This window comes from Eschrichtius robustus, unplaced genomic scaffold (assembly GCF_028021215.1).
Source record: "Eschrichtius robustus isolate mEscRob2 unplaced genomic scaffold, mEscRob2.pri scaffold_281, whole genome shotgun sequence".
Taxonomy (NCBI): Eukaryota; Metazoa; Chordata; class Mammalia; order Artiodactyla; family Eschrichtiidae; genus Eschrichtius; species Eschrichtius robustus.
Window position 1 is genome coordinate 303,892 of NW_027175262.1, and position 139,005 is coordinate 442,896.

General features: G+C 50.9%; 6 protein-coding genes across 15 annotated transcripts in view; 2 read left to right on the plus strand and 4 right to left on the minus strand.

The window, feature by feature from the left end:
- Nucleotides 1-1,234, minus strand: part of NLRP6 (NLR family pyrin domain containing 6) — a 7,204-nt gene extending 5,970 nt beyond the window's left edge. The window contains 6 exon segments of the mRNA XM_068534344.1: nt 1-249; nt 252-413; nt 686-724; nt 972-1,013; nt 1,016-1,126; nt 1,129-1,234. The exon segment at nt 1-249 is cut by the window's left edge and continues 415 nt beyond it. Coding sequence (XP_068390445.1) covers nt 1-249; nt 252-413; nt 686-724; nt 972-1,013; nt 1,016-1,126; nt 1,129-1,234 — 709 coding nt within the window.
- A 22,791-nt stretch (nt 1,235-24,025) lies between these two features.
- On the minus strand, nt 24,026-34,483 carry PSMD13 (proteasome 26S subunit, non-ATPase 13). Its single transcript, XM_068534328.1, has 13 exons — nt 34,291-34,483; nt 32,775-32,853; nt 30,885-30,919; nt 30,746-30,801; nt 30,471-30,514; nt 30,200-30,286; nt 29,057-29,228; nt 27,931-28,010; nt 27,725-27,850; nt 26,078-26,140; nt 25,407-25,487; nt 25,086-25,202; nt 24,026-24,516 (listed from the first exon to the last, which is right to left on the minus strand). The coding sequence occupies exons 1-13, from the start codon at nt 34,383-34,385 to the stop codon at nt 24,421-24,423; spliced, it is 1,131 nt and encodes a 376-aa protein (XP_068390429.1). The 5' UTR covers nt 34,386-34,483; the 3' UTR covers nt 24,026-24,420.
- Nucleotides 34,484-35,345: 862 nt separating this feature from the next.
- Nucleotides 35,346-52,935, plus strand: SIRT3 (sirtuin 3). Of its 7 annotated transcripts, XM_068534352.1 has the most exons (8): nt 35,400-35,489; nt 38,718-38,836; nt 40,093-40,278; nt 40,379-40,611; nt 42,317-42,417; nt 49,156-49,317; nt 50,650-50,859; nt 51,469-51,906. In XM_068534352.1, the coding sequence occupies exons 3-8, from the start codon at nt 40,232-40,234 to the stop codon at nt 51,511-51,513; spliced, it is 798 nt and encodes a 265-aa protein (XP_068390453.1). In that variant the 5' UTR covers nt 35,400-35,489; nt 38,718-38,836; nt 40,093-40,231; the 3' UTR covers nt 51,514-51,906. The 7 variants fall into 7 exon arrangements, with proteins under 7 accessions (XP_068390452.1, XP_068390450.1, XP_068390455.1 ...); XM_068534351.1 differs by lacking the exons at nt 38,718-38,836; nt 51,469-51,906 and adding an exon at nt 52,436-52,935 and having other exon boundaries at nt 35,346-35,489; XM_068534349.1 differs by lacking the exon at nt 38,718-38,836 and having other exon boundaries at nt 35,346-35,489.
- Nucleotides 52,936-53,599: 664 nt separating this feature from the next.
- On the minus strand, nt 53,600-59,246 carry RIC8A (RIC8 guanine nucleotide exchange factor A). Of its 2 annotated transcripts, XM_068534320.1 has the most exons (10): nt 59,064-59,246; nt 58,725-58,772; nt 58,048-58,638; nt 57,464-57,555; nt 56,837-56,987; nt 55,875-55,970; nt 55,645-55,789; nt 55,416-55,560; nt 54,879-54,998; nt 53,600-54,458 (listed from the first exon to the last, which is right to left on the minus strand). In XM_068534320.1, the coding sequence occupies exons 1-10, from the start codon at nt 59,145-59,147 to the stop codon at nt 54,338-54,340; spliced, it is 1,593 nt and encodes a 530-aa protein (XP_068390421.1). In that variant the 5' UTR covers nt 59,148-59,246; the 3' UTR covers nt 53,600-54,337. The 2 variants fall into 2 exon arrangements, with proteins under 2 accessions (XP_068390421.1, XP_068390422.1); XM_068534321.1 differs by lacking the exon at nt 55,875-55,970.
- Nucleotides 59,247-59,352: 106 nt separating this feature from the next.
- On the plus strand, nt 59,353-65,024 carry BET1L (Bet1 golgi vesicular membrane trafficking protein like). 2 transcript variants are annotated; one of them, XM_068534322.1, is made up of 4 exons: nt 59,353-59,914; nt 62,057-62,148; nt 62,390-62,446; nt 62,575-65,024. In XM_068534322.1, exons 1-4 carry the CDS (start codon nt 59,884-59,886, stop codon nt 62,740-62,742), a joined length of 348 nt encoding a protein of 115 aa, XP_068390423.1. In that variant the 5' UTR covers nt 59,353-59,883; the 3' UTR covers nt 62,743-65,024. The 2 variants fall into 2 exon arrangements, with proteins under 2 accessions (XP_068390423.1, XP_068390424.1); XM_068534323.1 differs by lacking the exon at nt 59,353-59,914 and adding an exon at nt 60,780-60,887.
- A 1,458-nt stretch (nt 65,025-66,482) lies between these two features.
- Nucleotides 66,483-69,219, minus strand: CIMAP1A (ciliary microtubule associated protein 1A). 2 transcript variants are annotated; one of them, XM_068534346.1, is made up of 6 exons: nt 69,111-69,219; nt 68,729-68,929; nt 68,157-68,258; nt 67,892-68,013; nt 66,936-67,076; nt 66,483-66,572 (listed from the first exon to the last, which is right to left on the minus strand). In XM_068534346.1, exons 1-6 carry the CDS (start codon nt 69,217-69,219, stop codon nt 66,483-66,485), a joined length of 765 nt encoding a protein of 254 aa, XP_068390447.1. The 2 variants fall into 2 exon arrangements, with proteins under 2 accessions (XP_068390447.1, XP_068390448.1); XM_068534347.1 differs by lacking the exon at nt 66,936-67,076.
- Nucleotides 69,220-139,005: the final 69,786 nt, after the last annotated feature.

A 139,005-nucleotide genomic window follows, 5' to 3' on the forward strand; every position in this document is an offset into this window, starting at 1 on the left:
GGATCAGGTCGGCCGGGCTGCACGTGCCCGGTCGCTCCAGCACCTCGCGGCAACACACGAAGAAGGCGAAGTCCACCTGGCCGTGGCACAGCTTGCCCGCCGCCCAGTCGTACAGGATTTTCCTGGCCGCCGTGGTCTTGCCGACGCCCGCCGGGCCCTGCAGCACCGCGGTCGGCGGTCTCTGGCCCTCCCCGTCGCGGCCGAGCAGGCGGTTGCAGGTGCGGGTGTCGGAGCGCCGAGCGCGTCCGGCTCCGGCTCCTCCGCGGGCCCCAGGGCCTCGTGCTCCGGGGCAGCGCTTTCGGGCGCGAGGAGCAGTTTGGTGAAGCGCTCGCTGACCTTCGCGGAGCGGGCGTCCCTCTCCCTCACCCTGGCGTGCTGCCGCAGCACGTGCTCTCGCTATTTCTGCTTGTGCTCTGGGGGCAGGGAAGGGCCGCACACAGGAGAGGGGAACAGGGGGTCGAGGAGGAGGCGGGCTGTGTCAGCCGACTCTCAGGCGCCTGTTGCCCTCCCCGCCGGGCTCAGACCTCAGTTTCCCCTGTTGCGCCGCAGTCCCCCTCCCATCCGCGCTCCTCCCTGGGACCAGCTGTCAGGAACCTCCGAGTGGCTTCGAGGACACTCGTACTCCAAACCCAGGGCTCAAGGCCCGGACAGCTCGGGCCCGCGCCTCCCACCGAGAGAGACCTACCGGACACGGAGGGCAGCGCCGAGGAGCTGGGGCCGAGCCCTGGAAGGGAGAACTGCGGTGAGGCCCCGCCGACTGTGCGGGGCGGGGAGGGGCGCAATCCGGGGTCGGGGCCGCCCGCAGGATCGGAGCCCCGGGGCCCGCGAATTTGTGGATGAAGCGCGCCCAGGCCGGAAGAGCTCCGGGGCTTTTCTGGGGAAGCGGAAGGATGGAGGCCTGTGGCCGGGACTCTGCCCAGGCGGGAGGGAACGGAGGGCGGGCACCCTGGCGAGCCCCACCCCGCGCTCGCTCCGCTGCCGCTGCTCCTGGGGCCGCGCCGCCGCAGCGCGCCCGCCCGCTTCAGGGTCTTTCGCGCCGCCTCCAGCGCGCGCTCCGGCCCGTGGAAGTGGATCAGGTGCTCCGCGAGGTCCACGGCGCCCGCGCCCTCCAGCCGCCCCCACGGTCTGCGGCGGCGTCCCGCAGCTTGTGGCGGAAGCGCCTCCACCGCTCCTGGCTTAGGTCTTCGAGCGCAGCCAGGAGCAGCTCCCGGGCGGCGGCAGCGCGGGGCTCCATGCTGAGGGCGGGCGCACGGGGTTAGCACGCGTGCCGTGCCCCGGTGACCCCGGCCCCTCCCCGCCGCTCCGGACCCCAGCCCCGGGCGCCCACGAGCGGTAGGGACTTAGACACGGCCCCCATCTATCCAGGTGGCTCCAGGCCAACGCTCGATAGCGCGCTACCGGGAGGGTCGTCCTCTCCTGCCAGAACCCCTACCGAGGACTTCGCTCCAAGGCGTTCCGAAGCTTTGGGCGGGCACTGGCCGCCGCTGACCCCAGAGTTAGGGGGTGCCTTCCTGCTCCGCACCTCCCTTTCTGCTTATTCTTTCCACGCATGCAGGTCAAACGTCCAAGATAAGATGTCTCCCAGGGCCTGTGCTCTCCCCTTTCCTCCTCTTCCCTCCTTTCCCTCCGTTCTCTTCCCCAGGAGCCCGGAGCAGTTGGCCTCAGCAGGGAGCTGGCCTCACCGCCTGGTCCGGGCTGTGTTCCGGAATTCCCCAGGACATCCGTGCTCACTGCACCCTTTGGTGAGGCCCAGCCTGAGGGCCTTGCACCAGAGGCTGAGACTGAACCCCTGGTGGGGGGACAGACACCACAGATGCCCTCTGCGGGGCTGGAGTCCCTAGAATACCGAGCCTGGGGGACAGCGGGGGAAGGATGTGTGAAGGACACGGGGTGTGAAGCCCCAGGAAGTCAGCAGGGTGAGGTGGAGGACCCAGAGGGCTGAGACCAGCTGATTCCCAGTGACCACTCTGAAAGCCAGCGCCCACCTGGAGCAGGAGCCTCTGGCCCGTCTACAGAGTCTGGCCCCAAGGTCTAGCCCTCAGGGGCAGAGGTGGGGATCAGAGAGGTGACCCCTCCCTAGCCTAACTGAGTCATATGCTAGGGGGATTGTCCAGCCCCGTCCATGCCCCAGACCCAGGTGCTCTAGCTCGGCCAACACCGAGATGTCTGTCTGACAGCTACCAAGCTCCCAAACTCAGGCACTGTGGCACCTTCGCACGACCAGTGTTTAAAAGCTCTGCTCAGTGACCTTTGGTTTTCTACTGTTCCTTTATTCAGTTCACGTTCTCTGAGAACCCATGGGGTGTGGCAGCGAGGCATGGTTGTGAGAGCTAACTGCAGAGCAAGGTGGGCTGTATGGAGGAGGTGGCTGGCTCAGAACAAGACCTTAAACTTTAGGGCCTCAAGATTGGTTAAATTCTGAAGGCAGAGGTGAGCGAGGGCTTCCTAGGTAGAGGGGGCAAAGGAGGGACATGCACAGTGTCATTGGGGAAAGGAAGGCTGTCACCTGGGAGCCAGGAGAAAATGGGACAGGGAAGAGATCTGTGGCCTCCCAAACCTGGCTTAAGCAGGTTGATGGGAAGAGCTTTGGACATGAGGAGTGGGTGTGACTGATGGGTGACCACGTGGGACCCCGTGAATGTGGGTTTCTACTGACAGTGTCTGCCTGTGCGAAACGTGGGTGTGTGTGTACGTCTGTGTCTGTTGGTGTGACCACCCTAATACTGTGTTTGTGTAAATGTGTCTATGGTAGGCTATATAATAGTCCCCAAAGATATCAGCTCCTAGTTCCTGGAACCCGTGAATGTTCCCTCAGATGTCAAAAGGGGCTTTGCAGGTGCGGTTAAATTCAGGATCTTGAGATGGGGAGATTATCCTGCATAGTTATTATTGAATGTCATCACAAGTGTCATAGGATGGAAACAGAGGGCGCTTTGGCACACAGGCAGAGGGCAATGTGACACTGAGGCAAGAGGCCAGGCTGCTGGCTTTGAGGATAGAGGAAGGGGCCATGAGGCAAGGAACACAGCCCTAGAAGCTGGAGATTCAGCTGGAGAAGGAAGACAGTCTCCCCTGGGGCCTCCAGAGGGAGAGCGGCCGAGCCACCACCCGGACCTCAGCCCAGTGAAGCTGGCTTTGGACTTCTGCCCTCCGCGACTGTACGAGAATAAACGTGTGTTGTTTGCAGCCACCGAGTTTGTAGTAATGGCTAAGCAGCCACAGGAAATGAACACAGTGTGTCTCTGAGTGTGCGTTTCTGTGAGAGCGTGTCTGCAAGAACGGGGGCTGCGGCATCATCACTGCCTTTCCGGCCCCACAGGTCACTCAAAGAGAAATGTGGAAAGAAGCCAGAGAGAAAACTACCCCCACCTTACCAGCAGCAACAAGGATAAGGATTACATGAGACTTCCCTTCAGAAACCATGCAAGCAAGAGCATGGAATGAAATATTTAAACTGATGAAAGAAAAAATCCACCAATTTAGAATTCTTTACCCAGTGAGATTATACTACAGATGTGAAGGAGAAATAAAGACTTTCTCATACAAACAAAAATTGAAGGAATTTCTCACCAGTAGAGCAGTCCTGCAAGAAAAGTTAAGAGAAGTTCTTCAAAGAGAAGGGAAATGACACAGGTCAAAATTCAGATCTACATAAAGAAATAAAGAACATCGGTGAAGAAATAAATGAAGGTAAAATAAAATCTTTTATTTTTCTTATACTTAGCTAATCTATCAGTTTGCTCGAAATAATGATAGCAATACATTAGACGAGGGTAGACTGTGGAAAAGGGAAACATATGGTGACAATGTTACAAGGGATGGGAAGGAAGAACTGGGGGTACTCTGTTATAAGGTACTTGCACTACCTGCGAAGGGATATACTATCATTTGAAAATGGATTTAGATTAATTGTAAAGGTAGATTGCAAACTCTAGGGAAACCACTAAAGCATTTAAAGAAGTATAATTGATATGTTAAGAGAGGAGAGAAATCAGAAGCATATAAAATACTCAAACTCAGAGAAGGTAGAAAAAGAGTGGAAGACAAAAGGAAACAAAGACAAAAGCATCAAATAGAAAACAGTAATAAATATGGTAAATATTAATCCAACTATATCAATAATCAGTTTAAATGTAAATGATCTACATACACCAGTGAAAGAAAGAGACTATATCAGAGTGGATAAAAAAATGACCCAACTATATGTTGTCCACAAGGAACCCACATTAAATATAAAGACACAGATGTGTTAAAAGTAAAGGAATTAAGAAAGATATACCATGTTAACACAAATCAAAGAAAACTGGATGGATGAAGATGAACAGAAGACATAAACTTCCAGTTATAAGGTAAATGAGTATTAGGGATGCAATGTACTGCATGATGACTATGGCCAACACTGCCGTGCAGCATACGTGAAATGATACATGGCCAACACTGCTGTATGTTATATATGAAAGTTGTTAGAGTAAATCGTAAGAGTTCTCATCACGGGAGAAAAAAGAGTAATTTTTCTTTTTCTTTTCTTTCTTCCCTTTTTTTTGGTTTTTATATGAGATGATGTATGTTAGCTAAACTTACTGTGGTAATCATTTCGCAAAATATGTAAATCAAATTATTATGCTGTACACCTTAAACTTATACAGGGTTGTATGTAAATTATATCTCAATTAAACTGGAAAAAAACTGGAGTAGGTTTAGTAATTTCATACATAATGATGAAAGAATTAATTCTCCAAGAAGATGTAACCATCCTTAAAGTGTATGTGCCTAACAATAGAGAGTCAAATGCATGAGGAAGAAACTGATAGAATTGCTAGGAGAAATAGATGAATCCACCATTATATTTTGAAACTTCAACAGCCTTCTACCAGTAATTGACAGATCTAGCAGGCAGTAAATAGGTAAGGACATAGCTGAACTCGATAACACCATCAATCAACTGGATATAATTATATCTATTGACTACTTCATCCAACAACAGCAGAATACACAGAATTCCTCTCAGGCTCATATGGAACATTCACCAAGAAAGACCACATTCTGGGCCTTAAAACACATCTTAACAAATTTAAAAGAGCAGAAATCATACAATGTCTGTTCTCAAGCCACAGTGGAATTAAACCAGAAATCAATAACAGAAAGATAGCTAGAAAATTCCAAACTATTTTGAGATTAAACAGCATACTTGCAAATAACACAATGGACAAAGAAGAAATCTCAAGAGAAATTTTAAAATATTTTTAACAAAATGAAATTGAAAATACTACTTATCAACATTTGTGGGATTCATCTAAAGCAGTGCTTAGAGGGAAATGTATAGCATTGAATGCACATATTAGAAAAGAAGAATGATCTAAGATCAACATTATAAACTTTTACCTTAAGAAACTAGAAAAAGAAAAGCAAATTAGATCCAAGTAAGCAGAAAAAGGAAATAATGAAAATTAGAGCAGAAATCAATGAAACTGAAAGCAGGAAGTTGAGAGAAAATCAAAGAATGAAAAACTAGTTATTTGAAATGATCAATAATATTAATAAGCCTCTAGCCAGGCTAACCAAGAAAAAAAGAGGTAAGGTACAAATTACTGATATCAGAGATGAAAAAGGGGCCATCTCATGGAAATTATAAGGACAATAAAGGAATATTATGCACAACTCAATGTGCACAAATTTGATAACCTAGATAAAATGGATCAATTCTTTGCAACACCCAATCTACCAAAACTCACACAAGGAGAAGTAGATAACATGAATATGCCAATATCTATTAAATATATTGAATCACCAATTAATAACCTTCCAAAACAGAAAATACCAGGCCCAGATGGGTTCACTGGTCAATTCTACTAAACATTTTAAGAAATGAAAACAGTTCTCTACAATCTCTTCCAGAAAATTAAGGCAGAGGGAACACTTCCTAACTCATACTATGAAGCCACATTTCCTTAATACCGAAACTAGACAAAGACATTATAAGAAAGGAAAATAATAAATCAATATCTCTCATGGATAGGTGCAAAACTCTTCAACAAAATATTAGCAGATTGAATCCAACATGTGTAAAATGAATTATACACCACAACCAAGTGAGATTTATCCCAGGTAAGCAAGGCTGGTTTAATATTAAAAAAAAAAATCGATCAGTGTAATCCATCTATCAACGGGCTAAGGAAGAAAAATCACATCATCATATCAATAAACACACACACACACAAAAGCGCACTTGACAAACCCAACACCCATTCGTGATAAAAACTCTCAGGAAACAAGAATAGAGGGGAACTTTTTCAGCTTAAGAAACGATATCTACAAAAAAACCTACTGCTAACATCACATTTACCAGTGAGAAACTAGATGCTTTTCCTCTAAGATCAGGAACAAGACAAGGATATTCCTTTTCACCACTTACAGTCAACAAAGGAAATCTTAGCCTATGCAAGAAGACCAAAAAAGTAAAGTATATACAGATTGGGAAGGGAAAAATAAACTCTTTTTTTTCACACAAGATTGTCTATCTAGAAAATTCCAAAGACTCCTGGAAGTAATAAGTAGTTATAGCAAGGTTACAGGATACAAAGTTAATATACAAATTCACTTGCTTTTCTATATGCCAGCAATGAACAATTGAAATTTTAAAACATACATAATTTACATTAGCTCCAAAGAAAGTGAACCACATAGGCATAGATCTAGCAAAGTATGTGCAACATCTATATGGGGAAAACTACAAAGCTCTGATGAAAGAAATCAAGGATCTAGATCAATGGAGAGATATTTCATGTTCCATGGATGGGAAGACTCAATATTATTAAAGTATCAGTTCTCCCCAGATTGGACTATAGATTCAGTGCAGTCCCAATCAATATCCAGGCAAGTTATTTTGTGGATGTTTACAAGCTGATGCTGAAGTTTTCACGCAGAGGCAATAGGCCCAGGATAGCCAACATGATGGTGAATGAGAACGTCGTCGGGAGACTGACACCACCCGCTTTCGGGACTTTCTGTGAAGCTACAGTGACCAGGACTGTGCGGTGCTGGCAGCAGACTAGATGAACACATCGGTGGAACAGAATAGAGAGCCCAGACGTAGACCCACGCAGATGCAGCCAAGTCAACCTTGACGAAGGAGCAAAGGCAATACGGTGGAGAAAGGAGAGTCTTTTTCAACAAATGGTACTGAAACAACTGGACATCCCCGGGGAAAAACTAATCTGGACGGAGACTTTACACCTTTCACAAAAATTACCTTGAAATGGATCATATACCTAAATGTGAAATGCAAAATAATACAACTTTTAGAAGAAAATCTAGTGACCTTGGCTTTTTTGGCAATGATGTTTTAGACACAACACCAAAGGTATGATTCATGAAACAAATTGATACATCTGACGCAATTAAAATTAAAAACTTCTGCTCTGCAAAAGACACTGTTAGAGAATGAAAAGACAAGCCAAAGACTGGGAGAAATTAAAAAATATATAGATATTTACTTATTCATTTGGCTGCACTGGTTCTTAGTTGCAGTACCTGGGATCTTTGTTGCCGCGTGTGGGATCTTTAGTTGCAGCATGCAGGATCTAGTTCTCTGACCAGGGATTGAACCCCGGCCCCCTGCATTGGGAGCACGGAGTCTTATCCACTGGACCACCAGGGAAATCCCCTGGGAGAAAATTTTGCAAAAGACATATCTGATAAAGGACTGTTTTCCAAAATATACAGTGCTTTCCAGACTCAACAATAAGAAAACAAACGGCCTGCTTAAAAAACGGTCAAATGATCTGGACACCTCACCTCCCCAAAGAAGCTATTTAGGTGGCAAATATCGTATGGAAAGATGCGCAGCATCATATGTCACCAGGGAAATGCAAATTAAAACAGCGGGATACCAGTACATACCTGTTGGAATGGCGAAGATCCAGAACACCGCCAACACCAAATGCTGGCGAGGATGTGGAGTAACAGGAGCTCTCCTCACTGCTGGAGGGAACGCAAAATGCAACAGCCACTGTGCGAGACAGCTTGGCGGTTTCTAACAGAGCTAAACACAGGCTTACCAGACAATCCGGCAATAGCACTCCTAGATGTTTACCCAAGTAAGCAGAAAACGTGCATGCACACAAAAACCTGGACACAGATATTTATAGCAGCTCTGTTCATACCTGCTAAAACTTGGAGACAGATGTTTTCAAGAGGTGAGTGGATAAACCCGTTCTGCTGCATCCATGTAATGGAGTGTTTAATCAGTGATGAGAGGAAACGAGCTATCGAGCCAGGAAAAGACATGCACGAACCGTGAATGCATAAGCTCGGGGAAAGCAGTCAGTCTGAAAAGGCTATCTACTGTATGAGGCCAACTCGCTGACAGTGTGGAAAAGGCAGAGAGTGAAAAGATCAGTGGTTGCCAGGGGTTGGGGGAGGGAGGGGTGAACAGGTGGAGCTCAGGGCTTGTTTATGGCAGTGAAACCGCTCTGTGTGATGCTATAATGGTGGACGCGTGACATTATGCATTTGTCCAAAACCACAGAATGTACAACACCAAGAGTGAATCCCAGCGTATGGATTTTACTTAAGAATAATGTATCAATATTGGTTCGTCAGTTGTAACACATGCACCACACTAATGCAGTGTTAGTAATAGGGGAAATTGGAGGGTATAACAACTCTCTGTACTTTCTGGGAAATCTTTCTGTAAACTTAAAACTGCTCCAAAAAATAAAGTCTATTAAAAGAAAAAAACAACATAAGAAATTCCCTGGAGGTCCAGTGGTTAGGACTCCGAGCTTTCACTCCCAGGGCCGGGGTTCGGTCCCTGGATGGGGAACTAAGATCCCACAAACGTCGCGGCTCAGCTAAAACAAACAAACAAACAAACACAAACTCATAATGTGGTACCACTTCACACCTGGGAGGATGGCTGTAATAAAAGCGATGGACAGTAGCAAGTGTTGGCGAGGATGTGGAGAAACGAGAACTCTCCTCCCCCGCTCGTGGGAAGGAACGTGGTGCAGCCACCTTGGGAACCACTGCGGCAGCGCCTCAAAATGTTACACGTGGCGCCACGTACGACCCAGTAATCAACTCTGAGCTATCTACCTGCCCCAGGGAAACGAAGACACAACATCCACACAAGAACTCCTACACTAATATGTGTAGCAGCCTCATTCCTAATAGCCCCAAAGTGCAAACAACCCAGATGTCAATGGATGAATGGCAAAACACCGTGTGGTTTAACCACGCGACAGAATATTATTCAGCCAAAAAAGGAATGCAGCTCTGATCCATGTCACAATATGGAAGAACCCTGAAAACCTTATGCCCAGTGAAGAAAGCCAGACCCACGAGGACAGATATTGCACAATTCCATTCATGTGAAACGTCCAGAACAGGCAAATCCACAGAGGTAGAAAGTGGATTAGAGGTTGCTGGGGCTGGGAGGGAGAGGAATGGGGGTGACTGCTAATGGGTAGGGGCCTTCTTTTTGGAACAATGGAATGTTCTAGATTTGACTGTGGTGATGGCCGAACAACTCTGTGGCTGTACCCAGAAGCACTGAATTACACACTTTAAATGGGTGAATCTTATGGCATGTGAATCATATCTCACTAAAGACGTTTCAGAAACATTAATTCCAGTTTTTGACTCGGAGAGGGAGTCTTGCAGGCGGCCTTAACCTGGCGAACGCACCTGTGCCGGGCGAGCTGGCTTCTGTCCACGCACCTGGTTCCCACAGCCCTGGGCGAGTGGCATGGCCAGCTCAGCGGCTGTGATGGACCCTGACTGCGGCGTACACAAGACAGAAACAGCCCGGGCCTGAGCAGCGGCAGGGCCCACAGGGAAGCTGTGGGGGGCCAGGGACCCAGCTCCCAGTGTGGGGGACTGCCCCCCCTCCCGTATTAGCCTGGGGGACCTGGTCACCACCAGCCAGGGCTGAAGGCATGCCCCTCCCTCAAGGGCATGGCCAGGATGTGCACATGTCACTCCCACCCGCCCTCTGGGCCAGAAATTACTCATGGGGCCACCCTCAGCTGTAGGGAGTCTGGGTCACGTGTCCAGCCTAAAGTCCATCACCAAAGGCTGTTCTCCCGAGACGTGTGGCTCCGACCCCCCCCAGTGCCCTTGACCTTGAGAGTATTCCAGGGACCAGCGTGACTCAAGTCTGGCGAATTGGCATCAAAATCCAGCAGCTGGTGGCGCTGGTGCTGCTGTTGCCTGGATCAGGGGTGGGATGATTCCAGTTCAAGGTGCAGCAGACCATCACACTTAGGTCCCAAGTCCCCACGGGTCCCCAGCAGAGCCCACCGGAAGCTGGACAGCCTCCCGGCTCAGGTCCACAGCCACATGCAGAAACCATCAGGTTGGTGCTGGGATCCCCCGACACAGTGTCACTCTGGGCTTCAGCTCCTCCGAGGGCCGGTACGAGGGTTTGCCCACATCACTCTTTAGGAGTTTCCCCCTCTGCCCAAAGTGCCATGCTCAGGGCAGCAGCTGAAAATTCCCTCTCCCCTCTTCCTCTGTGTCCCCCACAACCCCACTGTCCGCAGCCCCCGGGCAGCACACTCGCTGCCACCACTCCCTCAGTCCTTCCTCCTCCCCGCGGCCCCCCAGCTCTCTGACACCCACGTCACTCCTCCTGCCCGGCCCCTCTCTCCTTTGATGACTTTTCCCTTGAGGGGCAGCACCAAAGCCCCCGCCTCACCACACATTTATAACCCCTCTCAGCTCTCCTCCCAACTCGATTGTCCCCAGAGCCTCCAGGGGTTGCAGATGAACCAGGGGTGGGAGGCCCGGCCAGCTGTCGACCCACGACCCATGCCGCCCTTCTCCCTTACCCTCGTGGGTTACTTACGTGCCGTCCTATAAAGTTTGGTTGCCCAGGAGGCGACCACGGGACACGGTCCTGGCCAGCGAGAGGGAAGAGGAAGCTGCTGGGTGAGTGACGGGAGCCAAGTGCTGCTGGTGGGCAGTGCGGACAGGCTGGCACGGCCTTTGGCTCTCGGGCCCCCACCCCGTGTCCTGCGCGGATGCGGGCACAGCGCCTGGAGGTGCGGGAGTGATGTGCCTGCGAGGATGGGAACCGCTCCCTGAGGCCAGCGGAGCGGGAGGAGGGAAGGAGCCCGACTCGGGGACGCCCTGCTCGGAGCCTGCCTCCCGAGCCCTTGCTGGGTGAGAAGTCCTCCCCTGTGGGTCTCTGTCCCACGTGGCCCCAGGCAGTCGAAACTGATGCCCCGAGACCCGTCTCTGAGGCAACTGCTGCTCTCAGACTCCTTTCTGACTCCTGTGTCCCCAGCAAGGCCCTTTGCCGCTCTGTCTCCCATAAAGAGCAGGACCAGCCCCCTGAGCCCTGGTGTCCACCGTTCCCCCGGGAATGCCCTCCTCTTTCTCCCCGTAGAGCCAGACAGGGGGCTTCTGCCCCGGGAGCCTGCTGGCCAAATGCTCCACCTTGGGAACCTAGGCTACCCAGAGGGTTGGCAAAGCAGCCAGAGAGAGAAAGGCTTACACGGGTCTTTAAAATAAGACGAACGAATATTATTCACCCTTCAAAAGGAAGGGAATTCATGCTACAACGTGGATGAACCTTGAGGACTTCAGGCTCAGTTGAATAAGCCAGTCACAGGAGGACAAATGCTGTCTGATTCCACTCCCAGGAGGTCGCTGGAGGAGTCACATCCACAGAGACAGAAAGTAGACGGTGGGGATCAGGGGCTGGGGGAGGGGAGGGGGTGAGCGTTTCATGGCGGCAGCGTTTTGGTTTGGGAGGATGAACAAGTTCTGGAGGTGGATGGTGGTGATGGTCGCAGAACAACGCGAATGTGCTTCACGCCCCTGAGCTGTGCACTTAGACATGGCTTAAGACGGTAGATTTTATGTATGTTTTACTACATTAAAAAAAAAAGACAAAGAAAGTCTTGTACCAATAATCTGACTAACGATTAGCTCCAGTGTTCTCCCCAGACAGTTTGGAAACCAGGCCTCTGTTTCACCAGGAAGGGCTGCTAGCAGGACCTTGGGACTAGCGGTCCCACCCGGGAGAACCGGGCCCGTAACGTCTTATCAGGCTTATGGGGCATCGACCCTTGCCACCTTCGGAGAACAGGGGTTGCTGGGTGTCCACCCCATGCCCAGCTCCCTCTAGAACTCGGGCTTGTAAGAGCCCTGAAATACCCTCAACACTGAGCAGCATTGTCTTGCTGGCAGCCAGTGGGCTGCCTCCCACCAACCATGGTGTCCGAATCTTTGGCCACAGCACCATCTGTGAGGAGGGAAGGGCAGCCCCTTCTCTTGACGGACCCCCAGGTCCTGCTGGTCTCTTCTCGGGGGAGGTCTTGCTCCTTGTGCCTCTATAGGTGGGGCTTAGTGGAGAGTCATGGGTGGGGCTCCCCTTCAAAAGGTGGCCTGGACCCACAGATTCATCAGATGGCTGAGGGGCACCATCACCTTCACAGGAGGCTTAGGGCCAAGAGGACAGGACAGCTGGCGAGTGCACTGAGCCAGGCGGCTCCGGACACACGGCTGCACTAAGCTCTTCTTTTGGGGGAGGGGTGCGGCTGAGAGCCCCTGTTGTCCTGCGGGGCTGCGGGCTCTCCTGGCTGCTGAGGCCATCGGGAGGGACTAGACTCCGGGAAGCACCTGGGGCACTTGGGGAGCCCCTCCCAGGACCTGGCTCCAGTCCCAGATTAGTGAAGGGCCTTTGTCCCTGATCTTGTGTCCCAGCAGGCCCCAAAGCCCCGCCCCAGCCCATGGATTACACTCTGCCTGCTGCCCACTGGCTCACCCCTCGTCTGGTGCACCCGCCCGCGGGCTCCTCCTCTCCTGGGACAAGACCCACAGTGCAGCTCTTGCGTGCACACACAGTGGACGCAGCACATCACTTCCGCCCTCCTCTGCTCAAATGTCACCCCCAGAGGCCTCCGACCACCTGCCCAAGACAGCCTCCCTCCACTCTCCTCCTCTCACCCATGACCTGGTGTCCTGAGGGGCCAAGTCTGGGGGTCTGCGGGGTCCAATGCACAACCTAACTCCTAGCTCTGCAACTCACTGGCCACTGTGTGGCCCTAGACACTTCCCTGGGACCAATTTTCTTCATCTGCTTCATCTGAACTTCTTAGGATTGTGAGCTTAAAGGGAGGTAATACAAGTAAAAATAGTTTAAAGCCCCTAGCTCACACCACATACAAGAATAACTCAAAACGGACCAAAGACCTAAATTTAAGAGCTGAAACTATAAAACTCTTAGGAAAAAGCATAGGGGTAAATCTTCATGATCTTGGATTTGGCAATGAATTCTTAGATAATGATACCAAAAGCATGAGCAACAAAAGAAAAACATTTTTGACTTCATCAAAATTAAAAACTTTTGTGCATCAAAGGACACTATCAAGAGAGTGAAAAGACGACCCACAGAATGGGAGAAAATATTTGCAAATCATGTATCTGATAAGAGATCAATACCTAGAATATATAAAGAGCTCCTATGGCTCTTTAAATAAAAAAACAAAAAACCCAGTTAAAAATTGGGCAAGGATTTGAACAGACATTTCTCCAAAGAAGACGTACAAAAGACCAATAAGCACATGAAAAGATGCCCCAAATCATTAGTCATTGGAAAAATGCAGTTGAAATCCACAATGAGATACCACTTCACGTCCACTAGGATGACTTTTAGTTTAAAAAAAAGAAAATGAGAAGATACCCCAAGTGTTTGGTGAGGATGTGGGGAAATTGGAATCCATGTGCTTTGCTAGTGGGAATGTAAAATAGTGCAGCCACTGTGGAAAATAGTTTGGTTGTTTCTCCGAAGACCAAAAAGAATCGAAAACAGGGACTCAAACGGATACTTTTACACTAACGTTCATAACAGCATTATTCGCAGTCGCCAAAAGGTGGAAACAAACCAGGTGTCCATCAATAGATGAACAGATAAACGAAGTGTGGTGTGTTCGTACAATGGAATATTATTCAGCCACAAAACGGAATGACATTCTGACACAGGCTACAACAAGGATAAACCTTGAAAGTATGCGCAGTGAAATAAGCCAGCCACAAAAGGACACATACTGTATGATTCCACTTACATGAAATAAATGGAATAGGCAAATTCATAGAGACAGAAAGTAGAGAAGTTACCGGGACCTGGTGGGGGGCGGGAACGGGCGCGGGTGGTTGCTTAGCGGATACAGGCTGTTCTAGGCGTGAGGAAATGGTTTTGGAAACAGTGGTGGCTGTTACACAGTGTTGTGAATGTGAGGCCACTGAATCGTACACATCAAAATGGTTACAGTGAAACATTTTACTCCATGTGTGCTTTACCGCAGTAAACAAAACCGCCTGTCCCACAGCCCCGAGCCCTCGGTGCTGAGTGACAGGAACAAAATCTCCTGCCTGGAAGGAGGTTGCACCCGTGTTGGCGAGACAGACAACAAGCAGGGTAGATCAGTAAACCACACACGCGTTAAACGGTGCCAAGGGCGGAGCAGAACAGAGAGCGGCGGCAGGCAGCGGGAGCCCAGGCGGACGCGGGGCAGTGAGACGCAGAGGGCGGCCTGCGAGCGCCGAGGAGCGCGGCGCCCGGGGCGTCCCGGACCCGGCGCAGCTGTGCCGAGGTCTGCAGGAGCCGCCCGCTCAGGCCACGGGAGGCCGAGGGGGCTGTGAGGGTGTGGGAGGGGGTCTGGGCCCTGCTGCCAGAGGAAGGAGCTGAGACCAGGGGGAGGGGTTGCTGGCTAGTCCGGGGGCGCCGGGAGGGAGGGGAGTCACGGTCTGCGTATGTGTGGAAGACGGTTCCAACATAGCTGATAGATTGGCAGGGAGGAGGGCTGGGGCAAGGGGAGGGTGAAGGCGGGGAGGCCCCTACAGCCCCCAAGTGCCCCCCGCCTTGCTCTCTGCCCCCTCCTCCAGTTCACTCCCCCGGACTCCGCCCACCAGGACCGCATCCTACAGCCTTCCGAAGTCCCTTGCCCCTTGTGTCCACCAGCTCACACGCCGCGGCCGCCGCTGTGGTCACTGTGAACACCCTGGACCTCCCCTCTCCATGGGTCTCACTTGGATAAAGTCTAACTGACCCCGTCTGACCCGGGCCACTGAGCGCGGCTGGGGACAGACTCTGGACGGACTCACCGAGCACCCACCAGCCGTGAGGGCCGGACGTCCACTGCCCCTTGGCTCCCGAGGCCGCGTCCCGCTCTGTACCCACTGTCCTCAGCCCCCCATGCCACCACGGGGTGCCGTGGTGCTCTGGGCCCCGCCCTCTCCCTGCCTCCTTTTCGTGTGCCTGTTGGCATCTGTATGTCTTCTTTGGGAAAATGTTTATTCAGCGCCTCTGCCCATTTTTAATTGGATTCTTCGTTTTTTCACTGTGGTGTTGTATGAGTTCTTTACACATTTTGGATATTAACCCCTTATCAGATATATGATTTGCAAATATTTTCTTTCATTCAGTAGGCTGTCTTTTCATTTTATTGATAGTTCCCTCTGCTGGGCGAAAGCTTTTTAGTTTGACGTGGTCCCACTTGTTTATTTTTGCTTTTGTTGCCTTTGCTTTTGGTGTCAACCCCAAAAAATCATTACCAGACTGATGTCAAGGAACTTACTGTAGCCTCTGTTTTCTTCTAGGGGTTTTATGGCTTCAGGTCTTAGGTTCATGTCTTCAATTCATTCTGAGTTACTTTTTGTGAACGCTGTAAGACAGTGGTCCAGTTTGTCATTCTTTTGCATGTATCTGTCCAGTTTTCCCAACACCTTTCATTGAAGAGGCTGTCTCCATTGTGTATTCTTGGCTCTTTTATCACAAATTAATTGACCATTTATTTATGTGTGGGTTTGTTTCTGGGCTTTCTATTCTGTCTCATTGAAAATAGGGTAATCAAAAGTTTTGATTACTATAGCTTTGTAATACAGTTTAAAATCTGAAAGAAGTGATGTCTCCAGCTTTGTTCTTCTTTTTCAAGATTGCTTTGGCTCTTCAAGGTCTTTGGTGGTTCCATACTAATTTTAGGATTGTTTGTTCTATTTCTGTGAAAAATGTCATTGGAAATTTGATAGGGATTGCATTGACTCTGTAGATTGCTTTGGGTAATATATTTTAACAAAATTAACCCTTCTCATCCATGAGCACGGAATACCTTTCCATTAACTTGTGTCCTCTTCAATTTCTTTCATCACTGTCTTTCAGCGTAAAGATATTTCACGTCCTTGGTTAAATGTATTCCTAGGTATTTTATTCTTTTTAAAATTAGTTCGCTAATATTTTTGAGGATTTTTATATCTATGTTCATCCTTTTTCATTCTCGAAATTGGTTATTTGTATCCTTTCTTTTTTTTTTTGAACAGTTATACCTGGAGTGTGTCAATTAATTATTTTAAAGAAAAGAACTTTTTTTTTTTTCAATTTTTGGCTTTGTTAATCCTTTCTATTGTATATGTATTTTCTATTTTTATTAATTTTTGCTCTCATATTTATTATTTTATTACTCCTGCTTTCCTGGAATTTAATTTGCTGCTTTTTCACCTAAATTCTTGAGAATGCCTGGATCATTTGTTTTCAGGTTTTCTTCTTTTGTAATGTGTATATTTAAAACCATAAATTTCGCTCAAGGCATGAGTTTAACTGTATACTACAAGTTTTTATATGCTGTATTATTGTTATTTTTCATCTTAAAATGTGTTTTTTCACATAGTCTTTTTTTTTTTTTTTTTCTTACACAACCCTTTAACATGTAGAAAAACCATTCTTTACTCACTGCCATGCAAAAACAAGACATGGGCTGGATTTGACTCACAGGCCACAGTTTGCCAACCCCTGAGACAGTATGTAGTTTTTTGAGCCTGGGTTCTTTCACTCAGCACAATGCATGTGAGATGCAACCATGTGGTTGTGTCTTGGTAGTTTGTTCCTTTTCACTGTTGAGTAGTATCTCATTGTGTGGATTTTATATGATGCTTTTTAACTTGGTTTGTTCATTTAATAACCATTATGTTTTGGATCTCTTTTCGTGCTAGTGTGTATAAATATATCTCATTCTTTTTACCTTCATCATAGTTGCCCGTGGTACAGATGTACAAGTGCTTTAACCAGGGCCCTATGAATAAACATTGGATTAGTCCCATTTCCCCTACTATAAAGAGTGCTGTAGGAAGCAACCTGATGCATGAAAATTGTTACGTGCAGATCAGGAAGTTATGCACCTCACTTCCACTCAGAATCACGTAGCCAATCCTAACAGCAGGAAGGAGTGGGAAACGTAGTCTAGCCGGGTGCCGGGAAGACAGGAACGGGGAATCTGGAGCACGACCAGCAGTCTTGGCTGTGCTACTCGTCCGTGTGTCCTGCTGAGCTTTCTATTGTCACGTGCATGGCTTATACATAATTATACATAAATATACATACACCCTCATGTATATGTTATATATGAATTATATATCTATTTTATATAAAATTATATATAAACATATGTATATAAACATATATAAACATACACACACACTCCCCCATGGGAAACTACTTTATAACCTAGAATACAGTGCTTATTTGCAGTTTCTTTTGCCTTTATTCTTACAGACTCCACTCATTTTTTTTTTAATATTTATTTATTGTTTGCTGTGTCTGGTCTTGGTTGCGGCGTGAGGGCTCCTCATTGCGGCGCGCCGGCTTCTCTCTAGTTGTGGCGCCCAGGCTCAGCAGTGGCGGCACGTGGGCTTAGTTGCCAAGCGCCATGTGGGATCTTTGTTCCCCAACCAGGGATCGAATCCGCATCACCTGCATTGGAAGGTGGATTCGTAACCACTGGACCACCAGGGAAGTCCCAGACTCCACTCATTTCTGAAGTTACTTAAGTCACCATCTTTTCCCCACTCCTTTTCCTGAGATTCTTTCATACATTATGTAATATGGTTAGATTCTTTCATGACATATACTGCATTAGTCCTTGGATCCCCTGACATCCCAAGTGGTAGTTTTAGTTTGCAGACATTAGCGTTCACTCTTCGTGCTGTAAAGTTCTATGAATTTTGACAGGTGCATAATGTTCTATATCTACCTGGTGCCCAGATCCTGGTTTCTAGTGCCATTCACCAATAAAAGCTACCAGGGTTCCTTGGCTTATTCTAGCACTGGGGCAGAAAATATACAAGGTGAGTCTGGAGCATTTTACAGTGCCAGTAAGTAAGAAAGTGTTCAAAACAAATTTAAAAAAAAAAACCCCAAAACTCCACAATGAAAAGGGTATGCCAAAGGGACACAGAAGCCAAAAGAAAGAACTCCCAACACCAAATCTGGAAACATTTGAGCAACAAAATGAAGTAGTATTGATTATAATCCAAGGCATAAGACAAACACCCATGAGTCCATACTGATATGTCTGTGCCCTTGATAGTCTGTGCCCTTGACATGATGTGACGAGAAGGGTGCTTTACCGCTGTGGTCGTCCTCCCAAACCCCATAACCCCAGAGAATCCTGAGAAAAACAGGAGACAAGTTCCAATAGAGGGGTACCCTATGACATACCTGAACAGTTCTCTTCAAAACTGTCCAGGTCATCAAAGACAAGGAAAGCCTGCGAAACTGTCATAGCCCAGAGGAGCCTAAGCAGATGTGACCGAGTGACTGTCACGTGGGGCCCTGGATAGGGTCCTGGAATAGGAAAAGGACATCAGAGGGAAACTGAGGAAATATGAATAAAGTATGGACTTTATTTACTTAATAATGATGTATCAATATTGGTTCATTGATTGTGACAAGCGTAGCATACAGTTGTATTAGTCAGCGTTCTCCAGAGAAACAGAACTAACAGGATATAGATATGGATAGAGATTGATTATAAGGAATTGGCTCACATGATTATGGAGGCTGAGAAGTCCTGAGAGCTGCAGCTGGAGAGCTGGACTCAGGACACCTGACTGTTAGCTCCGTCCTGAGAGCCAGCAGGCTTGAAACCCTACAAGAGCTGATGTTTCCGTTGAGTCCGAAGGTAAGAAAAGACTGATGTCCCAGACGAAGCAGTTGGGCAGGAGTCGTCCCTCTCACTCATGGGAGGGGCAACTCTGTTCTCTTCAGCCCTCCGATTGGGCGAGGCTCACCCTCAGTTTGGAGGGCAACCTGCTTTACCCAGTCCGCCAAATGTTCATCTCCCCCAGAAACACCGTCACAGGTACACCCAGAACAATGTTTGATCAAATATTGGGCGTCATGGCCTAGCCAAGCTGACACATAAAATTAACCATCACACCAAGAGAACTGTGAAAATGCCCTATCGACTGGCACCAGTGTTTCTCTGTGAGCACGTCCCGTATGAAGAGGGTAGAAGCTGAGTTTCAGAGGAGGGGCATGCAAAGCAGGGAAGGGGGAGGAAGGGGGCAGCCCGCCTCTCACAGAATCTCTACCCACGAGCTTCAGTTTCTGCAAAACCTAAGAAGTACTTAGTGGACGTGTGTTTTTGTAGATTAAAGGAGGGGGCTGAGTTTTGCAACCTGGATGAGATTTTAATTTTTTGGAAAGTGCTCATTTAGTTTTGAATGAAGTTATGAAGCATAAAGTTTTTATATGACATGAAAATGGTTCTCAAACTTGATCGTGCATCAGAATTCCCTGGGTGGGGGAACTTCTTATAACAGATGACTGGGACCACCCTGGAGTTGCTGATTTCTAACAAGTTCCCAGGTGAGGCTGCTGCTGCTGGTCTAGAGACCACACTTTGAGAACCTGCGTTTTATGTGGTGAAAATAGATTTCTAATGCGATAAAAATAAGATGCGAATGTTTGCATTTGTGTGCATTTTTTCTGGGTCCTCGATGCTAAAAATGCCTGCTGCAGAGGGCTGTGCCACACGGTCAGTGCCTTTCTTCAAGAGCTTCTGTGGTTCCGAGTGTGGACACAGGGTGGTGCCACGTGCCCACAGTGTCCACCCCAGACCTTCCAGGTGGCTTCGCAGCTTTGCAGGGGAGGGTGTGCACGGTGGCTGGTCTACACCCCCATCCCCGCCTCTCCCCACCCATGGGCAGCAGGGACAGGTCTAGGGTCTAGATCTAGATCACAGCTGGGTCCATGGATATGTGCTGAGGATGAACGGGGGACACTTCTGCCCACCAGAGCCCTGGGGAGCTCTTGCGAACCCTAACCTGTCCAGGACAGGCCAGAATGGGCCTGGCTGGCCCCAAGCCCTGTTCCCTCTCCATGGCTCAGTTTGTCCAGCTGTTACAGGGGCCCTCGTCCCCACCCTGCACCCCCAGGGCCTTTCACTACCTTGTTCAATGTGACCGCCACTTGGCCACCACCGCTTTCTCCATGGGGCACGTCGTTTTCTTTCCAGGAAAAGGCAGACCCCAGCGGAGAAGGCTGGTCCAGTACACAGGGCTGCACTCTGTGGGGGGTCAGCACGGCCGTGGGCATGAGGGAGAGGCTGGGCCAGGCTTCCCACCCCTGGCAGCCTGGGTGTGGGTGCAGGCAGCAGGGATCTGCAGAGTTTGGTTCTGGGGACTAAAAACCCGGCTGGGGTGTGGCCTGAAGCTGACTGCCATGGGTGGTAGGAGCCCCAGAGGCTGCATGGATGGGAGGCGAGCAGGGCAGGTTTGTGCTTGGAAAGGTTGGTGGGAGGTGGACGTGAAGGGGCTGGAGCTGGCGTGGCTAGGCTGAGCACAGGCCTGCGAAGTCTCTCTCCCCTGGAGGGCGGCCCCTAGCTCCCGGTCCTGGTCCTCACTCGGGCCTCACCCATCAGCCCTGCGCTGGCCAGCGACTTGCTTGCTAGACTGGGGCTGACGCCCCGGAGCACAGCGGGCACTCTGCTGCCCGCCCCCCGCCCCCTGCCTACACACCCACCCCACTCAAGCCGGGATGGGTGGAGGAGGCCTCCCTCAGAGCCAGGCCTGCGCGAGGGGGCGGGAGGGCTTATCTGTGAAAGAAGAAACTCCGCGGGCCGGGTGACTGACCCGCTCATCCACAGCCTTATCCCCAACTGGACCCCAAAGCTCTAATCAAAGGTTCAGGCGGAAGGTATTATTCGAGAGGAGGGGGAGAGCCCCCCACAGCCTGGGGCTGGCAACGAGGCCCAGCGTGGCTGGAACTAACATTCAGGACACACTCCCACCTCCGGCCTCCCAGGACTTGGCTCCTTCCTGGGAAATCAAGTCACAGGACGACAGTCAGGCTGGGGCCCTGGAAGCGGGGCTGGGAGCCCAGAAGCGAGTCCCGCCTTTAGAACGAGTGTGGCTTCTTGGGAAGAGCAAGGTAAGACGATGTCCCTTGCGGAACGTAGTCACATCGCCGATTCGCCGGCAGACCGACTAGGGTGTGATCATCCTTCGTGAGGATGGAGACTGTGGCCGAGTCTGGGGGCTTCGGACTGATGTGGTCGTCGTGTCCTGCTGCCGCCTGGCTCCTGGGCTCGGCCCGACGCTGCTGTGGTCTGGAGACAGCTGAGGAGCACGCTCCGGGAAGTGGCCTTCATCACTCTCACCGGTAACCTTAGTCATTCTGATGGCGGAGTGTGATCCCGCAGTTTCCCGTCGTGTCTGATTCAACCCTGCACTCCTCCAACGTAACCCCATGCCTGGCATAGAGCCAAGGCTCCACCCAGCCCCCTAGCTGCCCACCTGCCCATCCATCCATCCAACACTGACTGAAAACCTGCCCTAGGCCCCAAAGACTCCGTGGTGAACACACCAGTCCCTGACCCTGTGGGGCTGACACAACAGCTAAAACAAGACACGTCTGAGGAGATGTCATTTGATCAGGGCCTGCATGACCTGAAAACACATGAAAACATGAGGGAAGGGCTCCCAGGCTAAGGCACCAGCATCGGGTGGAGAGGGGCCACAGCAGGGATTGGGCCTGGAGGCTGCTGGTCTGAGGCCCCTTCTCTCCCAGTTCCAAGCAGGTCTCCTTCTGCCAAGCCCTGTGACAGGAGGGGACAGCTGCGGCTGCCTCCTTGAGCTATAAAAAGCCCCAACAAGCAAGCGAGCAGAGGCCACGCCAAGCGCACACTGGAACTTCACTGGGCTAGGGAGGAGCTCGGCCCCGCCAGCATGCTGAGGTTGGCCCCTGCCGTCAGGCTGCTGAAAGCACCCCTGGGGGGCTGGGTGGCCCCCAAGGCACGCATCTCTGCCAAGCCGGCCAGAACACCCACTTCTCCAATGGTAGGTCCCACCAAGGCAGTGGGGCATGGGGGTGCGGGGGTGGGGGGGTGGCCTGACCCGGGCAGGGGTAGTGGGCAGTCCTGAGATGTTCTCAGGATGAGGTGGGTTTGGGGCAGGACACAGAGGGGAGAGGGGTGTCCTCTCAGGCCTGCTTGTAGAGGGGATCCTGGTGCTGGGTCTCAGTCCCTTGGCTGGAACAGTGTCCCAAGTCCAATAAAGGGGTCCCTCCAGCCATCGCCTGCAGGCCAGACTCCCAAGGCAGCCTGCAGAGTCAGCTGGGGGGGTGGGAGGCTCTCTGTTCTCAGGCCCCTACTTGCCGTCTGGCAAACAGTGGTGCTGACGGCTGGGCTTGGAGGGCGCTCAGTGCATCTCGTTTACCACCCGTTAAAGGGGAAGAGTGGGCTGCTTTGAGGGTCCGTGAGAGTACAGGTGAAAATGCAAACCTGTGACCCTGGAGCTCCAGGAGAGTCAACAACTCTCTCTATTTTAAGCATAAACCAACCAAGGTCTAGAAGGTCATCTCCCAAGGTCATAAGACTAGGACCGAACACAGCCTACTGTCCCTGTTCTGGCAACGTCGCTCTGAAACCTCTGGGAGTGAAAGTCAAAGGGAAGGATTGGGCTCCAACCTGGCGTCTGATTCACTTGGGGGAGGGGTGGGGCGACTGGTCCAGGCTGTTTCAGGAAGAAACAATGCAGGTGAAATATAGCTGGCGCTTCAGAGCCTGGCTCTGAGGGTGCAGCCACTGAGAAAGAACGCAGGGTGCCAGGTGGGATGGCCTCTGAATACATGCATGCACGTGTGCTCGTATGCGCGTGAGTGAGCGCGCACACACACGGAATCCCACCCAGGCTTTCAAACAGGACCGCCACTCAGAGAAAGGGCCCTGGACTTGTTCCAAGCAACTTAACACACGCCTGACACGCAGTCCGCAGGTGACCAGAAGGGAGGGTGCACGTAATGCCTGGTGGGAAGGAGTTCAAGGTCCAGGCACAGGCCAGGCTCTTGGGCAGGGGGTGGGGCTTTGATGAGAGGCCCCACCTACAGACTGGAGCCCAACAGGCTGTCCTCCCTCATGACCGCAGGGGTCACTGCTCACACCTCGCAGGCCTCTCCACCTGACACCCGGTAAGTCTGTCTGGGGCAGACGGTGTGAACACGGCTGGGCCGAGGGTCCAACGGGTGCCAAGGGGGCAGGGCAGCCTGTCTAGCTCTCCACGCTGCTCTGGTTAGGCCCCAGGTTCAGAGGCAGGCAGCCTGGGCCTAGTGGACTCCTGTGCGTTTTCTCAACCCAGGAGCAGGCCATCGGGCTCTCTGTGTTGTTCCTCGGCTTCCTGATTCCTGCAGGCTGGGTCCTGTACCACCTGGAGAGCTACAAGAAGAGCTCCATAGCATGAAGGCTCCACAGTCACGGCTCCAGGCACAGACTGGAAGATCGGATTAAACCCATCCTTCCTCCTAACGTTGCCTTGGTGATTCTTTGTGTATGTGCATCTCCACCCCGCACCGCCCGCCCCGACGCCCGGCACCCGGCTGTCTGAGGGCTGGTTCCTGTCAGCGCCCGGGCACTCAGGCCACAGAAGCTGCCAGCTAGGTGGCAACGGGGTAGACACCTGTCAGAAGGAATAGACACCACGTCTCTCTGAGACAAGACAAGAAAGGCAGGACTCGCTTCCTCGGCCGCCGTGCCCACCGCCCTCCGCCCTCCGCTCTGGCTCTGCCCTGTGCCCTGTGTGGGCAGGGATGCCCCTTCCTCAGAATAGAGGGTGAGGAAAACCAAGGCCAAATCCCCACCAAGCCCTCCCTAGGTTCCACCTCCTGCTTTTTCATCACTTTAGGCATAGGCTTGACCTGGGCGCTAAGCCTAAGGAGACAGAACCACGAAAAGGACAGAGCAAGGCATTAGTTATAGAAACATTCTCAAACCACGTTGGAAAACACGTTCACACAGGTGATGTAATGGAGGCCAACCCTGGAGTGGGCCCCCTGCACACTAGGGCTGCCCCTTCTGACTCCGGGGGCGGGGGGCCCACACTCCTGCTACCTCGTCACTGAGCCCGGCGGCTCCTCCCCACTGCAGGCTACGGAGACACCCACAAAGGAGGCGTCTGCCTGTGGCTGGGCGCCCCCATCGATGACAGTCCTCTGTGACAGTCTTCACAGCACGAACAACAGTCCCTACTCCAAACTGAATCCCACCCCCCACCCCCCCCAATTAAACGCAGGTCTTCTCAGCTGCCAGTTTTACCAGCCGTGAAACACCTCCCCACAGACAGGGCAGCGCAGGGCAGGGGAGACTAGGTGAGGATGTCGTGGGCCTGATGCTCCACCAGCATCTCCATGCTCTTCACGTCGGTGCACCAGAACTCCAGGCGGTCCTTCATCCCCTTGATCTGAGGGCAAACCAGGACACACGTGTCTTAAGGCCCTTGGGAATCACAGCACCTGACGGGGCAGTCCTAAATTTCCAGCTAATCCTTTAGGGCAGCATTAATAAAAAGGACATCAGAGCTGGGAAAGCGGGGTGTGTGAGATGGGATCATCCCAGCCAATTCTTATCAGAAGGACATGAGGAAAAACTTGCATGAAAGAAAACAGGCAAGAATAGAGGAAGTCCAGAGGATTAAATTTCCAGCAAATATAAATAAGATGGATATGAGCTCAGATCACGGAACCAGGAAAGTACTTGATCGGAGCACCAATTTAAAGATTAAAAGCCATCACCAGCACGACCAGCACTGCTGTCACAATATGCTTTAAACGCAGGGTTCAAATCTCAAGCTTGCACTGAATTAGGTTCTTTGAAAAGCCCTTATAGTCCCTAGAGCAGTAATTCATTCTCTGAAATCTCTTGTCTAATGATGCTTTCTTCCTAAATGGCTTCCATCCAGATGAAACTAAGGCAGCACAGATACAACCCAAAACACCCACGAAGTTGAACCATGTATTTCAAGCACATCACCTGCTGCAAATCCAGCACGCGGGGCTGCACCCAGGTCATGTGAACGCGCTTATCCACCTCGTCAATACTGCCTCTCACCAGCCCCACCGAGAGGGCCTTCATCACCAGCAGCTCCACCTGTGCAGAGGGGGGATCGTGTAAGACACCCTGGTGCCAGCACGCGCGCGCCTGTGGACCCCGCCAGCCGTGAAACGCAAGGGGAACAAGGGGCAGTTTCTGTCTGCGGTCTGAGTCTGGGGGCAGCAGGCTCACACAGGAGTCCTGACTGCCCCCGAGGAGCAGCTTTGCTGCTGCGACATCCCGAGTCTAAGAACTTTATACCTCATTCACGGTGATTTTCGCACTCTTGGCAATTTCTTCAAAAGTGAGTTGTCTATGATTGGCAGGTCGTGTGAAAGTCATCTGAAAAAAAGTTTTGTTTATTAACTATTTTTCCATAAAAAGATTGTCAGAGAACTGATTGATAAGGATATGTCTGTCAACACTTGCTCTGAAAATACAGATCTTATCAGTACCACACATACTAAAATTTTCTTAATATTAGTCATGTATCTTATCTCACTAAGCTTTCAATTCCTAGATAAGAAGGTGAAATACGCTTTATGGTAGTTTGCTACAATAGTCACTATTCGTTTCCCGAACAAGTACTTGAGGCTGCCATGTGCCAGGGCTGTACCTAGAGCTGAGGATTCCGTGGGGAACTAGAAACACAAGGTCCCTTTTCTCAAGAAGCTTAAATTCTAGTGTGGGAAACCGGATGAGCATGCAGACAAAGAACGGCAAGCGCAATGAGGGGGCAGCTCCCGCAGCGCAGGTGGTCGGGGGATACCTCTCTGAGGCGGCGTCATCTAAGCTGAGAGCCAAACACAAACTAAAAAAGCAAGTTGGGGCAGAGGAAGAGGAAAGGTGCTGGAGAGGGTGCGGGCCAGGAGAGCTAGCGGCCCAGCTCCGGCTGCGCCCGAGGGCCTGGAAGTGGGCGGGGCCTCGCTTACCTCCATGAGACACAGCAACTGGATTTTCCTCAGAAGCTGGGCCTCGCTGGCTGCTAAATCAGGCTGCAAAGTGAAACGGTACCAGTTACCTGACCTGGCTTTGAAATTCTTTCTACAGCCGTCAACTGAACAAAAAGAAACTGGGCAGGTCCAAACACTTTAGCTCACTGAGGCTCATTATTCGCTTCAAGTGATGTGAACTTCACTTTTCTCAGGAAATCATTAGAAGAAGGCCTTCTTCTAATGGTTAGTTGAAGGCCTAAGGATTTTCCAAGACAAGGAGTTTACAGGGTAAGACTTGTGCTGCTGTCACAAACACCAGGGAGCGGGCCCACGGGGTGTATGTGGGCGTTGCAAGAGGACTCTCGCGCAAGGAAAGGCAGGGAGGGCACAGCCAATGCCCGAGCGGGTCTGGGTGCAGTGCCTGCTCAGCCAGCTTGGGGTCAATGGGGCCGCCGAGGAACACACTGCTGAAGTTCCGGACACTCGTTCTGAACTGAAAGCGCAAGTTAGTAATCCGTCACGAAAAGCGGCATTGTCATGAGAACCACAATGCACCTCTGCACAACCTGTACAACCTCCTTGCAGCTGGGTCTAAAGGTTACTTGCTGAGCACAGAGCCAAACCGTGGAGAGCGGCTTCCCTGATTCAATGTTTAGTAGCTCAGACCCCGACACGGGCAGCCCTGACAGCGGCACCTCTGCTACAGCCGTGGATGAGTCAAGCGCTTCAGAAAGGGCCCCTCCCCCGGCACGAGCTCTTGCTGTCTGGCCAGACACCGCTGGCAAGCACCTCCCCAAGTTCCCACTCCTCCTGACATCTCCGTGCCAGCCGTCTTTCTTTCTGAGTGGCACACCTTCCCGAGACGCCGACACACAGGCCTCGTTAGGCTGGCTGCATCTGCTTTCTGCCTCTTCACAGCCCATTGTTATCTACTCTGTGCCCTTATGTGTCAGTCCTACAAGTTCATCTTGAACTTTGAGAAGATGGAAAGTTCCAGAAAAGTATAAAGACTATAACACAACCACAATTCCTATCACCACTAACATTTTAGTAATTATTTGCTTCTAATAATTTCATTTAAAAAGAGTAACCTTCCTGTTAAACTTCAAATCCTTGTCAAGTGCTCTCCTCACTGAGTCCCACTCAACGCAGGCTCCTTCCCCCATGCAGACCCCTCTCCCCCCGCTCCCCGCCCCACGATCTCCCCGTTCCCGTCACTCACTCGCTCTAGCCCCACGTGCCCTATCTCACTTTGCCGACACGCTGAAAGCTTCCTCTCCCTCTGCTAAACACGCCCTTCCATACTCGTCACTAGCTACTTCCCACTCATTCCTAAGGTCACACACAGAGCAGTCCTGCTCTGGGGAAGCTTCCGGTGACACCCCCTCCACCCAACACAGGCGAAGCTCTCTCTGCTTGTGGCCCTGAGCACGGCCACAGCAACCGAGGCCACAGCAACCGAGGCCACAGCAACCGAGCTACCACAGTAACCGAGGCCACAGTAACCGAGCTACCACAGCAGCTCATCAGCGACCGAGCCACCTGCTCGATGAGAGCAAAGTGGCGGGTAGAGGGAAGGCGCTCAACAGACGGCAGACACACGAGCTCCACGCGGGGGCTCTGCCAGCCCCGCCGGTGGCTGACCTGCTGGCCCCAGGCGGTCTTCAGAGTCTGGAATCGCTCTACGTTGCCGCTGTTAAAGGCATAGAGGGTGTCAATCAGCCACTTCCGGTCAGTGTTCCTCAGCGACTCCAGCACGGGGTGCATGAGCTGTGAGGACGGAGACGGTCAGCTGACAGAAAGTCACGGTCTCCCCCGTGTTAAGGAATCTGTACCCCAGGTCCACATACCAGCTCTCCGAAGTTGAAGACCCCCTCGCCAAGGAGTCCCGCCAGGCCCAGCGTGAAAGCTCTCTCCTGCTGCTCAGACACTGCGGCGACAACACGGCTCCAGTTACACGCCAGCCACGAGACTCAGTCCTGTCTGGCTTTAGAAATCTCACAGAAAATGTAAAGAAACTGTTCTGTGTGATGGTTGTATGACAAAGCCCTAAGATTAGGCATCTCTTTTAAAGTACTGGATTGACTTAGTTATACCTGGAACCATATAAATGGCTTTTGTGGGAAAGGCATTCATTGCTTATTTTTACCGAACTATACACGAACCTACTGACATTTTCAGCCTGTCTACTGCCTGGCAGGGGGGGCTCCTCATCCCCCTGGCCTGCCGCGGGAAGCAGCACCACTTCTTATTTATCTCCGAGCCACCACATTTAGCCTCTTTTGACTAGAATTCTGTTCCCTTATTCTCTTGACACATTAGTTGCTTTTTCCAATATATTTTGTTCCCTTATACTCTTGACCACATTTGTTGCTTTTTCTAATATATTTTCCTTGAGATGCAGCAATTAAAACTGCACTAACAATTTTAGGAGTTGCTGGTCCCCTTAGCTTCAACAGTATACTGTGAAAAACATCTAAAATATGCTGAAATTGGCTAAATTTCTTTTCTAAACACATATTCCTTGCACTTTTCCCAAAAGTCACTGCTCACTTTTCTTTCCACCCTCAAACCCTTGAAAATTCCATAATTTACTCCCCTGGGTCCAGCATTTCAGTTTTTACGACAAGAGTCCCAGGTTCAGGGATCTCACCGGGCCCTCCGTCCTGCGAGGGCTTAAGGCACCCACATCACTGTCCTGCTCACAGAGGCCTCTGACTCAGAGAACAGAGGGACCTGGAGAAGGGGCAGTAAAGGGGCTACGAGGCGCGAGCCTCATTTTCACCTGAATTAAACGCTGAAGACAAATACAATGCAGAAACGAAGCTTAAACAACTCTTCCCACCACATGGACTTTCTTCTAAAAGGAATGAACACATCTGAATAATTCCTGAGATCGGCTGCCTCAGGCATGTCACAGCTGCTATGTCGTGTGAGTGAGCTCCTCGTGTGACACGGACTTTTTGGCCACGTTACCTGGCAGATCCTTGATGTCAACACAGCCCAGAAACCGCAGCGCATCTTTGTAGTAGGATGCGTGGTTTCCGATTGTTTGATAGTATTTACTGGAGAGGTCGTAGAAACGACTGTGAACAGATGTCACCCCAGGGAGGTTATTGAGCATTTCTTCAACATCTTCAATTGTTTCCTACACACAGGAAGTGAGATTGCCTTTCTTTGTAACTTGAAACATTTTTCAAGTAACATATGACAAGATGAAAAGCAAAAGCCACAAATGACTGATAAATTTGACTACGTTAAAATGGAAAACTTCAGTTCATCCAAAACACAGATAAAAGAACAAAGACAAGCTATAGACTATGAAAAGATATTTAAAGCACATGCAACCCATAGGGTAAGATGACCAAGGCTAAGTAAAAAACTCTTAAAAATCAAGAGAAGATAAGCAACACAGAAAAATGGGCAAAAGAAAAGATAAAACAGGCAATTTATAGAAGTGGAGACATGAGCAGAGTGGTCAATAAACCACCAGTAATCAAGAAATGTAAAGTACACTTTCAGTGAGATACCATCTCATCTCAACACATCAGTACGAACTGAGCAGCCTGAAAATATCAAGCGTTGAAGGTGTGGAGCTTCGGGAGTGCCTGTATGACGCACTGACCACATAAGTTGGCCTGCTATCCATATTCACACCTATCCCCAAAATTACACTAAAATGAAAGTAAGAAAGGCATAAACACAGACGGGAATCTTCAACAATGATAATTAGGAAGCAGAGAGGGCTGGGTCAATGGTGAACGGCAAGAACCCACGTGCTGTGGACCACTGGAGGCCGTGTGGGCTCCTGCTGGATGGGCGTGCTGTGGTCACACAGGGGAGAGCTCTGTTTAAGGGCAACAGGCATCGTGTCAACAACTTATTCTTAAGTGGTTTTGAAAAGAAAAAAAAAAACCACACACACACAGAACGACAAGGCAAAGTGGTGAAATGTCAACAATGGGAGTCTGAGGTAAGGGTAGAGGAGAGTTCTTTTGCTATTTTTGCAACTTTCTGGTAATCTAAAATTATTTAAAAATAAATAGTTAAACAAGAAAAATAGGATTTTTGCCCCCTACAACTTTAAACAACGATAAACCTGTACTGCGGCAATCTCACCTTTGTAACTTGTAGGTCCCCGATATTTAATTTTAGAGCTCCAATTGCGGTTTTACACAGGATCACTGCCTCATCGCTACTTTTCACCTAAAGAATCAGAAACAAGGGAGCCTCAGAACTGTGGGCAGTAGACTAACAAGGAAGGTATCTGAACACTGATTTAACCTGCAGGACTACAGACACACTGGTCTCTAGAGTTGTGACAGTGAGCACAGACACAAACTATAAGTCAAACATATTTTAAAAGATCTGGCTCAAACTTCACATTTACCTTCTCACGAGTCTTTTCCAGAAAAGTAAGAGCCACATTAGGATCTAGAAAAGAGAGAACAAAGTCAGAAGAACCACCAACAGAGTATCTTTACAGATTAGTTTCTACCAACCAGGACATTTTTAGGTGGGATAATCTTTAGGTTTAGACCATAAAATACAAAACTTAGAATTTTACGTTTTCTACTGAAATGCAAAAGTTCAAATAACTTATACTTCAAGATCATTTAAATTACCATTAGGATCTGTTCCTTTATGAAACAAAGTGAGACTCACCAGTCATCTGTCTAACTACATGAAGAATGATTTCTACCAGGGACAAAGGATTCACCCTGAAATAAAAACCACATCTTTGAGTGTCAACAAATATCAACGTATCCATTTTCAAACACAAAAACTGACAAAAGAGTTTTACCTGTGTTCAAATTCACTGATGAAGTTTTCATAAAGCTGTGGAACCAAAACATGGAGAGTAGTTACAGGACGTCTTTCACTCGGCAAAAGCAGAACTTCAGACACTACCATGATGCCCATCGCGCAGTAGGCACTGCATAAATGTTTGCTGAATGACGGAAGACCCATATTGGGGCTTATTAAGTTCACATAAACGATCACCAATAAATTACTGAAGAAAGCTACGGGTTTTTTTTTTGGCTTTGGGAATTAGAACCCTGCCCTGTGAGAATCTCCTGAAGACCAACTTCTCTATTCGTCCTCCAAAGTACGCTGAGTAAAACAGACTATCAGTTTGAAAGGTTCACGAACCTGACAGAGGTTAGAAGGTTGCAGGCTAATTACGTCCCATTATCAAATATCTTAGCCATGCAGCAAACATTTGAGCACTTACTCAGACCCTTTGCTAGGCACTACAGACACAGAATGTATAAGACAAAAGCTGAGCTTTTAAGGAGCTTCTGGCCTAGTAAAGAGAGACTTGCAAACAAATAAGTGACAACACTGTGAGTTAAAAAGCAAGGAAAAAAGCACATAGCTGGATCAGCCAATGAGAGAGGTTGCAAATATTCTGCTATGAGTAGAAAGTGACTTAAAGACAAGAAGCCAAAGAAGAGAGATGAACAATTATGAATTATCCATAACTATGATACAGAACCTTAGGGAACAAATATTAAGACAGCTCTAATTTATCATTTTCCCACATATTCCAAAAGACAGCATGCCCAGCAAAATCTCCAGGCTTACAGATGATTACAAGTTGCTTTGAGCAGTACAATGTCAAACTGGTAGATACAAACCACAAGAAAATCTTAGAAGCCCAGATGGTAGAATAACAAAGTGGTAAGCTTCACTGTGAGCACATATAAAGTAATGTATTCAGGGCAAGTAATTCAAACTATCATTATGAACTAGCTTGCAGTTCCAATGCATGAATCAGTTCCTCTGATTCATCCAGATTCCGAGAGAAAGACAACACGGAGAGATGTCAGGAAAGACTTCGAAGAGTAGGCTACCAGTGAACAAATCTGGGGTGGGGGTGGGTTTGTCAGGAGATCTGGGAAAGGCTGGGGCAGAGAGTGTATTTTTCTGTTGACAAAATTCTAGAAGTGCTCTATTACAGAGGCAGCATGATACTAAGCAGCATTCCCCCTCCAGGCCTCCTGTCCCCCAGGGAAGCACATCTTCCACACTGCCCAGGACGAAGTGTTCGGGCAAACAAGCAGTCAGTGGGGGAGAGGGAAGAGGAGTGATGGCAGTTATAACAGTTGTCCACCTTCCCTGTGGTCCAGTGGTTGAGACTCCGCGTTCCCAATGCACGGGGCCCGGGTTTGAACCCTGGTCAGGGAACTAGATCCCGAATGCCGCAGCTAAGAGCCCGCATGCTGCAACTAGATCTCGCACGTGGCAACGAAGATCCCTCGTGCCCCAACTAAAACCCAGCGCAGCCAAATAAATTAAAAAAAAAAAAATCTATAAACAATAAGATACAGGGGCATGGTAAGAGAGAGCATTTTAGGTTGGGATTTCAGAAGAAGCCAGAATGTCTGTGTTTGAATCCTCTTCTGTCACTTATTAGCTGTGATCTATGGCAAGTCACTTAATCTCTTGGTGTCTGCCTCTACATCAAAAAAAAAATAGGACAGAAATAGGACAGCAGTAGTACTTATCTCCCAACGTTGTTACAAGGAGTGAATGAGTAAATGTGTAAAGCACTCAGAACAAACGGCACCTGACAAAAAGAGGTGGCTGAATAAGCTTATTGTTATATATATTATTATTGTAAAGCCCACCTATTAAAAAGTACTTGAACGCATTTATATACTCTGACCTAGCATGGCAAATCATTTACCTTAATGAGACCATCTCCTTGGGCAAAGCATGGGTCCTGCACAAAATCAAGCACCTGAAGTGTCAGCTGATGCCACAACCTGAAAAACACAAGGCTCTTAAGACCTATAACCTAGCATCAGTCACAGACATCTTCACCCTTGATGGTCCTATCAAATGACAAATACTAACTAGTCTCTACTGTGTAATACAAGAATGCTAAAGCAGATGCTTTTTAAAGCTGAGTTCTTTCCCTGGCTCTGCTACTCAATGGTTATGTCACCTTGAGATCACTTAACCTCTCTAAGACTCAGTTTCCTCAGCTATAAGTGGAGAACACCTTTCCAGACTACCTCAAAGGGTTATTGAGAGGCTTGACTGGAAACAAGAACTCTGGGATCATACATACCTAATTTGAAATCCTGGCTCTTCTACCTATTAGTTGAGTATCTCAGGGAAGGAGCTTAAACTGAGCTTCAGCTTCCTCATCTTTAAACAGGATGAAGGACTGAATGAGCTAATACAGAAAGCCTCTAGAACAATGACATAGCACATTTGAAACCAAAGGCTAATTTCTAAGAGTGCAAATAAAATGCTCTGAAAAATACAAAGTACTACACACGCAATTATTTGCCAAAAACTAAGAATTTTCTCTCAAAAACTGCTAATAGCAGAAGGCTGCTGAACATCATGAAAACACATACTGAATATCCATGTGAGAAGCACTATGCTAAAGGCTAGGGCTCTTAACAGGGAGGTATTACAAGAGGTGTATTTTTCCATGGAACATCACTAAACCAATGCCAGCAACTCATTCTATTCATTTAAAAAGAGGTTATTGCTTAGCAACTGAGAATTTAATTGTTCTGAAATTCACCCTGTTTCTAAGCAAAACCAAACTCTGAGATCTCTCTAGGGGCACAAAGCCCAACATGAAATGCAATAAAAAGTATGGGCCATGGGGGAGGGGAGAAGTGGTTGCACCCCACCGTGTAACCAGAGGCAGAATCAACAGGGGAAAAAACCCACAAAACTGCACTGGCCTCTGGTTTATCTGTTCCCGACTGCCGAGAAAGATAACTGTAGGTACAGTGCCACTATGACAAAGCTAAGTACAAGACACCGGTATCTGTTATACAAAATGTATGGCAGTCTGACCCCGAAAGGGTGTTTTGCTTGTTTGACTGGAATCAAGAGCTAAAATCACAGCCCCGAACCGTTTTCGTAAGACCAGAAGGAAGGGGAGTTTCGAAGCCTCAGTCACAGCCCCTCGGTCTGGAAGGCAGTGAACCCTAGATCCCAAAACCCAGCCTACGGCTCTCCTCCTCGGTCCTTGCGGGATGTCACCCCTCTCCCTCGTCGGCCCTGCCTTCCGGGTTCCTCAGCGCACCTCCTCGGTCTAGCCTGTCCCCACTCTCTCCACACGGGTCTGAGCGCCCTCAGTCCATCAAGGTCCCGGGCCCCCCCCCCCGCCCCGTCCCCACTCCGTGTCGCTCTCCTATCCCAGGACGCCCGGGTCCCCTTGGCTCGGCGCTCACTTCTTCGTGTAGAGCTCCTCCAGACGGTGCCACACGGCGGCCTGGCCGGGCCCGGAGCTCTGGCTCTGCTGTAAGAAGCCGGGTACGTCCTTCATGACGGGAGAAAGACCCCGGGACAGCGGTACTGCGGAGACGGCCGGGCCGCGGAGTAGGGCTGCCAGAAGTGCTCACTCACTTCCGGCGCCGCGTCGCGCGGGGCAGGCCGGGAACGCCATACGCGACGTGGGGCGCCCGCTGGTTGTCATGGTAACCGCGCCTATTTCCTTCGGGCAGAGTTCTCCTCAGGGTTTGTACCGGAATCCCCTGGCAGCTGGCCGTGCTACTGTGGCGTTGAAGAGTACGGGCGCCTGGGTCGAACCAGCCATCGACTGGCTGTGTGGCCTCGGCCTTTGTGACCCAATGTTCCCGATTCAAGTGGGATGATAACAATACTACCTTCCTAGTAGTGGCTTGCGAGGACTAAGTGTAAATATGATGCCTGTCCATAGAAAGCACTCCCGAAGTGTTAGTTACCATCGCCATCTCAACTGAAAAAAGGCGGGAGCGAGGGTAGAGAAATGCAGGTTCCTGGTTTGGTCTTGGGTACCAGAGGAGGGAGATCATCAGACTAGGAAAGCGGCCCCACCTTGCGTCCACCTCTACCTGGGCTGCCGGGGCCGGGAAAGAGAGCGCGAGGCTGTGGTAAGGGCTTGCGGGGGCGGGGCGAGGGTGCACCGAGAGGGGCGGGGCGCGCTGGGGGGCGGGGAAAGAGGGCGCAAGGGTGTGGTAAGGACGCGCTGGGGCGGGGCGAGGGTGCCCCGAGAGGGGCGGGGCGCGCTGGGGGGGCGGGGAAAGAGAGCGCAAGGGTGTGGTAAGGGCTTGCGGGGGCGGGGCGAGGGTGCACCGAGAGGGGCGGGGCGCGCTGGGGGGCGGGGAAAGAGCGCAAGGGTGTGGTAAGGGCTTGCGGGGGCGGGGCGAGGGTGCACGGAGAGGGGCGGGGCGCGCTGGAGGCGGGGAAAGAGAGCGCGAGGGTGTGATAAGGGCTTGCAGGGGCGGGACTTTCGGGTGCGGGGCGCGCTCGGGGGCGGAGCGCGCACGTGACCCCTGGGCACCTGACGCTGCGGGCTGCGGAGGAACATGGCGTTGTGGACTTGTTCAGTTGTTCCCGCCCTCAGGCTTTGGGGCCTGGGAGGTGCGCGGCCCTGGACCCGCCGGCCTCGGTTTGTTCCGGGTGGCGGCGGCGGGGGTGGCGGGCGGGGCCCAGGGCGGAGACTGACCCCCTCAGGCGAGCGGGGGAGTCAGGCTTCCCCCTGCGTGGTCGGCGGGACGATTGGAGGACCTGAAAATGGCAAGTCCCTGCTCACGCGGCTCTGAAGGGTGTTCCGGAGACACCCATGGCATTGGTTTCTCGTTTCTTCCCGGGGTATTTTGGGCGTGTATAAGCAACATTACTTGTTCATTCTTGACATCCCGCCCCCTTTTTAGTTAGATTCTATTCTGTACCTGTCCTTTTTTACTTAACATGTCTTGGAGTTACTTCCATTCTAAACATAAATGTTTTCTGAGTCTTTTATACTAATCTGTAGAATTCCATTATATGGATGTTTCATACTTTAACCAGTCTCTTGTTGAAATAGGTTCTAATCTTTAGTTATTACAGATAATGCTGTGTTGAATAACCTTGTTTGTACCTCACTTTTTGGATAAATTTCTAGTAGTGGAACTCCTGCGTCTACTTTTTATTGCCCCACATAAAGGTCGTGCAGTTAATACTCCCACCAGCGTATGTTCATACCCCTACACAGGTTCATACACAATAATTGCACATTTTGAGTCCTTGTCTAGGAACTGAACCTACAAGTGGAAAAATCTTAAGGCCCATAGTTGCTAATCAGAGTAGTTAGGAAACTAACTTAAATGCCCACTAATGGTCAAGTGTTTACGTAAATAACGGTACGTTCATTTAATGCCTTCTTACACAACTACCAAAAATATCGAAGAGTTTAATAAAGAAATACCAAGGAGGAGTCTTTCTTTCATCCAAGAAACTTTTAATTGGACTCATTATCTACCAGACTGTTCTAGATGCGAGGATGGAGCAGGGGTCAGACAAACTGTTGCCTCCATGGAGCTTATTCCAGTTTCAGAATCTGCAGGCAGTTGTGTGGGTGGGGCATGGCTAAATAGTGACCCGGTCTACCAGGTGCTGATCAGGAGACCGCCATCATTCAGTAAATCCGGCTCCCACTCCTCCCACCCCGCTGCCCCCGCCATCAAGCAGAAGGCTTGAGGGTGCCTGTGCGGAGCAGTCCGTTTGCATAGGCTGTCTACACGTTGGAATTTGTGCCTTTCCAGTTTGTATTTTAGGGCTCTTATAAGAAATTGTCCTTTGTTTCCCTTTCCTAGTTAGCATCCATGCATGCCCCTCAGAGTACCCCTACTCCCAGTAGATCTCATTCCATGTAGCATATACTTTAAGTCATTCAGTATATTCTAGACATTCGGTAAAATTCTGCCATGTGTTTTTCAGTGACAGACCTTTTACTTATGTAGATGAGAAATACCCATCAAGTACCCTGAGTAATACCTTGCACCCAAGTAGGCACTCAACAATGGTAATGACTTCTACAACATGGGTATTTTTTCAACACCAGCAAGCAGCTCTCCACTTTTCCACAGACACCGACCGGGTGTCAAATTTAACTGAATTCTGGCTCTGTCAGCCTGGAGATAGCACCAGCTTCCACAGGTTAAGGGCTCAGTCCCACAAGACTGACACCACTTCAGCTGCCAATGCAGGTTCACCTGTCCTTCTGACGAACTGACTGCAAATCGGAGGTTCCCACGACCCCCTCCTCTGGCTGGATTCACTTGCTAGAGTGGCTCACAGAATTCAGGAAACCAGTTTACTTACTAGATCGCGGGTTTATTATAAGGGATATTAAAGGATATGAATGAACAGCCAGATGAAGAGACATGTATATAGGGCGAGGTTTGGAAGGGTTCTCAATACAGGAGCTTCTGTCCCTGTGGAGTTCAGGGCCTGGCACCTGGAAGTTTTCTGGTTCACCGACCTGGCAGCTCTCTGAACCCCCTCCTTTTGGGTTTCCATGGAGGCTCCAACCCTCTAATTGTGGTCGGTTCCCCTGGCAACAATATCCCCATCCTTAGGGGGTTTCCAATAGTCACCTCATTAACATAAACTCAGTGTAGGTGTAAGAGGCTTGTTATGAATAACAAGACACCCATTTCACCTTCACGGCTCTGAAGTGATTTTAGGAACTGAGGCCAAAAGACCAAATATTGTAACAAAAGATGCTCCCATTGCTCTTAGGAAATTCAGAGGGTTCTGGGACAGAGACCAAAATATATATTTATTATAACTCACAGTATCGCAACTTCCCTCTCATTCCTTTTGTATTTCTCATAATAATTTGCATTTAGGAGGAGCTCAGTAAATGTTTGGGTGAGGACCTTAGGTGAATAGATGTTGTTGATGCTGTGTGCAGGGGGGCATTTAATAGCTGTAGTTGGAACCAGAACCTTCTCTTTCCTTCCTAACCGTCTGACTGGTTTTCATTGGAAAACCCCCTTTGGAGATTTCATTGACTTGCACTCAGAAGAGCTGCCTTGACAGGTGCTTTTATGCAAGTCTTTGATGCAGCAGAACTTTCTTCAGAATCTAGGGGCATCTCTGCAAGAGCCTGGGGAGGAGTGGGGAAGCATTGTTTTCCCTGCTGCACGTATTTCCTGTACTTGCTCCTGGGAGGTTTACAGCTATGGATTTTTTTTCAGAAGACTGTAGGAATCGTCTCTGGCTCCCTTGCTTTTAGCTTCAGCAGCTGAGGCTCAGGGTGCTTGAGTGACTTGATGAGACAGGCGGTGAGCTAGGGCTCTGACGCTCCTTTTGGTGCCCTCGGCCCTGCCTTCCCTCGCCACGTTCGTCTTTCTCATTACACACCTTTCTGAGGTCTGTTCTTTGGAAAAGCAAGATGATGCTTTGTGTGTCTGGAGAGGCACCACAAATGGACTGAGTGACCAGCAAGCCCCTGAGTGGCGCTGTCATTTACCCCAGAGTGGAGTGTGGGAGTGCAGGAAGGGAAGGGGTGACAGGCACCCGAAAGGGAGGAGGGGGAGCCAGTACTGTCACCTCTCAGGGGCGGGCGAAGTGACTTCTCACTGGGTTCAGCAGTGGCTTCGTGAAGGAGGTGGCCTTGACTCTGGGAGACTGTGGACATGCTGAGGTGGAAAAAGGCCTTTTCAGGCAAAGGAGCTGGGTTTAGGGTGTACACAAGAACCAGGAAAGGAGGGGTCTGTGAGAGGGGGTAGCGGGGTTGAGGCCATCACTGGGGCGGGGTGTGTTGTGCTAAGATGTTAGGGCGCTCTGGGGGGCAGAGGGCGTCCGGGAAAGCCTCACCAGCAGTGTGTAAGCAGGTGGGTCTGTGCAGATTTTGCAGGAACAAGAGAAAAACCAAAGACAGAGCAAACAAGGGAGTGAGTTGGCGTCACACTCCTGGAAGATAAGCTCTGGATTGTCCTGACCTGTATCTAAAGATGTGCTTTTAGGGTGCGTATTTCTTGCTTGTATCACAAATGAGTAAAAGAAATACTCTGTTTCCTGTTTTTATGTCTGTATTCACTTCAGATTTATCAATCATTTGGGGAGGGTTGTCATTTCAGTTTGTTTAATCTCTTTTCCTGTCAGGGTGGAGGGGTCTACACCGAGGGCGATGTCCTGGAGGCGGGTCATCAGGCCCTCCTCCTGGAGGACGGGTGTGGTAGCTGCCAGCCCTTGGGGTGTGAGGAAGGTGCCCTGTGTGGTGGGGCTGGCCGTCTTGAACTCTGGGCGAGCTGCCAGAATGATACCAGGAGGTGATGAAGTTGTACAGCTCAGGCAGCTGCCAGATGAGGGCCCCGAGAGCAGATCAGTAAACCCAGAAGGCCTTCAGGCCCACACTCGGCTCTAGCCTGCGCGCCCCCAGTGGCTGCCGACTTGCTTCAGTGGGACGTTTTTCAGGTGCCGCTCCAGGCTCTATGCTGGCTGTGTTGCCCTTGTCTTCTTCCTGGTGCTTTCCTGCGTTTGGAGTCACTTACCGAGTCCTGATGCCTCTCCGAAGCCTGCGATTTGTTTATTGTGTGTCTTGCTCTCTTTTCTTGTGGAAGACCATCTCATACTCCTAACAGTTAAACTTGTTGTGAGTGTCTCAGCTCCTGGTTTCTGGAGATGACCTGAGAAGCCTTCTAGAGTTTTGCAGGGAGACCCCCGAGGCCCAGTATGCCCACTGCCTTGCCTGGGTTATGTGATTTGTCTGGCTGCCATGTAATATGAACAGCCTCCTGAATAGCTGCGAACGTTGAAGTCTCTGCAGCAGTTTGAATCCCTCACTGTTAGGATATGAATGTTCGTTTTTGGAATGGTCTCTTGAACCCACTTATCATCCTGGTAATATTTTGTGTAAAGTCGGAGACGTTTAACTTTCTTTAAATGTCACTGAGTATTTGTCACATCCCAGGTATGTTAGGGCGTATGGCTCTGCAGAGAGTGTCCCCCGAGACCCCGGCTCCAGCTTGAGCCTTCAGCACTAGCCTTCGATAACAGGAACTGTGAAATGATACTTTCCTTATTTGCACAGTTCCCGCTAACCTGAAATACGTCTTGATTTCTGAGTTTGTATTTTATCCATGATAAGAAAGGTGGTGGTTTGGGGGCAGCAGGGAAGTGTGTGGTCATTCTCAGTGGCGGGGCTGCGGGAGGGGAGACACCGCTTGCTAGCATGGACTGGGTTCTCATCGGTTACCTGGCTGCTGTCCTTTTCCTGTCAGTATTGCAGGTGCAGGAAGGCCCATATCTTTTTCTGCCGGTGCCTCAAGTGTCTCTGGAAGTGGAGGCCACAGTCCGAAGTTTCTCCTGCAGGACGTTGCTGAGCTGATTAAAACCGGAGCCTGCCAGAGGGTGGTGGTCATGGTGGGGGCCGGCATCAGCACACCCAGCGGCGTCCCGGACTTCAGGTGCCCGTGCAGTCCCCGTGCCCCTCCCTGGCTGCCTGGGGCTCACTCCACTTCCCGGCTCTCTCCTGAAGGGCTCAGAGCCTCTTGCTTCTCTCTGCAGATCTCCAGGGACCGGCTACTACAGCAACCTCCAGCAGTACAAGATCCCCTACCCCGAGGCCATTTTTGAGCTCTCATTTTTCTTTCGCGATCCCAAGCCGTTTTTCACTTTTGCCAAGGAGCTGTACCCTGGGAACTATAGGCCTAATGCCACTCACTACTTCCTGCGACTGCTCCATGACAAGGGGCTGCTTCTGCGGCTGTACACACAGAACATCGACGGGCTTGAGAGAGGTGAGACCTCCGTCCCGTCTCACATCTTCTCGCTCTTGCAGGGAAGGCTCACGTGCCTGTTTCTAGGTAGGGCTGAGGCCTAGTGCTTATTCCCCATCCTTGTGACTGATCTTGAGCCAAAGAGTTTTGCCTTTGTCCCCCCAAAAAACTGTCCTCTGTGTGTTTAAGTATCACTGTTGGGACCTCATTGTGGACCCATTTTCCGGGCTGTGAGTTTGGGATAGAACTAAAGTTGACATTGGGAGCTTCTGATCCGATGATTTCTTTTCTCTTTATATGTATATATTTTCAAATGTTGATTTATTTATTTATTTGGCTGCATCAGGTCTTAGTTGCGGCACGCAGGATCTTTGTTGCGGTGCGTGGGCTTCTCTCTAGTTGTGGCGCACGGGCTCCAGAGCACGTGGCCTCAGTAGTTGCGCTACACAGGCTCTCTAGTCGTGGCACGTGGGCTTAGTTGCCCCGCGGCATGTGGGATATTCGGTCCCCGACCAGGGATCAAACAACCCACGTCCTCTGCATTGGAAGGCGGATTCTTAACCACTGGACCACAAGTGAAGTCCCCTGATGATTTCTTTTTTAAAGTTTTCATTACGGGATTTTCTGAGCACACAAAAGTGAAGAGAAGAATGCAATGAATCCTCATGTTCTCGTCACCTCGTCCTGGCTGGTCCTGTTTAATCTGTGTCCTACCGCCACCTTCTCTCTCACCCCCAGCTATTATGAAGCAGATCCCTCTCGTCATAAATGTAATACATAAATCCAGCAATGGATATCTTTAGAAGAGAAAGACTTTTAAAACACAACCATGATATCATTATCACACAAAGAAATCACTAATAATTCCTTAAGATCATCAAACTCAGTGTGTGGTGATTTCTTGACTGTCTCGGTGGTGGCCACAACCAGTGATTCATGGGTCATACTGTCATACTGACCTCTGGCCGTGCACCCTAGAGAAGCAGTTGCTGGGGCCTCTTCTTACGTGCAGTGACGCTGACAGGCAGCTCTCAGCAAGCCAGCAGCAGCTCAGCCAGGCTGTGGATGTGTTGTGATTTGAAAAATGGAGTTCTCTCGACTCCAGGAAAATGTTTCTTTGCTAGAAGGACTCTACAGCTTGGAACCACATAGGCAGCAGCGAATACCCCGTGGGGACAATCTCTCTCCTGGAGTTGCAGCAAGGCGGGCCTTGTGGGAAGGCGGGAGTGTGTGGCTGTGAGCCTCGGCGTATGTACAGTGAGGACAGTGGGAAACCACTGCAGCTAGGACCAGGTCTGTGTACCCACAGCCTTCCAAAGCTGGTGGTGATAACAAAAACTTCATGATAAGTTACCTTTTGCCTGTTTTTCTACAGGTTTTTGGACATGTATTTATAGTGTTTTCTCACTTTTACTCGGTGTGTGTAGCATAGAAAATGTCTTTCTTAGTATTGGGTGTAATTTTATCTGGACTTAATCAAATGCTTTTTCCACTGTGTTTTCACAGGCTTTGTTTTACCTGTGATTCGGCTCCATGTTGGAGCCTCACCCCTGAGCTTATTCTGATCAGTGGGGTGTCGTTTGTAGGTGACAGGGGCGGGGACATCGGGCTTTCAAGTCACACCAAGGGCTGTGACTCCTGGAGGGCCTGCTGAGCCCAGAGGTTACACTAAGGGGCTTGCGCCCAAGCTGGGGGCAGCAGCACTTAGCTTTGGTTTGAATTTCAGCGTCTGGCATCCCTGCCTCAAAGCTCGTTGAAGCTCACGGATCCTTTGCCTCTGCCACCTGCACCGTCTGCCGAAGACCCTTCCCAGGGGAGGACTTTTGGGTGAGTTGTCACACTGACAGTTCTGTCCCTTCTGCCTTTCTCACTGGGAGTAAGCTGGAGAAGTGGTGTTTCATAAGCATCATGTCGGTAGGACAACAGAACAGTAATACTATGAAAATGTTTTCATTTTTAAATTAGAAAAGTAATATGTACTTGTAAAAAATTAAGGCAATACGAACAACAAGGGTTTACCGTAGCATAGGGAACGTACATTCAATAGCTTTAATAACCTATAAGGGAAAAGAATAAAAAAAGAATATGTATACATACATATATATATATACATGTATAACCGAATCACTTTGCTGTACACCTGAAACTAACACAATATTGTAAACCAACTGTACTTCAATTTTTTAAAAATGTGCAAGTCCTAACTCCCAGTACCTGTAAATATAAACTTATTGGGCCATAGGATCTTTGCAGATTTAAAAAAAAAATAAGGCAATAGAGAAATATGTAGGGAAAAATGAATCTGCCTTCATCCAGTTCCTGTAGCCCGCTTTTAACAGTTTGGTGTATGATGTTCCAGGCCTTAAAAAACGAAAAATATGTATATACAAACGTACATGCACATTTCTGGGTACTTACACCCACACACAGTTACAATTTTTTTTCATTAATGGGATCATTAAGATTAATATTGTGCAACATGCTTTGTCACTGAGCAAAATTTCATGGATATTTTGTGTCAATAACTACAGCTCTACTTACTGTTTTTAGTAACTATAGAGCATTCCATTTAGCAATTCACCTGTTGTGGGATGTTTTATGATGTTTGTGATTTTTTACTATTAAAAATAATACAGTAACGATACCCGTGTTTACACCTCTGTGTACTTCTGGGAATATTTGGGAATAGAATGGTTTTTTTTTTTTTAAATTTTATTGAAGTATAGTTGCTTTACAATGTTGTGTTTAATTTCTGCTGTACAGCAGAGTGACCAGTTATACATATATATATTCTTTTTCATATTCTTTTCCATTATGGTTTATCACAGGATATTGAATATAGTTCCCTGTGCTATACTGTAGGCCCTTGTAGTTTATCCATCCTATATATAATAGTTTGCATTTGCTAATCCCACACTCCCAATCCATCCCTCCCACACCTCCCTACCCCTTGGCAACCACAAGTCTGTTCTCTATGTCTGTGAGTCTGTTTCTGTTTCGTAGATATGTTCATTTGTGTGGTATTTTAGAGTCCACGTATAAGTGATATCCTATGATATTTGTCTTTCTCTTTCTGACTTACTTTGCTTAGTATGATCATCTCTAGGTCTATCCATGTGGCTGCAAATGGCATTATTTCAGTCTTTTAAATGGCTGAGTAACATTCCACTGTATATATCTATATACACCACATCTTCTTTATCCTAGAATGGGTTTTTTTTAAACATTTTTATTTTATTTTATTTATTTATTTTTAAAAATTATTTATTTATTTATTTATTTGGCTGCGTCGGGTCTTAGCTGTGGCACGCGGGCTCTTTATTGTGGCATGGGAGCGTCTCTCTAGTTGTGGTATGTGGGCTCTAGAGTGCGCGGGCTCAGTAGTTGTGGCACGCAGGCATGTGGGATCTTAGTTCCCCAAACAGGGATCAAACCCACATCCCCTGCATTGGAAGGTGGATTGTTTTTGGTGGGGGCATATAGTTGTTTTACAATGTTGTGTTAGTTTCTACTGTACAGCAAAGTGGACTTCCCTGTGCTATACAGCAGGTTCTCGTTAGTTATCTATTTTATCCACATCAGTGTATACATGTCAATCCCAGTCTCCCAATTCATCCCACCACCACCACCACCTCTGCCTTGGTGTCCATACGTTTGTTCTCTACGTCTGTGTCTCTATTTCTGCCTTGCAAACTGGTTCATCTGTACCATTTTTCTAGGTTCCACATATGTGCGTTAACATACGATATTTGTTTTTCTTTTTCTGACTTACTTCACTCTGTATGACAGTCTCTAAGTCCATCCACATCTCTACAAATGACCCAATTTCGTTCCTTTTTACGGCTGAGTAATATTGCATTGTATATATGTACCACATCTTCTTTATCCATTTGTCTGTTGATGGACATTTAGGTTGCTTCCATGTCCTGGCTATTGTAAATAGTGCTGCAGTGAACATTGGGGTACACATATTTTTTTGAATTATGGTTTTCTCTGGGTATATGCCCAGTAGTGGGATTGCTGGGTCATATGGTAGTTCTATTTTTAGTTTTTTAAGGAACCTCCGTACTGTTCTCCATAGTGGCTGTATCAATTTACATTCCCACCAACAGTGCAAGAGGGTTCCCTTTTCTCCACACCTTCTCCATCATTTATTGTTTGTAGATTTTTTGATGATGGCTATTCTGACTGGTGTGAGGTGATACCTCCTTGTAGTTCTGATTTGCGTTTCTCTCATAATTAGTGATGTTGAGCATCTTTTCATGTGCCTCTTGGCCATCTGTATGTCTTCTTTGGAGAAATATATATTTAGGTCAGGTCTTCCGCCCATTTTTGGATTGGGTTGTTTGTTTTTTTGATATTGAGTTGCATGAGCTCTTTGTATATTTTGGAGATTAATCCTTTGTCTGTTGATTTGTTTGCAAATATTCTCTCCCATTCTGAGGCTTGTCTTTTGGTCTTGTTTATGGTTTCCTTTGCTGTGCAAAAGCTTTTAAGTTTCATTAGGTCCCATTTGTTTATTTTTGTTTTTGTTTCCATTATTCTAGGAGGTGGGTCAAAAAAGATCTTGCTGTGATTTATGTCAAAGAGTGTTCTGCCTATGTTTTCCGCTAAGAGTTTTATAGTGTCCAGTCTTACATTTAGGTCTTTAATCCATTTTGAGTTTATTTTTGTGTATGGTGTTAGGGAGTGTTCTAATTTCATTCTTTTACATGTAGCTGTCCAGTTTTCCCAGCACTACTTATTGAAGAGACTGTCTTTTCTCCGTTGTATATTCTTGTGGAAGGTGGATTCTTAACCACTGGACCACTGGGGAAGTCCCTAGAATGGGTTTGTTTTTTTTTTTTTTTAAATTTATTTATGGCTGTGTTGGGTCTTCGCCTCTGTGCGAGGGCTCTCTCCAGCCACGGCAAGCGGGGGCCACTCTTCATTGTGGTGCGCGGGACTCTCATTATCGCGGCCTCCCTTGTTGCGGAGCACAGGCTCCAGACGCGCAGGGTCAGTAGTTGTGGCTCGCGGGCCCCGTTGCTCTGCGGCATGTGGGATCCTCCCAGACTAGGGCTCGAACCCGTGTCCCCTGCATTGGCAGGCAGACTCTCAACCGCTGCGCCACCAGGGAAGCCCTAGAATGGGTTTTTTAAAGTAGAGTAAGATAGAGTGGAAAATCTTAAATAAAGATGAAATTCTGAAATATCGACGTGGCAGAGGATCCTGTCTTTTATTTTTTATTGAGGTGAAATTCACATAACATAAAATTTTCCATTTTAAAGTGTACAGTTTATTGGTATTTAGTACATTCACTGTGTTGTGCAACTGCCACCTCTATCTAATTCCAAAATATTTTCGTCACCCCAAAGGAAAACCCTGTATCCACTAATCAGTCAACCCTATTCCCTTCCTGCCCCCAACCCTTAGCAACCACTGATTTTAAAAAAAATTCTATTGGAGTGTAGTTGATTTACAGTGTTGTGTTAGTTTCAGGTGTACAGCAAAGTGATTCAGTTATACATATACATATATTCATTCTTTTTCAGATTCTTTCCCCATATAGGTTATTACAGAATATTGAGTAGAGTTCCCTGTGCTATACAGTAGGTCCTTGTTGGTATATAGTAGTGTGTGTATGTTAATCCCAGGCTCCTAATTTATCCCTCCCTACCATGTTTCCCCTTTGGTAACCATAAGTTTGTTTTTGAAATCTGTGAGTCTGTTTCTGTTTTGTAAATAAGTTCGTTTGTATCATTAAAAAAAAATTAGATTCCACATATGAGTGATATCATATATATGTCTTCCTCTGTCTGACTTCCTTCACTTAGTATGGTAATCTCTAGGTCCATCCATGTTGCTGCAAATGGCATTATTTTGTTATTTTTTATGGCTGAGTAATATTCCATTGTGTATATGTACCACATCTTCTTTATCCATTCCCCTGCTGATGGACATTTAGGTTGGCAATCACGGATCTTTTTGTTGTCTCCATAGTTTTGCCCTTTCCAGAATGTCACAGAGCTGGAATCATACAATATGCAGCCTTTTCTCACTGGCTTCTTTCACTTAACATTATGTATTTAAGGTTCCTCCATGTCTTTTCATGGCCTGATAAGCACTTTTTTTTTTATTTTTTTTAGGCTAATATTCCATTTGCTGGATGTAACACAGTTTGTTTATCCATTCACCTACTAAAGGACATCTTGATTGCTTCCAAGTTTTGGCAATTACGAATAAAGTTGCTATAAACATCCATGTGCAGGTTTTTATGTGGACATAAGTTCTCAGTTCCTTTGGGTAAATACCAAGGAGCGTGATTGCTGAATCCTATGGTAAGGCTATGTTTAGTTTGTTCTTCCAGAGTGGCTGCCCCCTTTTGCATTCCCAGCAGCAGTGAATGTGAGTTCCTGTTGCTCCACATCCTCATAAGCACTTGGTGTTGTCAGTGTTCTGATTTTGGCCGTTCTTAATAGGTGTGGAGTGGAATATCATTGTTTAATTTGCAATTTCCTAGTGACATATGATGTTGAACTTGTTACATATGCTCATTTACCATCTGTATATCTTCTTTGGTGAGGTCTTGGGCTCATTTTTTAACTGGGTTGCCCATTTTCTTATTGTTGAATTTTAAGAATTCTTTGTGCATTTTGGATAACCCTTCTTTATGAGATGTGTCTTTTGCATATTTTCTCCCAGTCTGTGACTTGTCATCTCATCCTCTTGACATTGTCTTTCACAGGGGAGAAGTTTTTAATTTTAATGAAGCCTGACTTACCATATTTATCTTTCATCGATCATCTTTTTCCAGATTGTGTTGGCTATTCTGAGTCTTTTGCTTTCCATGTCAGCTTTAGAATCAGTCTGTTGCTATCTATTCTCTGCATATTTTAAAAAACTTTTCTCTTTGGAGTTTTGCACTTTACTATGGTATGTCTCCATATGGATTTCCTTTTATTTATTCTGCTTAAAAATTGTTTTTCTTTCATCGATCATCTTCTTCCAGATTGTGTTGGCTATTCTGAGTCTTTTGCTTTCCATATCAACTTTAGAATCAGTCTGTTGCTATCTATTCTCTGCATATTTTAAAAAACTTTTCTCTTTGGGGTTTTGCACTTTACTATGGTATGTCTCCATATGGATTTCCTTTTATTTATTCTGCTTAAAAATTGTAGAGCTTTCTGAATCTGAGGTTTGATATCTTTCATTTTTGCTGAAAAATCCTCAGTCATGATCCCTTCAGACAGTGACTGCCCCACCGTGTCCTGTCCTCTCTCTGTGGACCTTGGGTTAAACATCTCTGAGACTGGTTCGCACTGTCCGCAGCCCTTGGCGGCTCTTCTCTGCATCCCATCTTGCTCCTCTTTGTGCTGCATTCTGAGTTTTTCTCCTGATCTACTTTCCAGTTTATCGATATTCTATTCTGTCATAGAGGATAAAGCCCTTCCACTGAGCTTTAATTTTCGATACTCTACTTTTTATTACTGGAAGTTCTATCTGGTTCTTTTTCAAATCCACGACATTATTTTGTATAGCTTTCTATCTCCAATAGATATTTCAAGCCTGTCTTTTAAAAAATTTACACATACTAGAGTTTTTAATCTGTATCTGCTAATATCTGAAGTCCTTGACTAGTCCATTTCTTTTGTCTGTTGTTTCTGCTGGTCCTTACTGGGTTCAGCCTGCAAAAACAAATCCCAGTAGCTGTAAAGGTTTATCTTAGAAGCCAGGTGTCTTTTTCCTTAGTTTCCTCCTCTAATGTCTAGCCCAAGCATGAATCCAAGTGTAGCAGGGTATAATAATAGCTTACCTCTGCTTCACCTTGGCCTGCAAGGAGGAGGTCTGTGGAAAATGTTGTGACTCATAACTCCAGCCAGTGAGTTGAAGCCGACCTGAACGTCTTCAGGGCTAAGGTGGTGATGTCAGGATCACTTCAGCTAAAATCAGGGACAAATTTATACCGTCATTTTCGTTGAATAATGCCTGTTGTAGGCCAAATGCCTACAGAGTACTTCTGAGGACTATATAATCAGTACAGTTGACTTTGAACACGGGTTTGAACTGTGTGGGTCCACTCACATGTGGATTTTTTTTCAATAAATGTGTACTCCAGGACTACTTGATCCGTGGTTGGTTGAATCACAGATGCGGAACCACAGATACCGAGGAACCATCTGAACGCAGGGCTGACTCTAAGTTCTGTATAGATTTTCAGTTGTGCGGAGGGTTGGTGCCCCTGACCCCTGTGTTCCAAGGTCAGCTGTGTTTCCTCAGCACCTGCATATCTCTGATAAGCACCCCAGGTGCAGAGCGTAGTGTTCAATGTGTTGGATGTCGTATGGTGTCCGGGATCTGCTTTCGAATACTGCAACCTCCCCAAATTCTGGGGTGCTATGTGAAACTGGCGGAGTGTCAATAATTGCTGAAGCTGGGTTCATTATATACAGGGGGCTTCACTGTACTACTGTCTCGGCTGTGGAATGTGTGACAGTTTCTCAATAAGAAGTTGTTTTTGCCTTTTCCTTTTGAAGTGTGTTGTGACAGCTTCCTTGGGCCCACTTTCTCTCTGTGTCACCCCAGGCCGACGTGATGGTGGACAGGGTCCCACGCTGCCCGGTCTGCGCTGGCGTCGGGAAGCCCGACGTCGTGTTCTTTGGCGAGACGCTGCCCCACAGGTTCCTGCTGCATCTGGCTGACTTCCCCACGGCAGACCTGCTGCTCATCCTTGGGACCTCTCTGGAGGTTTGTCAGCAGGCCTTGTGGCGCACAGACGAGGGGAGGAGGCTGGCGGGGCGAGGCAGAGGCGGTGGGGCTGGTGGGACAGACGCTCTGGGGCCACACCTTTGGAAGATGGGTGGATTCAGCATGCGAGGAGGCAGAGGTGTTCCAGGCCTAGCGTGGGGAGCAGGGAAACGCTCAGCGTTGGGCTGTCCAGAGGGCAGGCGGGCACGGTGCGCAAGGGGAGGTGTCCAGAGGGCAGGCGGGCACGCTGCGCAAGGGGAGGTGTGCAGAGGGCAGGCGGGCACGGTGCGCAAGGGGAGGTGTCCAGAGGGCAGGCGGGCACGGTGCGCAAGGGGAGGTGTGCAGAGGGCAGGCGGGCACGGTGCGCAAGGGGAAGGCGTGTGGGAGACGTGAGGCGGGAGCAGGTCTCCCAGGTCGTATCACCGAGACCGACCTTGTGTAGAAGCAGTGAAACCAGGGATGTAGCTGGTCGTCCTCGGGGTCAGAGAGACCTGGGGACGGGCTGAAGTGAGCAGACGTCCAGGAGGCTGAGCAGTCAGACTGCGGGGCCGCGAGAGGCGGCAGGGAGGGAACGGCTGGACTCGGGGGCTGGCGTCACTTTGCGGACCGAAGAGAGAGGCGTCTGCCTCTTCGTGGGGTCAGGGCCTTTGCTGGGGAGGAGGAATCTGGATCAGGGATGCGGAGTTCAGTCCTGCACACGTGTGGTTGAGGTGCCTGGGAGATGTGTCTGGATTTGCAGCTCAGGAGACTTCTAAAGGACGTGATGAGACCCTGAAAGGGGCTGTGCCTGATTGGATGCAGGCACCAAGGGGCAGCGGGGCCAGAAAGACCTGTGCCTGGGGCCCCAGCCAGTCAGGGGCCCAGAGCTGTGTGTGTGTTTTTTCAGTGAACCTGCCTGCTGTGTGCCAGGCCCTGCTGCAGTGTGTGTGTGAGGAACCCCTCAGTGGTGGTCCCTCTGTGAGGCGCCGGGCCCTTGCTCTCAGGGAGCGAGACCAGATAGACGAGCTGTCATGTCACTGGTGAGTGTGGATGAGGAGGGCAGGGAAGATGGTGTGCGTGAACTTTAGCAGGGAGGCCCACAGGATCCAGGAGATGTCGGAAGAGAAAGGGGGCGTGGATGAGAGGGAGGCTGGGGTCGGGGGGAACAAGGGCATCGAGACCCAGCGGTGGGAGCGCTACTGAAGAAATGACACGGATGCTGGGTTTTCTCCGTATCCGAGGTCTCACTGTCAGTCTGTGCTGTCCCTCCAGGGCTGCAGGGGCTGTGGCAGAGCGGTCCTGAGGGCTGGGGAGGGCGGGCGCTGCGCTCCTCACGTTTGGGCAATTTTTCAGGTGGAACCTTTCGCCAGCTTGTCTGAGGCCGTGCGGAGCTCGGTGCCCCGATTGCTCATCAACCGGGACTTGGTGGGGTCCTTGGCTAGGCATCCTCGGGGCAGGGATGTGGTCCAGCTGGGGGACGTGGTTCACGGTGTGAAGAGGCTGGTGGAGCTTCTGGGCTGGACGGAGGAGATGCGGGACCTCATCCAGCGGGAAACTGGAAAGGTAGGGGCCGCTGAGAGTCACGGGAGGGGCCATCTCTTCTGCTCTGGGGTCTGGCGTCAACCTGGAGTGGCGCCCTCTTTGGCTAAAACAGTAACAGTAATAGGTAATATTGCTGTTAACCCTGTACCAGGCACTGTTTGGCGCCACCTGTGTGCTTATGAATCGGGTGCTGTGGTTCTTAATACCTCTGTTTAGAGATGAAGAAACTGATGCTTCGTGCCTGCTGAGGGGCAGAGTGGAGATGAGGGTCCAGGCAGACAGGGCTGTCGTTCTGCAGTCGTCACACTTCAGCTGTCTTCGTACCCTAAACTAAAGGAGACTCCAGGATAAGATGTGATTCTGAAGTTCTCTGAACCTGTGTGGGATGATGCTTTTAGGAGATAATCGGCGTGAGAGGAGTTGACGTATCATCTGCTGAGTGTAGAAAGTCAGAGAGCCTTGCTCTCTCTAGATGTCAAGCCTCCTATAAACAAGTGAAGTTACAGAAAATACAGTTTCCCACGAGAATCAGTTAGCATGTGTAGCCTTGATGTGAGGGGTTATTTTCTACAGGGGGCAGCATTAAGCATTTGAAGTCCAGCTGTCTCAGAGGATTATTTATGATTACAGCCAGGTATAACACTGCTGAAAGTGGACTTCACCAGAATGCTGTAATTCATGTTCTTGCTGTCTTGGGAAACCTCTCCACCCTTTGGCCGTGACTGCTTCAGGACTCAGGGCCATGAGTCAGCCCTTTCCTCTCACCTCCACTGGCAAAAGCCCCCAGCCTCTGGCTACAGCCTGATTTCTTACCAATCTGAACCAAAGCAAGAAGAATATGAGGCTTTTTAAAGATATAAGACTTTGCAGTTATATTGTTTTCATGATATTAGACGTCATTGCCTTTGAATCCAGAGTTTGGCTCTTAGGGATAAGATGTAGGACGGTGCTGTTTCTCATCTCATTATATGGAGGAAATAAAGACCATCAAATGTTAAAGTCACGTTGCTGGGTCACTTAGTGGAAGCAGAGTCCGGCTAACACGGATGCTTACACTTTACACCTCGAGAGGAACCGTAGCCCATGCCTTGCTCACAGGGGAGTAGAGATCTTGGTCAGATCCGCCTGGCAGCTTACACAGGAGCCTTTCTGTGGCTGACTTCCTGCTTCCATATAACAGCAAGACAAAAAGTCAAGTAGCCTCTGTGGACTTTTGGAATTATAGTCCTATAGGATTTGACCTGTGCTATTTTCTAGTTCCATAGAAATTTGTGTAAAGTTATGATTTTAGGGGTTTACTTATTTTAAAAGAGTTGCTGTCCAAGAATAAACAGTAAGGGATGAGCTGAAGTCTGGGTTGGATTACTCTCCCAAGCAGTGAGTGTGCTTGAGTACATCTGGACTGGTCACTTGAGCGAGGCCCTCCATTTAGCCACCCAGTTTTGCCCAGCCCTGCTGGCGTCGTCTTAACTTGGCTGAACAGCAGCATTTGCAGACAGAAAAAGCTTCCGTTTTAGGAAATAATTCAATTCCAGGCCCTGAGATGTGCCCAGGTATGTTTTCAGATAACCAGTTTCCTCTCTCCTTTGTGTTCCAGACTGATGGTTGGGACAAATTAGGAGAGTGAGGGCTGCTCCTCACACCAGAAATGGCTATACGGGAGTCACTGCCCGTTTCTGATGAGCCCTCTGCCTGAAGAACAGCTCGGGCACGTTTACAAATTTTGGCTGAACCAGGACATGCGACCTGAGGCTGCCCCTGGAGTGTTTTCCCAGGTCATGAGAGTCTGTGCACTCAGGGCCACCCCAGCCACAGATGTGCAGGAGCTGCCTGGCCTGACTTTTTGCTGAAGCTCTTAATGCCACAAGCGTTCTTCTGATGGTGAACCTCTTGAACTCAGACAACCTGGAACCCCAGACTGGACTCCATCTGAAGGCCAGGTTCAGCATCTGTCCACTTGGGTCGAGCAGCCCCAGTCACACCCCAAGTGTGGGCCTGGGTCCCAGGTAATGCACTAGGGTTTTCTAGCATGTTGGCCTCTTTAGTAGGTTTATTTTGAGAGATTGTCCTTCATTTCTGGCATGAAGTAAACTGTAATAGAGAAACTGGGCATCCCTTCATTTTTGTCTCCTAAAAGGGAAGATGAACGTGGAAAGGGGAGCTTGGGAGTCTGTGGGTGTCTTTCCTCTACTGAAACAACCCGAGGACTGAGAACATTTGTCCCTGATTCATCTCGGAGATGGGCATAGTGCCCTCTTCCAGCTCAGGTCCACGGGACCTTCAAAGCACCCAGCACCCCTCATGAAGGTCATCCCGTCCTGTTCACTCAACCCCGATGCTTTTCACATCAACCCCTAGAAACTCCTCATCTGTTCCAGACCATTCCAGCAGCTTCCTGTCTCTACTCTCCCCCACGAGGCCTTCTTCCAGCAATGCTGCTAGAATTAACCTCTAAGACAGAAGGCATTACTCATTTGGCAACCTTGCCTGGCTCCCTGACCTGTGCTCAGGCCACACTGCTGTTTGGGCAGAGCACAGTGTGATCTTCCTGCTTTTGTACAGGCCTCTTCTGGGGTTGCCCCAAGGCCCGGCCCCTGACCCCAGTGCCCCCTCCTTCCTGGCGTCTTGTCTTCCCCACTGGGCCCCTGGGCTGGAGCAGATTTCACTGACAGACCCCTCAGGAGACCTGGTGGCCTCACTCTTCAAGAACAAGACACGCGTGGTCATCTCGGAAAAGTGCTGGATTGTAAGAAAAACACAATTCTATTTCTACTTAACGTGCCTTTACTTGGTATCTTGCACATATGTTCACACACAAACGTTCTTGCCTGGAACTCTTTATTCCAGAATAATGTTTCCGTGAAGCTCTGTGGTGCATGATAGAAATCTAGACTTACGGTTCAGGAGAGACATTTTCCTTCACGTATTTATGGTTGAAACCAGTGGGAAGGATCGAGACTCAACTGTCACAACCAGAGAACTTGGGCACTGAGCCAGGACCGAGAATGCAAGAGGCTACCAGCCCTGCACTCAGTGGGGACAAAAACAGCAGATCATACCTTGGAAGTGTGTTTCTGGCATTAGCATATAAAGTTCCAGCAGGTTCTTTCCCCTGTGAAATGTGGTGCTTGCCCAGCACCAGCTCTGGGCCTGCACGCCAGCTGTGGATGTGCTGCGTCTGCCTGCGCCCACACTCAGCCCCCGCCCTCCCAAACCCATGTACATTTTGCCTTCAGTTAAGCCCTGCCCTCAGGCACACATAAAAGAAACCACTTCATTTGCGGAAACCAAGGCTGAGTTCCCAGAGTTTGTAGGACAAGACCCTCGCAGCCCTAAAGAGAAGAAAATGGACCAAAGGCAAATCACGAATAGAACTCTGGGAGTAAAGAGAAAAGGGTCTCCAAGTTGGAGGGAGGGATGTGGCTTCTCCAGGTCCTGGCCCCAAGGACTTCTCTGGAAGCAGCACCAGTTCTGAAGGGCAGCAGAAGAGCAGCCGTTCTCAGTCAGGGTCCGAGTCAGGGTCCGAGGAGAGCTGTGCCTCCATGGTCTCGCACATGGCGTCCTGCAGGGATGTGAGCTGACCCCGGGGACTCATCCCCATGGGCTGGATGACTCTGTGCCTGCGGGGAAAAGACGTGCTAGGGACGGGGAGGGGCCTGGCGGGTGGGGCAGGGGTCCTGCTCACCCCTGGCTGCGACCTTCTGTTCCACCAAGCTGCTCCTGTTTACTGGGGAAGCCTGGGTGGGAACTGTTTCAGTCAGGCCTAAATCCTAACCGCTACCGAAGCTCTGAGACCTTAGGCAGTGTCTTAATTTCTCTGGACCTCAGTTTTCATCAACTGTAAAAATAGACGTAATACTGATCTCAGTCCTAACCCCTGGCTAGAGACTTTCCTCCAAGACAGGTGATTTCAAACATGAGTAACGCAGCCCTGCCAGAACCTAAACCCCACTCTGGTCCCACTTCCTGCGGCTCGCAAGACAGGACGTGGGCCCTCCTCCTTCGTCCCGGCGCTGGGCCCCCGCTGCCAGGCCACGTACCTGGAGAGCCTGTCAAACATGGTCACCAGCTTCATGGCCTCGTGTTCCTTCTGTTCCTCCGTCATGCCCTCCGTGGGGTCGGGTGGCTTCTCCTCTACCCTCCCCGTCACGGGGTTTATGCTGTTTCACAAGAGAGGCCGCAAGGGAACGCATTAGAGACTTTCCAGGACAAAAGAGCGCTGTGTGGGGTGAGAGAAGTTCCTTATCTTCCTGCTTGGGCTTGCAATGGCAGGAAACCCATTTTCCTGGGTGCGGGGAAGGCGAGGCACCTGCAGAAGAGCCCTCCCTCCTGGAGCAGCAGGTAACCAGCTCCTGCCATCTGGACCACCTGGTCCCCCGCGCCGCTCGGCCCCCTTCAGCCCGTGTTCGCAACAAAACACCCTGATGTCAGAATACGTGTCACTTGGGAACAGCAGCCTGATTCTGTAAGGTCTCACCTGCTGGTCACCTGTCCTGCCCACCCTACGGGCCCAGATGGCTGTGGGAATAGGAACGGGGGCCGAGTGAGGGCAGCCCGAGGATGCGGGGGGCACACACCTGGACTTGGCTTCCTTGTACTCGTCTGTGTCCGTGTCCTCGTCCTCCGAGTACTGGCCCTCAGGCCGGCCCCCTGCCATGAGGCCCCTAGCCGCCAGGAGGCCGGCAGCATTCCCGTAGCCTGTGTACTTGATGAATCGGGGCACTGAAGGGCAGGACAGAGGTCAGCGTGCAAACGTGGCTGGGGGGGGCTGGGGAGGGGCGGGCGAGGGGCCGCCCCCCGACTCACCGCTCTCAGAACACAAGACAAACAGGAACTCGGCGGCCACCCTCTTCACGTCGGTGTCCAGGTGCGTCATGAGGCGAACCAGCTTGTTCCGCAACAGCTCCCCCACCTCGGGCCGGGTCCTCACGTCCCGCAGCGGGGGCAGCACCTGGGGAGGTAGTCGTCCCTGAGCCCGGGCCTGGAACCACCAGGCTCTCTGACCAGGGCCTGGCCGCGGCCCCTCCGCCCCGTACCTGGGCCTTCAGGAACTTCCTGGCGGGGCGGTGCACGCGGGCACACTCCGTCAGCACGCTCAGCGCGGGGGCCACGCTCTCCTTCAGCCTGTGCGTCTGCAGAGGAGCCTCCGTCACTGGGCTGTGCCCATCTGACTCGAGGCCAGGGGAGCTAGGCACGTGCGCCACACGGTCCTGGCAGGAGGCGTTCGGGGCGAGGCCCGGCCACAGGGGCCCCAGCTGAGGGGCTAAGGGAGGGCAGTGTGTGTGTGAGCTTCGAAAAGCACAGGCGTGGACCCCAACTCGGGGCCATTCGCATGCCCTGCAACTTGAGGCCAATCACTCAACTGCTTTGAGCCTAACTTCCCTCCCTTTACACCAGAATGGTGGGGAAAACAAGAGTGTTTCAAGCTGTTAGCAGACCAGCAGCACACAAGCCAGCTCCCAGCGCACGCAGGCAGCGTGGATTCCCCGGGGCTCTACCGAATCCTAGTCTGCCACACTCTTTAGCCCACATGGTATGTCTGCAAACTCCAGAGGGACGGGTTAGAGCGCTGGCTGCTCAGTGCCCTGTGGTGCAGCCGCAGGAATCAGGCAGCCTCTGGCTGGAAGGTCCCGCGGGTCCCCTTAGGGACGCCAAGGCACAGCGGATGTGCGTGACCAAGGGCTGCTCGCGCTCAGGGGCACTTCGAGTCTAGGGTCACAAGCAGGGACTACGGGTGGGCGGGCTTCTCAGGACCACTCGAAGACCCACAAAGAGATCTGAAAAATGAGTACTTGGCTAGACTCTAGAAACTCGTTTCCACGTACTTCTCAGGGAGGAGGCTCCGGCCTCCCGCGTGGCCGCACCACGGAGGACCTGGAGCGTCCCCCGCCTCACACTGGGGAGCTGCTCTCCACTTCCCAGCGTGGACTACGAAAACCAGCGACCACAGCTGCTCGGGAAGGCCTGGACCACAGCCACAGCAGGTCCCCCTGCCCACCTGGTGCAGACGCTTCTCCAGGAAGCTCAGCAGAACGCCAATCACATCCATGTTCACTCCCAGGAACTCCAAAGAGCCTTCGTGGGGTTCCAGGGTGAGAAGAACGTCCAGACATTTGAGGGGCAAGTTCCCCAGGAGGTTCACTGTGTGCCTGGAGACAGATGAAAGGGGCACTTGGTAAATCCAATCCCCTAGCACAGGTACAACCCTTGCCACCGCCTGCTGGCGCCAGGATGATATGAACCAGCGTCAGGGGCCTCAGCAACAGCACCAGGTACCAGAGCTGAGGGGGGCACTCCCTGCAAACGCCCAACCTACCACACATCTGGGTCGAAGCAACGTAGTCAAAAATCAGAACCTGCCTACGCACAGGTCAGCAAGAATGGAAGTGAATAAGCACGCTGCCTTACAGATGCCATGCCGTCCGTGACGCTACCCAAAGCCCACTGGCACGTTCCTGTCCCCGGACTCACAGCTCTTCTCCTAGCCGTGTACCATAAGTGCCGGAGCTTCCCGGAAACACACTGGCGTCTGTCTCACCCAGATGAAAGAAGACTCTCTAGAGCTAGGAACCACCAGGTAGACCTGCGAGCAGAACGCCCCCCACACCACAGGCACCACCCTCACCCGTGGAACTCCTCTGTGCGGTCTCCAGCAGCAGCAACCATCACGCAGTGCCGCAGAAGGGTCCCCAGGTGCCGGTAAAGGGCAGTGTCTTCCTGACCAAAGAGAAAGGGATTCCTGTGAGAGCGAGCCCCACTCGCCCCCACCGCTGCCAGCTGAGATTCTCCCGTCTGGCCCACTGCAAGACCACGTGCACTAACTACACACCTCCTCTCCTGCACCCCTGGGTGCCTGTCCTCTCCCACGCGACCTTACGAGCACTCTCCTGACTAAGAACGTTGACGGATCCCCTGGAGCTGCTCTGCGCTTTAGGCCGATGCTCTCAGACGCATGGTGATGAATCTCTCACAGCCTCCCCGCACCAAACAGCCCTCCTGCCAAGCTGCAAGAGCCAGTTATGCTCTCCAACTCCCTGAGAAAACTTCCTTGAGGGCCCTGTCCCGGATGGGCATCTCCCTGCCTTCTCTCGACAGGCTAAGAGATCCTCCTGGTCTGATGTGGAGAAATTTGAAGGGACCTGGCAAAGCAGCACGTCCAAGAAACCTCCAAGCTGTTCTACCCCGCCCACAGGCTGCATCAGTCCTCACCTCATCCACTTCCCTCTTGATGGAGTCGAAGGTGATGTTGAAGAGCACTTTGAGGATCTCCATGGCGCGCTCAGTCTCCTGGGGAGGCAGGAGCTCAGGGGGCCTCTCTCCAGGGGTCATTCCCAGTGTCAGCTCCAGCGCTTCGGTCAGCAGGTGCACTCCCTGCAGCTCCTGAAACAGCTGCTGGCGCACGTCGGCGCGAAGTGCCGTTAGCAAGAAGAGGAGGCGCAAGTCGAAGAACTGGACGTCGTGCGGGAAGCTGCGCTGGCGGTACAGTCGCACTCGCTCTGCGAGCCTCACCACGAGCCCCGCCTCTGCCGCCAGCACCTGTGCCACGGGGCTGCTTAACACGAGGTTGCACAGGCATTTAAGGGACTCAAGCACAACATCCATGTCCAGGGGTTCGGGGACCGAGCCCGGGGAGGCGGAGATGCCAGCGTAGCAGGCCAGTGCCTGCAGGCTCCGGCGGCTGGTGAACGAGTCCAGGCAGCTGCGGTCCCTAGACAGGATGCGGACGCTCTGCAGCCAGATGGTGCGGCGGGAAGGTGGCAGGCCCGGCTCCAGGGCCGAAACCAGCAGCTCCGCCAGTCTCTGCGGGCAGGGAGAAGAGCGGTTCCACCAGGCTCCTCTACCTGGGCCACCCGTCCCTGCGCCTCTACCCTTCGGTGAGCACCCACCTTCCTGTCCTCCTGTTGGGCATCATCAAACGTGAAGCTCTGGCAGTTCTGCAAAGAGACCCAGAGGCTCGGAAGGCGCAGGCCCACCGCGGCAGAACCCGGGCTCCGTGGATAGGGACCTGAGGCCGCAGGCACCGCTCGGAACAGATGGCGCCCCAGCCCCACACACCAGCCCCCCAGCAGCTCCTCAGAGACTCGGCGCTCCTCCCCGCCGCGCTCCCTTCCACCCTCAGCCCCTCGCCACGCTCGCCACTCACGCCCCCGCCGCCGGCCACGCGTGCGGACCCCACCCGGCCCCACCTCCTCCCTGCACGTCCCGCGTCCACAACTCCCGCTCACCTCCTGGTTGTATGCGCGCAGAGCCTCCATAACTACGTCCTCCTCCCCCGTCTCCACGGCATCCGCAACCGCCCGGGGCTCCATGGCGGCCCCGGGAATGCGGGAGGCACCTCGCTTCTCGGTTCCGGGCCCGCGTCTACCCGCCCCGCCCAGGCTCGGCGCACGGGGGTGGCCGCGACCGCGCTTGCGCGGCACCGCGGGGCGGGGCCTGGGAGGCGCGCGGGGGAGGCCGGGACCGGCTGTGAGCGCCGTACTCTGGGCTGCGCGCGCCTTAAAGTGGCGAGCCCTGGAACAGCCCCCTAGGACTCGAAGGCTTTGGCGCCAAGTGAGCTTGGGTTTCAAGATCCGACTCGGTGATCGTCCGACCTCTGGGCCCGAATCGCCCCTGAACCGAGCGGTGAGCTTCGCTTCTCGGGCCGGAATTCCCTGTAGGAGAGGACCTCAGCCCCCCACCACTCCATCACACGAACACCCAACACACCTCTTGATGCACAGAACGAATGAGATGTCCAGGAGAAAGACGAGGTGGAAAGGATTTTGCAACCCCGGGACCACTTGGTTTCTAAACAGGCGTTTGAGTGCCTACTGCATGCGAGGAGCCGGGATGCGGGTGAGCAGGACCCAAAGGTCCCTGCCTTCGTGCAGCTTATGTGCCAGAGGTGAAGACCAAGAAAAACGGGCAAACGAGACGACTTTAGGCGTAGTGCTGTGATCGAATAAGAAAAGGGGCTTGATGGACTGCAGGGAGACCTGAAGAAGTGCCATTTTTGCTGAGACCGGTTGGTAAGAAGTGAACCAGGAAAGGATCTGAAAGAAGGTCATGGAAGGCAGAAGGAGTGGCCAGTGCAAAGGTGGGAATGGCCGTGGTGGGAGATGGAAACGTCATTGTTGTGGCCGAGAGAAGGGGAGAGTGGGGAGGGGAGGTCAGGATGAAGGCAAAGCCTGGTCATGTGCGGTGACTTCCTTGCTGTTTAAGCAGGCACACCTGCTGGTCTGGCCTGGACTCAGTTTACTACTTGAAAAGCAGAGATGATAAAAGTTCCCATTTCAGTGGATCGTCAGGAGGACTAAATGACACACAGCAAATGCTCCATTACGTTGGGTGCTAACTTACAGTCCATCCACTGGGCAAGAAGGCTTTGTTGAGCATCTACTTTGTGTCAGGCCCCTCGTCAGTGCCCGGGTGCAAAGTCAAGAAGCACTGGCTCCTACCGTCCCCACTCCCCTTACGCTCCCACTCCTCTTCCTGGTTTCTTGTTCTCTTCGGAGTGCTTCACCCCTGCGACTTCTGCACTGCTCGCTCGTTCCAGGCACTTTCTAGGCACTGATCTCCACTTTGTCCCGCCGGCAGTAACTGGAGCCGGCCTTCGCACCGAGTCTGCCTCTTAGCCGCACCGCAGCCGGGGCGGGCCGGGGCGGGCCTCAGGACCCGGGCAGGGTCGCGGCGAGGAGCTTCTCTCGCCTGGGAAAGGGCCCGTGAGCTCTTCACAGTTAGGACCGGAAGCCGCCTTATGCGGGAATGGCTGCGGGAGTGTTTGTCGGCACCCTAATTGCCACTAAAGACACTAACCGCCCAGGGGGTCTCAAGAGCAAAGGGCTCGCCCCACCCCCAAGCCAAGCTGTGAAAGAAACGTCAGGTCCTTTCCTTCCCACTGCCGCACGCCCGCGGCCTGGACCTCGGCCGGAAGTCGGAGGGCCTGAGGCAGAAGGGGCGGGACCGGAAGCCACTTCCGGCGAGTGTGCTGACGTGTCAGAGGAGGTTGTGGCCGAGCCGGCGACGGACCGCCGGGTCGGAGCTGGACGGGATGGCGGACTGGGCTCGGGGTGAGCGCGGGAGAGCCGAGGCGGATGGCGGCGGGGCCCGCCGGACCCGACGCCGCTGCCCGCAGGAGCCGCCTTTGCCTGCCCCCGCCCCGCTGGGTGGCCTCGTCGGGGAGACCCTGCGGGCGGGCGGAGACAGGGCGGGGCGGCGGAGGAGTCCCTGGGGCCCTGTGGGCGCTGCTGCCCAGCTGCTCCGTGAAGCTGCGGGGTCCGGAGGCCCGCAGTCCCCACCCCTGCGAGATGGTTCTGTCCGGGACCTCGGCCGGGCCGCCTGGTCGACGGGTCCCGGAGGCTAGCCCCCTCGGAGTGGGGGCTGCGCGTGATGAGAGGGCCCGAGCAGGCCGCGTAGGGACTCGGGCTCGGGGTGCCCTACTTGCCCCCTGGGAGCCCCTCTTCTCATCTGCCAAGTGGAATGCTGATGCTTGTTTCGCTGGGCTGTTGTGACCTTTAAGGAATGAATGGATACAAGGGGTTGGTAGGACACCAACGCCTCTAATTTTGGGGTCTGTACACATTCGTGGTTCTTAGGGCTGTGCTCCTATTAGATAAGTCTCATTGAGGCATCTGGGCCAAGGCAAACGTGCACTCTGAACTTTGGGGGAGGCAGTTGTCACCCACCTGATAGGTTGGTAATTTTAGATCACCAGGCCCAGCCCCTGTCGTGGGCCAGGTCTCAGCAAACACCATGCTCTGGGTGTCATACAAGGCCCTGTGTGGGGTGCAGAAGTGAGCAGACCTAGGCCCTGCTCTTGGGATCAGTCTCAAGCTTTGTTACTAAGGCTTTCCTAAGGCTTTACCAGAGTTCACTGGTTTTCTCTGAGAACAGGTTCTGTGTATGTCGCTGGTGGCATCCATGGAGGGATGGTGCGGGTTCTGTCACGGAATGTCAGAAAGTGCTGGTTGGACTGAGCCCTTTGGAGGTGCCCACGCGTCCCAGCCCGGATGCGCACGCAGGACTTGTGCTCACGCACACTTGTTTCTACAGCCTGTCTTGTGTGCGGAGTCCACGTGCTGGATGCTGGGTTAGGGTGGGACCTGCTCAACAGACTCAGGAGGGCCCAGTACCTCCGGACACCCGACTGGGCCAGATGGGATTGGAGCGTGAGCCCTGAGGCCACAAAGGGCTGAGGTACAGGCGTCCAGGGGATGCTCACCTCTGTCTTTTCTTGCAGCTCAGAGCCCCGGCGCTGTGGAGGAGGTTCTAGACCGGGATAACAAGCGGATGGCTGACAGCTTGGCCTCCAAGGTCACCAGGCTCAAATCGGTCAGTGGTGGTCCTCTCCTTTTGCCTGCACCTAGCGTCCTGGAGGGGGTGTCAGAGGGAGGGTGAAGACCTGGAAGGGTTTCAGGTAGTTCCGTCGTCCTTGTCCCGTCTGTGGCACACTCACCTGTGTGAGGCCCAGGTGGCATTTGGATCTCCTGATCTCTGCTGGTCTTGCTGGGGGTCAGGTGCTGTACACTGTGTTTGCCCTGGCCTGACCCTGCCTCTTCTGTGTTCTGACCAGCTGGCTCTGGACATTGATAGGGACGTGGAAGACCAGAACCAGTACCTGGACGGCATGGTAAGGGTCTGTGGTTTGCGAGTGTCACGGTCGCCTCTGCTTCCCACCACCTGCTGTGCGGGCCCCCACCTGTGTGTGTGTTGTGCAGTCGCCGCCCCTGTGAGATGATGATGGGATTCCTTCCTCAGGACACGGACTTCACGAGTGTGACGGGCCTCCTCACGGGGAGCGTGAAGCGCTTTTCCACAATGGCGCGGTCTGGGCGAGACAACCGGAAGCTTCTGTGTGGTATGGCCATGGGCCTGATTGTGGTCTTCTTCATCCTCTCCTACCTGCTGTCGAGGGCAAGGACGTGAGCCAGTGGGAGCTGGCTTCTGCCGGTGCCTCGGGCAAGCACGGTCCGCCTCTGCCTGGCGTCCTGGGCCAGAGGACTTAACGACAGAATACTCCTTTGAAACGATGATTGTGGCTTAGGAATCTTGTTCCTGTGTGGCTGGGAGCCTCTGACCCAGTGAGCTTGTGTTAGCTGGTCCCGTGTGTGCAAGGGGCCCATCTTCATGGGGTAGCCAAGGCCCACTTCCTCTGCCACCTTGGGTGCTAGAAGCCCCAGCAGAGTCAGTTCCAAGCAGAGCAGCTGGGAATCCTGGACACGGCCACCTGTGAGCAGCAGCTCTTACCCGGCCCTCGAGTTTCTGAACATCTCAAGGCTCTCCTACGCTGTTCTTGTCTGGATAAGGCCACGTCTGGTATTTGAGATGCCTGGAGCTGACACAGGAAGGGGGTGTGGCGGTGAACCTCAGATCATCGCTGTCACCTTCAACCGAGTGTTCTCAACCCAGAGATGGCAGTTGCTCCTGCCCAGAGCTGCTGGGCATCCGCGGACCAGTGAGAGTCAAGGGTCCTGCCGAGAGGCCTCTTCCTGCCTTCCAGTCCCACAGCTGAAGCCCGACCCTCAGGGAAGGGCAGGGGTTGTGGATGGAGGAGGGAACTGCAGCCTTCGCTGAAAGCATGGGGCTCGCATTCTGGTGATCTCCCAGCCATGTATCCAGGTGCAGAAAGTGATATTTTCTCACGATTCAAGATCTATCCAGCACCAGAGATCTATTTGCAGGAGACCAGATCTCTAGAAACAAGTCCATCTGGCATTTCAGAGTCAGGCAGGGTGTGAGGAGGGACTTTTGTGGGTATAGACAGGAGGCTTCCAAGTAAGGACTCTTCATAGGATCTGTAGGTCAGTTTCTGAGGGTCAGCGGGCAGTTTCCACCAAGCCCGGCCCTTCCACTGCGGTGTCTGCCCACCTCTCCCTGGGCCCTCAGCGCCCACTTGGTCAGTCCCCTGCTCACTCGAACCACGAACTGAACCACAGGCCCAGCCAGACCAGTGGCTTCTTACCCCACTGAGACCCCAGTATCCTTGTCATCACAAAAAACACTTGTAAAAAACGAATCATCGGCCGTGTGTCCTTCCCTGCCCTTGTTCCGACCTTCTGGTTTCCTGGTCGGCCCCGCTCACTCCCTGAGGACCATTGGCCCCCTGTCCCCCTCCCCGCACGCTCCTGCCGTGCGTGACCGCACGGCAGCCACAGCCCGGGGCCGATCGGCTCCTGCCGCCCCACGTTGCTGGTCTCGGGCCCTGGGCGCCTCGCCTCTGGTACTGCGGCTCCGGCTCCTCGTCCCCTTGCTCTCCACCCAGCAGGCCCGGCTGCTCCTCGCACGCTTGCCCGGGTGCCGTCTCCCTGCTGCTGTGCCTGTGACCTGAGCGCGCTGTCTCCCCCCGGTGTGTGCTTGTGTCTCCCCCGGTGAGACTGCCTTACTTGTCTCCGAGTCTCGGGCTTGGCTGTTTCCCTCTTCTCCTGGACGTTCCTTCACGGGCCTCTGTGGTCTTGCCTTGACGCCCCCTGTCCTGTGTACTGAGGCTTTGGCTTCTCCTGCTCATCTCACATGGAACCTTGTCACGGGGACTTGTCCTCTGGTCACCGAGCTCAATAGCTGCTGCCTGTGCAGCGTCTCCATCTGGTCGCCGCAGGCCCTGCAGATACACCCAGGCCTGAGCTCCGTGGCCCCCACCTTTTCTGGGCCTGCTAACCTTGCTTCCTGAGAACGTGGCTCGGCCATGGCAACCATCCCCCCCCCCCCCCAGGTGCTTTTATGTGGCGTGCCCCCTCGTCTTGCCGAGGCAGACCAGGAATTCAGAGTTTGCATTCAGGGTGGCACGCTGGTTGCTGTGTTCTCTCCTCAGGTCTCTGTCTGTGCCTCCCCGCTTCTCCACCTCCACGGCTCTTTGCAGCCCTTCCAGCTATGTGGGGGTCTGGGTTTTAGTTTCTTTCTGGTTTACTTTCTTGCTTCTTACTCTCATCGTGTTAGATGAATTCCTGAAGGGAGCATGGCAGCCCTGCTGCCGCCGTGTCAGCAGGGTTTCCTGTGGGGCCTTCACGCTCCTGCTCAGCCCTGTACACTGAGCACCTAATCCTGTGGGTAAGTGGGGTTTGCCGATGCTGATCCCGGAGACCATAAAACAGAAGGACTTGGAGCCTCCCTCTGTGCCAGGTGAGGATGAACTGCCAGGCTCTATCCCATAATTCAAGGACAAGACATTTAGCAATAAAAATTTGGAATAAACAGCTTCGTGATGAAGTAAACACATAGCCTTTGGTGTTTTCATTTCCTTGGGGGCTTCAGATAGTTTTGTCTGGAACTGACTCTGGTTCGTAAACTGGCCGTGGGCACCGATGGTCTCGACTCTGCTTCTTTCCTTCTCCTGGGTCCCTTCTCCCCTCCTCACTCATCCCCTCAGGCGGGCAGACATGAGCTTGCCACTTCCTGCCGCTGGACCTTCCTTTGTGCAAGTTTCTGTGACTCAGATGGGGAAGATGATAGCATTACCTCATCAGGATTAAAGGAATAAACGTGAGGTATTTAGAATAAGTAGCCTGACACGGTCACAGCTGAGTGAGGGTCAGCAGCTGTACTGTGCTTTGTACAGCTGCAGCCCGCAGTCCCACGGGGTGACAGGGCTGCCTGCCCAGGGCTAGGGTGAAGGTTAGACTTCATTCCTCAAGGCTGGCCTTGGACTCCAGGGCACCCTCTGGAAATGCGCCTCTTCATCCCAGCTCAGACACCCCCTTCCCTGCCCAGATCTTATGCTTCCCGTATTACCTTTGATGTTTAACAGATCACCTTCAAATGTAGTCACTTAAAGTTGCAGTAATAGTTTACGCCTCATGGTTACTGATGGAACTTGAGACGGGCACGGCGGAGACAGTTGTCTCTGCTCTAGGATGTTAAGGCCTCCTTTCGGAGACGAGAGGCTGGCGCTGCCACCTGCAGAAGGCTCACACGCGTCTGTAGGTCGTCGCTGGTGTGAGCTGAGGGCCCAGCGGGCTTCACCGTGTCGCCGTGTGCTGAGCTTCCTTACAACATGGTGGCTCGTGTGAAGGCGAGCAAAGAGAGGAGGGACATCCAGGCAGAAGCTGTTTTCTTTGTATGTTGCACGCCCTGGCTTCAGAAGTCACGTAGCATCACTTTATTCAGGACGGCCACAGGCTCTACTCTAGATTCCAGGGCAGGGACACAGACCCCATCTCAGCAGGGGAGAGTCAGTCACACAAGGAGAGGGCCACATGGGAGGGGACGAATGCAGGGGTGACCGTCTTTGGAGGCTGCAACAAAACGCGGAGGGCAGCGCTCAAGGCAGAACCAGAAGGGCAGGCATAGCAGCGTCTGGTGCTCCTGAGCCCTCCTCTCTGCTCAGACCCCAGGCCCTGGAAGCTAAGGTGGGACCCGACATGGGCTGGCATGATCGCCTATGGGGGCCCCTTTCTGGAAAATCTTAATCCTCCCTCAAGGCAAACCATTGCTAACGGAATCCGTGATTTATTGTATATCTGGGCACAGCAGGAAACACGTTTAGCAAATGCGAAAGCATAGAAAAAATAGCTGGTCACAATTGTCCAAGCAAGCATGCTCTGCCCTGCAGGGCCAGGCCGGCTGCAGCCCAGCTGGTAGAGGAGCCGCCCAAAGCCCTCAGCTCAGGGAATCTGTTGTTGGGGGCACGTGATGTGCAGAGGCTTGGCGTGACGGGTGGGGCGGAGCCAGGGCTATTCCACGTCCACCACCAGGGGTGTCATGTAGTCAGAATGTTTGATGCCAAAGGTGACGATGGGGGCGCAGGGCTTGGTCACTGTCACCTGGGAGAGGAGAGGCTGTGAGGAGTCGGCACCCCTGCCCCCACCCCGCAGGCTCTGCCCTCACTGGGGCCGGGGCTGCTGTACCCCCTAAGCCCCGGGCCACGGTGACCAGCAGGAGGTCCACACTGCCAGGCTTGGCCACGGAGCCTGGCATGTGGTGGCACTCAGCAGCACTCGCCGTCACCAGTGTCTGGGGAGCCCGCCGACTGGGCAAGGCTGGTGCGGAATGCACAGTGTTCTGGTGCTGCCTGGCCCCCGCGACCCTTGCAGGCTTACAGGCCCGCCCCTGCCTGACCCCTGCAGCCGTGTCGTGTCACCCCGCCCGTCCCCACCCCACCCCTCCGGGCCGTGCTCTTGCCAGACCTTCTCAGGGCTGTGGGCTCCTGGTCCTGGCTTGAGGGTCTTGTCCCCCGGGGGCTCCACTCGGGCAGCCATGGTGTACTGTGGAGCCTTGAACTTAGTCAGCTGGACATTGGTCTGGCGGTAGGCTGCGGGACCTGGGGTCTGGGAGGTGAAAGAGGCTCAGACAGGCTCGGCCTGCCAGGGCGTGCGACCCCAGAGTGCCGGCAGGGGCCGGCATCAGACAGTGGGTTTCAGGCCCCAAGTCACTGTGTGTCTGTGTGTCAGGGGACTCTTCTGTCTCCAAACGATGGCCACACCATGTGACAGTACCCCAGTGCTGTGGGGCCCTTCTCTATGTGGGATGTCACCTTCCCTTCAGCCTCGCCGTGGCAATGACACCCCAGTCTGTGCCAGCCCCAGACTTGTCCCTTCCATGAGTGTGAGAGAGGACTCTTCCCAGTTGGGGACTCAAGGACCTTGGGCTGGTGAGGTCAGCGGTGCTGTGATGCCACCTTGCCAGTCTCCCCAGGCTCCCCAAGCCCCCGGGTACACAAGCACCTCAGGGCCTTTGCACTGGCTGTTTCTGCAGCCAGAACCCTCCTCCCCAAAATACGTCACAGCTTATTTTTCTCCTCTCCTCAGCTTCCTCCTGCATGCCACCCCATCTCAGACTGCCCCTCGCCCTTCAAGCAGCACCCCACACAGCCGTCCCTGTCCGCCTCTCCTCAGCACCATCAGTCTCCATGCCGAGGCTCGGCCTCTGCGTCCTCGTCCACTGTCTGCCCCTCCTCACCTCTGGGATGTAGGCCAGTGGCGGGGGGGACAGACGTGTGGCAGGCTCCGAGAGGATGAAGGAGCTGAGGGGCTTCGGGAGGATGGGGGTCAGGCTGGTGGGTCCTAGGTTCTGGGGGAAGGGGCCCGATGGGCCATCTCTCTAGGGGCTAAGCAGTGCTCTGCCCCAGCCGGGCGACCCTTGCCTTGTACAGGTCGTCGCTGAAGCTGCCCAGCTTGCTGCGGCCCTTGATGGAGAAGGCGGGCTGGGAGGCCTTGCCGACAGTGTGAGGCCCCATCACCACGGGCAGCATGTAGGCAGCGGGGCCTGTGGGGGGCACACGCACCGAGTCTCAGGCTGGACGGAATCCTGTGCCCAGAGTCTCCACCCCCATCAGGCCAGCCCCCCTCACCCGCCCTGCCCGGGATCCTCGACCCGGTCAGCCACGGGCCATCGGGGCTGCGGCGGACCTGGGGTGCTGTCCACTCGGAAGGTCTTGGTTCGGGCAGAAATGGAGTGGCTGGGCGCCAAGTCGAACACATGCTTGGTAGATTTCTCTGGAAAGTAGTCGCCTGGGGTTGGGGGGAGGAATGGTGTGGGTGCTGGGAGCAGACCATCCAACAGATCCAAACAGATGCCCGGCCCTGCTCAGGCAGTTCTAGGAAGACCCCCGACGTTGCAGGCGTGGGGCCTCTGGGCCCCAGTGAGTGGCGACCGGGATTGCGCAGGGGTGTCCACGATGGAAATGCTGGCTGCAGGTGTGGGGGGAGGCAGGGGCTGCTTTGAGAAGGAGGGCAAGTCTGACTTGGGCCTGGTGCGGTGACTTCGGCCAAGGAAGGCCCAGGTCAGAGTAGGGCACTAGGGTCTCAGAGGCTGCACTGGAGTCACAGCTCCACCTCCAGGCCTGATGGTACCCCTTCATGAGGAGAAAGGTGGGTCAGGAGGGTGAGGACGGCTGTACCCCTCACACCCTGGCCCCGCCAGGCCTGCAGTGGCCACCAGCAGGGTTGGGCGGGGCTGCGGCAGGGCCAGAGTCCCTCACCAGGGCCGGGGGTCAGCGTGGTCTTAGTGCAGTAGCGCCCCAGGATGGAGTAGGCGGGGCCGAGGTCCTTGCCAGTCCTCAGTATCTTGGGGTTCACGCTGTAGCGGGGCCCCGGGGAGCAGTTCTCTGCCAGGAGCATGGGGGCCCCATGGAAGCTGTAGGCCGGTGCACGCAGCTTGTTGGGCGTGTGCTTCACAAAGCCTGTGGGGCAGGGGCTCTGAGCAGCTTGGAGCCAGACCCTGCCCTTCTCCCCCCGACCCCCCATTGACCCCAGAGGGGTTGATGGGCTGGGAGTCAGGGATGAGCCCTGGCCGTCCCCGGGCCCACCCCAGACCTGGCTCCTGCCCCCGCACTGCCCCCTCCCAGGCTCCCAAGCGCTTACCTGTGGTGGGTGGAATCAGGTACTTGGGTCCAGGGCTGCTGTAGAGGGCCATGATGGGTCCCCGGGGGCGATGGGGCCTCCAGGTGCCCACCCATACCTCCTGCGCCATGACTGGCTCTGTCCATGGATGGGAGGGTGACCAGGTGCCAGGAGGCCTGGGCCCTCCACCCCCAGCACTGCCTTTGCCCCCACTGAGGGGCAGAACTGCAGGCCGCAGCCTCCTCAGTGGGGTCTCGAGCTGAGGCCCAGACTTAAGAGCAGCGGGAGATTCTGCCGCACCAACCCGCCGAGCGGAGGAGCATCAGAGCCTGTGGGCAAGCCCGTGAGAGCGTCTCCTTCAGCGCTCATGGACCACCCGCAGCGGCTCTAAGGGGGTCTGCGCAGGTTCTTCCTGCTCAGAGGACCCTGGGCATGACTGGGCGAGGAGCAGCGGGCAAAGGTGGGCAGCTTCTTGGATGAGACTGTGCCGTGGGGTGGGGAGGGGTCCGCTCTGGAGGGGCCCTCACCTCCTTAGTCCAGGAGCACTGCTCAGAGCAACTTACGGACCGAGCCTTCTCAGAGGCGATCCCGGCGCACCGGCCACGGTGCCAGGGAGTTCCAGAAAAGGAGCATGGAGAGGAAGGCCTCTCCCTCTCTCTCCTCTCCCCCTGGGGGCTTCGAGAATTGGGGAAGGGTCCCGGCCCCTGAGCTCTAGAATGTGGCTCTGTGGGGCGGTGGGTTCTAGATCACTGTCTGTGTGATGGAGACAATGACCTAAGCCCGTGGGACCCACCCTCCCCACCGTGCCTGGCTCGGGATCTGGGACTTTGCTCCTCGTTGCAGGGTGCAGGCCAGAGGTGCAGAGGGCAGGAAGGGGACAACCAGGTCCTGGGCTAGGACAGTGAGGCCATGGGGCCCAGAGCCAGAGTGGCCAAGGAGTAAGGTCCTTAGGGGCAGGGCTGAACCTCCTCAGTCCTGCCCCCGGGGAAGGACTGAGCTGGCGAAACTGAGGCACAAGAAGGTTCTGGCTGTTGGGGATCACGGGATCCAGGGAGCAGTAGGGTCTGCCCTGGTTTGGGGTGGGGGCAGCAGTTGGCATCGGAAGCTGCTGCTCTCCTGAGGGACCTTTCCCTGACCCTGCTCTCCCTCCTGCGCCATGCTGGCTGTGCCCACCCGTGGGACCCTGAGTGTCCTCATTAGCATGTTCTTCTTGGGGCTCCGGCTGGGGCTCCGTCTCTTTCCTTGGGTGACTTCTCAATCCCCTGGACCCGTGTCATGTGTATATTGTGCACATTTATTGTCTCAAAATGATAACCTTCAGATGCAGAGCACCCGCACCCAGCCTCTTCCCCCAGCCCTGGCCACTTCCTCTCTCTGGGGGCTCTTTGCCCCTCCCCGCTCTGAGCCCCTGCCCCCAACCTCTGCCTCCGCAGGCCTTCTTGTGTCCTGATGCCTCCCTGCATCCACATGTCTTGCCTACCTGTCTGTCTTGCTTTGTCCACCTGCCTACAAGGGCGTCTGCCTGGATTTCCGTTGGTGGGTCTGCCCTCTATGTGGGGTTACTTATACATGTGTGCTCCGCTCACATGACCCTATGTGTGCACCTGTAGTTGTGTGCCTGAGGGTGGGGAGAGACAGGAGCCAGAGCCTGAGCTGCAGGGGGCTTTATTGACTGGATGGCTTGAGGATAGATTCATGCATAGGGAAGTGGTAGGGGTGTCGTCGTCATGGTTGCTTGTGCGGCTGGTCCTACGGCTGCTTGGAGCCACATCTGGGGTCCACTAGGCATCGTCCTGACTGCCCAGGGCTTGCCCCTGGAAGGCAGACACGTGTGGGCCAAGAGGCCTGGGGTTCCCGTGCCCGGTGATCAGTAACTAGAGAGCCACAGCTCCATCAGGCAAGCAGGCCCAGGCCAGCCTCTGGGGGGATGGTGGGCTCTGGCACATTGCCGCCAGGCCCCTCCCAGCAGCTGGGGAAGCGGGGTGTGCGCATGTGTGTTTGCATTTGTGTGTGTGTCAGGTGTGAGCGTGTGCGGATGCATGTATGTGCATGTAGGGGGCGGCTGAGGGCTGCTCTGCAGGCAGTGAGGTCTGGGATGCCCACGCCTGCTGGCTGAGGCAGGTCAGGGTGTCTGTGGGGTGCTGGGGTACGGGGTTGCTGCACTGGGTGGGTGATGAGGGGCTATGGCATTTGGTGGAGGGCCTGAGGGGTAGGACTGTGGGTGCTGCTAGGGCTGCAGGCCTTTAGGGAATGGGGTGCCCCCCTGGCCACGGTACCAGCAGCTTGACCAGCTCCGCCTTGTGCATGGGCTGCAGGCCATCTATGCAGGACTTGAGCTCGGTCACCGCTGCCTTGGCATCTGCACTGACGTCGTACTTGCCCAGGGGCCCCTCATAGAGCTCCTCTGCGGACCCCACCAGCAGCGTTTGCAGGAAGTCGATGAAAGACTCGTTGTGGTCCTCCCCCATGGCCAGCCCTGCGTTGGGGTGAGATGAGGCCAGGCCAGGGCTCCACCCGCAGACCTCCCACCTCTAACCGCAGCCGCCTCAAGACTTTCCCCATCAATGTCCACCTCACCTGCCCCAGATCTTCCTCCAAAACACCCCCCCAGCTCCACCTGCCCGCAGACCCCTCCCGTCACCCTAGCGTCAGCTGCCTCTTTCCGCCCTGGGTTCCCTAGCGTCACTGAGGAAGGAAAGCCAAGCCTCTGACTCAGTGGGAATTTCCCCTCCGTGTGAGGTTGGCTGACCTGGAGCTTGGATCGGGGTCAGGGTCAGCCTGGGCTGGGCTGGGTTGGTGACATTGCGATTGGTGGTGACACAGGGGCTCGGAGAGAGGTTGAACTGGGCTGGGGTTGGGGTAGGGTTTCCTGGGGACTGGGGTCGCCGAGGGCACCAGGGTCATTGCCCACGTCTGTGTTCTGTGATGGAGGTGGGTTGGGGTGCCCGGGAAGGTGGGCGCCAATCACTGCTGGGCCCAGTGCCTGGATTTCTAGCTTCCCATGTTCCCGCCCGTTCCCCCCCCCGACACCAGCCCCCCGAATGTGCTGGGAGCACCTGTCAGCGCACAGACTCAGCACAGGTGCAGAGCAGGGTGAGTGCCAGTAGCAGGAGGGCGCTGCTGCCCTTCGCGGCGGAAGCGGAGGTTCCTCAGGAGCTGCCGTGGCCTGCTTTATGCCTCCCAGGCACCTGTCCTGGGGGCGGGTCCGACCTGCGCATCAGGACCCGGCCAGTGAGAGCGCCGGTGGGGCAGCCGAGGGTGTGTCCTCTCCCCCTGCCCTGCAGTGGGTGCCAAGCAGCAAGGGGCCTGGGGTGCTGTGCGAGGGGTGCTTGGCAGACGTTTGGGGCGAGTGGACAGAGGCAAGGGGGCGACGTGAGCCTGGTCAGCAAGGAAGGGTGGTGTGCCTGGGGATGCTGAGGGCCTCTGGCCTCGCTTGGCTGTGGCTGAGAGGGCCCGGCTCTTGGGCGAGGCCCAGGCCTTTCTTTTGGGCTAGGAATCCCCCCTCCACTCAGCGTGCTTTGTGGGCCAGCGCTGGGCTCTGATCCCCGAGACAGCCTGGAGGTCTCCCCTGGGGCAGGGGTGGGGGACTTCCTGGCGTCTGCAGATCTGGGCGGTAGGAGGTGGGCCCAGGGCCACGGAAGGCCCGAAGTGGGCAGCAGCCTCCAGGGGATGGAGGGTGGGCCCGAGAGTGACTGAGGGGCGAGGAGCTGGGCCGTCTCTGGGACCTGGTGGGATTACCCGGTCACTTGCAGGAAGTGAGGAGGGGCTGCGGTCTGACTCAGCTTCCTTCTGTGGTCATCCAGCCTGGGGAAGTCTAGGATCTGGGGGAGGCAGTCCAGTGCTATGATGGAGGAAGGGGGCTGCAGCACCTGGGCCCATAACCAGACCGCCCCCAGAGCAGTGCTGCAGTCCGGGCCCTTGCGCCATGGGCCCTCTTCTCCTGTCCCATGCTGCCACCTGGTGGCCAATGGCATCCTGCAGGACAGGCCCACTCGCCACAGGGTCCCTGTGAGGATCCAGGGTTTCAGGCCCTGCCTGGCCCCCGGGGGCTCCTCATTCAGTACTGACATCTCCAGATCAACCTTGTCCGGATTGGTTACGCGGCCTCTGCTTGTCACCCTGCCCCTCACTTGCCCCCAGCTGTCCCCGAGTCCGTCACAGACCCCAGACCCTTGTCCTGTGTCCTCTGGGCACTCGGAGCTTCTCATCCACTTGGGTGTCTGTTTATAACAAATAGTCTGTAGTCCCCTTTGCTAGCATGAAATGAAATCCATGGATGATACAACCTACTTATACTCATAATTCCAAGAACATAGGAGAAATAACTTGTAATGAGGTCATCTGTAACAAAACAATGTGGCTTCATGGGTGAGACTGCTTCCGGCAAATTTGAGCCCCTCCCTGTCCCCAAAGGCCCAAGGGGTTCTGGTCAGTGGGACAGGCCTTGCTCTGATTGTGCTTTGATGGACCCATCATCTTCTTTAACTTAGTGGTCCTCTGGCTGCTTGCTGGGTCACCTGGAGAGTTGTTTAAAGGTGCTGTCCCTGGGCTGTGACATAGTCCAGACCCATGGAAGCAGGGTCCCGGGGGCAGGGCCTGGATATCTGCCCTTCTGAATCCCTCCGGCCCCAGTGGAGACCGTCTGCCCAGCATTTATTCCCCTTCCTCTGCATTTTTCTCCCAGTCTGCAGAGTGCTGTGTATTGGTTTGATATGATTTCAAATGCACTTTTTTATGACTTGAGTGAAGTTGTTTTAATCCACCTGCTTATGACAAAGACCAAAAACAGTTTTTTTGGGAAGAAAAGTTGTTTTGATTTAAGAATGAAGTGAGCTGTGTCAGGGTCACTCCCTAGCAACAGGACACTGGATGCCGGCTCCTGGTTGGTTAAGCCGAATCTCTCGAGAATCTCACCTCGACTAAATGTGGACTTTATTCCAGTCATCTCCCCTTGTGTGGGACAACAGTGTAATTAATCTGTCGTTTGTTTGGATTATGTTATTTCTTTATTGGCTTATTATAAAGAGACATTATCCTGTATGCTATTGGCTTGAGCAATTATTGTAACTCCCGCCGTGAACCTGTGTTGAATAAACTATTGGCAAAGACAGTCTCAGTCTCTGAGCGTGATCTGCCGCCCCCTCCCGCAACAAAACAGCTGCCCCGACTGGAGGTGGGCTAGGTGCCCTCCTTTACTACATTTGGATTGCGGTTTTTCTTTTTCCCCAAACACCAGCCCCCTGGAATCACATGCTGGTGAACGTCGCTCCTGCAGCCCTTCGCAGGCATTGTCAGTTACGGAATCCCCAACAATCTCTCGCAGTTGCTGAGGATTTGAGCCTCTCAATCCTGTCTTGCTCTGCTCACTCCTCCGGGTACCATTCTTGGTGACTTTGCTATGCACATGCCTAACCCATCCCACACCTTGACCTTCGTTCCCCTGGCCTCCTCCCCTCCTGTGGTGTTGCCCTCCACCTGCTTCAGTCAGTCACTGTCAAGGTTATCCCCTGGTCTTTGCAATACCAATAACTGCACTCCCTGCTCAGTTTCTATTTCAGGTGCCCCTGCCTCTGGCCATGTCCTGTCCCTCAGCTCGCTGCCTCTGGTGCCCAGCAGTTACTCAGGAACTGCTCTGGCCAACCGTCACAGTCCTGCACACATCCAGTCTAGCTGGCCTGGATCTACTGCACCACGGTTATGAACATTCCCTCGCTCACAGTCAAACCCCCTTCCCGTCCCACCCTCTCCCTCTCCACTTGCCCACTCAGCAGGGTGTGCTGACCTCATGTCAAGACCTCGCCTTGGGTGGGGCCTTAGTGCTGCCCATGACTTCTAGATTCCCAGGATGGGTGTCCTCCCATACTTTGAGATGGCTATTGTCACACTGCCCCTCCTGTCTTACCCTCTGGGCCTCAGCTCTTAATTTCACTGAGAAACTGAATAGGTCAGAAAAAAACTACACATAGTCTTATCACCAAATCTATCAACCTGCCTTCATTTCCAGGTTTGTGTTTCTTCCTGTTGCCAGAGAGGACCTGTCTTCACGCATACCAATGGCAACCCTCCTCTATTACTTCTCCCCACATGAAGGCTTTGTCATCTCTTTCTGCAGTATCATGTTTTTATCTCTACTGCATCATTCTCAGTGTAACAGGGAAGAGCCAATTTTGACTCCATGTTGGATCTGTTTCTTTGACGTTAACCTTTGCTTTTCGTTGCTTTTGTTATTATAATCATACATAATGGCCTACCTCAGGGAACCCTCTGCCTGAATGTTAAAGTGCCTCTGTTCAGCTCACAGGGAGACAATCTGACCCTGCCAACCTGTGAATGGCTGCAAGAAAGAAGAAAGTAACACATCCCCTCACGGAGGCTGGCCATTCCAGGAGACGTTTTGCAAGACTGATAGCCCTTTTCACTTTACTTCCTCACCGCCTCTCCCTCTCTGATTCTATAAAAGAAAGTGGCACCCAGATCCCTAATAAGACGGTTTTGGGGCACCCCAGTCCACCATCTTCTCCGTCTGCAGGCTTTCCGAATGTCATACTCCTTGCCTCAACGCCTCGTCTCCGATTTACTGGCCTGTGGTGCGGCGAGCAGAGCGAGCTTGGACTCGGTAACTTCATCAGCATTTACTCACGCTATAACGCCACCCATCTGTAAGCAGAGCACAGCACAGCCAAAGCCGCTCCCTTAGCACTAGCGCTGCAGGCTGCCCCTTGGCTCCTCAGGCCACTCTCCCCTCAGCTTTATCTCACCCTGAGCCCCAGGGGGCTCCCAGCCTTCTGTGTTCAGGTTGCATTTGGCTAACAGGGAGGGACAAATAGATTCTGCATTCATTAACATTCTAGGCATGGATCTTGTTTTGATGGAAAATTACCGTCAAAATGTTCTTAAAAAAAACCCCCACCAGGTTCTATCAATTCATAACGTGTTTGTTTGGTTCTAATTTTCAGAGACGTGCAAATACCAAGATCACATTTGTTAAATTATGGAACTCATCCCCGCAATCTGCAAAGGCTCTGTTCTTCTAGTTTTTGAACATTTATTTGTGCCCTATGACCTTAGGTGCCCTCATGAAAATATGTGACATTCCGTTCTGGGACAGAAATACTAAGGTTATTAAATACTGAAGATTTCAGACAAATCAGTATGTCAGACTGTCTGATTCACCTTGTTAATGAGCCAGGACTGAAAATGGCTGCTTTTCTTGCAGAAACACTGAGAGTTCATTTGGTAGTCAAATTCTCTCAGCAGGACTCCTCCCCTGGGTAACTATCATATCGGAAAATGGAAAATTGTGGGTTTTAGCCAGTTTGTGTATGTGGTGTAGACAGAGTGCAGTGTTGTTCTTTGGTGTGTGGCGTCCAGTTTTCCCAGCACCGTTTATTGAGGGGACTGTCCTTTCCCTGGCGTATGTTCTTGGCTCCTTTCTTGTGAGTTAACTGACCACACACCTGTGGGTTTATTTCTGGGCTCTCTATTCTGTTGCTCTGGTCCGTGTGCCTGTTTTTGTGCCAATTCCACGCTGTTTTGGTGACTGTAGCTTCGTAATGTAGCGTGAAGTCAGGGAGGGAGATGCCTCCAGCTTGTTCTCTTTTCTCAGGGTTTCTTTGGCTATTTGGGGTCCTTTGTGGTTCCACACAGATATTAGGAGGATTTGCTCTATTTTGGGGGAAAATACCATGGAATTTTGGGAGGGATTGCATTCACTGCGTCCATTGCTTTGGGTAGAATGGATATTTTAACAATATTAATTTTTCCATTCCATGAGAACAGGATATCATTCCATTTACTGGTGTGTTTTTCAACGTCTTCATCAATGTCTTAAAGTTTTCAGTGTGCAGGTCTTTCACCTCCTTGGTTGACTTTATTCCCAGGTATTTTGTTCTTTTTGATGCAATTGTAAATAGGGTTGCTTTCTTTCTCTTTCTGATGGTTCATTATTAGTGTTTAGAAATGCAATTGATTTCTGTGTATTGATTTTGCAACTTTACTGAATTCATTTATTAGTTCTAATAGTTTTTTGGTGGAATGAAGTGGAAAATTGGAATTAAAAAATCCCACTGTTTCTACCATATCCAGGTCGTCCACAACACGGAGGACAGCGGCTCCTAATATAACCTTCCCACAGTGCCTCTAAATGACATGTGGACTTTGGGTGAACTGGATCTGGGTAAGGCTTCGCTTCTATATGGAAGTTTGATGTTTTCTCTGCTTTTCTGGCATGCTATTGACATACATGATGTTTTGAAAAGCAATTTACTTTCCAGTAATTTCAAACATACAACTTTACATACATAAAAACAAGTCTTGTACCTTGATTAAATATACTCCTAAATATTGATGTTGACATTATTAAAAATGGAATTGTTTTCATAAATTCTTTTTCAGATTATTTTTTGCCAGCATATGCATATAAGATAGATTTTCATGAATTGATATTTTGTTCTATAACTTTGCTTAATTAGTTGATTAGCTCAAATAATTTCTTTGCTGATTATAGGTAGTTTTATATATAAGATGATGTGACCTATGTTCTGTGAAGAGACACAGTTTTAATTTTTCCATTCACCCACGGATGCCTTTTATTTCTTTCCTGAAGATTCTGGGTAGAACTTCCAGTACACTATTGAGTAACGGTGACGAAGGCCAGCTTCCTGGCCTTGTTCCTGATTTCGGGAGTAAATCTTTCAGTCTTTAACATTGAGCATGATGTTTGCTGTGGCTTTTTGTACTACTCTTTTCCATATTGAACAAATTTCCTTTTGTTCCTGCTTTCTTGTTTATCATGAAATAACACTGGATTTTCACTGTAGATTTTTTGCATTAATTGATACGATTATGTGTTTTTACTTCACACCATTTTTGTGGTTTAATACGTTGCTTACTTTTAATATGTTGAGCAACCTGAAATTTCTGGTGTAGAGGTACTTGCTTATGGCATTATCCATTTAAAGTTCTGTTGGTTTCATGTTGCTATTATTTTGTGATAGATTTTTACATTCATATTTATAAGTTATACTGGGGTAGTTTTCTTTTTTTTTCTTTATTTTTAAAATCTTTTTTAAAATAGTGGTTTTATTTCATTTTATTTATTTATTTATTTTGGCCACATCCCATGGCTTGTGGGATCTTAGTTCCCCAGTCAGGGATCGAACCCGAGCCCTTGGCAGTGAAAGCACAGAGTCCTAACCGCTGGGCCACCAGAGAATTCCCCAGTTTTCTTTTCCAAGATGTATTCGTATAATCTGACTAGAGTTGGCTTGGTGTAAGTGGTTTGGAGGGTTAGCATTAGGGCTGGGGCTGGTGTGAGTGTTGGGGCTGTGTATGGTTTATGGTTGCTGTGATGGTTTAAGCTTTATGGTTATGAGTTATTTATGGGTATGGTTAATGAATATATTTTATGGTTTGGTTATGGTTATGGTTTTGCTTATTGGTTAAGGTTTATGGTTTTGGTCTCAGGGTGTTAGGGTTCTGTGTTAGAGTGGGTGTTAGGGTATGGGTTAGAATTGGGGTACAGGTAGGATACGGGTAGAGCATGGGTTAGGGTAAGGTACAGGTTTAGGGTACGGGTTAGGCTAAGGTTAGGTCAGGGCTTAGGGTCAGGATCAGAGTTTAGGGTTAGGGTCAATGTCAGGATTAGCGTCAAGGTTGAGCGAGGCCATTGTTTTCTGCTCCTCCAGTCCTGGATTCTGATTGATAGATGAATGAAATGTCTGCTCTGGTCACCTGCTGTTTCAAATTGAGCTCAGCCTTAGTCAAGGGTTCTTAGGGCCTCAGAGGTCATGCAGGGTTTCCCTCCACCCTCCCTCCTGGGAAGGGTGATGCAGGCCCCACTCTGTCTGGGCAGCCCCAGGTCCAGCATGGCCCTGACATGCAGGAAACTAAGTAGACGTGATGTAAGACTCGGTGCATCAGTCTGCCAGCCCCCAGGTGCTGCCTTTTTTTAAAAAAAAATTAATTAATTAATTAATTTTTGGCTGTGTTGGGTCTTCATTGCTGCACGGAGGCTTTCTCTAGTTGCGGCGAGTGGGGGCTTCACATTGCAGTGGCTTCTCTTGTTGCAGAGCACAGACTCTAAGCGCGTGGGCTTCAGCAGTTGTAGCTCGCGGCTTCTAGAGCTCAGGCTCAGTAGTTGTGGCGCGCGGGCTTAGTTGCTCCACAGCATGTGGGATCTTCCCGGACCAGGGCTCAAACCCGTGTCCCCTGCATTGGCAGGTGGATTCTCAACCACTGCGCCACCAGGGAAGTCTGGTGTTGCGTTCTTGAGGGCTGGTGGGGCCCTCCTGGGACTGGATGGATCCTTTGTTCCATCTGCACGGGTGTCCAAGCAGGTCTCAGAACAGCCCTTGGCTTCTGAGCGTCCAGGCAGGCACCCACGTTCCTCCAGCTCAGGTTAGCCTTGGCTGCTCAAGCCCCCGTGGCCAATTACTGAGCTAATTGTGTCTTTACTCTTTAAAATTAAATCACTCTCTCCAGGTGGGTGAGAAGTTTACTTGTGAACTTAATTCCCTCTTCTCCATTCTTTGGCCAGTGAATAAAGCGTGTGCTCTGTCGGTCTCAGCTTTGGTTTCGTTATTCACCTATTTGAACCAGAATGGAAAAAGGAAACGTTCCCTGTCGAGGCAGTGATTCTCAGCCAGGCTAGGGCCCGAGTAGGGTTCATATGACTTAATTTGGTAACAATGTGTAAGGGGACGGTGGTCTCTGCCCGTGGGGTGGTGGAGGGCACACCTATAGCCACAACACTGGTTCCGTGGACAGCATGGTCCCTTGTGGGTCTGGACCGTGTGCTCTCGTCCCCCCACGCCCGACACCACCTGACGGTCATGACGTGGTGACACTGGCTGCTGGGCATCCAATCAGGAGGGACCCAGAGGCAGCTCCTGGTGCCAGACCAGACGTGTCTTTTCACGGGCCATGGACATACTGGGTCTGAGGACTTTGCTTTGTGTCTAGAGAACAAACTGAGCCGCTAGAAGCTGATCTGTGCTGTGGATTTGAAACTCATGGGCAGGGCAAGAGCTCCCACTGGACACTGGCTTGGAAGCTTTCGCACGGGTGATGACCACACCAGTGCTTCCTGCCTGAGCCCTCCAGGCTTCCCGCCTGCCTCCTGGGGCCCCAGATGCTGGGCTGATAGGGCTCAGCGGCTGCTGGGACTTGAGGTCCAGATGCTCCCAGGTGTGGGGTAAACATGCCACTACCCACTGGAGTCCCCCTTCTCCGAGGTTCAGGAAACAGGAGGACCCACCAAACTGAGCCCATCCCTGGGCTCTGCTGCAGGTCTGCTCAGATTTGCTCTCCTGATCCTGAAGACAGACCTGCGGGAAACAGGGCCTGCGATTCCCATACTGATGGTGTTCTGTGGAATTTCCACGGGACCCCTTTCTACCCTGTTCTGAGCAAATTACTAGTCATTCCATGCTACTGTCACCCGATAAACAGACTGGGAAGTTGAGACTCCAAGAAGCCAAGTAAGCTACGCAGAAGCACAGATGTGGGAGCAGGAAGTGGGGTCTGTGCCCATCGCCCGCCCAGGGTGAACGATTGCTCCCAGTAGGTTCCATGTCCCCCTCTGAGGGGACTGGCTCACAGGGCCTCCTCTTAGGCGGATTCACTTTGCAAGCCTTCCTTTCAGCAAGATTCCTGTTACAAAACCTTCCTTTCCTGGGATTCATCTCACAATCCTGTTTTTGGGGTCACCCGGGAAGTTTATATCACCCTGAAGTGTGTTCAGCCTCACGTCACCAGAGCAGCTTTCCTGGGTGATACTCACCACCTGCCCGTCCACTCGCAGCTGAGACCCAGAGATGCCCCCTTGGGCCCCAAGCCCCACGGCTCTGCCTGGGTGCCCACTCCCCTCCCGCCTGGTCCGTCCCTCTCACGTCCCCTGCACGGTCACCAGGAGCTCCCACTCATCCTGTGCAGGCTGTCCGCTCTGTCCTGGGGAGGCCTCCGTGGTGTCAGGTAGAAGAAACAAGAGGTACTGGTGGGGCCTCCCTCACGCAGCACAGCAGCCAGCAACCACCTACTGACCTCGTCACTGTGGCTGGACCTAGATGGGGGTTTAGGGGGCCAACAGTAGCTCCTGGTTCTCATCTCACCCCAGCACCGCCCACAGGGAAGTCGCTAAGCAACTCTGTGCTGACTGCATAGAGAGAACGCTCATTCACATGCTCCTCCCAGCCCACGGGGCTCTCGTGGGCAGACCCCTCCCAGGATATGGAGCTCACCTGGGCAGGCACCCGGCAGCCCCCGGGGGGGCTCTCGTGGTCAGGCCCCTCCCAGGGTATGGAGCTCACCTGGGCAGGCAGGCACCCGGCAGCCCCCAGGGCTCTTGTGGTCAGACCCCTCCCAGGGTATGGAGCTCACCTGGGCAGGCACCCAGCAGCCCCCGGGGGGGCTCTCGTGGTCAGGCCCCTCCCAGGATATGGAGCTCACCTGGGCAGGCACCCAGCAGCCCCCGGGGGGGCTCTCGTGGTCAGGCCCCTCCCAGGATATGGAGCTCACCTGGGCAGGCAGGCACCCGGCAGCCCCCGGGGCTCTCGTGGTCAGGCCCCTCCCAGGATACGGAGCTCACCTGGGCAGGCACCCGGCAGGGCTGGGCACACAGGAACCGTGCACGTGGCCCTCGTTGCAGAGCACCCCAGCCCACCTGTTGGTCAGAGCTGACCCTGAGCACCTCAGAGCAGGACCTGAACTAACAAACAGCAGCTCCGACAGGTCTGTGACCCTGGGCTTCACTCTGTGCGGCCTCCCTCCGCCTGGTCTTCCGGGGGCTTCCACTGCAGCCGGGGCACCAGGCCTCTGTCTCCACTCACCACCCCTCCTCTCCCTGACTCCTGGGTTCCTCTCGTGTGGAGAGGGTCTTCTTGAAGTTGTTTCCTACTCATGAGCCAGTTAAAATGATTAGAAAATCAGCCAGAGTTGTAGCCCCATGTCAATCCTGACCCTCAGGACCCCACACCTGTTCCTTGGGCCTGGCCGGCACAGCAAGGCCCGTTTTCTGCAATTATGAGCCCCTGGGGGGCAAGGATTGGCTGACCTGGGCAGCCTGACCCGGCCGGCCAGCCCTCCCCAGGTGTGCCTGGGCTGAGGTCAATATAAACACCCCTCCAGGCAGCAAGAGCCCCTGCAGCTGTGCCTGACGCCATATTCTCTGCCCCGTCAGCAGTCTCGGGGCTGGGCTGGTGGGAGGGAGTGAGGGGCAACGGCCTTGAGGGTGGCCCGGTCTGAGTGGGCCTCTGCTGGAAGTAGTCCCCGGGCAGAGGTGAGGAAGCAAGAAAAGGGCAGTGCGGGCCAGGACAGGAGGGGTCACTCGGGTAGGGGAATGGAAAGCTTCCAGAAGAGCAGCCGGGGCCAGGACCGTCCTGTGTGGCGTGCAGGAGCCCACGTAGCACGTGTGCTGTCGCTGGGGTGGCTGCAAGCCCTTTCCTCCAGCCTGTGAGGTCCTTGCACATATTCAGGCGGCTTTCCTGGGAAGGGTGGGTAAAGTTCAGGAACAGCTGGCTTGGAGGTCAGCTAACGTTCACAAAGAGACGCCTCCGCATGGTCCAAGCAGCTTTCCAATGAGGATGGTCCTTGTGGGGGGCTGCTGGCAGCATGTGAGAAAATGCCCCGCCTCCGACCAACTTCAGAAATTTTCATCAGTGTAGCAAGTATCTTGATAGGGTTTTCATCTAACTAGTGGGTTCTTAATTAGCAACATGGATGGTGACATTAAATGTCCTCAGTCAGGATTGAAACACCCCCAACATGTACAGGTGTAAGAACCTCGGGAGGCCGTGTGCAACCCGCACCTTTAGGGATGGGCTTCCTACTTGACCCCTCAACACTGTGGTGTCCAGCCACTGATTTAGGGTTTCTGGGGGCCCAATGCTGACTCTAAGGCTGAGTGGTGGTCTCAGCATGAGCTGGGGTTTGAGAAAAGTGTGATGAAGTTAAGTCTGACTTTCTGTGACAGCTGGGGAGGGGTTTGTAAAGCACCTTGGCTTTTAGGGCAAAGGTTTGTTACTGGAACCAAGTGTCCCCCCCAAAATGGGCTGAAGCTCAAGATGTCTCTGTCCCTTTCATGTGAGAGTCCAGGGCAGGTGGGTGGCAGGGCCCAGGCTCTCTCCACCTTGTTTCTCCTCCCTGCTTCCAGGTGAGGGCTCCAACCAGCAGGGTGGGGTGACCAGGTGGGCATCATGCCCTCCATCCTAGGATGCAGTCTGGCCAAGGCCCTCACCACCTCCACCTCTCCCCCTTGGTAACACGAGACACTGTGCCCCAGCTGTAAGGGGTGGGAAGGCTGGGAGGTGCAGGGTAGCTGTGAACAGGAGAAAGGGAAATGGGATCTGGTGGGCAGCTGCGTGGCTCTGCTGTGAGGGTCACCTGGACGGTAGCGCACAGACTCTGGGTCCTGTGAAGCTTCGATGCATTGTGGTTCTGGAAATCCTATAGGAGACGGTCCACAGCAGGTGAAGCTAATGCTCTCAGCGGAGGTGGTGAAGCCAAAGATCTCAGTTCAGACTGAAGGTGCCGATGTACATTACAGGACAAGACCATCCCGTGTGAATGGACTTCAGGCACGTTTAACGTGAGTGCAGTCATGTTAATGCCTAGCACCTTCTATCTTGTGCCTCTCCTCAGGGACCCCCTCCTCAGTTCCTGAGGATCCTGTAACTCCCATACAGGGGGATGGAGAGTGGGCTCTGTCCAGTCTGAGCCCTGAGGTACCCTGCGTGTGAGTCTGCTCAGGACCGCCGTAACAAATACCACAGACTGGGCAGCTTGAATAGCAGACCTATCTCCCAGTCCTGGATGCTGTCTGAGATCAAGGTGTATGCAGGCTGGCTTCTCCTGAGGCCTCTCTACTTGGTACTTAGACAGCCATCTTCTCCCCAGGTCCTCACGTGGTCTCCCCCTTTGCCTATCTGTGTCCTAATCTCTTCTTGTAGGACATCAATCCTATTGGATTAGGATCCACCCTAGTGACCTCACGCCTCTTTAAAAATCCCATCTCCAAATACAGCCACATCCTGGGGTCCTGGGGCTTAGGGATTCAGCATGTGAATTTGGGGGGACATGGCTGAGCCTATCCCATCCTCCTTAGGAACCAAGTGTGCCTCGGTCCTTCCTTCCCTCAAGTCACACGAGGTGATGTAATGGCTCAGGGAGAGGCCACTCGTGCAGAGTCTGTGTCCCAGCTGGGGAGCCCTTCTCTGCTCTCTCTGATCAGGCCGTGGCCGTGCCAGTCCCCTCCTGAGGTGAGCGGTTCTGGGGTTTCCTGCCGTGTCGCCTGGCCTGCTGAGGTGCTCCTTGTCAGGGAACCCAGGAGCCATCAGCCTAGTGGGGGTGCCGGGGACTCTCAGGGCCTTGGCAGATGTCTCTCCCAGCAGATACCCTAGCGAAAGTGGGGAAACATTTGGGGGATTACAGGTGGGAGAGAGTCACAGTCTCGTTTATGCTTCAGAAGGACCACGTTGGGGTGGGATGTGAGGTGCACCGTGTGGGCAGGGAGTTTTGTCAGGGCCTGGTGGAGGAACCAGGCACAGGATCGGGCTTGGGCCAGGGCTGTGGGTGTAGAGGGGAATTAGTGTGGGAACTGGCCACAGACTGTTGTCGAAATCTCGGCTTCCCTGTGCACCAAGGCTGAACAGAAATACGGAGCCAGGGATTTTGGAGGAAGAGAGAGACGGTTTTATTCTTCTGCCAAGCAAAAGGGAAGACACAGCCGGCTAGCGCCTCAAGAACTGGGCCCGCCCTCCTTGAGAATCAGGGAAGGCTTTATACGTGGGGCTCTCGCAGTCCGGGGTATAGGATGAGGATCAAAGTAGTGAAGGTCTTGCATTCCTCCTTTTCTTTGCATTACTTCAAAACAGTCGTAGTTGGCATCAGGCCGCCCAGTAATTGGGGTCTGGCGGTCTGGTAATTGCGTCCGTTTGCCTCTGGTTTATCGGCCGGTGACCTTGTTTCTGAAATGCAAAGACTATAGGGGGTGATTTGTTATGAGGGGCATATAGAATGTAAGTGCTGGACATAATAAGGTTAGGGAGTGAGAGGCAGGGGATGTAACTCACACAGAGTTAGGGGTGATGGGTGCCAGGGGTAAATTACGTAGTGTCAGGGAGTGAGGTTCGCTTTGTAAAGTACAAATCTAGTTACTACAAATTAGTGACAAAGTAAAACAAGGAGTGATGAACTCTTTCAGGCCAGGTTATGTTTCTTCTCTAGCCTGTTCGCTGTTCCCTTTGTTTTCCTTGTTCTCAGGGGAGGGAAAACTTCATTTCTATTTTTGCTGCAACAAGACTCTGGAGGAGCAGATGACAGTCAGTGGGGCACAAGGAGAGTGGGAGCCTGGGAGACCCCAATGTTACCGAACAAAACTTGGGTCCGCTTGCCCGAGTGCAGTAAAGCCAGTCTACTGACACCGGGTGTGGTGAAGGGAAGTGCAGCTTTAATTGTAAAAGTGCCAATACAAGGAGAACAGGCGGCTTGTGCTCTAAATCCCCGAACTCCCTGAAGGATTTCAGCACAGCAATTTTAAAGGCCAAGTGAAGGAGGGGGGTCGCAGGGTATGAGATCAGCTGGTGCACAATTCTCTGGTTGATGCTGAGGTAACAGGCGGTTAACACTCTAAATTCTTAGGCATAAGTTCCGGGGCTACCTGTTCAAGATCATCAGGTAGTTAATTTCTTCCGTTTGGTGGTGGTTTTAGCATCTGTAAAACAACTCAGGAAGCGTGCATCAGTTACTGTTATCCAGGTACTTCAGAGAGGAGCTACAGCAGAGGATATGGGGGGGGGTCTGTCCTGGGAAGGCCCCGTAGGGTCCTGCTCAGTTACAGCAGGTGTCTGGGCTCAGCAACCTGGGAAGGTGGGGCTGCTCCTGGGTGTGGGGAGCTGCAGGATCCCAGTCCTCTGAGGGCCCTGTTAGCCCCCAAGGTGAGATGGGGGTGCAGTGACTGGACAGAGGCGTCTGGCCTGGGAGAGGGTTCCAGGCTGGAAATGTCACGGGACTCATCGTAGGGAGGGAGAGGAAAGGCCAATGGGGGCAGGTAGGTCACAGCAGACTACGTGCAGGTGACTGCGGTCCTGTTGGAAGCAACTCAGAGCCAGAAAGGAGTGGCCGTCAGGGGCTCAGCTCCATTCTCTTGTTCCTTTGTAAAACCACTGTGTCAGAGTTTGAGACACCGCCAGGCGACGTCTGGGGCCAGTGCTGCCATGGCTTCATCAAAGGGGTCCAGGGGGAGCACAGAACCACTGCAGGCCCCGCCCATGTCCTCACTGGGAATGAATCCCATCGGGGCTCCTGGGCTCACAGACTTGAGGGAACCTCTGTCCTCAGGACTGGTCCTCCTCCTTCCTCTCACCTGCTGGTCAGAGGCCCAGGAAGCCCCATCCTGGCTCCACCCCCAGGGCCTGGATTCTGGGACAGCTTAGGGGAAAGCAAGACCCTCATGCTCCTTTATCTGCCTGGGGGCGAGAATGTCTTAAATGCTGCAATTGACTGATGATGGAGGGCTGAGTGTTTCCAGCAGGTATGGGTGGAAAGATGGGGCGTGAAGTTCCTGTGTCTGCAGGGTCTTCCCAGCATGAAGATCTGTGTGTTTCCCCCGGCCAGTCAGCATCCTCCCAGGAAGCCCAGATCCAGGATTACGAGGGCAGAGGCTCTCCCCTTGCTTATCTGTAACTTCCCACTCCCACAGCAAGGAGCCTGGCTCCCACCATCTGCCGTTTATGTATGCATTGCTCCTTTCCAGGTTACATGTGCAGAGGTTTCAGAATTGTTAGCTACTACACCCTGGAAAGAACTTCATAAAATAAAGCCCACTGTATATGTACGGTCCAGTTTGCCTTTAGTCTACAGATTCCATTCATTTCCAAAGGTAACTTAGGTCAGCACCTTTTATCCCATCCCCTACGGTGAGTTGTTTCCATATATTTCTAATACAGTTAGACTCTGTCACATTATGTATTCCATCCTGCAACACTCCTACATCCTAAATAACTAAATTTGAATAGATTATGATTGACCCCTTGGGCTATACACATCTGTGGGTTTAGACAAATGCATAGTGACAGGTATCCATCCTAGAGTGTCACATGGAACACTTCAAACCCCCCACCCCGTGATCTGCTTATCATCTGTGTAGCTTTGCCTTTCCCAGAATGTCACCAATGGGGTCATACCGTGTGCAGCCTCCTCAGCCTGGATGCTTTCACTTAGCAGTATATACTGAGGATTTATCCATGTCTTTCCATAGGCTGATGGTGCATTCCTTTCTGCTGAGTAGTATTCCACTGCACGTGTATGGGCGGAAAAACAATTTCCCCTCTACTTTTCTAGGTTCTTGGTTGAGGCCCCCCTGCCCCTGAAATAAAAGACAGATTACCAGGAGAAAAGATGAAGTTTAATTACATGTATACCTTCTGAATACAGGGGGGATACCACGGAAAACTGAGTCGCTCCCTGAAATGACCAAAACCATCCCCTTAAATACCGTCTTCAGCTAAAAACAGAAGAAAGATGCTGGGGAAGGGGGGAAGGCCAGTTTTGGCAGGTTATCCTGCAAAGCACAGTAAACAAGGGTATGAGTGTTTGCACATTTAAGTCAGGACTTCTCCAGTGAAAAGAGTTACTTAAGATTTAATTATCCTTCTATTTTTGGTGCAAAGAGGGACATGCCCTTATAAATGGAGACTTCTCTATTGTAAATGTCCTTCATAAAACGGCAATCTCAGTTTTCTGAGATTTTTTTTTTTGAATAAATTTATTATTTTATTTTTGGCTGCATTGGGTCTTCGTTGCTGCATGCAGGCTTTTCTCTGGTTGTGGCGAGCAGGGGCTACTCTTCAATGCGGTGCGCAGGCTTCTCGTTGTGGTGGCCTTTCTTGTCATGGAGCACAGGCTCTAGGTGTGCAGGCTTCAGTAGTTGTGGCACACGGGCTCAGTAGTTGTGGCTCGCGGGCTCTAGAGTGGAGGCTCAGTAGTTGTGGCGCACGGGCTTAGTTGCTCCGCGGCATGTGGGATCTTCCCGGACCAGGGCTCGAACCCGTGTTCCCTGCATTGGCAGGCGGACTCTTAACCACTGAGCCGCCAGGGAGGCCTTTTTTTTTTTTTTTTTTTTTTTAAAGCAGACCAATAATCCTTATGCCAGAGAGACATATTTCGGGGTGGCATATTCTACTCGCCTTGACATGGATGTACCCCAATTTGCTTATGCATTCATCTTTTGAAGGATATCCTGATTTCTTCAAGTTTTTAGCCATTATGAAAGTGCTGTTGTGCATAATTGCATCCTTGTTTGCATTTGGACATAGATTTTCAAAGCAGTTGCCTAAATGCTGGAAGCATGATTGTTGGATCCCAACGTGAGACTTGTTTAGCTTTGGAAAAAACTGCCAAATTGTCTTACAAAGTGGCTGCACATGCCTCCCCCCAGCTATGAGGGAGAGTTCCTTTTGTTCCTCACCCTCTAGCCATTGGTATTGTCATATTTTTGGAGCTTAGCAGTGCTAATAGGTGTGCTGTGATACCTCATGATTTTAATTTGTAATTCCCTAATGGTATAGGATGTTGAGCTTGTTCCTGTATGACTTTTACTATCTGTATATCTTTTTTTGCGGGATGTCTGTTCAGATCATGCTGTTCACGTTCACGCTGAGAGGAGCCCTGTCTCCTAGGACCTGCTGGGAGGTGACGCCGCTGAGGGAGAAGGTGAGGAAAAGTGGGCAGAAGCTTCCTGTACGTGGCTGACCGCTGAGGGTGTCTGTCTTCAGAGGAGGGGCTTGATGTGGAAAACTGGGTTTTTGGCCCCTTTTGTGTGTGGTGTAGACAGAGTGCAGTGTTGTTCTTTGGCGTGCGGCGTCCGGTTTTCCCAGCACCGTTTATTGAGGGGACTGTCCTTTCCCTGGTGTATGTTCTTGGCTCCTTTCTTGTGAATTAACTGATCACATACCTGTAGGTTGATTCCTGGGCTCTCTGCTCTGTTCCTCTGGTCTGTGTGCCTGTTTTTGTGCCAATTCCACACTTTTTTGGGACTGTAGCTTCGTGATGAAGTGTGAAGTCAGGGAGCGAGATGCCTCCAGCCCGTTCTCCTTCCTCAGGGTCGCTTTAGCTCTTCTGGGTCCTTTGTGGTTCCACACACATCTTAAGATTGTTTGTTCTGTTTCTATGGAAAATGTCATTGCACTTTTGGTAGGGATTGCATTGAATGTGTACATTAATTTGGCTAGGATGCATATTTTTTTTAAGTTAAAGAAAAATTTTGGGCCACACCGTGTGGCATGCAGGATGCAGGATCTTAGTTCCCCAACCAGGGATCGAACCTGTGCCCCCTGCAGTGGGAGCACAGAGTCCCAACCCCTGGACGGCCAGGGAAGTCCCACCTTAGAATGCATATTTTCACACTATTCTTTTTACCCATGAGCACGAGGTATCTTTCCATTTATTTTTGTCTGTTCAGTTTCCTTTATCAGTGTCTTCCAGTTTTCAGTGTGCAGGTCCTTCACGTCCTTGGTTAAATTTACTCCTGTTTATCTTTTTGGATACAATTGTAAGTGGGATTTTTTTAAAAATTCTTTTTCTGATGGTTCATTATCAGTGTGTAGAATCACAAATGATTTTTGTGCATTGATTTTTCTTTTTTTGTATCCTGCAGCTTTACTGAATTCATTTTTTAGTTGTAACAGTTTTTTGGTGGTTGAATGTGGAAAACTAGAATTCAGAAATCCCACTGTTTCAGCTACATCCACGTCATCCACAGCACCCAAGACATAGTGGCTCCCAATATAAGCTTCCCACGGTGCCTCTCATAGTATGTGGACTCCTACGAGGGTGACTGGCATCCCCACTGCGGGTGAGCTGGATCTGGGTAGGGCTTGGCCTCTATAACAGAGTTTGATGTCTGTATTTCTGGCGTGGTACGACATGGTTGTTTGATAAGTACTTTATTTTCTAGTAAATTTCCAGTGTATAAAAAACTTTAAATAGCAGTATCAAGTTTTCCACATTCACAGAATACTCCAGTTTGTTTTACCCTGTGAGAGTGGGAGGGCCCCTCTCCCAGGGAACCAGCACATAACCCCAAAGTGAGGAATAATTATGGTTTCCACATTATAATCCTATCCACAGACCTACTTCAACTTTCACCAGCTGCCCCAGCTTTGTGGAAATGTATTTTCCCAGTCGAATACAGTTTTCTTTTCCTGGAACCATCACTGGGGCTTTTCCTCACTTTAAAAACCTTGCTGGATTTAAAGTGTACAAGATGAGCATGATCTGGGTGGTTTTTCTGTGTGGCTTCTTTCACTTAGGATGTTTTCAGTGTTTATCCACATTGTAACATTGATCATTATTTCATTCATTTTTTCCATCGTGATTAAAAACACATAACATTTACCATTTAAACCATTTTTTTAAAGCTTTTTAAAAAAATTTATTTTATTTTTTATTTTTTGGCTGTGTCGGGTCTTTGTTGCTGTGTGCAGGCTTTCTCTAGTTGCGGCGAGAGGGGGCTACTCTTCGTTGCCGTGTGCAGGCTTCTCATTGCAGTGGCTTCTCTTGTTGTGGAGCACAGGCTCTAGGCGCATGGGCTTCAGTATTTGTGGCACGAGGGCTCAGTAGCTGTGGCTCGTGGGCTTAGTTGCTCTGCGGCATGCGGGATCTTCCAGGACCAGCGCTTGAACCCATGTCCCCTGCATTGGCAGGCGGATTCTTAACCACCTTGCCATGAGGGAAGCCCCATTTAAACCATTTTTAAGTATACAGTTCTGTGGCATTAACTACATTCACATTGTCGTAAAAATATCCTCACCATCCATCTCCAGAACTTTATTTTCCCCATGTGAAACCGTAACCATTAAACACTAACTCACCTCAACCCCTGGCAACCTTATTCTACTTTGACTTTGAATTTGACTTATCTGGATACCTCATACTAGTGGAATCATAGAACGTTTGTCCTTTTTGTGTCTGGCTTGTTTCACTTAGCATAATGATGTCAAGGTTCATCCACATTGTAGCATGTGTGAGAATTACCTTAGTTTTAAAGGTTGAATCATATTCCATTGTGTATATACTACACTGTACTTATCCATTCATCTGTTGAAGGATGTGTTGTGTTGCTTCCACCTTTTGGCTATTGTGAATAATGTTTGCTTTGACTATGGGGTACAAATATCTGTTCCAGTCCTTGCTTTCTAATATTTTGGGTGTACACCCTGGAGTGGAATCAAGGGATCATACATTTTCCATGTTTTCGAGGAGCCACCATAGCGACTGTATAATTTTACTTTATTCCTTTGTATGACAGAATAATGCAGCTTATGGATCTACCTTATTTTGCTTATCCATTTACCTGCTGATGGACATTTAAATCTTTTCTACCTTGAGCTATTGTGAACAGTGCTGCTATGAATAATTGGTATACAAGTTTTTGTTTGAACACCTGTTTTCCATTTTTTGGGTATATATCTAGGAGTGGAGTTGTTGAACCACATGGTAATTATATTTTATATTTTTGAGTAAATGCTAAAGTTTTGTACACATAGACTGCACCATTGTACATCTCCACAAGTAACTTTTAAGGGTTTCAATTTCTCTACACTGTTGCCAACATTTGTTATTTTTATTTATATATTTTAAAACTTATTTTTATTCTAGTGTGTGTGAAGGGGCATCACACTGTGGCTTTAATTTGCATTTTCATCATGACTACTGATGTTTGACATCTTTTCATGTCCTTGTTGACCATTTGTATGTCTTGCCTGGAGAGCAGTCCATGCAAGCCATTTTTCTGTTTCATAAATTTTATTGTTTGTCTTTTTCTGATGAGTTGTAAAAGCCCTGGGTATATTCTAGGTAAAGAGTCTTATCAGATATATAATGTGCCAATATTGTCTTCCATTCTGTGGACTGTCTTTTTACTTTCTGGATAACCTCTTTTGATGCACAAAGGTTTGTAATTTTGAGGAAATCCAATTTATCTATTTTTTTCCTTCATTTCTTATGCTTTATTGTCAAATCTAAGAAACCATTGCTAAATTCATGGTCAGGAAGATTTAATTCCTTGGTTTATTTGAGAGTTCATACAGTCATCCCTCGGTACCCACTAGGCCAGGCTTTAGGCCTGGGGTTGAGTCAGTGTGAGGGTTCAGGGGTCACGGTTTAGGGTTATGGGTCACTGTTGGAGAGTCATGATTGGAGAGTTATGGTAGAGGGTTGTGGTTAAAGGGTCAGGGGCGAGGTTCTGGGGCTAGGGTTGTTAGGGGGTTAAGGTTAGAGGTTAGGGTTCTTAGGGTAAAAGGTTAGAGTTAGGTTTAAGCACAGTTGACCCTCATTGCCTTCCCCTCTCCTTCTCTCTGAAGCCTCCAGAATGGATAGGACTTGCCCAGGATCAAACAGGAGTCAGGGAGCTGAGGTCAGTAACAGTTTTTCTGGCCTCCCTTCCCTCAGTCCTGGGCTCTGAGAGAAGAATGAAATGTCTGTTCTTGTCTCGGACTGTTTCTCATCCAACTCAACCTCTGTCAAGGATTAGGGAGGGTGTCAGAAGTCATGCATGGTTTCCTTCTGCCCTCCCACCTGGGAAGGGTGATGCTGGCCCTAGTCTGCCTGGGCAGCCCCAGGTTCCAGCACAGCCCAGACAGCAGGGCACTCAGTGGACATGTGTGGATTTATATAGGACTGGGTGCAGTGACCTGCCAGCCCCCAGATGCAGCCTTCTTAAGGGCTGGTGGGGCCCTCCTGGCTCTGGAGGCATCCTTTGTCCCATCTGAGTGGGCATGAATAGATGATCAAGTCTCGGGCAGGACAGCCCTTGACCTCTGACTATCCAGGCAGACATCTGTGGTCCTCTAGCTCAGTCCAGCCTGGGCATTGTCAGGCCCTCATGTACAGTTACGGAGCTGACCAGGATGCCAGGCAATTCAAGAGCTACCTGGTCAGTGTAGACATTCCTTTGAGAAGTTTCAACTACCAACATGCATGTGGTTGAGAAAAAGGCCTCCTGCTCACAGCCTCATAGGCTGCCAAGAGAAGTAATAATCCTCTAAACATCGGAGTGTGTCCCTGACACAATAACCATACAGCAGACCATGGCCCTGCAATCCTTTGTCCTTTCAGTCGTTAGAAACTTTTTTTTTTAAATTTAATTTCAATTTATTTTTTTATTTATTTATGGCTGTGTTGGGTCTTCGTTTCTGTGCGAGGGCTTTCTCTAGTTGTGGCAAGTGGGGGCCACTCTTCATCGCGGTGCACGGGCCTCTCATTATCGCGGCCTCCCTTGTTGCGGAGTACAGGCTCCAGACACGCAGGCTCAGTAATTGTGGCTCACGGGCCTAGTTGCTCTGCGGCATGTGGGATCTTCCCAGACCAGGGCTCGAACCTGTGTCCCCTGCATTGGCAGGCAGATTCTAAACCACTGCGCCACCAGGGAAGCCCCCGTTAGAAACTTTTGACATTCATATTCATTAAGAATCAAAGATATGGAGGCAACTGGACCTCCCAATGGAAGGTTCACACTGACACTGCATTGTCTTGGAGAGCCATATGCATCCATGTGGCCTCTGGAAAGCCTGCCAATTATGGGTTCCATGGCATGGAATAATTCTTGAGCCTCCCATTACATCATTGCACAAGAGTTTCCTTACCACCCTAGCATTTGGTTTCTTCCTCTTAGTAAAGGAGAGAGAAGAAACTGGAAAAGGAGCAGTATTGTTTTTCAGGGATGGGCAATTAATATGGCCATGGAGATGGCATAACTCAAGGGCTCCCACCTCTCAGGGGCAGGAATGAGGTCTGTGTGTCTTCTGAGGGCACATGGGCTGTTCTGGGCCAGCCTCTGAGATGTGAGGACCTGATGCCCAAGGAAAGAGACTTGAGTTTACCACCACCAACGATCCTGACTTTTCAGTAACTGAAAGAACTTCTTGCAGTCTTGGGAGGACAGTAAGAGCACTGGATGAGTAGCTGCAGCCCCTGACCCTGAGTGAACCCCTTTCTTCCTTTTGTGTCAGATTCTGTGCTGTGCAGTGAGCTGTCATTGACTTAGAATCTGCTGCTTTCTGCCAGCCAGCACCTGTTCTGAGGCCCAAGTGCCTCAGTTTTCCTTTGGGAATTACATCTCACCTGCTTCCAGTCCAAACAGTTGCAGAAGGATGAGCCCATGTTCCACCCAGCTCGAAGATGGGTTTACAGCCCACATCTAGCCAGTCCCACTTTCCATCTTCTGGTGATGGGTCAAGGATGAGAATGCAACCCAAGCCAGATCAAAGGCATTTAAAACCATGACTTTCTTGGAATCCAAGAAAAGGAGAAACTCTTTCTCAGAGAATGGATGGTGAGTGGTTGTCAGCCTAGAATTGCTGTTGGCCCAAGGGCAGTGAGAGAGCCTGTGCCTATGAATGGGGTCCCCCAAAGGCACTGAGCAGGACAAAGTTTTGGAGAGAAGCAAGGTCACACTGAGACAGTGTGAGCCACTGGACCTGCCAGGTCCAAACCCATTCTTCAACTTGCCACTTGCAAGTATTAATTTATTTCTACCCTTACAATAAATACTAATTTATTTTACTTCAGTAAGTGTGTCCAGTCGCTGGGAAAAGAAAAAGTCCTGGTTGATACATCTGAATCAATAATCCCTGATCCTTCCTCAGGTGTCCTCACTGGGTAGGCGTGGCTGGGGGAGATGAAGACACTGGGTGGGGTCAGATACTAGGGGAGCTGCCAAACATCTCTGTCCCTGTTCCTTCCCTGTCCCGGGAGAGGGAAACCCTGGAACAGTGATAGGATAACCAGTATGGGGAAGAGGTTCCTCAGTGATTAACTGGTCTTTTTGTATTTTCCTTAATTTAGGGTTCATTTTGGTAATGTGTTTTTACAAAGAAATCCCCCTTTTCCTCTAGATTTCCAGTTTGTTACAGTAGGTTTCTCTTATTTGACGTTTAATCTTTCCTGTCTAATTTTCTACAGAATCATGACAAATAATGAACAAATACTGATACTTTATTATTAAGTGAAGTCCCTATTCATGTGCCCTTTGTTATACCTTTCCTTGTTCCAGGATCTCAAAGGACATGGGGCCATCATGTCTGTTTAGTCTCTTCTGGGCTTTGACAGTTGCTCAGACTCTCCTTGTTTCCATGACCTTGCCAGTGTGGAGGAGGACTGGTCAGGTATTTTATAGACTGCCGGGCACTGGGATTTGCTTGGTGGTTTTGTCGTGGTTAGACTTGGCTTTGAAAAAGCAGACCACAGAGGTAAAGTGCTTCCTCTTCACTATGTATCGAGAGAACAGGCTCTTAAGGAAACTTCTCACTTATGTTCTTAACTTTGGTCACCTAGCTGAAGTAGTGTGTGTCAAGTGTTCCCACAGTGAGGTTAATTTTTTTCCCATGTCCATCCTGTGTGCCTTATTTAGGAGGAAGTCATAATGCAGAACCCACACTTGAGGAGAGAGGGGTTAGCTTCACATCCTTGATGGACAGCTGAGTGGCTATATACATTGTTTAGAAGCTTTCTGCATAGGAGATTTCTATTTAACACCGTTCATCAAAAACTATGTAATTTATTTTTACCAGTTTGGACACGTGAATAATTACTGTAAACTTTTGGTTATAATCCAGCACTACATTATTAGACTGCTTACTTAATTCTTGCTTTGGCTGTTGAGAGCTTTTTCCATTTGCTCCTGGTTTCATTTTACATAATTTTCCTTTTGTGGGTTTTTAAAATTTTTGGTACTTCTTTACTTTCTGATATTTTAAGATTATCCTGCTTCATATATTTACTGTCTCAGTCCTAGCATCAGCCCTTTCTTCAAAGAGCCCTTGTTCCTTTTATTAGAGAATGGTATTAAAAACTTACACGTGGGAGCTAAATATGCTCAGCTGACAGTGCATGGAAATATGTGCATGTATCCCAGCCTATGCATATACCCATAATTATAAAGATTTCCATGTGGAACTATGTGTATCTCTATTAGGCTAAAGATAGTTTATACTGATGTCTCCAACCGGATCTGTAATGACATGGATATTGTAACCTTCTCCCTTTGTTTGACTGTAACATCCCACTCCAGTGGTAAGAAACCTGGCTTCCACCATTTGTCATTTATTAAATTCAGTGCTTGTTCCATTCGGTTACTGATATAGTAGTTTCGGTACTGTTAGCTACTACCCCTCATGGAAAGAACACAGAGTCCACTGTGTATGTATGGCACATTTTGTCTTTGGCCTACAGATTCTGTACATTTCCAAAGTTAACTTAGGTCAGCCCGTTTGTCCCACTACCAACAGTGAGTTTTTTCATACATTTCTGAATCAGTTAGATTCTTTGTTACATTCTGTATTCCAGTCTTTGACACTCCCATATCCTAAGTAGCTAAGTTTGAATAGATTGTAAATTACTTGTTGGGTTGTAAAAATCTGTGGGTGTAGACAAATGCATAGTGACAGGTATTCACCACTAAACTATCATATGGACTATTTCAACCACATATTCTGTAAACTGTTTACCATTGTCAGTTTTGCCTTTTCTAGAATGTCATATAAATGAGGTCATACAGTGTGTAGCACTTCAAGCTGGATTCTTTCACTTAGCAATGTAAGTGTTAGATGCATCTATTTTTTTTTTTTTTTTTTTTTTGCACGGGTTGATGGTCCATTCCTTTATATCTCTGAATACTATTGCATTGCATGTATATGAGAGGAAAAATAGTTTTCCCTCTACATTTCTATGTTCTTTATTGAGATCTCCCTTGTAATGAAAAAGAGACGAACTGGAGAAAACAATCAGAAGTTTAATATATACCATGCGTACCTCCTGTATACTTGAAAGATACCCAGGAAAACTGAGTCACTCCCTGAAATGGCCCAAGCCATTACCTTAAATGCTATCTTCTGCTGAGAACAAAAGAAAGATGTTAGGGAATGGAGGAAGCCATTTAAGGGATGTTATTAGTCAAAGCCCAGTAAACAAGGGTATGTTTGTTACACAGATTTACATCCAGGCCTGTTTCATTGATAAGCTTTTTTTTTTTTTAAACATTTATTTATTTGGCTGTGCCGGGTCTCAGTTGAGGCCTGTGAAATCTTTAGTTGCGGCATGCGGGCTCTTAATTGCAGCATGTGGGATCTAGTTCCCTGACCAGGGATTGAACCCTGGTCCCCTGCATTGGGAGCATGGAGTCTTAACCACTGGACCAGCAGGGAAGTCCCAACAAGCTTTTCTTGATATTTAGTCATCTTTCAATTCCTGGTCCAGAGAGGGACATACCCTTACAAATGGAGAGATCCTTAATAAATGTAAATTTACCTCCTAAAAGGGCATTTTCTACTTGGTTTTGAAAGATTCTCCTGGGTCTGCTGTTTCTTAAATTAATCAGTCCAAAATAATCCTTTTGTCAAATGGGCATATTTTGGGGTGGTGTATTCTTCTCCCCTTGACATGTATGTGCCCTAATTTGCTTATGAATTCATCTACAGAAGGACATCCTGATATCTTTAAGTTTTTAGCCATTATGAATAGAGCTGCTGTGCATTACTTGATGCTAGTTTTGGTTTGAACACAGTTTTTCAAAGCAGTTGTCTAAATACAAGAGGTACACTTCTTGGATCCTAAGGTGAGACTTTTTAGATTTGGAAAAAACTGCCAAACTGTCTTCCAAAGTTGGTTGTACGTGCATTCCACCAGCATCTTGAGTATATTCTTGTATGCTTATTTACTGCCTGTTTATCTTCTTGGGCCAGGTGTGTGTTTCAATCTTTACCAAATTTTAATGGCATTGTTGGCATAATTTGAGTACAAATCCTTTATCAGATATGTGTTTTGGGAGTAGTTTCTTGCAGTTTGTGGTTTGTCTTCCGGTTTTCTGAATAAGGTCACCAGACCCAAAGTCATGTAGATTATCTTTTTTTTTTTCTAGGACTTTTATAGTTTGGTAATTTAAATTTGTCTATGGGCAATTTTGAGTGAATTTTGGTTTAAGTTGTAAAGTTTGTGTCTACATTCATTTCATTATATATGGTTTGTAATTAGTTGCTCCTTAAGCATCTTTTGAGAAGATACAGTGAGATACTTGGCTCCATTTCAGTTTGGATTTCCGAACTTAGTATATACAGCAGAACTGCCTTCCGGATGAGGCCTCTGGGTTTGTGAGTGCGGCGCTCCCGGCACTTCTCTGACGTCCCACAGGGGGCGCCGAACCCACCTGTCTGACCCTGGGGGCACAGGTGCACCCTGCCCACAGACTTTGCTCCGTGACAAGCAGACAGGAGCTTTGTCTCCTGTCAGGGCTTAGGCTTCTGGACCATGAGGCATTGTCCACACCGACAGCAGCTGGGTTTTCTCAGGAGCCACTGGTGAGGAGACTCCACAAGAGGAAAAAACGAGCAAGTGTGGAGAATCTTCCTGTGCAGCTGACTGCTGGGTGGGTGGGGCGCATCTTCAGGGGCCTCAGGAGAGAAAGGGTTTAATGTGGAATACTGTGCGCTTTTAGTTAGTTTTATGTGCCGTGTAGATGGTGACCAGTGTCGTTCTTTGGAGTCTGGTGTCTAGTTTTCCTGGCACTGTTTGTTGATGGCTTTGGGTAGAATAAACATTTTAATAGTAGTAATTTTTCTGATGCATGAGCATGGAATATTGTTTTCTATTGTGTGTTCAGTTTCTTTATCAATGCTTTATAGTTTTCTGAGTATAGGTCTTTCATGTCCTTGGTTAAATTTATTGCTACATAGTTTGTTCTTTTTGATGGAATTGTAAATGGGATTGTTTTCGTAATTTTTCTTGCTGGTGGTTCATTATTAGTGTATAGAAACAAAACTGATTTGTGTATATTGATTCCATATTTTGCAACTTTACTGAATTTATTTTTTAACATATTTTTTGAAGTAATGTGAAAAATTGCAATACTAAAATCTCAGTGTCTACTGCACCCCAGGTAATCCACAGGACCCAAGACATGGTAGCTACTAATATACTCTTCCCACGGTGCCTCTTAATACCATGCGGACTCCTACAAAGGAAATAAGTGTCACAACTTTGGTTGAACTTGGTCTGGGTGAGTCTTGGCCTGTATAACAAAATTTGATGTCTGTCTTATCTGATTTTCTGGCATGATACTGACATGGTTGTCTAGAAAAGTAATTTACTTTCCAGTAATTTAAAATGTACAGAAAAGTTGCAATAATGGCAAAAAGTACTCACATTTGCCACTTCACACAAAATGCTCAGTGTGTTTTGCCCAAGGAACCAGCACATAACCCCTAAATGAGGAAATCCTGATGTCCACATTATAATTTAATACTCAGCCCCACTTCAACTTTCACCTGCTGTCCCAACTGTATGAAAATGTCTTTTTCCATCCTGATCCAGTTTTCTTTTTCTGGAACCATTACTGAGTTTCCCCCTCATTTGGACAACCTTGATGGATTTGAAGCAGACAAGATGAGTATGGGATCTAGGTGGCCTTTTCTGTATGGCTTTTTCCACTAAGAATGTTTTTAATGTTCATTTTTGTAACAAATATCAGCGCTACACTTTTTTTTCTTTGTCATTAAAAATGCAAAACATGACTTTAGCATTTAATTCACTTTACGTATACAGGTTTGTGGTATTAACTACCTTCATATAGTTGCACAAACAAGTTAACTAACATGTGTACCTCCTGTGTGCGTGGCAGATACCCAGGAAATTGAGTAACACCCTGAGACGGCCCAAGACATCACCTTAAATACCGTCTTTATCTAAAAGGAAAAAAAAGGAAGGCTATAGTTGTTTCTGTCTGCATTCATTTGATTGTATATGGTTTCCAATTGATGTTGTATAACTAGTTGTGGAGAAGTCATGGGATAGGTGGCTTCATTTCAGTTTGAATTTCCAAATTTAGTGGATTCTGCAGGCTTGATACAAGGTATACAAACTTCATATTGGATCAGGACATCCCATGGTGTAACTGATATTCATGGTTTGTTCAACAATTAAAGTTCTGTATGATATGAGTTCATCCCGGAGTAATCCAGGTTAGTTTCTGTTATACATTTGTCCCAGGATGAAAGGACAAGAGAAATAAGGCCTGATTTATAAAAGTGCCTTCAAACTAATTGATACTGAAGTATAGTTGACCTACAATGTGGTGTTAATTTCTACTGTACAGCAAAGTGATTCATATATACATACATACATATATACATATTTTTCATATTCTTTTCCATTATGGTTTATTACAGGGTATTGAATACAGTTCCCTGTGCTGTACAGTAAGACCTTGTTTATCCATCCTATATATAATAATTTGCATCTACTAATCCCAAACTCCCAATCCATCCCTCTCCCCTGTCTTCCCCTTGACAACCACAAGTCTGTTTTCTATATTTGAGAGTCTGTTTTTGTTCTGTAGATAGGTTCATTTGGGTCTCATTTTATAATCCACATATAAGTGATAGCATATGGTATTTGTCGTTCTCTGTCTGACTTACTTCACTTTGTATGGTAATCTCTAGGTCTATCCATGTAGCTGCAGATGGCATTATTTCATTCTGTTTTATGGCTGAGTAATATTCCATTGTATATATGTATCACATCTTCTCTATCCATTCATCTGTTGAGGGACATTCAGGTTGCTTCCATGTCTTGGCTATTGTGAATAGTGCTGCTGTGAATGCTGGGGCGCATGTATCTTTTCAAATTATAGTTTTGTCTGGATATGTGCCCAGGAGTGGGATTGCTGGTTCATACGGTAATTCTATTTTTAGTTTTTGAGGAACCTCCATACTGTTTTCCATAGTGGCTGCATCAATTTACATTCCCACCGGTAGTGTAGGAGGGTTCCCTTTTCTCCACACCCCCTCGAGCATTTATTTCTAGACACTTTAATGATGGCCATTCTGACCACTATGAGGTGATAACTCACTGTAGTTTTGATTTGCATTCTCTAATAATTAGCGACGTGGAACATCTTTTCATGTGCCTATTGGCCATCGGTATGTCTTTGCAGAAATGTCTATTTAGACCTTCTGCCTACTTTTTGATTTTTTTTCTTTTTTGAGTTGTATGAGCTGTTTGTATATTTTAGAATGAGGCCCTTGTTGGTTGCATCATTTGCGCGTATTTTCTCCCAAACAGTTAGCACAGGTTCTGGAACGACTGGATACCCACATGCAGAAGAATAAACTTGGACCCTTACCTCCCCTCACCCCGTATACAAAAATCAACACAAAATGGACCAAAGGCCTAGATGCAAGAACCAAAATTATAAAACTCGTAGAAGAAAACATGAGAGTAAGTCTTCATGACCTTGGATTTAGTCATGATTTCTTAGATCTGCTACCAAAAGCACAAGCAACAAAAGACAAAATAGATGAATTGGACTTCCTCAAAATGAAAAACAGTTGTGTATAAAAGGAGCAAGGAATAAGATAATCCACCATCCAAAATGGCACAAGATGTTTGCAAACCATGTATCTGCTAAAGGACTGTAGCCCACCAGCCAAGCCCCCGGTGGTCCAGTGGAGTGTCTGTGCGGTCCCTCCCGTCCTCGGTGATCAGGGGATCTCAGGCCCCACAGCACCCGAGGGGTGGACACTGGTCATCCTCAGCACCCTCAAGGAGTGAGCGCTGGATGGTCTTGAGCCCAGATGCACTCCCATTACTGCCCTCAAAGGCTGACGGCTTCAGCATGCCTCCAGAAGGACACAGTATTTGCAAGTCTTTGAGAACCAAGAGAACCATCTTCACTTTTCTGAAAAGGGTATCTTATTATTTCACAGCATGGCCATTTTCAACCTGGCTCTCAGGGGTGCCCTCCCACCTTCTTTATTTCTCTGAGAGTGGCCATGGTGGTTTGGCTGTCCCCAATCCCCACACCAGGTGACAAGGCCGGTGGGGCCAGATCCTGGTGGTCCTTAGCTTCATTGGAGACTAACCCAGACTCTCAGCATCCTGCTTCTCCCCATCACCAATCCTCATCTCCTCCCCTCTCTCTTTTCCTCTTGCTTTTCAGTCTCAGATTTACCTGATGGTCACCACTCACAGTTCCCGCAGAGCCCAGAGATTTCTCCTTGAAGGAAAGGTTCTGGAAAATCAGAGGGATAAATAAAGAATGCAGCTGATTCCCGCCTTGTGCTGACGCCCAAGAGGGTGAGGAGAGTGAGTGTTTTCTCATTAGAATTTTAAATCCTCCAAGTAATAGATCATTTGGGGGGGGCATCCGATATCTTCCTGCTCATTCTAATAATGTCATTCCTGTATTTTAATGTGGTAAATAATTTAAATCATAAATATGCTGAGGGGGAGATCCATTTAAAAAATGTTAGAGGTAACTCCAAGGGATTTACAACAAACAAGGACACAGAACCCTGTGTTCAGACGCTGGCTGAGAGATTCCTACCCTGAGCCGCAGTCCCCTGGAGGGCGGAGTGGCCATGACTCTCCTCCCGCAGGTGAGCCTACACAGGCACATCCCACGTGGGACCACTGCATCGCAGAATCTTAGAGTGGCCAATGGTAGGCAGCTGGCTAGAGATGCGGACAAGAGAAAACTGCCCAGCAGCCTGGGACAACCCCGGGGTGAGGCCTTAGGAAGGGCCAGTGTCAGAGCATCAGAGATAACTTGAAGAGAGTTCAGGCTGTTAGGGACATCGTCAGAGATGTACTTAGGGACATATTCAGGGCCTTAGTTATGGACAGGATCAGGGCATTATTTAGTGACAGCTTAGACTATAAGGGACAGCGTCAGGGCCTAAGTTAGGGACAGTGTCAGTGCTTCAGTTAGAGATAACGTGAGAGCCTTGGTTAGACACAGTTCAGGCTGTTACTTAGGGATATCTTCAGGGCCTTCGAGCCAGCATCATGGCCATAATTAGAACCAGTGTCAGGGCGTTAGTCAGGGCCAAAACTAGGGTGTTAGTTAGGGAAAGAGTCAGGTCATTAGTTACAGACAGTGTCAGGGTTTTAGGTAGGGACAGCGGCAAGTCCTTAGTTAAGAAGAGTGTTGGGGCCTCACTTAGGGGCAACGTCAGGATGTTAGTTAGGGAGAGTCAGGACATTAGAATGTCAGGTTCTGAGATAGAGACAGCATCAGGGCCTTAGTTAGGGACAGCGTCAGAGACTTACCTAGGGACATATTCAGGGCCTTAGTTATGGACAGGATCAGGGTGATACAGAGGAATACCTAAGGGTATTAGGGACATCTTCAGGGCCTCAATTAGGGATAGCATCAGGGTGTTAGGGAAAGAGTCAGGCCATTATTATAGATAGTGTCAGTGCCTTAGGTAGAGAGAGCATCAGGGCCTTAGTTAAGGACAGCGTCAGAGACATACTTAGGGACATATTCAGGGCCTTAGTTATGAACAGGATCAGGTTGTTATTGAGAGATACATGAGGCTATTAGGGACAGCATCAGGGTGTTAGGGAAAGATTCGGCCGTTATTATAGACAATGTCAGTGCCTCAGGTAGAGACGTCATCACAGCCTTAGTTAGGAAGAGGTCAGGGCCTTGGTGAGGGACAGGATTTAGGCCAACAGTGAGGGAAGTCTAAGGCTATTAGGGACATCGTCAAGGCCTTAGATTGGGTCAGCATGAGGGCTGTAGTGTCGACCAGTGTCAGGGTATTAATGAGGGACAAAATTAGGGTGTTAGTTAGGGAAAGAGTCAGGTCATTAGTTACAGACAGTTTCAGGGCCTCAGGTAGAATCGGCATCAAGGCCTTAGTTAAGAAGAGCATCAGGGCCTCAGGTTCAGCATCAGGACATTAGTTAGGGCCAGCAACAGGGCCTTCGGGACAGTGTTGTGAGGGCCTTAGTAAGAGACAGTTTAGGCCCTTAGTTAGGGACACTTCAGAGACTTTCTTAGGGATATATTCAGGGCCTTAGTAATAGAATCAGGGTGTTATTTTGTCACCGCTTAGGCACTAAGGGGCAGCATCAAAGCCTAAGTTAGGGAGGGTGTCAGCATCTTGGGGATAGTGTTAGGGGCTTTGTAAGTTATAGCTTAGGCCGTTAGCTAGGGACAGTGTCAGGGGCTTATTAAGGGCAGTGTCAGAGACTTAATGAGGGACATCTTCAGGGGCTTAGTTACGGACAGGATCAGGTCCATACTTGGGACCAGTGTCAGGCCGTTATTTAGGGGCAGTGTCAGGGCCTTCTGTAGAGACAGCGTCAAGGCCCTTAGTTAGGAAGAGGGTCAGGGCCTTAGGACAGGGTCAGAGACGTACTTAGGCACATCTTCAGGACCTTAGTAATGGACAGGATCAGGACCACAGTGAGGGACATCTAAGTCTATTAGGGACATCGTCAGGGCCTTAGACAGGTTCAGCATCGGGGCCGTAGTTAGGACCAGTGTCAGGGTGTTATTTAGGGGCAAAATTAGGATGTTAGTTAAGGAAAAAGTCAGGAAATCAGTTACAGACGGTGTCAGCTTCTCAGGTAGAGACTTCAGGGTCTTAGTGAGAGCATCAGCATCTCAGGTAGGAACTGCATCAGGCCATGACTTAAAGACAGTGTCAAGGCCTTAATCAGGGAGAGTGTCAGGGCCTCAGAGAAAACTTGAGGACCTTAGTAAGAGACACTTCAGGCTGTTCATTAGGGACATCATCAGGGCGTTAGTTATGGACAGGGTCAGGGTATTAGTGAAAGACAGCTCAGGCAATTAGGCACACCGTCAGGGCCTTGGTTAGGGGCAGCGTCAGGGAGTAGTTGGGGAAACAGTGAGGCCGTTAGGTAAAGACAGACTCAGGGCCTTAGTTAGAGACAGTGTCAAGTTCTTCCTTAGGGACACTGTCATGGCCTCAGTTAAAGATAACTTGAGGGTCTTAGTTAGAGATAGTGTCAGAGACTTAGTTATGGACATCTTTAGGGCCTCAGAGGTAATTTGAGGGCCTTAGTAACAGACATTTTGGGTCATTAGTGACATTGTCTGGACCTTAGTGCCGTCTTCAGTACATCATTTATGGGCCGCATCAGGGCATTAATGAGGGACAGCTCATGTTATTAAGGACCGTGTCAGGGCCTTAGTTAGGGACTGTGTCAGGACCTTTGTTAGGGAAAGAATGAGGCCATTAGTTAAAGACAGACTCAGAGCCTTAGATAGAGACAGCCTCAATCCTTAGTGAGGGAGAGTGTCAGGGCCTCAGTTAAAGATAAGTTGAGGGCCTTTGTTAAGGACAGCCTCCAGGCCTCAGTTAGGGACAGGGTCATGGCCTCGGGACTAATTTCAGGGCCTTAGTTAGGGACAGCATCAGGGATTTAGTTAGCATAAGAGGCAAGACATTAGCTAGGGACAGGGTTAGGTTAAGGTCTAGGGATAGTGTCAGGAAATGAGCTAGGGATAGTGTCAAGACCTTAGTTACTGAGAGTATCAGGGCCTTATTTAGAACCAGTGTCAGGGCTTCAGGTAGGGCCAGCATCAGAGGCTGACTTAGGGAGAGCGACAGGTACTGAGTGAGGCCTAGCATCAGGGCCTTAGCTGGGGACCCTGTCAGGTCATGACTTAGTAGCAGCATCAGGGCCTTGGCTGGATAAGCATTAGGGTATCTTTAGACATGATCAGGGCCTGAGTTAGTCACAGTGTCAAGGCCTCAGTTAGGGATAGTTTGAGGGCCTGAGTTAGGGACAGCGACAGGGCTTTCTTAGGGACGGTGTCAGGACCTTGGTTAGAGATGGGTCAGGATATTAGCTCAGGATAGTGTCGGGTTTTAGTTATTGCCGGCAGCAGGGCCTATATTAGAGATAGATTGCGGGCCTTAGTTAGGGACAGTGTCAGGGCCTTAGTTAGGACTAGTCAGGGCCTTAGTTATCGAGAGCATTAGGGTTTCAGTTAGGATAAGAAGCAGGACATTAGCTCCAGACACAGTCAGGTTCAAGGCCAGGGAAAGTGTCAGGAAATGAGCTAGGGATAGCGTGAGGGCCTTAGTTATTGAGAGCATCAGGGCCTTAGTTAGGACCAGCGTCAGGGCCTTAATCAGGACCAGTGTCAGGGCTTCACGTACGGACAGCGTCAGAGCCTAACTAAGGTAGAGCAACAGGGCCTAAGTGAGGCCTATCTTTAGGGCCTGAGTTAGGGACAGTGTCAGGGCATGACTTAGGAGCAGTATAAGGGCCTCTGTAGGATCAGCATTCGGGTCTTCGTTAAAGACATTCTCAGGGCCTCTGTTAGGGACAGCCTCAGGGCCTCACTTAGGGACAGCATCAGGGCTTACTTTGGGACAGTTTCAGGACCTTGGTAAGACATGGGTCAGGATATTAGCTCAGGATAATGTCAGGACTTTAGATATTGACGGCAGCAGGGCCTTAGTTAGAGACAGTGCCAGGGCCTGAGTTAGGACTAACATCAGAGCCTTTGTTAGGTACAGTATCAGAGACTGAGTGAGGAGTAGTGTCAGGACCTTAGGGACAGTGTCAGGGTCTGAGTTAGGTGTAGTGTCAGGGCCTTAGTTAGGGACAGTGTCAGGGATTTAGTTAGCATAGGAGGCTCGACATTACCTAAAGACAAGGTTAGGTTAAGGTCTAGGGATCGTGTCAGGAAATGACCTAAGGATAGTGTCAAGACCTTAGTTACTTAGGGCATCAGGGCCTAATTTAGGACCAGTGTCAGGGCTTCAGGTAGGGATAGCGTCAGAGCCTGACATAGGGAGAGTGACAGGGCCTGAGTGAGGCCTAGCGTCAGGACCTTACCTAGGGACAGTGTCAGGGCATGACTTAGGAGCAGCATAAGGGCCTCTGTAGGATCAGCATTCGGGTCTTCGTTAAAGACATTCTCAGGGCCTCTTTTAGGGACAGCCTCAGGGCCTCACTTAGGGACAGCGTCAGGGCTTACTTTGGGACAGTTTCAGGACCTTAGTAAGACATGGGTGAGGATATTAGCTCAGGATAATGTCAGGACTTTAGATATTGACGGCAGCAGGGCCTTAGTTAGACACAGTGTCAGGGCCTGCGTTAGGACTAGCATCAGAGCCTCTGTTAGGTACCGTGTCAGGCCCTGAGTTAGGAATAGTGTTAGGGCATTAGTTAGGGACAGTTCTGGGCCAGATTTAGGACGAGCATCTAGGCCTTAGTTAGGGACAGTGTCACGGCCTTGGGACTAAATTCAGGGCCTGAGTTAGGCACAGCATATGGGCTTCAGTTAGCATAAGAGGCAGGACATTTGCTAGGGACAGGGTTAGGGTAAAGTCTAGGGATCGTGTTAGGAAATGACCTAGGGATAGTGTCAAGACCTTAGTCACTGAGAGTATCAGGGCCTTATTTAGAACCAGTATCATGGCTTCAGGTAGGGACAGCGTCAGCGCCTGACTCTGGGAGAGCGACAGGGCCCGAGTGAGGCCTAGCGTCAGGCCCTTAGCTGGGGACCCTGTCAGGGCATGATGTAGGGGCAGCATCAGGGCCTTTGTTGCATCAGCATTAGGGTCTTAGTTACAGACATGATCAGGGCCTGAGTTAGTCACAGCGTCAAGGCCTCAGTTAGGCATAGCTTCAGGGACTGAGTTACGGACAGCCTCAGGTCTTCAGTTAGGGACAGCAACAGGGCTTTCTTAGGGACGGTGTCAGGACCTTGGTTAGAGATGGGTCAGGATATTAGCTCAGGATAGTGTCCGGATTTTAGTTATTGCCGGCAGCAGGGCCTATACTAGGGACAGTTTCCGGGCCTTAGTTAGAGACAGTGTCAGGGCCTTAGGACTAGTCTGGGCCTTAGTTAGGGAGAGCATTAGGGCTTCAGTGAGGATAAGGGGCAGGACATTAGCTCGGGACAGAGTCAGGTTCCAGGCCAGTGGTAATGTCAGGATATGAGCTAGGGATAGCGTGAAGACCTTAGTTATTGAGAGCATCAGGGCCTTAGTTAGGACCAGCGTCAGGGTTAGGGTTAGGACGAGTGTCAAGGTTTTATGTAGGGACAGCGTCAGAGCCTAACTAAGGTAAGGCAACAGGGCCTAAGTGAGGCCTATCTTTAGGGCCTGAGTGAGTGACAGTGTCAGGGCATGACCTAAGAGCAGCATAAGGGCCTCTGTAGGATCAGCCTTAGGGTCTTCGTTAAAGACATTATCAGGGCCTCTGTTAGGGACAGCCTCAGGGTCTCACTTAGGGACAGCGCCAGGGGCTTAGTTTGGGACAGTTTCAGGACCTTGGTAAGATCAGGGTCAGGATATGAGCTCAGGATAATGTCAGGACTTAAATATTGACGGCAGCAGGGCCTTAGTTAGAGACAGTGTCAGGGCCTGAGTTAGGATTTGCATCAGAGCCTTTGTTAGGTACAGTGTCAGGGACTGAGTTAGGAGTAGTGTAAGGGCCTTAGTTAGGCTTGACACTCCAGGACCTTCCCTGAGTTCCAAAGGGCAGATTCGAATAGTTGCTAATCAGGGAAGGGAGGGGATGCAGAGACAAGGGAGGAAGAGTCAAGGAACAATAGTGCAGCCTTGGGGCAGGATCCTGGTTTTGCCTCAAGGGATACACTTAAGAGTATCTTTGGGCGCTTTACCAACCTAAAACCCCCACAAAATAGAAGATTTTCATGTTCTTCATTCCAGAGAAGCTCATCAAGAGACCATCTGAGGCCAGATTAAAGTGAGTTAAGGCCCTGTGCACACACTAATCCTTAGGATCAACTGTGTCCTTAAACCATTTCTGTAAAACTCCTCACCAGATCCTCCTGCATTGGGACGCACGGTTTTTGAGGGCACGAGTTTTCTGTGTCCCCCTTTGGCTGCCAAAGCAGTAAAGCTATTCTTTTCTACTTCCTCCAAACCTCTCTCTCTGAGTTTCGATTTGGCACTGGTGCACAGAGGTCGAGTTTTCGACATCAAATTTAGTACCCAGTGTGGGACTGACTTGGGGATGGCCCCTGTGGGTCCCCTGACTTGATTGGACACTGAGATTTTCTCCACGCCAGCCTCTTTCGAGAGAGTGTAGGGTTGGAGAATTCCTTTAGAGGCCAGACCACGTGGGACCCTTGCCTGGAAAGGCCAAGCCCTAGTCATCCCAGCAGTTAGAACTCTGGGGCAGGAGTAGATGGTGGAAGAGGGACCACCCTAGCAGCTGCCGAGGCTGTCTTTGCCTTGAGGACATTCCTCTCTTCCTCGTGCCTGGACTGCCCCGAATGTCCTACTCCAAGGGATTATTTTGGGGAACCGGAAAAATAGCATTTGGGATGTTGCAGCACCTCAGCCAGCATGTGGTAACTCCCCTGGCAGGCACTCTGAGGTCCTTTTAGCCCTGTACATTTGGGGGAACCTTGGTTCCCATTTGGGTGACTTTTCATTCCAGGAAATCTCATTTGGAAGGTGCACCACGTGGACAGAGGTCACAGGCTAAGTTGAGACTTGGAAGCTGATTTGAGTCTTGTGCTGTTTGGTTTTTGGTTTCTGTTTGGTTTCTGGTTCCTTTGGTTTGAGGCTTCCATTGGTGGTTAGGATTTTGTTTTGTTCTTAGCCCGCATTTGAGTGTTCTATGGTTCAGACATAAGAAGTGCTTCTTCTTCAGTTCCATCTGATAGCCAATGGGCAAAATCCTGGCAGACTGGTCAACCTATAGTTGTAAACCTAAGACTAAGAAAAGAATGAAATTCTGTTGTAGTTTTGTCTGGCCAGTGTATGGATACGTTCTTGAAAAATGCGGAAAGGTGGTCTTTGAATGGTAGCCTAAATGACTATACTATCCTTCAGCTAGTTATTTTGTCACAGGAAGAGAAAGACAGAAGAAGTTCTGTATGTTCAAGCATTTATGAAGCTACGTAATAAAGAAAGTGAGCGGCTAGGTAACAGGCTGATGGTACAAAGAGAAAAGAAAGTCACTTTGTACTAGAGCTGGTTGTATCTGAATGTGGAAAAAAATAAGGGGCAACATAAGATGGATACAGAAGTGATGAACATTTGTGAAAAGGGAACACTGAGGAAAGAGTTGTGCATGACCGGGATTTTCTAAGATGGATTTTGTTGGAAGTGGGTTAGGGCAAGCCTGGATTTGGTTTCTCCCTCCAAAGTTTTCTTGGAATGCTGTGTTTGATTGTGGACAGCTTGTGAGTTTCTTTGCCTGTGTCTGTGATCTGTATTTTTGTTTGAAATCTCTTTACTTTGGTTCAGTGAATGAGTGTTGTTTGGCCAATTCTAACAGTTCTTTTGATCTCCAGCTAACTTGGAGATGCTTTAGAAGGCCCTTGAGCCATCTCAGAGAGAAATGTTTGATTAGTATGTTAAATTACATGGAATTCCTAAAAATCTAGTATGTCCTGGTAAAATTTTATCAGTCATAATTCCAGTTATTTTTAAATGTTGTATGTCACAGCAATAATGGTTTCTTTTGTCATTTACATTGTGATCAAATGTTTAACCATGACCTTTTAAGTCTTTATGTGATTTATAGATAGTTACTGTTGTGCTCTAACGCTTTGCAAAACGGCTCCATCTTCAAGAAGATCTATGTGAAGGACCTTTTGGCAAGCACAGGTCTCTGATAAATTTCATATCATAATGCCAAACTGGGTAAGAAATGAAAAATCTTAATGGAGAATCGGATGGCTTCATAAAAAGTTAACAAAAGGATTGGTTACTGAGTGAACTGGTGAATATGGTTATAATGTTTTCGTTTTTTTGTTACTGGCTTTGATCTGTGTTTCCCAGACACAGGGAAGTCCTTCACCTGAAGCTACTTAGGACTTGGAGCAACTGGGTAAATGACACCTCTGTACTGAAGTGTGTATTTATGAAAGTTACTGTGTTGGCTTCATTTTGCCCTGATGTTTAAGAGGAAAGGAAAATTACCTAGTGAAGTTATCAGAGTGTAATTACTCATGACGTATCACTGTTTGCTTTAGGTCTACTGCTAAAAGCACATGTACAATGCTTGTGTGACAATTGGGTATGAATAATAAAATGTATGGCCTATATAAAGCGTTTTCTCATTAACATGCCTCTGAGCATGTTCACGATACCTGATCAGTATTCCCCCAATGTGGATTAACTAGGCAAATATAAAGGAGGCCTAGCGCTGAGGGCCATGATCTACACCTGGGCCAAACAGCTGAATCATTCTGGCACTGACGGATTGACATTTTGATCATCAATGCTTTCTATTGAAAGACTTGTAATCAAAAGGGAAAAAAACTCTTCACGTATTGAGGTGTGAGGAAGTCACTCTGGCTTCTACATGGTTTAACTTAAATTTTACTGACCAAAGTGGCCTGTGTTTTGGCCTTTTGGATATGAATTGTACATCTGCTTTGGCATTGAGGAGGGGAATGCATTTGACAGTCAAAAAGTAACTATGGTTCAGACATCCAAGATAAACCTAAGTGACCATTGTAGATGTGATTTAGATGCATTCCTGTATTTTTTTTTTGTTTTTAAGTTTTTTTTTTTGGATGTGGACCATTTTTTAAGTCTATTGAATTTGTTACAATATTGTTTCTGTTTCATGTTTTGGTTTTTAGGCCACGAGGCATGTGGGATCTTAGCTTCCTGCCCAGTGATCAAACCGGCACCCCCTGCGTTGGAAGGCGAAGTCTTAACCACTGAACCACCAGGTAAGTCCCCGCATTCCTGTATTGTTGAAATTAAATTTCTGAGCTATATCAGACTCAGGATGCCACTAGCCATTCTCAAAACAATGTCTGCTGGTAGCTGCAACCGTACGTTTTCAAGGACTCCTCTCTTACGAATTAAATTTCAAACAATGACGTTAGATCAGATACTAATAGAAAGATGAGACATATGTGTAGTGGTCAATAGCTCCTGTTATGGGTACATCAATACTACATCAGAAGTTAAAACCTACTTAGGTAGAATTAGACAACTGGCTGCGAAGCCTCTCTGAAGTGCCAGTTCCAGACCAGGTTTCAGACTTAGTCTCCTGAATTCCTAAGGGAATGAGATCTATTTTTACTATTAAAAGTTTCAGTTGTTACCCCTCCTATTTTAACTGGATTGGTTGCACCAAAATGGGGGACCAAGGGACTGAGATCTTAATCATACGAGTCTCAGGTACAGGACTTGGAACTCAAATATTTCTAACTTGGTATCCATTCCCCTAGATTTAGGCAGGACTGCGCCCCCATTTAAGCGAGAAGTAGCCAGAGCAGTCATCACCCTGTTCCTTGAAGGATGTGGGGAAAGATAAAAGTGAAGTGGGGATTAAAACCGAGTCCCCTGAAAACCGAGTTCCTGTGCCAAGTTTATGATTAATGTCTCAATCTGAAATGATTAGTCCTTTTCTTGTCAAAAATCTGTTCTCCTCAAGATTGAGGAGTATCCAGAAGAGGAGGAGTGAAACTGAGAGGGAGTCTGTGGTCTCCTGGGCACAGAAGGCTTTCTGTGTGCCTCCTAACTTGTTTGTAGGGAATAGACTAGAGACTCCAGGACCTTCCCTGAGTTCCAAAGGGCAAATTCGAACAGTTGCTAATCAGGGAAGTGAGGGGATGCAGAGACAGGGAGGAAGAGTCAAGAAACAATAGTGCAGCCTTGTGGCAGGATCCTGGTTCTGCCTCAAGGGATACACATAACAATATCTTTGAGCTCCTTAAAGAACTAAAACCCCCAACAAGTGGAAGATGTTAGCATTCTTCATTCCAGAGGAGCTCATCAAGAAACTATCTGAGACCAGATTAAAGGAGTGCAGGCCCTGCATACACACTGATCCTTATGAGCAACCACACCCTTGAACCATCGCTCTAAAACACCAAATCCTCCCACACTGGGACACACAGCTGTCGAGGGCACGAGCCTGCTGTGTCCTCCATTGGCTGGCAGAGTGATAAAACTAATCTTTTCTATTTTTCCAAAACGCTGTTCTCAAGATTTGATTCAGAACCGGTGCAGAGAGGCTGATTATTCAGTATCAGTTAGGTCCAGAGTCAGGCAGTTAGTTAGAAACAGTGTCAGGTCTATAGTTATGGAAAGCCTCAGGGAATTAGGGAGGGAGAGACCAAGATATAACAGACAGCATCAGATCCTGAGCTGGGGAGAGTGTCAGGGCATGACGTAGGACCAGCATCAGGACTGTAGTTAGGATCAGCATCACGGTCTTAGTTAAAGTTATGGCCAGGACCTGAGTTAGGCAGTGTCAGGGCCTGAGTTAGGGACAGCTTCAGGGTCTGAGTTAGGGACAGAGTCAGGACCTGAGTTAGGGACAATGTCAGGGACTGAGTGAGGCCTAGTGTCAGGGTCTTAGCTAGGATCAGCATCAGGGCCTTAGTTAAAGACATTATCAGGGCCTGAGTTAGGTACAGCAACAGGGATTCAAAGGGACAGCCTCAGGGCCACACTTTGGGACGGCATCAGGACTTTAGTAGGGACAGTGTCAGGGCCATGGTAAGAGATGGATCAAGATACTAGCTTAGGATAGTGTCAGCACATTGGTTATTGATGGCAGCAAGGCTGACGTTAGGGACAGCTTCAGGGCCTTAGTTAGGGACAGCGTCAGAACCTGAATTAGACCAAACATCAGGGCCTAAGGTAAGACTAGGGTCAGGGCCTTTGTTAGGGACAATGTCAGGGCCAGGGTTAGGCCTAGCATGAGGGCCTGAGTTAGGCTGGGCGTCAGGGCCTTAGTTAGGGACAGCCTCAGGGCCTCACTTAGGGACAGTGTCAGGGCTTACTTAGGGACAGTGTCAGTACATTGGTAAGAGATAGGTCAGGATATTAGCTCAGGATAGAGTCAGGACTTTAGTTATCGACAGCAGCAGGGCCTTAGTTAGGGACAGTGTCAGGAGCTTAGTTAGGACTAGCATCAGAGCCTTTGCTAGGTACAGTGTGAGGGACTGAGTTAGGACTAGTCAGGGCCTTAGTTAGGGAGAGCATTAGGGATTCAGGGAGGATAAGGGGCAGGACATTCGCTCGGGACAGAGTTAGGTTCCAGGCCAGGGATAGTGTCAGGAAATGAGCTCGGGATTGCGTGAAGACCTTAGTTATTGAGAGCATCAGGGACGTAGTTAGAACCAGCGTCAGGGGCTTAATCAGGACCAGTGTCAAGGCTAGATGTAGGGATAGCATCAGAGCCTAACTAAGGTACAGCAACAGGGCCTAAGTGAGGCCTATCTTTAGGGCCTGAGTTAGGGACAGTGTCAGGGCATGACTTAGGAGCAGCATAAAGGCCTCTGTAGGAACAGCATTAGGGTCTTAGTTAAAGACATGACCAGGACCTGAGTTAGGAGTAGTTTCAGGGCCTTAGTTAAGGACAGTGTCAGGGCCTTAGTTAGGACTAGCATCAGAACCTTTTTTAGCTATGGTGTCAGGGACTGAGTTAGGGACAGGTTCGTGGCCTTTGTTAGGACTACGTTTAGGGTTAGGGTTAGAGTTAGGGTTTTAGGGTTGGGGCTAGGGTTAGGGTTAAGGGTTAGGGATTAGGGTTTAGGGTTTAGGGTTTAAGGTTAAGGGGAGGGTGAGGGTTAGTGTTAGAGCGTTAGGGTTACATTTCCAGAGCACTCGAACAGCATCAAGACCACATTTCTAGACAGTCCAACGTGCCATAGAAGTCTTCGTCATGGCCCTCGTCTAAGGTGACATGAGAAAACACTCTGCTTAGAATTCTTCAATGACCGCATACCTGAAGTCACCTTACTCAAGGAGAAAGTCAGCTTCCTACCATGTTCTGTCGCTCACGGGAAACCCAACGTGAGCAATTGCCTTCAGGTAAGGCCCTGAATTGCCATGCAGAAGCGGAGGCGTGCAGCAGTTTCCAGGAGGCCATAGCCGTTGCTCTGCATTATTTTAACGTCAGTACGCTTTGCAGGACATCTAGGAGCCTCGCGTGGGAACCCTATTCCCTGCAAGGACAATGAGCACCCTCAGGCCCCCATGGGCCTGCTAAGCCACATCCAGGCCCATAGCCCTTCGGAGCCACTCTGTGTATGCCGAGTGTAGGGCAACAGACTGCACTCTTTCTTGGGACAGCTTGATTTCCCCAGCACTCCCACAGGTCCACGAACACTGTTCTAGCAGGTCCAACGTGCCGTGCAAGTCTGACTCATTGCCCTAGTCTGAGCTGCACTGAGAAAAACACTCGGCTTCGTATTCCATCTGGGATCCCCTGTCTGAAGTCACCCTGCCTCCAGGAGAATGTCGGCTTGCGTTCCGACTGCAATTAAGCCCAGTTCCTCGGGTAACACTGCAGGCTTTTGAAGAGCCACGGGCCGGGAGGCCTAGCTGGGGCTTTCCTTGGTTGAGGCAGTTCACTAGATGCAGAACACCCTGCTTCGAGGAGTTGTTTCAGGGAAGGAACCACTGGGTAACCTGTGTCTCTTTGGACTTGTTAGAAAGCACAGGGATGTATGCTGCGTGTGCCCGCGGAAATGGGGGCCTGATGGAACTAGCCTTGCTTTCCCATTTTGAAAGCTCCATTCATGCTGCCTTGAAGCTACTTGAAAGTGACTGCTGTTGACAGGCCACTGGCCACTGTAGGCATGGCTCTGGGAAGACAATGAGTTTTGTCTAGCTAAGCCGGGTGCTTCGATGGCCGGGGTGGAGCTCATCCTGCCACGTTCTAGAGCTAAAGGGAAACTCAGTGTGAGTACTGGCCTCGAGGTAAGTCCCTGAGTAACCGCGCAGAAAGGTCGGCATGCAGCTCTTTCCATGAGGTATTAGTCGCTGTTCTGCTTTATTTTATTTTATTTTTTTAATTTTTTATTGTTGTTTTAAGATTGATTGATTGATTGATTGATTGCTATGTTGGGTCTTCGTTTCTGTGCTAGGGCTCTCCCCAGTTGCGGTAAGTGGGGGCCACTCTTCATCGCGGTGCGTGGGCCTCTCAGTCTCGCGGCCTCCCTTGTTGCGGAGCACAGGCTCCAGAGGCGCAGGCTCAGTAGTTGTGGCTCACGGGCCCAGTTGCTCCGTGGCATGTGGAATCCTCCCAGACCAGGGCTCGAACCCGTGTGCCCTGCATTGGCAGGCAGATTCTCAACCACAGCGCCAAAAGGGAAGCCCCTGTTCTGCTTTATTTTAAAGGAAGTACCCTTTGCAGGACTCCTAGGCCCCTCGGGTGTGCATCATTTTCCCTCCAAGATCCGTGAGTACCTCCAGACCCCTGTGGGCTTGCTGAGCAACATCGAGGCCCGAAGATCGGTCCCTCGGAGGCCCTCTGTGTATGCCGAGTGATGGGCAACACACTGCTCATTCTTTAAGGAGAGCTATATTTCCAGAGCACTGGAACAGTCTCAGGACCACATTTCTACCCAGTGCGACGTGCCATGGAAGTGTTCGTCATGGCCCCCTTCTGAGCTGCCATAAGAAAACACTCTGCTTAGGATTCTTCGAGGACCTCGTACCTGAAGTCACTCTGCTCGAGGAGAAAGTCAGCATCCTACCATGCTGTGGCGCTAACGGGACACTCAGCCTCAGCAGTTGTCTCAAGGTAAGGCCCTGAATTGCCATGCAGAAGCGGAGGCGTGCAGCAGTTTCCAGGAGGCCATATCCGTTGCTCTGCATTATTTTAACGTCAGTACGCTTTGCAGGACATCTAGGAGCCTCGCGTGGGCACCCTATTCCCTGCAAGAACACTGAGTACCCTCAGGCCCCCATGGGCCTGCTAAGCCACATCCAGGCCCGTAGCCCTTCGGAGCCACTCTGTGTATGCCGGGTGTAGGGCAACAGACTGCACTCTTTCTTGGGACAGCTTGATTTCCCCAGCACTCCCACAGGTCCACGAACACTGTTCTAGCAGGTCCAACGTGCCGTGCAAGTCTGACTCATTGCCCTAGTCTGAGCTGCACTGAGAAAAACCCTCGGCTTCGCATTCCATCTGGGACCTCCTGCCTGAAGTCACCCTGCCTCCAGGAGAAAGTCGGCTTGCGTTCCAACTGCAACTAAAGGCCAGTTCCTCGGGTAACACTGCAGGCTTTTGAAGAGCCACGGGCCCGGAGGCCTAGCTGGGGCGTTCCTTGGTTGAGGCAGTTTGCTAGATGCGGAACACTCTGCTTCGAGGCGTTGATTCAGGGAAGGAACCACTGGGTAACCTGTGTCTCTTTGGACTTGTTAGAAAGCACAGGGATGTATGCTGCGTGTGCCCGCGGAAATGGGGGCCTGATGGAACTAGCCTTGCTTTCCCATTTTGAAAGCCCCATTCATGCTGCCTTGAAACTACTTGAAATTGACTGCTGTTGACAGGCCACTAGCCACTGTAGGCATGGCTCTGGGAAGACAATGAGTTTTGTCTAGGTAAGCCGGGTGCTTCGATGGCCGGGGTGGAGCTCATCCTGCCACGCTCTAGAGCTAAAGGGAAACTCAACGTGAGTACTGGCCTCCAGGTAAGTCCCTGAGTAACCGCGCAGAAAGGTCGGCGTGCAGCTCTTTCCATGAGGTATTAGTCGCTGTTCTGCTTTATTTTATTTTATTTTTTTAATTTTTTGTTTTTGTTTTAAGATTTATTGATTGATTGATTGATTGCTATGTTGGGTATTTGTTTCTGTGCTAGGGCTCTCCCCAGTTGCGGTAAGTGGGGGCCACTCTTCATCGCGGTGCGTGGGCCTCTCTGTCTCGCGGCCTCCCTTGTTGCGGAGCACAGGCTCCAGAGGCGCAGGCTCAGTAGTTGTGGCTCACGGGCCCAGTTGCCCCACGGCATGTGGAATCCTCCCAGACCAGGGCTCGAACCCGTGTGCCCTGCATTGGCAGGCAGATTCTCAACCACAGCGCCACCAGGGAAGCCCCTATTCTGCTTTATTTTAAAGGAAGTACCCTTTTCAGGACTCCTAGGCCCCTCGGGTGTGCATCATTTTCCCTCCAAGATCCGTGAGTACCTCCAGACCCCTGTGGGCTTGCTGAGCAACATCGAGGCCCCAAGGTCGGTCCCTCAGAGGCCCTCTGTTTATGCCGAGTGATGGGCAACACACTGCTCGTTTTTCAAGGAGAGCTATATTTCCGGAGCACTGGAACAGTCTCAGGACCACATTTCTACCCAGTGCGACGTGCCATGGAAATGTTCGTCATGGCCCCCTTCTGAGCTGCCATAAGAAAACACTCTGCTTAGGATTCTTCGAGGACCTCGTACCTGAAGTCACTCTGCTCGAGGAGAAAGTCAGCATCCTACCATGCTGTGGTGCTAACGGGATACTCAGCATCAGCACTTGCCTCGAGGTAAGGTCCTGAATTGCCATGCAGAAGCGGAGGCGTGCAGGAGTTTCCAGGAGGCCATAGCCGTTGCTCTGCATTATTTTAACGTCAGTACGCTTTGCAGGACATCTAGGAGCCTCGCGTGGGCACCCTATTCCCTGCAAGAACACTGAGGACCCTCAGTCCCCCATGGGCCTGCTAAGCCACATCCAGGCCCGTAGCCCTTTGGAGCTACTCTGTGTATACCGAGCGTAGGGCAAGAGACTGCAGTCTTTCTTGGGACAGCTTGATTTCCCCAGCACTCCCACAGGTCCACAAACACTGTTCTAGCAGGTCAACGTGCCGTGCAAGTCTGACTCATTGCCCTAGTCTGAGCTGCACTGAGAAAAACCCTCGGCCTCGTATTCCATCTGGGACCCCGTGTCTGAAGTCAACCTGCCTCCAGGAGAATGTCGGCTTGCTTTCCAACTGCAACTAAAGCCCAGTTCCTCGGGTAACACTGCAGGCTTTTGAAGAGCCACGGGCCTGGAGGCCTAGCTGGGGCGTTCCTTGGTTGAGGCAGTTTGCTAGATGCGGAACACTCTGCTTCGAGGCGTTGATTCAGGGAAGGAACCACTGGGTAACCTGTGTCTCTTTGGACTTGTTAGAAAGCACAGGGATGTATGCTGCGTGTGCCCGCGGAAATGGGGGCCTGATGGAACTAGCCTTGCTTTCCCATTTTGAAAGCCCCATTCATGCTGCCTTGAAACTACTTGAAATTGAGTGCTGTTGACAGGCCACTAGCCACTGTAGGCATGGCTCTGGGAAGACAATGAGTTTTGTCTAGGTAAGCTGGGTGCTTCGATGGCCGGGGTGGAGCTCATCCTGCCACGCTCTAGAGCTAAAGGGAAACTCAACATGAGTACTGGCCTCCAGGTAAGTCCCTGAGTAACCGCGCAGAAAGGTCGGCGTGCAGCTCTTTCCATGAGGTATTAGTCGCTGTTCTGCTTTATTTTATTTTATTTTTTTAATTTTTTGTTGTTGTTTTAAGATTTATTGATTGATTGATTGCTATGTTGGGTCTTCGTTTCTGTGCTAGGGCTCTCCCCAGTTGCGGTAAGTGGGGGCCCCTCTTCATCGCGGTGCGTGGGCCTCTCAGTCTCGCGGCCTCCCTTGTTGCGGAGCACAGGCTCCAGAGGCGCAGGCTCAGTAGTTGTGGCTCACGGGCCCAGTTGCCCCACGGCATGTGGAATCCTCCCAGACCAGGGCTCGAACCCGTGTGCCCTGCATTGGCAGGCAGATTCTCAACCACAGCGCCACCAGGGAAGCCCCTATTCTGCTTTATTTTAAAGGAAGTACCCTTTTCAGGACTCCTAGGCCCCTCGGGTGTGCATCATTTTCCCTCCAAGATCCGTGAGTACCTCCAGACCCCTGTGGGCTTGCTGAGCAACATCCAGGCCCCCAGGTCGGTCCCTCGGAGGCCCTCTGTGTATGCCGAGTGATGGGCAACACACTGCTCATTCTTTAAGGAGAGCTATATTTCCAGAGCACTGGAACAGTCTCAGGACCACATTTCTACCCAGTGCGACGTGCCATGGAAGTGTTCGTCATGGCCCCCTTCTGAGCTGCCATAAGAAAACACTCTGCTTAGGATTCTTCGAGGACCTCGTACCTGAAGTCACTCTGCTCGAGGAGAAAGTCAGCATCCTACCATGCTGTGGCGCTAACGGGACACTCAGCCTCAGCAGTTGTCTCAAGGTAAGGCCCTGAATTGCCATGCAGAAGCGGAGGCGTGCAGCAGTTTCCAGGAGGCCATATCCGTTGCTCTGCATTATTTTAACATCAGTACGCTTTGCAGGACATCTAGGAGCCTCGCGTGGGCACCCTATTCCCTGCAAGAACACTGAGTACCCTCAGACCCCCATGGGCCTGCTAAGCCACATCCAGAACCGTAGCCCTTCGGAGCCACTCTGTGTATGCCGGGTGTAGGGCAACAGACTGCACTCTTTCTTGGGACAGCTTGATTTCCCCAGCACTCCCACAGGTCCACGAACACTGTTCTAGCAGGTCCAACGTGCCGTGCAAGTCTGACTCATTGCCCTAGTCTGAGCTGCACTGAGAAAAACCCTCGGCTTCGCATTCCATCTGGGACCTCCTGCCTGAAGTCACCCTGCCTCCAGGAGAAAGTCGGCTTGCGTTCCAACTGCAACTAAAGGCCAGTTCCTCGGGTAACACTGCAGGCTTTTGAAGAGCCACGGGCCCGGAGGCCTAGCTGGGGCGTTCCTTGGTTGAGGCAGTTTGCTAGATGCGGAACACTCTGCTTCGAGGCGTTGATTCAGGGAAGGAACCACTGGGTAACCTGTGTCTCTTTGGACTTGTTAGAAAGCACAGGGATGTATGCTGCGTGTGCCCGCGGAAATGGGGGCCTGATGGAACTAGACTTGCTTTCCCATTTTGAAAGCCCCATTCATGCTGCCTTGAAACTACTTGAAATTGACTGCTGTTGACAGGCCACTAGCCACTGTAGGCATGGCTCTGGGAAGACAATGGGTTTTGTTTAGGTAAGCCGGGTGCTTCGATGGCCGGGGTGGAGCTCATCCTGCCACGCTCTAGAGCTAAAGGGAAACTCAACGTGAGTACTGGCCTCCAGGTAAGTCCCTGAGTAACCGCGCAGAAAGGTCGGCGTGCAGCTCTTTCCATGAGGTATTAGTCGCTGTTCTGCTTTATTTTATTTTATTTTTTTAATTTTTTGTTTTTGTTTTAAGATTTATTGATTGATTGATTGATTGCTATGTTGGGTATTTGTTTCTGTGCTAGGGCTCTCCCCAGTTGCGGTAAGTGGGGGCCACTCTTCATCGCGGTGCGTGGGCCTCTCTGTCTCGCGGCCTCCCTTGTTGCGGAGCACAGGCTCCAGAGGCGCAGGCTCAGTAGTTGTGGCTCACGGGCCCAGTTGCTCTGCGGCATGTGGAATCCTTCCAAACCAGGGCTCGAACCCGTGTCCCCTGCATTGGAAGGCAGATAGTCAACCAGTGCGCCACCAGGAAAGCCCCTGTTCTGCTTTATTTTAAAGGAAGTACCCTTTCCAGGACTCTTAGGCCCCTCGGGTGTGCATCATTTTCCCTCCAGGATCCCTGAGTGCCTCCAGAACCATGTGGGCTTGCTGAGCAACATCGAGGCCCAAAGGTCGGTCCCTCGGAGGCCCTCTGTGTATGCCGAGTGATGGGCAACACACTGCTCGTTCTTTAAGGAGAGCTATATTTCCAGAGCACTGGAACAGTCTCAGGACCACATTTCTACCCAGTGCGACGTGCCATGGAAGTGTTCGTCATGGCCCCCGTCTGAGCTGCCATAAGAAAACACTCTGCTTAGGATTCTTCGAGGACCTCGTACCTGAAGTCACTCTGCTCGAGGAGAAAGTCAGCATCCTACCATGCTGTGGCGCTAACGGGACACTCAGCCTCAGCAGTTGTCTCAAGGTAAGGCCCTGAATTGCCTTGCAGAAGCGGAGGCGTGCAGCAGTTTCCAGGAGGCCATAGCCGTTGCTCAGCATTATTTTAACGTCAGTACGCTTTGCAGGACATCTAGGAGCCTCGCGTGGGCACCCTATTCCCTGCAAGAACACTGAGTACCCTCAGGCCCCCATGGGCCTGCTAAGCCACATCCAGGCCCGTAGCCCTTCGGAGCCACTCTGTGTATGCCGGGTGTAGGGCAACAGACTGCACTCTTTCTTGGGACAGCTTGATTTTCCCAGCACTCTCACAGGTCCACGAACACTGTTCTAGCAGGTCCAACGTGCCGTGCAAGTCTGACTCATTGCCCTAGTCTGAGCTGCACTGAGAAAAACCCTCGGCTTCGCATTCCATCTGGGACCTCCTGCCTGAAGTCACCCTGCCTCCAGGAGAAAGTCGGCTTGCGTTCCAACTGCAACTAAAGCCCAGTTCCTCGGGTAACACTGCAGGCTTTTGAAGAGCCACGGGCCTGGAGGCCTAGCTGGGGCGTTCCTTGGTTGAGGCAGTTTGCTAGATGCGGAACACTCTGCTTCGAGGCGTTGATTCAGGGAAGGAACCACTGGGTAACCTGTGTCTCTTTGGACTTGTTAGAAAGCACAGGGATGTATGCTGCGTGTGCCCGCGGAAATGGGGGCCTGATGGAACTAGCCTTGCTTTCCCAATTTGAAAGCCCCATTAATGCTGCCTTGAAACTACTTGAAATTGACTGCTGTTGACAGGCCACTAGCCACTGTAGGCATGGCTCTGGGAAGAAAATGAGTTTTGTCTAGGTAAGCCGGGTGCTTCGATGGCCGGGGTGGAGCTCATCTTGCCACGCTCTAGAGCTAAAGGGAAACTCAACGTGAGTACTGGCCTGCAAGTAAGTCCCTGAGTAACCGCACAGAAAGGTCGGCGTGCAGCTCTTTCCATGAGGTATTAGTCGCTGTTCTGGTTTATTTTATTTTATTTTTTTAATTTTTTGTTGTTGTTTTAAGATTTATTGATTGATTGATTGCTATGTTGGGTCTTCGTTTCTGTGCTAGGGCTCTCTCCAGTTGCTGTAAGTGGGGGCCCCTCTTCATCGCGGTGCGTAGGCCTCTCAGTATCGCGGCCTCTATTGTTGCGGAGCACAGGCTCCAGAGGCGCAGGCTCAGTAGTTGTGGCTCACGGACCCAGTTGCTCCGCGGCATGTGGAATCCTTCCAGACCAGGGCTCGAACCCGTGTCCCCTGCATTGGCAGGCAGATAGTCAACCAGTGCGCCACCAGGGAAGCCCCTGTTCTGCTTTATTTTAAAGGAAGTACCTTTTCCAGGACTCTTAGGCCCTCGGGTGTGCTTTATTTTCCCTCCAGGATCCCTGAGTGCCGCCAGACCCCTGTGGGCTTGCTGAGTAACATCGAGGCCCAAAGGTCGGTCCCTCGGAGGCCCTCTGTGTATGCCGAGTGATGGGCAACACACTGCTCGTTCTTTAAGGAGAGCTATATTTCCAGAGCACTGGAACAGTCTCAGGACCACATTTCTACCCAGTGCGACGTGCCATGGAAGTGTTCGTCATGGCCCCGGTCTGAGCTTCATAAGAAAACTCTCTGCTTAGGATTCTTCGAGGACCTCGTACCTGAAGTCACTCTGCTCGAGGAGAAAGTCAGCATCCTACCATGCTGTGGCGCTAACGGGACACTCAGGGTCAGCAGTTGTCTCAACGTAAGGCCCTGAATTGCCATGGAGAAGCAGAGGCGTGCTGCAGTTTCCAGGAGCCCATAGCGGTTGCTCTGCATTATTTTAACGTCAGTACGCTTTGCACGAAATCTAGGAGCCTCGCGTGGGCACCCTATTCCCTGCAAGAACACTGAGTACCCTCAGGCCCCCATGGGCCTGCTAAGCCACATCCAGGCCCGTAGCCCTTCGGAGCCACTCTGTGTATGCCGGGTGTAGGGCAACAGACTGCACTCTTTCTTGGGACAGCTTGATTTCCCCAGCACTCCCACAGGTCCACGAACACTGTTCTAGCAGGTCCAACGTGCCGTGCAAGTCTGACTCATTGCCCTAGTCTGAGCTGCACTGAAAAAAACCCTCGGCTTCGCATTCAATCTGGGACCTCCTGCCTGAAGTCACCCTGCCTCCAGGAGAAAGTCGGCTTGCGTTCCAACTGCAACTAAAGGCCAGTTCCTCGGGTAACACTGCAGGCTTTTGAAGAGCCACGGGCACGGAGGCCTAGCTGGGGCGTTCCTTGGTTGCGGCAGTTTGCTAGATGCGGAACACTCTGCTTCGAGGCGTTGATTCAGGGAAGGAACCACTGGGTAACCTGTGTCTCTTTGGACTTGTTAGAAAGCACAGGGATGTATGCTGCGTGTGCCCGCGGAAATGGGGGCCTGATGGAACTAGCCTTGCTTTCCCAATTTGAAAGCCCCATTCATGCTGCCTTGAAACTACTTGAAATTGACTGCTGTTGACAGGCCACTAGCCACTGTAGGCATGGCTCTGGGAAGACAATGAGTTTTGTCGAGGTAAGCCGGGTGCTTCGATGGCCGGGGTGGAGCTCATCCTGCCACGCTCTAGAGCTAAAGGGAAACTCAACGTGAGTACTGGCCTCCAAGTAAGTCCCTGAGTAACCGCGCAGAAAGGTCAGCGTGCAGCTCTTTCCATGAGGTATTAGTCGCTGTTCTGGTTTATTTTATTTTATTTTTTTAATTTTTTGTTGTTGTTTTAAGATTTATTGATTGATTGATTGCTATGTTGGGTCTTCGTTTCTGTGCTAGGGCTCTCTCCAGTTGCGGTAAGTGGGGGCCCCTCTTCATCGCGGTGCGTAGGCCTCTCAGTCTCGCGGCCTCCCTTGTTGCGGAGCACAGGCTCCAGAGGCGCAGGCTCAGTAGTTGTGGCTCACGGACCCAGTTGCTCCGCGGCATGTGGAATCCTTCCAGACCAGGGCTCGAACCCGTGTCCCCTGCATTGGCAGGCAGATAGTCAACCAGTGCGCCACCAGGGAAGCCCCTGTTCTGCTTTATTTTAAAGGAAGTACCCTTTCCAGGACTCTTAGGCCCTCGGGTGTGCTTTATTTTCCCTCCAGGATCCCTGAGTGCCGCCAGACCCCTGTGGGCTTGCTGAGTAACATCGAGGCCTAAAGGTCGGTCCCTCGGAGGCCCTCTGTGTATGCCGAGTGATGGGCAACACACTGCTCGTTCTTTAAGGAGAGCTATATTTCCAGAGCACTGGAACAGTCTCAGGACCACATTTCTACCCTGTGCGACGTGCCATGGAATTGTTCGTCATGGCCCCGGTCTGAGCTTCATAAGAAAACTCTCTGCTTAGGATTCTTCGAGGACCTCGTACCTGAAGTCACTCTGCTCGAGGAGAAAGTCAGCATCCTACCATGCTGTGGCGCTAACGGGACACTCAGGGTCAGCAGTTGTCTCAACGTAAGGCCCTGAATTGCCATGGAGAAGCAGAGGCGTGCTGCAGATTCCAGGAGCCCATAGCGGTTGCTCTGAATTATTTTAACGTCAGTACGCTTTGCACGAAATCTAGGAGCCTCGCGTGGGCACCCTATTCCGTGCAAGAACACTGAGTACCCTCAGGCCCCCATGGGCCTGCTAAGCCACATCCAGGCCCGTAGCCCTTCGGAGCCACTCTGTGTATGCCGGGTGTAGGGCAACAGACTGCACTCTTTCTTGGGACAGCTTGATTTCCCCAGCACTCCCACAGGTCCACGAACACTGTTCTAGCAGGTCCAACGTGCCGTGCAAGTCTGACTCATTGCCCTAGTCTGAGCTGCACTGAAAAAAACCCTCGGCTTCGCATTCAATCTGGGACCTCCTGCCTGAAGTCACCCTGCCTCCAGGAGAAAGTCGGCTTGCGTTCCAACTGCAACTAAAACCCAGTTCCTCGGGTAACACTGCAGGCTTTTGAAGAGCCACGGGCCTGGAGGCCTAGCTGGGGCGTTCCTTGGTTGAAGCAGTTTGCTAGATGCAGAACACCGTGCTTCGAGGAGTTGATTCAGGGAAGTAACCACTTGGTAACCTGTGTCTCTTTGGACTTGTTAGAAAGCACAGGGATGTATGCTGCGTGTGCCCGCGGAAATGGGGGCCTGATGGAACTAGCCTTGCTTTCCCGTTTTGAAAGCTCCATTCATGCTGCCTTGAAGCTACTTGAAAGTGACTGCTGTTGACAGGACACTAGCCACTGTAGGCATGGCTCTGGGAAGAAAATGAGTTTTGTCTAGCTAAGCCGAGTGCTTCGATGGATGGGGTGGAGCTCATCCTGCCACGCTCTAGAGCTAAAGGGAAACTCAACGTGAGTCCTGGCCTCCAAGTAAGTCCCTGAGTAACTGCGCAGAAAGGGCTGCATGCAGCTGTTTCCATGAGGTATTAGTCGCTGTTCTGCTTTATTTTATTTTATTTTTTTAATTTTTTATTGTTGTTTTAAGATTTATTGTTTGATTGATTGCTATGTTGGGTCTTCGTTTCTGTGCTAGGTCTCTCCCCATTTGCGGTAAGTGGGGGCCACTCTTCATCGCGGTGCGTGGGCCTCTCAGTCTCGCGGCCTCCCTTGTTGCGGAGCACAGGCTCCAGAGGCGCAGGCTCAGTAGTTGTGGCTCACGGGCCCAGTTGCCCCACGGCATGTGGAATCCTCCCAGACCAGGGCTCGAACCCGTGTCCCCTGCATTGGCAGGCAGATTGTCAAACAGTGCGCCACCAGGGAAACCCCTGTTCTGCTTTATTTTAAAGGAAGTACCCTTTGCAGGACTCCTAGGCCCCTCGGGTGTGCATCATTTTCCCTCCAAATCCCTGAGTACCTCCATACCCCTGTGTGCTTGCTGAGCAACATCAAGGCCCCAAGGTCGGTCTCTCGGAGGCCCTCTGTGTATGCCGAGTGATGGGCAACACACTGCTCGTTTTTCAAGGAGAGCTATATTTCCAGAGCACTGGAACAGTCTCAGGACCACATTTCTACCCAGTGCGACGTGCCATGGAAATGTTCGTCATGGCCCCCATCTGAGCTGCCATAAGAAAACACTCTGCTTAGGATTCTTCGCGGACCTCGTACCTGAAGTCACTCTGCTCGAGGAGAAAGTCAGCATCCTATCATGCTGTGTCGCTAACAGGACACTCAGCATCAGCACTTGCCTCGAGGTAAGGTCCTGAATTGCCATGCAGAAGCGGAGGCGTGCAGGAGTTTCCAGGAGGCCATAGCCGTTGCTCTGCATTATTTTAACGTCAGTACGCTTTGCAGGACATCTAGGAGCCTCGCGTGGGCACCCTATTCCCTGCAAGAACACTGAGGACCCTCAGTCCCCCATGGGCCTGCTAAGCCACATCCAGGCCCGTAGCCCTTTGGAGCTACTCTGTGTATGCCGAGCGTAGGGCAAGAGACTGCAGTCTTTCTTGGGACAGCTTGATTTCCCCAGCACTCCCACAGGTCCACGAACACTGTTCTAGCAGGTCCAACGTGCCGTGCAAGTCTGACTCATTGCCCTAGTCTGAGCTGCACTGAGAAAAACCCTCGGGTTCGTATTCCATCTGGGACCCCGTGTCTGAAGTCACCCTGCCTCCAGGAGAATGTCGGCTTGCTTTCCAACTGCAACTAAAGCCCAGTTCCTCGGGTAACACTGCAGGCTTTTGAAGAGCCACGGGCCCGGAGGCCTAGCTGGGGCTTTCCTTGGTTGAGGCAGTTCGCTAGATGCAGAACACCGTGCTTCGAGGAGTTGATTCAGGGAAGTAACCACTTGGTAACCTGCGTCTCTTTGGACTTGTTAGAAAGCACAGGGATGTATGCTGCGTGTGCCCGCGGAAATGGGGGCCTGATGGAACTAGCCTTGCTTTCCCGTTTTGAAAGCTCCATTCATGCTGCCTTGAAGCTACTTGAAAGTGACTGCTGTTGACAGGCCACTAGCCACTGTAGGCATGGCTCTGGGAAGAAAATGAGTTTTGTCTAGCTAAGCCGGGTGCTTCGATGGCCGGGGTGGAGCTCATCCTGCCACGCTCTAGAGCTAAAGGGAAACTCAACGTGAGTCCTGGCCTCGAGGTAAGTCCCTGAGTAACCGCGCAGAAAGGGCAGCGTGCAGCTGTTTCCATGAGGTATTAGTCGCTGTTCTGCTTTATTTTATTTTATTTTTTTAATTTTTTATTGTTGTTTTAAGATTGATTGATTAATTGATTGATTGCTATGTTGGGTCTTCGTTTCTGTGCTAGGGCTCTCCCCAGTTGCGGTAAGTGGGGGCCCCTCTTCATCGCGGTGCGTGGGCCTCTCAGTCTCGCGGCCTCCCTTGTTGTGGAGCACAGGCTCCAGAGGCGCAGGCTCAGTAGTTGTGGCTCACGGGCCCAGTTGCCCCACGGCATGTGGAATCCTCCCAGACCAGGGCTCGAACCCGTGTGCCCTGCATTGGCAGGCAGATTCTCAACCACAGCGCCAGCAGGGAAGCCCCTATTCTGCTTTATTTGAAAGGAAGTACCCTTTTCAGGACTCCTAGGCCCCTCGGGTGTGCATCATTTTCCCTCCAAGATCCGTGAGTACCTCCAGACCCCTGTGGGCTTGCTGAGCAACATCGAGGCCCCAAGGTCGGTCCCTCGGAGGCCCTCTGTGTATGCCGAGTGATGGGCAACACACTGCTCGTTTTTCAAGGAGAGCTATATTTCCAGAGCACTGGAACAGTCTCAGGACCACATTTCTACCCAGTGCGACGTGCCATGGAAGTGTTCGTCATGGCCCCCTTCTGAGCTGCCATAAGAAAACACTGTGCTTAGGATTCTTCGAGGACCTCGTACCTGAAGTCACTCTGCTCGAGGAGAAAGTCAGCATCCTACCATGCTGTGGCGCTAACGGGATACTCAGCCTCAGCAGTTGTCTCAAGGTAAGGCCCTGAATTGCCATGCAGAAGCGGAGGCGTGCAGGAGTTTCCAGGAGGCCATAGCCGTTGCTCTGCATTATTTTAACGTCAGTACGCTTTGCAGGACATCTAGGAGCCTCGCGTGGGCACCCGATTCCCTGCAAGAACACTGAGGACCCTCAGTCCCCCATGGGCCTGCTAAGCCACATCCAGGCCCGTAGCCCTTTGGAGCTACTCTGTGTATGCCGAGCGTAGGGCAAGAGACTGCAGTCTTTCTTGGGACAGCTTGATTTCCCCAGCACTCCCACAGGTCCACGAACACTGTTCTAGCAGGTCCAACGTGCCGTGCAAGTCTGACTCATTGCCCTAGTCTGAGCTGCACTGAGAAAAACCCTCGGCTTCGCATTCCATCTGGGACCTCCTGCCTGAAGTCACCCTGCCTCCAGGAGAAAGTCGGCTTGCGTTCCAACTGCAACTAAAGCCCAGTTCCTCGGGTAACACTGCAGGCTTTTGAAGAGCCACGGGCCCGGAGGCCTAGCTGGGGCGTTCCTTGGTTGAGGCAGTTTGCTAGATGCGGAACACTCTGCTTCGAGGCGTTGATTCAGGGAAGGAACCACTGGGTAACCTGTGTCTCTTTGGATTTGTTAGAAAGCACAGGGATGTATGCTGCGTGTGCCCGCGGAAATGGGGGCCTGATGGAACTAGCCTTGCTTTCCCATTTTGAAAGCCCCATTCATGCTGCCTTGAAACTGCTTGAAATTGACTTCTGTTGACAGGCCACTAGCCACTGTAGGCATGGCTCTGGGAAGACAATGAGTTTTGTCTAGGTAAGCCGGGTGCTTCGATCGCCGGGGTAGAGCTCATCCTGCCACGCTCTAGAGCTAAAGGGAAACTCAACGTGAGTACTGGCCTCCAAGTAAGTCCCTGAGTAACCGCGCAGAAAGGGCGGCATGTACCTGTTTCCATGAGGTATTAGTCGCTGTTCTGCTTTATTTTATTTTATTTTTTTAATTTTTTATTGTTGTTTTAAGATTGATTGATTGATTGATTGCTATGTTGGGTCTTCGTTTCTGTGCTAGGTCTCTCCCCAGTTGCGGTAAGTGGGGGCCACTCTTCATCGCGGTGCGTGGGCCTCTCAGTCTCGCGGCCTCCCTTGTTGTGGAGCACAGGCTCCAGAGGCGCAGGCTCAGTAGTTGTGGCTCACGGGCCCAGTTGCTCCACGGCATGTGGAATCCTCCCAGACCAGGGCTCGAACCCGTGTCCCCTGCATTGGCAGGCAGATTGTCAACCAGTGCGCCACCAGGGAAGCCCCTGTTCTGCTTTATTTTAAAGGAAGTACCCTTTGCAGGACTCCTAGACCCCTCGGGTGTGCATCATTTTCCCTCCAACATCCCTGAGTACCTCCATACCCCTGTGTGCTTGCTGAGCAACATCAAGGCCCCAAGGTCGGTCTCTCGGAGGCCCTCTGTGTATGCCGAGTGATGGGCAACACACTGCTCGTTTTTCAAGGAGAGCTATATTTCCAGAGCACTGGAACAGTCTCAGGACCACATTTCTACCCAGTGCGACCTGCCATGGAAATGTTCGTCATGGCCCACATCTGAGCTGCCATAAGAAAACACTCTGCTTAGGATTCTTCGCGGACCTCGTACCTGAAGTCACTCTGCTCGAGGAGAAAGTCAGCATCCTATCATGCTGTGTCGCTAACAGGACACTCAGCATCAGCACTTGCCTCGAGGTAAGGTCCTGAATTGCCATGCAGAAGCGGAGGCGTGCAGGAGTTTCCAGGAGGCCATAGCCGTTGCTCTGCATTATTTTAACGTCAGTACGCTTTGCAGGACATCTAGGAGCCTCGCGTGGGCACCCTATTCCCTGCAAGAACACTGAGGACCCTCAGTCCCCCATGGGCCTGCTAAGCCACATCCAGGCCCGTAGCCCTTTGGAGCTACTCTGTGTATGCCGAGCGTAGGGCAAGAGACTGCAGTCTTTCTTGGGACAGCTTGATTTCCCCAGCACTCCCACAGGTCCACGAACAATGTTCTAGCAGGTCCAACGTGCCGTGCAAGTCTGACTCATTGCCCTAGTCTGAGCTGCACTGAGAAAAACCCTCGGCTTCGCATTCCATCTGGGACCTCCTGCCTGAAGTCACCCTGCCTCCAGGAGAATGTCGGCTTGCTTTCCAACTGCAACTAAAACCCAGTTCCTCGGGTAACACTGCAGGCTTTTGAAGAGCCACGGGCCCGGAGGCCTAGCTGGGGCTTTCCTTGGTTGAGGCAGTTCGCTAGATGCAGAACACCGTGCTTCGAGGAGTTGATTCAGGGAAGTAACCACTTGGTAACCTGTGTCTCTTTGGACTTGTTAGAAAGCACAGGGATGTATGCTGCGTGTGCCCGCGGAAATGGGGGCCTGATGGAACTAGCCTTGCTTTCCCGTTTTGAAAGCTCCATTCATGCTGCCTTGAAGCTACTTGAAAGTGACTGCTGTTGACAGGCCACTAGCCACTGTAGGCATGGCTCTGGGAAGAAAATGAGTTTTGTCTAGCTAAGCCGGGTGCTTCGATGGCCGGGGTGGAGCTCATCCTGCCACGCTCTAGAGCTAAAGGGAAACTCAACGTGAGTCCTGGCCTCGAGGTAAGTCCCTGAGTAACCGCGCAGAAAGGGCAGCGTGCAGCTCTTTCCATGAGGTATTAGTCGCTGTTCTTCTTTATTTTATTTTATTTTTTTAATTTTTTGTTGTTGTTTTAAGATTTATTGATTGATTGATTGATTGCTATGTTGGGTATTCGTTTCTGTGCTAGGGCTCTCCCCAGTTGCGGTAAGTGTGGGCCACTCTTCATCGCGGTGCGTGGGCCTCTCTGTCTCGCGGCCTCCCTTGTTGCGGAGCACAGGCTCCAGAGGCACAGGCTCAGTAGTTGTGGCTCACGGGCCCAGTTGCCCCACGGCATGTGGAATCCTCCCAGACCAGGGCTCGAACCCGTGTGCCCTGCATTGGCAGGCAGATTCTCAACCACAGCGCCACCAGGGAAGCCCCTATTCTGCTTTATTTTAAAGGAAGTACCCTTTTCAGGACTCCTAGGCCCCTCGGGTGTGCATCATTTTCCCTCCAAGATCCGTGAGTACCTCCAGACCCCTGTGGGCTTGCTGAGCAACATCGAGGCCCCAAGGTCGGTCCCTCGGAGGCCCTCTGTGTATGCCGAGTGATGGGCAACACACTGCTCGTTTTTCAAGGAGAGCTATATTTCCAGAGCACTGGAACAGTCTCAGGACCACATTTCTACCCAGTGCGACGTGCCATGGAAGTGTTCGTCATGGCCCCCTTCTGAGCTGCCATAAGAAAACACTCTGCTTAGGATTCTTCGAGGACCTCGTACCTGAAGTCACTCTGCTCGAGGAGAAAGTCAGCATCCTACCATGCTGTGGCGCTAACGGGATACTCAGCCTCAGCAGTTGTCTCAAGGTAAGGCCCTGAATTGCCATGCAGAAGCGGAGGCGTGCAGGAGTTTCCAGGAGGCCATAGCCGTTGCTCTGCATTATTTTAACGTCAGTACGCTTTGCAGGACATCTAGGAGCCTCGCGTGGGCACCCTATTCCCTGCAAGAACACTGAGGACTCTCAGGCCCCCATGGGCCTGCTAAGCTACATCCAGGCCCGTAGCCCTTTGGAGCTACTCTGTGTATGCCGAGCGTAGGGCAAGAGACTGCAGTCTTTCTTGGGACAGCTTGATTTCCCGAGCACTCCCACAGGTCCACGAACACTGTTCTAGCAGGTCCAACGTGCCGTGCAAGTCTGACTCATTGCCCTAGTCTGAGCTGCACTGAGAAAAACCCTCGGCTTCTTATTCCATCTGGGACCCCGTGTCTGAAGTCACCCTGCCTCCAGGAGAATGTCGGCTTGCTTTCCAACTGCAACTAAAGCCCAGTTCCTCGGGTAACACTGCAGGCTTTTGAAGAGCCACGGGCCCGGAGGCCTAGCTGGGGCTTTCCTTGGTTGAGGCAGTTCGCTAGATGCAGAACACCGTGCTTCGAGGAGTTGATTCAGGGAAGTAACCACTTGGTAACCTGCGTCTCTTTGGACTTGTTAGAAAGCACAGGGATGTATGCTGCGTGTGCCCGCGGAAATGGGGGCCTGATGGAACTAGCCTTGCTTTCCCGTTTTGAAAGCTCCATTCATGCTGCCTTGAAGCTACTTGAAAGTGACTGCTGTTGACAGGCCACTAGCCACTGTAGGCATGGCTCTGGGAAGAAAATGAGTTTTGTCTAGCTAAGCCGGGTGCTTCGATGGCCGGGGTGGAGCTCATCCTGCCACGCTCTAGAGCTAAAGGGAAACTCAACGTGAGTCCTGGCCTCGAGGTAAGTCCCTGAGTAACCGCGCAGAAAGGGCAGCGTGCTGCTCTTTCCATGAGGTATTAGTCGCTGTTCTGCTTTATTTTATTTTATTTTTTTAATTTTTTATTGTTGTTTTAAGATTGATTGATTAATTGATTGATTGCTATGTTGGGTCTTCGTTTCTGTGCTAGGGCTCTCCCCAGTTGCGGTAAGTGGGGGCCCCTCTTCATCGCGGTGCGTGGGCCTCTCAGTCTCGCGGCCTCCCTTGTTGCGGAGCACAGGCTCCAGAGGCGCAGGCTCAGTAGTTGTGGCTCACGGGCCCAGTTGCCCCACGGCATGTGGAATCCTCCCAGACCAGGGCTCGAACCCGTGTGCCCTGCATTGGCAGGCAGATTCTCAACCACAGCGCCACCAGGGAAGCCCCTATTCTGCTTTATTTTAAAGGAAGTACCCTTTTCAGGACTCCTAGGCCCCTCGGGTGTGCATCATTTTCCCTCCAAGATCCGTGAGTACCTCCAGACCCCTGTGGGCTTGCTGAGCAACATCCAGGCCCCCAGGTCGGTCCCTCGGAGGCCCTCTGTGTATGCCGAGTGATGGGCAACACACTGCTCGTTTGTCAAGGAGAGCTATATTTCCAGAGCACTGGAACAGTCTCAGGACCACATTTCTACCCAGTGCGACGTGCCATGGAAATGTTCGTCATGGCCCCCTTCTGAGCTGCCATAAGAAAACACTCTGCTTAGGATTCTTCGAGGACCTCGTACCTGAAGTCACTCTGCTCGAGGAGAAAGTCAGCATCCTACCATGCTGTGGCGCTAACGGGATACTCAGCCTCAGCAGTTGTCTCAAGGTAAGGCCCTGAATTGCCATGCAGAAGCGGAGGCGTGCAGGAGTTTCCAGGAGGCCATAGCCGTTGCTCTGCATTATTTTAACGTCAGTACGCTTTGCAGGACATCTAGGAGCCTCGCGTGGGCACCCTATTCCCTGCAAGAACACTGAGGACCCTCAGTCCCCCATGGGCCTGCTAAGCCACATCCAGGCCCGTAGCGCTTCGGAGCCACTCTGTGTATGCCGGGTGTAGGGCAACAAACTGCACTCTTTCTTGGGACAGCTTGATTTCCCCAGCACTCCCACAGGTCCACGAACACTGTTCTAGCAGGTCCAACGTGCCGTGCAAGTCTGACTCATTGCCCTAGTCTGAGCTGCACTGAGAAAAACCCTCGGCTTCGCATTCCATCTGGGACCTCCTGCCTGAAGTCACCCTGCCTCCAGGAGAAAGTCGGCTTGCGTTCCAACTGCAACTAAAGGCCAGTTCCTCGGGTAACACTGCAGGCTTTTGAAGAGCCACGGGCCTGGAGGCCTAGCTGGGGCGTTCCTTGGTTGAGGCAGTTTGCTAGATGCGGAACACTCTGCTTCGAGGCGTTGATTCAGGGAAGGAACCACTGGGTAACCTGTGTCTCTTTGGACTTGTTAGAAAGCACAGGGATGTATGCTGCGTGTGCCCGCGGAAATGGGGGCCTGATGGAACTAGCCTTGCTTTCCCATTTTGAAAGCCCCATTCATGCTGCCTTCAAACTACTTGAAATTGACTGCTGTTGACAGGCCACTAGCCACTGTAGGCATGGCTCTGGGAAGACAATGAGTTTTGTCTAGGTAAGCCGGGTGCTTCGGTGGCCGGGGTGGAGCTCATCCTGCCACGCTCTAGAGCTAAAGGGAAACTCAACGTGAGTCCTGGCCTCCAGGTAAGTCCCTGAGTAACCGCGCAGAAAGGTCGGCGTGCAGCTCTTTCCATGAGGTATTAGTCGCTGTTCTGCTTTATTTTATTTTATTTTTTTAATTTTTTATTGTTGTTTTAAGATTGATTGATTGATTGATTGATTGCTATGTTGGGTCTTCGTTTCTGTGCTAGGGCTCTCCCCAGTTGCGGTAAGTGGGGGCCCCTCTTCATCGCGGTGCGTGGGCCTCTCAGTCTCGGGGCCTCCCTTGTTGCGGAGCACAGGCTCCAGAGGCGCAGGCTCAGTAGTTGTGGCTCACGGGCCCAGTTGCCCCACTGCATGTGGAATCCTCCCAGACCAGGGCTCGAACCCGTGTGCCCTGCATTGGCAGGCAGATTCTCAACCACAGCGCCACCAGGGAAGCCCCTATTCTGCTTTATTTAAAGGAAGTACCCTTTTCAGGACTCCTAGGCCCCTCGGGTGTGCATCATTTTCCCTCCAAGATCCGTGAGTACCTCCAGACCCCTGTGGCCTTGCTGTGCAACATCGAGGCCCGAAGATCGGTCCCTCGGAGGCCCTCTGTGCATGCCGAGTGATGGGCAGCACACTGCTCATTGTTTAAGGAGAGCTATATTTCCAGAGCACTGGAACAGTCTCAGGACCACATTTCTACCCAGTGCGACGTGCCATGGAAATGTTCGTCATGGCCCCCATCTCAGCTGCCATAAGAAAACACTCTGCTTAGGATTCTTCGCGGACCTCGTACCTGAAGTCACTCTGCTCGAGGAGAAAGTCAGCATCCTACCATGCTGTGGCGCTAACGGGACACTCAGCGTCAGCAGTTGTCTCAACGTAAGGCCCTGAATTGCCATGCAGAAGCGGAGGCGTGCTGCCCTTTCCAGGAGCCCATAGCGGTTGCTCTGCATTATTTTAACGTCAGTACGCTTTGCAAGAAATCTAGGAGCCTCGCGTGGGCACCCTATTCCCTGCAAGAACACTGAGTACCCTCAGGCCCCCATGGGCCTGCTAAGCCACATCCAGGCCCGTAGCCCTTCGGAGCCACTCTGTGTATGCCGGGTGTAGGGCAACAGACTGCACTCTTTCTTGGGACATCTTGATTTCCCCAGCACTCCCACAGGTCCACGAACACTGTTCTAGCAGGTCCAACGTGCCTTGCAAGTCTGACTCATTGCCCCAGTCTGAGCTGCACTGAGAAAAACCCTCGGCCTCGTATTCCATCTGGGACCACGTGTCTGAAGTCACCCTGCCTCCAGGAGAATGTCGGCTTGCTTTCCAACTGCAACTAAAGCCCAGTTCCTCGGGTAACACTGCAGGCTTTTGAAGAGCCACGGGCCCGGAGGCCTAGCTGGGGCTTTCCTTGGTTGAGGCAGTTCGCTAGATGCAGAACACCGTGCTTCGAGGAGTTGATTCAGGGAAGTAACCACTTGGTAACCTGTGTCTCTTTGGACTTGTTAGAAAGCACAGGGTTGTATGCTGCGTGTGCCCGCGGAAATGGGGGCCTGATGGAACTAGCCTTGCTTTCCCGTTTTGAAAGCTCCATTCATGCTGCCTTGAAGCTACTTGAAAGTGACTGCTGTTGACAGGCCACTAGCCACTGTAGGCATGGCTCTGGGAAGAAAATGAGTTTTGTCTAGCTAAGCCGGGTGCTTCGATGGCCGGGGTGGAGCTCATCCTGCCACGCTCTAGAGCTAAAGGGAAACTCAACGTGAGTCCTGGCCTCGAGGTAAGTCCCTGAGTAACCGCGCAGAAAGGGCAGCGTGCAGCTGTTTCCATGAGGTATTAGTCGCTGTTCTGCTTTATTTTATTTTATTTTTTTAATTTTTTATTGTTGTTTTAAGATTGATTGATTGATTGATTGCTATGTTGGGTCTTCGTTTCTGTGCTAGGGCTCTCCCCAGTTGCGGTAAGTGGGGGCCACTCTTCATCGCGGTGCGTGGGCCTCTCAGTCTCGCGGCCTCCCTTGTTGCGGAGCACAGGCTCCAGAGGCGCAGGCTCAGTAGTTGTGGCTCACGGGCCCAGTTGCTCCACGGCATGTGGAATCCTCCCAGACCAGGGCTCGAACAGGTGTCCCCTGCATTGGCAGGCAGATTGTCAACCAGTGCGCCACCAGGAAAGCCCCTGTTCTGCTTTATTTTAAAGGAAGTACCCTTTCCAGGACTCTTAGGCCCCTCGGGTGTGCATCATTTTCCCTCCAAGTTCCCTGAGTACCTCCATACCCCTGTGTGCTTGCTGAGCAACATCAAGGCCCCAAGGTCGGTCTCTCGGAGGCCCTCTGTGTATGCCGAGTGATGGGCAACACACTGCTCGTTTTTCAAGGAGAGCTATATTTCCAGAGCACTGGAACAGTCTCAGGACCACATTTCTATCCAGTGCGACGTGCCATGGAAATGTTCGTCATGGCCCCCATCTGAGCTGCCATAAGAAAACACTCTGCTTAGGATTCTTCGCGGACCTCGTACCTGAAGTCACTCTGCTCGAGGAGAAAGTCAGCATCCTATCATGCTGTGTCGCTAACAGGACACTCAACATCAGCACTTCCCTCGAGGTAAGGTCCTGAATTGCCATGCAGAAGCGGAGGCGTGCAGGAGTTTCCTGGAGGCCATAGTCGTTGCTCTGCCTTATTTTAACGTCAGTACGCTTTGCAGGACATCTAGGAGCCTCGCGTGGGCACCCTATTCCCTGCAAGAACACTGAGGACCCTCAGTCCCCCATGGGCCTGCTAAGCCACATCCAGGCCCGTAGCCCTTCGGAGCCACTCTGTGTATGCCGGGTGTAGGGCAGCAGACTGCACTCTTTCTTGGGACATCTTGATTTCCCCAGCACTCCCACAGGTCCACGAACACTGTTCTAGCAGGTCAACGTGCCATGCAAGTCTGACTCATTGCCCTAGTCTGAGCTGCACTGAGAAAAACCCTCGGCCTCGTATTCCATCTGGGACCTCCTTCCTGAAGTCACCCTGCCTCCAGGAGAAAGTCGGCTTGCGTTCCAACTGCAACTAAAGGCCAGTTCCTCGGGTAACACTGCAGGCTTTTGAAGAGCCACGGGCCCGGAGGCCTAGCTGGGGCGTTCCTTGGTTGAGGCAGTTTGCTAGATGCGGAACACTCTGCTTCGAGGTGTTGATTCAGGGAAGGAACCACTGGGTAACCGGTGTCTCTTTGGACTTGTTAGAAAGCACAGGGATGTATGCTGCGTGTGCCCGCGGAAATGGGGGCCTGATGGAACTAGCCTTGCTTTCCCAATTTGAAAGCCCCATTCATGCTGCCTTGAAACTACTTGAAATTGACTGCTGTTGACAGGCCACTAGCCACTGTAGGCATGGCTCTGGGAAGACAATGAGTTTTGTCTAGGTAAGCCGGGTGCTTCGATGGCCGGGGTGGAGCTCATCCTGCCACGCTCTAGAGCTAAAGGGAAACTCAACGTGAGTACTGGCCTCCAGGTAAGTCCCTGAGTAACCGCGCAGAAAGGTCGGCGTGCAGCTCTTTCCATGAGGTATTAGTCGCTGTTCTGCTTTATTTTATTTTATTTTTTTAATTTTTTGTTGTTGTGTTAAGATTTATTGATTGATTGATTGATTGCTATGTTGGGTATTTGTTTCTGTGCTAGGGCTCTCCCCAGTTGCGGTAAGTGGGGGCCCCTCTTCATCGCGGTGCGTGGGCCTCTCAGTCTCGCGGCCTCCCTTGTTGCGGAGCACAGGCTCCAGAGGCGCAGGCTCAGTAGTTGTGGCTCACGGGCCCAGTTGCCCCACTGCATGTGGAATCCTCCCAGACCAGGGCTCGAACCCGTGTGCCCTGCATTGGCAGGCAGATTCTCAACCACAGCGCCACCAGGGAAGCCCCTATTCTGCTTTATTTAAAGGAAGTACCCTTTTCAGGACTCCTAGGCCCCTCGGGTGTGCATCATTTTCCCTCCAAGATCCGTGAGTACCTCCAGACCCCTGTGGGCTTGCTGAGCAACATCGAGGCCCCCAGGTCGGTCCCTCGGAGGCCCTCTGTGTATGCCGAGTGATGGGCAACACACTGCTCGTTTTTCAAGGAGAGCTATATTTCCAGAGCACTGGAACAGTCTCAGGACCACATTTCTACCCAGTGCGACGTGCCATGGAAATGTTCGTCATGGCCCCCTTCTGAGCTGCCATAAGAAAACACTCTGCTTAGGATTCTTCGAGGACCTCGTACCTGAAGTCACTCTGCTCGAGGAGAAAGTCAGCATCCTACCATGCTGTGGCGCTAACGGGATACTCAGCCTCAGCAGTTGTCTCAAGGTAAGGCCCTGAATTGCCACGCAGAAGCGGAGGCGTGCAGCAGTTTCCAGGAGGCCATATCCGTTGCTCTGCTTTATTTTAACGTCAGTACGCTTTGCAGGACATCTAGGAGCCTCGCGTGGGCACCCTATTCCCTGCAAGAACACTGAGGACCCTCAGTCCCCCATGGGCCTGCTAAGCCACATCCAGGCCCGTAGCCCTTTGGAGCTACTCTGTGTATGCCGAGCGTAGGGCAAGAGACTGCAGTCTTTCTTGGGACAGCTTGATTTCCCCAGCACTCCCACAGGTCCACGAACACTGTTCTAGCA

Bases quoted from the DNA above. Each gene is read 5' to 3' on its own strand.
- PSMD13 (XM_068534328.1), bottom strand. From the start codon at position 34,385: ATGAAGGACGTACCCGGCTTCTTACAGCAGAGCCAGAGCTCCGGGCCC. The intron at 30,515-30,745 runs GTGAGTCTCACT...TCTCTTTTCTAG, and splicing joins TGTAGTTAGACAGATGACTG to ATCCTAATGTGGCTCTTACT. The intron at 26,141-27,724 runs GTCAGCCACCGG...TTCACTTTGCAG, and splicing joins AGACCGCCTGGGGCCAGCAG to CCTGATTTAGCAGCCAGCGA.
- CIMAP1A (XM_068534346.1), bottom strand. From the start codon at position 69,219: ATGGCGCAGGAGGTATGGGTGGGCACCTGGAGGCCCCATCGCCCCCGG. The intron at 68,259-68,728 runs GTGAGGGACTCT...CCCCAACCCCAG, and splicing joins CACGCTGACCCCCGGCCCTG to GCGACTACTTTCCAGAGAAA. The intron at 68,014-68,156 runs GTCCGCCGCAGC...TGCCCCCCACAG, and splicing joins CCGAGTGGACAGCACCCCAG to GCCCCGCTGCCTACATGCTG.
- RIC8A (XM_068534320.1), bottom strand. From the start codon at position 59,147: ATGGAGCCCCGGGCGGTTGCGGATGCCGTGGAGACGGGGGAGGAGGAC. The intron at 58,773-59,063 runs GTGAGCGGGAGT...GTCTCTTTGCAG, and splicing joins TGCGCGCATACAACCAGGAG to AACTGCCAGAGCTTCACGTT. The intron at 56,988-57,463 runs GTGAGGGTGGTG...ATCTGTCTCCAG, and splicing joins CGCACAGAGGAGTTCCACGG to GCACACAGTGAACCTCCTGG.
- BET1L (XM_068534322.1), top strand. From the start codon at position 59,884: ATGGAAGGCAGAAGGAGTGGCCAGTGCAAAG. The intron at 59,915-62,056 runs GTGGGAATGGCC...CTTTTCTTGCAG, and splicing joins AAGGAGTGGCCAGTGCAAAG to CTCAGAGCCCCGGCGCTGTG. The intron at 62,149-62,389 runs GTCAGTGGTGGT...TGTTCTGACCAG, and splicing joins AGGTCACCAGGCTCAAATCG to CTGGCTCTGGACATTGATAG.
- SIRT3 (XM_068534349.1), top strand. From the start codon at position 35,407: ATGGCGTTGTGGACTTGTTCAGTTGTTCCCGCCCTCAGGCTTTGGGGC. The intron at 35,490-40,092 runs GTTTGTTCCGGG...TTTTCCTGTCAG, and splicing joins CCCTGGACCCGCCGGCCTCG to TATTGCAGGTGCAGGAAGGC. The intron at 42,418-49,155 runs GTGAGTTGTCAC...GTGTCACCCCAG, and splicing joins TCCCAGGGGAGGACTTTTGG to GCCGACGTGATGGTGGACAG.